Source organism: Gavia stellata, chromosome 9, assembly GCF_030936135.1.
Source record: "Gavia stellata isolate bGavSte3 chromosome 9, bGavSte3.hap2, whole genome shotgun sequence".
NCBI classification, from domain to species: Eukaryota; Metazoa; Chordata; class Aves; order Gaviiformes; family Gaviidae; genus Gavia; species Gavia stellata.
In genome coordinates this window covers 8,731,188-8,875,366 of record NC_082602.1, presented here as the reverse complement: position 1 = coordinate 8,875,366, position 144,179 = coordinate 8,731,188, and the positions used below count along the sequence as shown (strand labels likewise).

The 144,179-nt window shown below is 38.5% G+C and overlaps 1 protein-coding gene and 1 pseudogene across 7 annotated transcripts; one reads left to right on the top strand and one right to left on the bottom strand.

Moving 5' to 3' along the window:
- Positions 1 to 26,787: 26,787 nt before the first annotated feature.
- Positions 26,788 to 100,010, bottom strand: CCSER2 (coiled-coil serine rich protein 2). 7 transcript variants are annotated; one of them, XM_059821094.1, is made up of 12 exons: positions 99,987 to 100,010; positions 84,265 to 85,741; positions 83,134 to 83,336; positions 66,244 to 66,334; positions 62,684 to 62,846; positions 61,837 to 62,032; positions 52,522 to 52,605; positions 50,632 to 50,718; positions 49,056 to 49,154; positions 40,452 to 40,536; positions 35,805 to 35,844; positions 31,906 to 32,000 (listed from the first exon to the last, which is right to left on the bottom strand). In XM_059821094.1, the coding sequence occupies exons 2-12, from the start codon at positions 85,700 to 85,702 to the stop codon at positions 31,937 to 31,939; spliced, it is 2,550 nt and encodes an 849-aa protein (XP_059677077.1). In that variant the 5' UTR covers positions 85,703 to 85,741; positions 99,987 to 100,010; the 3' UTR covers positions 31,906 to 31,936. The 7 variants fall into 7 exon arrangements, with proteins under 7 accessions (XP_059677074.1, XP_059677076.1, XP_059677075.1 ...); XM_059821096.1 differs by having other exon boundaries at positions 83,134 to 83,333; XM_059821095.1 differs by lacking the exon at positions 35,805 to 35,844 and having other exon boundaries at positions 31,863 to 32,000.
- A 2,258-nt stretch (positions 100,011 to 102,268) lies between these two features.
- LOC132317573 (U2 spliceosomal RNA) lies at positions 102,269 to 102,480 on the top strand (annotated as a pseudogene).
- Positions 102,481 to 144,179: the final 41,699 nt, after the last annotated feature.

The following is a 144,179-nucleotide window of genomic DNA, read 5'->3' as shown; positions in this document are numbered from 1 at the left end:
TAACAGTCAAGGTTAATTGTGCAAGATTAATCCCTTTTCTCCTGGAAAGTAAGTCTGTCATCACATACATCCTATCTCTTATGCTCTTTCAGACCCATAGGTAACAGGACCTACCTCCAGAAGAATGCTAGAAGTTTCAGTTATGCATTATGCTTTCCAAGACCAAAATTACATGGAACCATTTTCCTTTGACCCCTCCTTTTCCAACACACTATTTCTACATTTTTGAAGAAATCATGTATAATCATGATAAAAACATCTATTAATACCAATTTCTATAGGTATTTCTACTCAAGATTTTTAGTAAGGCTGTGTGACATTTCCAAGGAAGAAAATCACTGGCATCGGATTTATCAACTTCTTTTTGTACTTCCAACATGAAATATAAGAGAAGATTTTCATTTCCTGTGAAAAAGGAACAAAAATCACTGTTGCCCTGTTGCTACTTCAAGTGAGGTCAGCATTTGTTCTTTGCACTAAACACAAAAAACCTGAATGGGGAGAAAAAGCCCCTAAGATTAGCACATTTTATCAAAAAACACAATTGCCAACAGAACTTCTGATCAAAAAGTACCTCAGGAGTATAACACCCTTATTAGCTTTATTGACACCGTGACATTATTATCTGCAAAACACCAATTAAGAAAGAATTGAATTATTTTTCCTCTGTAAAAAAAATAAAATCCATTTGTTCAAACAAGTCAGATTGAGGATTCAGGTCTTTTTTTAGCAAACCATTCAAGCACGTTTCCAGCTACTGCTCTTTACCTGTAATTGCTTTTGCAGTAATGCTGTATCAGCCCATATCAGGCAATGTCTATTTCCCATAGCTACTTTTTAGATAAATGGCTGTACCTTGAGAGAAGCTCCTTTTAAATACAGCAGAGAGCACTTAAGTACCAATATAACATCCAAATTTGGAGAACTACTGCCTCTGGATGGTCAACAGAACTTTCCAGAGACTATGAATCCCCAGGTCACACAGCTAATGAAATCGGCACTTCATAATCTGCTTTTCCAAATCAGCAACCAAATCAGCAGAGGAAGTTTAGGTGGCAGCTAGTAGAAGAAAATCAAACTCATCTGGCACTCATCAAATGAAGACTCCATTATTCCCAAAACAGTCTTCATATAAGGTTAATTCAGCATTAATGTAAACACATTCATATTTCACTCATTTCAGTCAATTCTGCCTGATACATATCATTACCTCAACATCAGCTAAGCACAACTTCTCTTGCTCCCACACATCTGCATGCCCTGTGGCTATGCTTTTTTCCAGGTGATTAAAAATAAAGTAAAAAATTCATTTTGCCACATCTGAGTCTCTCCTTCCTGCTCCAGCCTATTCCTCCTTGCAGTTTCTCTTAGTAAAACCGTAACATGGACTAAACAGCAGTACTAGGCTGTAAACATAATGCTCTGCTGGGCCCTACCTTTATGCTCAGGCTCTGCTGGCTCAGCTTACTGCCTTATAGAAGTCAGGGTACTTGCTTCATTGCACAAAGTAGCTCGTCTCTCCACAAAGCTCTCTAGAACGCCATTGTCAGCTGGGAGATGCTGACTTGCAGGGAGCAGAGAACTGGCTATGTCACATGGTGTCAGGAGTCAGTGCTTAAATGGAGTTGCCTTATCAAGAATGCTTCTCCCAGGAGTTCTGGAGCTCATCAGGGGCTGGCGTGGCCCTGGGTGAAGCAGTAGTTTCCTTGTCTGAACAAACACATCAGGAGTCCTGCTGAGTTTGGAACCCTCCTCTTCCCCCATCCCATTTTTAATGCCAACTTCCCACTCTCTTCTCCAGACCATGCAGAGGAACTTGTTTTCTCAGGTCACCACCCTCTAAATCCTACCGCTCCACCCTCCCTGGCAGATCCACTGGTAAGAATTAATTATCACTGGACAATATGTAACCGTACATATGTAACGGGTCTTTCAAGTATCTGACAAAAGCTGAAATATTAAAACATGAAGTTTGACTCCCCTTTGTTTTGCTGTGTGGAAACAGCATGTATTTTTCCCCACTGACAGTAGTAAAAAGACCTGGCAGGAAAGAATGTCACATATTTTAACTAAAATTTTCTTACTCCAGTACTCTAGCCACAAAAGTTCTTACTGTCTTATCACTAAACCTTATCTTGCTGACAAGTTTCCATAACAGCCATAAGATACACAATGGGAAGTATATGGTGTGAATGGCAGCGGGTCCTAAAGGGTTACTGAAAGGCCAAATCATCTCCTTCAAGTACTGACTTGGAAATAAATGCCTGAACTGCAGGAGGAATGCTGAAAAGGTAGAGAAGCTCTGGGAGTATCCAAGGCTGGGAGGACATGCGGAGAGGTAACAGACATAGATACTGAGAGGAAGGGAAGGCTGAAAGCCGCACACAGTGACAAGGAATAGTCTCCTTTGCACAGGAGAGAGATCCCACAGAGGATCTGGGCTACCCCAGAAGAACAGGGATGAATTACTCTAGATCTCCTTACCCTCAAAAGGAGACAAAGTGTCTGGAGGCACACAGGCAGTAACCAGGAGAGCTGCAGACGGAGAGGGGCCCCAATCCAGACATATGCAGTCCTCTGGGCCTGTGCAGCTTGAGCCCTTTAGTTCCTGGCAGGGAGTTATGACACAGTACTGGCACTGGCTTAAATCAGATGTGTCACATCAGGGTTACCAAAGAAAAGCACTAACTTACCATAATAACCCCCTGCCACACACACACTTATTCCCTTTCACTTGGGAAAGGTAAGAGAACTCATCAATACAGAAATTAATTTGACAGTAACCTTGAGAGAGTTAGGGAAATTCTTTTGCTTGCCTAATGACTCCAGAGGGACTTTTTGCACTGGGATTTCATGTAATCTGTTTGCTATTTAAACAAAAAATAATCTCATAGAGCCTGTAACTACCTCAGACTGAGTCCCCTTGCAATTACAAAAGTGATTGTGTTTGAATAGCTGGCTATCTCCTTCACTGCTCTGCTTCTCTCCACTCTGGTGACTTCTACAGGGAAATCATCTTTTGGACATCACAGTTAGCTGCTCCAGGAGTTACTGGATTGTCAAAAACTTAGTATTTCAGCCTTACTGCTAGTACTAGTAAGGGCAGAAGAGAAATGGACTCTTGCAAAGAAAGGCAATTGTTCAGATACCTTTGAGAGCCCTTATGCATGCTGGAAAAGTCTCCTTCTCTCAGCACTCGTAACTAGGAGTCACCCAACATTTGACTGTTTCACACAATCAAATTCCGTGATTTATTGGGTTGCCACTGTAGAAATAATTCAGGAAGACAGTGTAGGAAATAATTTACATTGGCATGTCTGCAATCCCAAGTTCTCAATGTGTTCTACAACTGTTGATGAAAAATACACAAAAGACAATGGGCATTTAAACATGATTAATGTTACAGTCCTTCCCAGTACAGAAATGTCATAGAGGGAGGATGACACCATCAAAACTGAACAGAGAAGGGAGAATGCCTGGGGTAACAGAATGCACTTCTCTTGTTTTACAGATGTTACTTGCTTAGTTTCACTTTAAACAGGAGCAAAAGGTATGAGGCTGTTATAATTTCATGCAAGCTTGCAAAGTTGAGTGTCCTTACAAAAAGAGCAATTACACACACACTTTAAGCACGAAGCAGCACAATAATTAGATGAGTAATTACCTTCCCACTTTTAAGCTGTCATGCAATTAAATTTAATTAAACATTCTCTGTACTTCACTAATCTTATACAAACAGAAGAAGGTAAGAAGGGTGTGGTAAAGGAAGGGCATTTGGCAGAAGGTTGAGCCTATTATTTTGCCTATAATAAGAAATAACGCTGTACAGTCAGCACTAGATTCTCCTGTAATTGCCTTGTTCCTAGTCAGAATATAACCTGGCCTGAGCTGCAAGACAAACAATAGCCTGAGACAACACAATATGATTTAATTTTCTGCAGCATTTTTACATGTAACATTGCAAAATGCTCTTCAGAAGAGACAATTTCAAGGAAAGGAAAATGCTGGCATTTTAGAGCAGAAGGAGTAAAGAATTACATTTGCACTGGCCTTCCTGTATGGAAGACAAAACCTTTAATGTAAACACAAATCAAAAGGTTTCTCTTTTCCCCAGCAGAGGAACATTTGCAGAGACACAACAGAGGAGGGGCCAAAATAAGACACAGGAATTTGGTTGACAGGGAGACAAGACATCTATGGTGCAAGAACAGTTGTGAACTTGCTCCTATCCTGGTCTGAAATTCAAAAGAGCTTTGTAAGGGCACAGCGCACATACTTCTGCTAATTATGTATTCATTCACAGATAAGCTATATCACATATACTGTCTCTAGCTGCATATTATTATGTTAACTGATAAAATTAAGACAAAAATAAATCTTCTCAAGTAAAAAGGATTCTGTCTTCCACCACTCCCTGAGACAAAGGCCAAAAAAGGTACCAAAATAGGTACATCTAGAAGCAAAGCCTGACCACACTTGCTCTGCAAATATGTTTGTTAACTCCAGGTGTCCTCAGATTCTGACCCACCTTCATACCTACATGTGTGCACATGCCTTTTTCCTCTTCTCCTCTGCTGAGTCCTAGTTCCAAGTCCTACAGAAGCAATTTGAGCACATGTCAGCAAAACGTAGCTGGGAACATCAATTTAGCCGTTTTTCACCCTTATTTCTTCCAGCATCCAGAGGAGTTCCACAGAACTGAAACCTATCATTAATATCAGCAGAGGGGACTTAAACACAGTTTGAGCCTATCGGCACAATGATGGGACAAAAGCAGGATGCTTGAAGATAAATGCTGTTGTCAAACAATGTTAGGTATCATTATGAAAACGATGGGGAAAAAAACCCAATACTGAGTAGCATTCCAAAACACTGAGTGTGACTGAGTGCTGAAAAGCCTGAAAAACAGGTGAAAAATACTGTGCTACACACCCACTCCTGATGCCCCATACAAAGATAACTTTTTATTTATTTACCATTGCCTGATGATAAACCACAAGGGTGGTTAAAATGTATCAAGTTTAAAATTATGTTTGGTTCTCATTCCAACTCCCACAGCAAATAAAAAATTATAGTTTGATAAAAATCTAAAATGCAAATTGTCATCCACTTACTTGGACAAGAAAAGCTTAGGGAGAACATGAAGCAAATGCTATTAGTGTGTTCCCCCACCATGAAAATCTAAATAAATATGCAAAAGTGAAAGATTTTAATCCGTTCCTCTTAGTATCAACTTTAGTTCAAATCACAAGTAAGGGTACTTTCAGGATATCTAACAGCCAGAGTCTGTTCGCAGCATCCCAATACAACACCAATACACAATACCACTAGTACTACCTACGTGTTTCAAAGATACATCACATGGAAATAGAGCACTACTAAACAAGGGAAGTTACATTAGAGCAGCAGAGCCCAGAACATCTTTAAAACAACTGCTAACCAAACAGGACTTATCTCATCCCACTTTCAAAGCACCAAATTATTTCCAAATAACACTTCCTAACACTGCCAGTAAAATCACAAATTTAAAGCAACTGGTAGAAAAAGGTTTCTGACCTACCAACCACTAAAGCCTTCTATAACTTCTCTCTGGAAGACAATACTGTTTCTTACACGCTGTAGGCCAAAGTGAGTAAATAAACATCCTAAAAAACATTGGAAGGCAGCATTTAGGAAAAGACTGGTACAGCTAGTCTGTGCTTGCTTGCAAACAAGAATGACAGCCCAGGGAACACTGCTTTTGGCTGCTTTGACCCTGCTGTCAGTCCTCTGTGCAATCAGAGGCAGGCAGCGCCATGCAGTGCGTGGCAGGCACACAGCTGACAGGGCCATTCCCCCAGCTCCCTTGCAGCATGGCTGATTTAGAAGCTGAGGACACTGGGTCCAGTCCCAGCTGCCGCACAACTACAGGGATCCTTCAGGAGCCTCCAGCCTCAGCTGTTTAACCCAACCTGACAAGTTCCAACGCATATTTTATTTCCTGTCTGGGACATTGTATCAGTTTGTTAATGGACTGGAAGTCAACAGTCCTCTACAGCTGACAACGGTTAAGTGCTGTATGATTTAAATTCAGAATCAGCAACATAGAAACAGTATTAAAGTTATGGTTTCTGCCTTATGATCCATTGTCCCACCCATATCAGCATGTCCAAAACCAAATCCCAACAGACCAGAACTTGTCCATAACTAACATGGCCTTTTTTTTCTGTGATTTAGTCTCTAGTTTGGAATTACTGGTGTTGACTTTTTTACCCCTGCTTGTTTTGTTTCCATATTTTTCTGCTAGATTCGGTAATATTACCTTAAGTCCTCCTGCTGCTCTGACACAGATCCAGCACAGCTCCGTCCAGCCCCATAGGCGTAACTACAATCTGCTACTGAGGAACATTGTTCAGATGGACAGCTTCCACATTACCTTATCTGCAGGAACAAAGGAAATAGTCATATGAAACTAACGTGCAAATAGGAACCCTCAAGACAGTGCTATGGAAAAGCAGTGAACTAACCCACACCATTCCAAACTGCTTGTCATAGCCTACCCAACTCATTTAAAGTTAGTTTTAGCACATCCTGAAAGGATGCGAGAGAGATTGTTTCCATGCCATGATTCCTTTTTGTATGGTTTCCATGATGGTCCTGACATATTTTACTGCGTATCTGCAAATATCAGAAAAACTATTCTCCTTCTGGTCTTACAGTGTGAAATGAGATTAAGGCACAGGCAGAACAAGGTCATGTTTAATGCTGTGGGAGCTGCCACAGGCATGTGTGTAACTCTGTTGGGGGTGGTTGCCTCTTGCTGGTAGGGGCTAAAAGTATGGTAGGACTTGTTATTTGTTGGGTTTCAAGGAGCACTTTGATTTATATCAGCAAACTTAGCACCACCACTAAAATACTTACACAATGAACAGCTGGAGCCTGCTCATACTAGACTCAGCAGCATGCCTCCTTCTCTGCAATAGCTGTTTCCTCATGATTGCTCAGAACGCATAAGCAGGCTTCATTAGAGAGATCAGTGTTTTTCATCAATTGCACTTTTCATACTGGTTCTCCAAAAGGCACAAGAACTATCAATGTGTGGTTAGGTTGTATAGCACAACCATGGGAAAGCTAGAAGCAAAAAATACAGAAGTTAGTTCGGGAGGAATCTAGAGCTCCTCTAGTGCAACCTTCCACTCAATGCAAGGTCCGCTAAGGTCAGGTTAGTTAGCTGAGCTTGCTCTCAGAGTAACTTATTCCATTATTTCACCACCCTTATGATCAATTTTTCTTTCCTAATATCTAATGAGAATTTCCCTTGTTTCATTTTGTCTCTGATGCCTTTCATCCTGTCATTAAATGCCTCCAGGAAGACTTTGGCTCTGTCCTTTGTACACTCTCCCTGCCATTAGACTGCAATATAATCTTCTCATAGCCTTCTCTTCCCCAGGCTGGAAAAATACAGCTCTCTCAGCCTCTGATGCTCCAGGCACCAACCAGCTTGATGGAAACTGTGAGCAGATGCTACAGTTTACCTCTGAGAAATACTGAATCCATGGACAGAGCAGCATCTCTGTGGGGCTTTGCTCACTCTTTGCTGAGTACATCTCATAGGCTTTTTCATCTGAAAATTTTCTTAAGACTCTCCAGCTTTCAGATAACAAAAGATAACATTTCTTATGGAAAAACACGGTGCTTCTGGATTGAGTTCATAGCAAGACAGACCATAAGTGAAACAACCCACATTGCCACTTCCATCTTCAAGGTGTAACTGCCATTCCACTATGGTCTTGCCTCTAATGCGTCTCTCTTCCATCGCATATGTAGGCAAGCCCTTGGACTGTGCTGTTCTCAGCTCTAATCACTATCTAAAGAGCTACAAAAACACATTACCTACCTTACACTGGAAAACCACTGCGACTTCACGATTAATAACTGCACTAAACATTAAGCAAGAAAATTCACAGACATGGATATGCCATGTTTGAAATAGTCTCCCTGCCACATGAACACACAGAAAAACAGAGTAATAAAGACTCCTGGCTTCACTCTGATGGAGTGACATATGTGTAAGCTGTTCTCACAATCTTTGTTACTGCAATAATACGAACCTGAAAATGAGAGAGGAAAAAAATCCACTCAGCTCAGAGACTACTTCTTGGCAATCAGTACACTCTGAATGACCTACAAAATTGTGGTATATAAGAGGCAGTCAGTCAAGTCCCACTGTCCATCTTCCTTTAAACACTGATCTTCATAACTGCTCTTCATTTAGAAGTGTTCACTTCCATCACTGCTGCTGCTCAGCTCCATTCTCTTTCCCCAAGAGGGAAGGAAGAGTGAACAGACTGAGTCAGCCTTTGACTGCACACTTTCACTTAAAAGGCAGTTCTTAACATTGCCTCTCTGAAGTCTCCTCTAAGCTGATTTGAGAGGATCCAGAGGCACAGAAGATGAGGCAAAAATGGCAGAGTTACTCAGATAATTGCTAATACAGCTCAGTAAAGAGAGCAAAATCTTCACAGCTCTATTTTTTTTAAACCTGGTAAATTGGTCCAGGGAAGAGTTCCTTCTTTGCAAGTCAGTGGGACTGGATCATGAATGTTCATTCTTCAAGCCCAGCCCAGGGTGTTAGGACAGAAAAGAACACAAACTGAAATCTCTCAAAATAAAACCAAGAGAGATTTACCTTTTCTAAACAGGCATCCAGAACTCTAAAGTATTGTTTAGTATTGTTGGGAAAAGTGTTGTTTCTGTAGAGGGATATGACCCCTTATTCCAGGAAGCAGTCACAGCTAAAGCAAGGAGAGGCAAGTGTTTAAAACACTATTAGTCCTAGCACCACAGACACATAATATGTACTAAACCTTCATGCAAAGCATGAGACAAGGATTGTGAGTAATATTTCATACTACCCAGAAACAGAGTGCTCTTTGTTTTTATATGCTGTACTTTTAACTTCTCCAAAGTGCCTTCCTATACAACCTATTAGGCTGTAAAAGGTTGTTTCAAACGTGCCAAGGATCTCTCCCTGCCACACTGTCTCATATTGCACCTAAACCTTCAGTCCCACAAGCCCATGTCTTGTGGCACTCCCTCCAATCCTTTAGACATAGCTCTAGGTGCAGATTTCTCATGTTTCTTGGCAGTATCTCCCACACAGTCCCATTTCCAAAGCTATGAAAGTAGCATTAAGCTCTCACGCACACTCCAGCAAACCCAGAGTCCCCTTGCAGCAGTTCCCCACCACGATCATCAGACTACGGTAAGAGACAGAAAGCCAACCTCAGGCACAGAGCAGTTTCACAGCAACTGTTTGCTCTCACAGAGCAAACAGAGGACATTGCTGAATGCATGTTAGATGCCCACGTGCTTTAACAGCACCAGAGCTGAAAGCCGTTTCGAGAAAGACACAACAAAGAAATGCTGAAGGGTCAAGTCAAGGCAAGGAAAGAGAATATTTTGGGAAGCTTCCAACAAAAAGCTGTAGACAAGCAAAACTCCCTTGTGCCTCCTGTGGGCACTGGTACATTAAGTGACTGTTCTCTCCACCTGCCATAGGAGTGTGGGCATCTGTGGACAATGAGTACTCATTAACATCGATTCATTAACTTGGAATTAAGGATATTATTTATCACAGCAGCATAAATGCTAAATAGTGAGAGAAATTGTGCATTAGGCAGCATTTGCACTGATCAGAAAGACAGGTTTAAGCTGCAAACAACTGTCCATGAAAAGATTGGTACAGGTCATAGGTCAAAGCAGCAGATGGACCCAGGTCTCATACAGCAAAGCAGATTCATTACTGACCTGGACTCAGTTCTTAATCACTTAAGACAGTAATCTAAAGGTGGTAAGTTTGGTGTATTACAGTCCTAATCCTTTAAGGCAGCCACTCCACAGTTAAGATTTAAATTCAAGGGAATGGTCCAAAAAGCTGTTAAGGCTTTTATTCAGTTGGCAGCTTTTCACAGTCTAAAACTAATCAGCAAGCCTCGATCCCTGAGCATAATTTGGTCAGTTTAGTTTACAGAAACAAATCTCAGGGAAAACAGAGCACTGGCTGAGGACTAGTAAAATAACCTCTGGAAAAGGGAAAGTAGACCCATGCATCTGAAGCCATTTCAGAGAGGAGTCTGACAACATCCATATGTGCTGTCAGCCCTGACATGTGGTGCAGCCATGACAATGGTGGCAGCAGCTAAAAGCATAGTAACAGGTTACCTCCTAGACTGGGGAACAGCCAATTTATGCCATAGTCAGTATCTTGCAGCACATCCAGGACTAAATAGCAGAGGCAGCTCACACAGAAAGTAAGTTATACCCAGCTGTTCCCCAGGGTCATGCAGTGATAATGGCCAAGATGTAAAGCCCTGCCCTCTTGTTTGGTTGGATGCTCAGCTCTAAGTCCCTCAACTCCCTCCCATGGAGACTGAATAACAATTTCTTCTTGTGAATGGAAGAGCCTATCATCAGTAGCTTCCTGTTAAGGGGTGATTAGCTAAATACTAAAAATGAATATTTCGTGTTCATATTCAGTGAATATTTCTTTGTTCAGGCATATTACTTTGACACATCATTAAATCTCTATCTTGTCTGTAACCACAATCAAGCTGTGTGAAACCTAAGAACAGCAACAACACATTTTTTCTTTGAAGAAATGTGCATGATTGATAGACTAAAAAAAGCTACTATCTCCTGTCTTACCGTTCTTTATAAAGGTCTTCCTCATGATTTCAGAATGGCACAAAAAGATACAATGTACTTCATTGGTAATATATCTGAAAAGGTCTGAGTTGTGGTCCAGAAATACTGCTAACTGGTAGTAACTAAAGTGCTTCAGCATCCTCCTCTAATTGTCCCCATCTTTGAGAGGCTATAACATCTTACTTCCATGTGAAGTTCTGCGAAGTCCATGAACAGAATGAACTGTATGCACATAAAAATATACCATCAAGTAAGATGGAATAAGCTTCTAGCACTTGTCTTCACTCCAGGGCAGAGAACAATAACGAAATCAAACACAGACATCACTGGAAGTACCCGAGTATTCAAAATCCAAAAGGAAATCAGTGAGTAGCTTTTGGAGATGAGAAGGTCATACAGTGTCAATTGCAAACTTTAAACTGTCAAAACGGAACTGACTACTGTGAAATCAGACACAAACATGAGAGGATTCATAATATGAAAGGATTCATAATACCAAGAACAGGGAAAACTTGGCTAAGACCATTCTGGGATCTTGCTTCACAGGGTCAGTTAAGAGCAGGGAAGAATGTCATCCCATGCAACACTTTTTAAATCCCAGAGAGGTGACATGCTATTTTAACAAGGTCGTTATCTCAGATATAGATGTGTCTATACACTCCTGGCCAATGCCTACATTCTTCCTCTCACTGCCTTGGAACCTCATTTGTCTCTGGTCAGTACAGCTCAATTATTTTCTTAACCTATTCGTAGATCAGTTCTCTGACTGATGTAGACTTCTGGGTGCTGGGAACAAACTTTAAATTTTGCATTGAAGGACAAATTCAGGTTCATTGTTATAGAAGCAGCTTCCCAGGAGGACTGTAACAGAGACCCCACCATGGCCACTCCTGCAAAGATGGTCCGTTATTCTCTCAGTTGTTCAAGGACCTACCAAGAAGGCCAGTAATGATTCCCAACAACACAGCAGCAACTTGAACCAGAAGCTACAGGTCCTACAGACATGGGGAATTTGTTTGCTTCTGTTACAAGAAGGGAAAAAAACCCCCAAAATATGCAAAATGAGATAAGGTTCATGGTCATTTTATAGCAAAAAAATTCTTAGAGTTTTTTTACAGTCATTTCTAAAGTCTGGTTCAACCATGAGTAGAAGAAGAGACATCTCTGATGAAAGAGAAGGTCTGGGATAAGGACTCCACACAGTTTTTCTCCCAACCTTGTCTGCAGGATTGTAACAGGTGATTGAAAGCAAACCATCACTCTGAAGTATGACAGACACTGTGGACCTGCAGAGGCAATTTAATCAGGGCAATAACAGTTTAGAATACATCTGAATTTCTGAATCACATGGCGAGTTTTCTGTCTAAATGAAGGTCAATGGGACAGTAATCAACACAAACTGCTAATGGCGACAAGTCTGGCCTCTGAAAAACTAGTGCAAACTACTCCGCTCTGGTTGAAGAGGACTGGACAGGAAGAGACTATCCAAACCACAAACAGAAAGAGGCCTGATGGAACACATTCTCCCAGCCATGCAACAGAGAACGCGTGTCTGTAAAAGACAGACATAGGTCATGATTAGTAACCTCAAAAAGCATTTTCATGTCAATGCTTTTATCACAATAAAACAAAACATTTGTGTGCTTTATAAAAAGAAGGAGGATCTCTGGTTAATGCAATTACTGTGCCTGTGAAGGAACAGAGGTAGCTGAAGTACAGGAAACAAACTCATACCTGTTGACTTAACGGCTACACAAGCCAAAGGAAGTACAGTACTAGAGCTTTGCTTAGAGTGCAGATAAAGGAAATCCAGTCAAAAAGGGGAGAATTAGGGATCTAAGACGTAAGCAGCATTGCCTCAATAAATATACAAAGCACTCATTTTGCCCTAATATTGCTGGTGCAGATGTCACTGATCAGAACCCATTTATAAATGCTTTTGTTAAACACAAACTGTTCAACTGCAAGCAAATCCCTGTTCGAACAGTAATAAACAGAAATCACATCTCGCTCCCACACAATTACCAGCCAGCACAGTACATACAGTGACTAGACCAAGCCAGTTTATGAAGCAACCTGAGGATTTGCTGATGTATCTCATTAAGTGAGCCTGGCTCAGCACAGGCTGACAGGCTGTGGGTAAGGGATGATTCCCCCATCACTTCCCCAGGTATCAGATGAATCATTTTCCTTCGCAGTGCAGTGGGCTACTCACAAAGGAATGGAAAGTGTAGGGCACTTGTAAGCAACATTTGATCTCTCTCCAGATTCACATTGCACAGCCTTTTCTGCAAAAGTCAGCAAGGAGCATTATCTGGAATTTCTGTCCCCAGTGTTGACCAACCACAGTAGCTGCTCCTCCCAGTTCATAGCTCATGCAGATATTGCAAGACAAGGGACAACACAATGTTCTGCACAATCTTCAAGCTTTTGCCCAATGCACATGCATCAGTGCTGACCAGGGGACTTGGTCAGGGGACTAAAAGGCAGTAGGCGCACGTGCTTGTTAGCATATTACCAGTTTTCAGCATAAAACTTCTAATGACAACTAGTAGATGTCAACCAAACACTACCTGATCACCTGTCAGTTAAGCTGTTGCTGAAGATACAGGTAGAAATAAGTACTCCTAAGAGAATTGCACTTTGTATATTATTCCAATTCACAGTCAAATCAATATCTTGCCTGATGTTCCTGCTGGTTTTTCTTAATTTCAACATCCTTATGTCACTTCAAAAGACCTTTTTTCTTTGTCTGATGATAACACCTGCCACATATTTGTACGAGTTTACCCTTGGCTCCTTTTAGTGTCACATACATACATATCCCTTTGAGAATAAGCACATGCATACACTTGCACACACTTCAGACTCCTGTCCCCTTAAATTTATTTAATCTGTATGTTCTCACGCAGATATCAAGTAGCTTCCCAGAAGTGCTTGCAGGATCCTGGCCCCCAGCCTCTGCTATGGCTCTGTCCTTCAAGGCCTGCTCAACTTCGTTTCCATTCTCTGAACTCCTTCCTATTTACTCACTCGCTACAATCTAAAAGTGAAAAAAGGGGACTTTGGCTCTGCTTCAGACCTAGTTCTCTCAGAGCAGGTACACTTAACACACTGGGTAGAAGATGAAGGATAACATAATATCGCTATTGGCATTGGCCAGACTGTACAGAAAAATAACTTTAGCACTGATTCTGCAACCCTCCTTATACTTGATTCAGATGCTTCTGTCCTGGTTCAACCCCATCTGGCAACTAAGCACCACACAGACACTCGCTCACTCCCCCCCGGCATGGGATGGGGAGAGAATCGGAAGGGTAAAAGTGAGAAAACTCGTGGGTTGCGATAAAGACAGTTTAATAGGTAAAGCAAAAGCCGTGCATGCAAGCAAAGCAAAACAAGGAATTCATTCACTGCTTCCCATCAGCAGGCAGGTGTTCAGCCATCCCCAGGAAGGCAGGGCTCCATCATGTGTAATTGTTACTTAGGAAGACAAACGCCATTACTCCGAATGTCCCCCCTTTCCTTCTTCTTCCCCCAGCTTTATATGCCGAGCATGACATCATATAGTGTGGAATATCCCTTTGGTCAGTTGGGATCAGCTGTTCGGCTGTGTCCCCTCCCAACTTCTTGTGCACCCCCAGCCTACTCGCTGGTGGGGCGGCGTGAGGAGCAAAAAAGGCCTTGACTCTGTGTAAGTACTGCTCAGCAGTAACTAAAACATCCCTGTGCTAATCAGCACTGTTTTCAGCACAAACCCAAAACATAGCCCCATACCAGCTACTATGAAGAAAATTAACTCCATCCCAGCCAAAACCAGCACAGCTCCCCAAATATGTTCCAAGATGAGACTCTGGCAACGAGCTCCATATAAAGCCCAGGAGGCAGACAGTAATTTCATATTCTGCACAGCAGTGGAAAAGTGTGAGCTAAGTGAGATCTGAACTCTCAGTATTAAAGAAGTGCTGAATTTTGTTCAGTGAGATTAACTTCGCAGTATCTCCACGCCAGAGAAAAAAAAACATGTGAGATCACTTAACAGACTACGCAGGCAACCAACTGCGGCAGCTTCCTAATTCTGAGTGGTCTGCATTGCAGTCTTAACAATGAGGAGAGGAAGTTACTGGGTTTATTTTAATTATTATTTTAGTAGGCTTTTCTGATTGCCAAGGAAATATACACATGCATTTAAATCAACGAGTGTCGTCCCCCCCACAATCACATAGGTTCTTATATCACTAGAGTGGCAATCTCAGATACTTACATGTAAAATGAAAGATCTAGGATCATTCAACACACTTAATGAGTTCAGGGGTTTTTCCCCCTTGTTAGACAGGGAGAGAATGTCTAACACAGCTGCAAAGCATCACTGGCTATTCATAGGGTCATGTAAAGCTCTGACCTATGGAAGCTGTAAAAGGAAACTAGCTGCTTTGCTGTGTAAATCTTCACAATCAAAACAGAGTTCAAACTGACAGGTTCCAGTTGATTTCCCTCCCCAGACTCCATTAATTACAAGGTCTTTTAATTACTACATGCACACGAGGGGTGGAAACAACTTAGCTGCTCCTAAGATTTAATTACCAAGCTCATGCCAGCAGTGACCCAGCTTAGCCCAGTGCAGCAGGAGCAGCTCCCTCTCACAAAATTCTGTTCACTAACACAGCTGGTCTCCAACACAGCAGCATCTTCCTGCTGCGCTCAACCCAGGAAAGCAATTACTGGTGGAAGCGGGGAGAAGATCTCCTATCTGCCTTTTCCTCTTCCCATTCAAGCAAGAGGTAGGCACAGCTGGTCACCCACACAACTAGAGTGCTGTTGATGACAAGGAAAATCTTTGCAACCTTCTGGATGGGCAATGTCCATATGGATTCTCTGCCTCCCACTTCTCAGATTCTCTCCTTATAACTCCCCAAAAGGTAGGGCACGACGCTCAAAAGACTCTCAAATGACTCATGTACACCTGACTTCCAACAGCATGCTTTTTCCCTCCTGAAATACACCCAGGCTGGTGTCTGAAGTGGACTTGGGCAAGAACAGAGACACTGATGCAGCTGAGCACCCTGAAACCAGTTATACTTGGGAGGGTGGCACACAAGAACCCATGCCATCTCCAGGCCAGCAGCCATTTTGCTATAGGTGATCAGGCCCAGAGCCCTGAGGTAGAATTAGTAGCCCTGGTGGGTCCAGATGCCCTGACTCAACACACAGCCTATAAAATCCCTAAATAGCGGAGGAGGGGGACCAACTCAGTCCGTGTCAAACATAGCAATGCATCCGGAAACCAGAAACAACGCAAAGAAGTTCATCTTTACAGCATGTTCTTGCACACCCTGTACTCTGCAAGACCAACCAGCAATAACAACCCCCAAAAGACAGGGAATAATATGGATTGAAAAAGCAAGCCAACCCTGCTCAGCCCCTCTGAACAGTGCATCCAGTCCAACCACAGTTCTGTTGAGAAAAGACTGCTCTGCAAACATTCAAAATGAGCTTCAGGTAGCAGCTTTATGGGTCTCAAATTGCAACACGATAAACAGCACGTACAGAAGCCACTACAGTCTATCAGGAAGGATATTAAGACCTTCTGGTAGAGGAACTTCAGCAAATGCTTAGTCAGACTGAATTTATGACCTGATCCTTCAGCTCTCTTCTCCAGAAGTGACTAGCCCTTGGCTTCTTCATACAAGCTGTGCTCATTCCTGAGCGTGGCTTTTGGAAAAGGCAGAAGGGAACTCAGATGAGTGCCAGCTCAAAACTCTTGGTTGCTGTTTTACTTACTGTTTAGGCTGCCAAAAGAGTAAGTCAGAGCTGTGAACAGAAATCAATAACTAAATTGGAGATCTGTTCAGTCACCACCTCCCAGAGCTGAGGAGAATTAAAAACCAATTAAAAACCATGCATCTGTCTCCCAGTCATTCAAATGGGAAGTGAAGGACAATGATAGGGCAAAAGTTGTCAAGAGAAAGTGGATCTTCCTGGACCACCTTTTATGGCTGACCATATAGCAATTAATTTACAAATAAAATGACCCAAAAGTCACTACATTAGAAACCATTGGTTCTGGTTTTACAAAGCAACAGACCCCTCTCTTCATTGATCATCTCAGCACAGTTATCATTTGATTCATGAAGCTGTGCCTCAGGTTGCCAAGGACAGAGCTGGTCCTTAATTAATAATAATGAGCACTAGCTCAGGAGCCTCACACTTATCAGACCCCAAAGGAGCACCAGCTGAAGCAGGAATCTCAGTGGGCAACTTTTATTCAGCCAGAAGCAGAAGCACAAAGAGATTAGTAAGAGATAGTGTCTACAAAAGATGCATTAATCATCTTTGATGTTCATCCAGAATATCACCAGCATTGTCAAAAATAACACCTTTTTGGGTTTTAGCAAAGCATTTGGTACCACAGCCCATGGAACTACCTGAAAGTGATTGCATCCATAAGTTTAACAGCCACAACTTGGTAATAGCTATCAGACAGTAGTGAGCAAGTTCCCCGTAGCCAAGAAATAAAATGCATTTGTTTTTCTGTGTCAGAATCTTGTGGAAAGGAGGAAGAAAATGACTGCATGAGCAAATAACACGCCACAAAAACATTTACACACAAATACTGAGTGAAAGTCCATTGAACGCTCACATTAGGCAGGAATCATTCTGCTTTCTGGTTTAGGACACCCAACGTCAGCTATATTGCATACACCAGATCACTTGTTTGCAGAATTAAATCCCCTAAAGCACAGGTAGCTGATGCCGGGTGAGAATTTTGTCTCCAGCTTCATCCCAGAGATACACCAGCAAAAACTCCCGAGTCTGCCACCAGGTCTACCATTCAGCAGTCTGCTTGGCTCATACAAAGCGCTGGCACCCAAATGGGGAAAAGTAGCGTCTTTTGATCAGGGCACTCACGTTGGTAAGCTCTTCAAGAGTCAGTAAGGCCCTATTTAGCTGGTGGTGAAATAAATACAAATGTCACCTGAACGAGCGGTGCTGTTAAAAGGAAACTGAACTGGCTTCCACGGAGCATCTGAAGCACCACGACAAGAAAATTAAAACCATTTTCTTTTTCAGAACTAAGTAGTTTTTTTTTTCCATTCCCATTACTTAGAGGGGAAAAGTAACAGCCGTTTAAAAGTGCCAAGAAACCTTCGGTACCTTTCAAATCCTGCATGAATCTCTCCCATGCATAGTAACGCACACTGCTAATCCTTTCCAAGAATCCGGTTGTCCCAGCCTGGTTCAACACCAGGTGCTTCAGCTGGACATTTTAGCTTAAAAACCTCTGCACAAAGCACTGTGCACCTCAAGACCATGGGCCCACAGCAGCCCTTCCAAGAATCCCCAGGACCACCAGCAACCATTTATTTCCAGCCCTTTCCACAGTGCAGGTGGGGTCCCCCCACACACACTTCTCTTGAGAGCCCCGAGACTTCTGACTCTCACCCTCAGAAACACCCCCGCGTCCCGCCCCGAAGCAGCTGTCTCAAATGGCCGGTGGCACACACACAAAATGGCCGCCGGGGCGGCGGCCGCAGGTGAGGGCGTGTGAGGGGCCCGGCCGGCTCCCCCGGTCCCACCGGGCCCTGTGGCAGAGCCCGGCTCTGCCCACTCCCCGGCGCCAGGCCCGGCCCGGCGGCACAAGCTCCACTTACGCGGGAGTGGCCGTCCCGCCAGGCCCCCGCGGGCAGGCGGGAAAACCCCCGGCCGGAGCGCGGCTGGCTCCGGGCCGAGGGGCAGGTGGTTGGGGCCCGTCACCCACCGGTGTCATGCCTGCCGATGAGAATTCTCCCTCCAGAAATCTCCGGAGATGTGGAAATCTGCACCAGAACAGCGCTGCCTTGACCTCGCTCGAATGTGCATCTCCCTCATGGTCTAACAAGGCCTAACAAGCTCCCAGGTATCACAGGAGCCTCAGGATCACCTTAGGCAAAGCCACAGCCTCTGCAAAACACCAGCCCACAGACCACAAAAAAAAGTCATAGAAGCATAAAGTTAAGAGAGACCCCTGGGTTGTGGGAGAGGGTTTCCTGTAATCCCCGGCACTGGTACTACGGGTCCCATTCAGCATCAGAAGATTCGTCAGGTCAGTCGTGACAGGTGGTCGTTTTAACCAGCAGAAAGCCAGATCACCAGTGTGCACCCAACCTGAACTTAACAACCACTGAACGGGCAAATAAAGTCTGCACGACATGCAACACCTGGGCAAACAGCCTGAGATTTCCACGTACCTTCCGTCACAGTAGGAAGGCACCTTAGCTTTGTGCTAAAAAAAAAAAAAAAAGAACAAACAAACCCAAAACAACAAAAGAACCCAACAAACCAACCAACTAAAACATGTCTGAATAAATGGTCCATTCGGGGAAATGGTCTGTTTGCCCTATGGCCGTTACGTCCCACAAAAAGAAAAGGAAAAAAGCACCACAGCTCTGCACGTAGCTGTCGTAGCTATCGGCAGCTGGGCCAGCTGCTGTCGGATTCAGGGCTGTGTGTTTCCAGCAGAGCTCGCTCAGGTTCCGTGCCACGGCAGCAGGCTCAGCTGCAGCTAGTCCCAGCACAGGCAAGTGCCAAAGGTGTGACGAGAGACCACGCGTGTTTTAATGGAGCAAATTAAAGGAAGAAAACAGAGGTGGAATCCTTATCAAAGCTGCAGCTTTGAAGAGACTTATAAATAGCTGACTTAAAATGAATTCAGGCAGTGTTTGTTTTGTTTCTCCACAAAACAACCCAAACCCCAAAGCTGAGGAGAATTAGTTACTCCCATACTTTTGACGGCCTTAGACAGCAAGGAAACGTCTCTGAGGAGCAGACTCAGGACTGAAAAGTGATTTCCTTGGTTCCACTAGTAAGAGGTTAATTCCTTGTCAGTCTGGACTGACAGGAAAAGCAGGTAAAATGATGTGGAGATCAAAAGTTGGGCTAAGTAAATTGTTTGCAGACAGCTTTAAAAAAGAGAGGCAGGGAAAAGATTCAGAATGCTTTAAGTTCCTGGGCTGATACACTTACATGTGATTACAAACAAAACGAGTCCACATACGGGAACAGCTAGGGGGACTGTGGAGATGCACAGCAGGCAAGAGTCTGCATACATGTATGAAAACATCCTAAGGGAAAAAAAGACAAAGGATAAAACTGATATGGTCATGTCTGCAGAATCCCAGCTGTTTCACTCCTCTATTCTCCCAACTTGGACAGGGCAGATCAGGTCCATAGTGGAACTGGAGATGTCAAAGGAGAAGTGACAACCTTCTGGAAATGGGGTCAAAATACTTCAGTACATAGAACTGAATCTTTTCTTCCAGACCCTGCACCAGTATCACTTTGAGTATGATACAGCTGGCAAGACAGAAAAATATTAAAATGAATCTTCCACCGCCCCATTTTCTTTTTTGTTAGAAAATACATACACGTACATACAGCGATGTTCCAGCTTGGCTAGGTACAGTCTGCATCTGTGTGCTTCCTTCAGAAGTTCAGAAAGAATTGCTCTTGCGAGCTCTGCCCTGTTGTCTGGGACTTATTTTGCAAGGGTAGGAAAGGGAAATAGAGAAACATTTATTTGCAAGAGGCACGTATATGCCAGAACACAATGTGGTTAACAGGTGCCTAAATTAGCACTAACCTGAGCTGATTTATTTTTTTAGCTACCATGCATTGTCATTTAGATGGGACAGGCATGGTTATTAACATAGTTGCTCTGCTTCTGGTCTTCAAGTTACGGCAGTCTCAGACAAGTCTGCACTATATTCTGCTGCATGGCAAACATGCTGATTGCGTGGCCAGTCCTTCCTCCAAGAGATTGTACAAGATTTGATGTTACAGCTTTCTCATACAGCTTCAGTAACGCAGCTTCCTTCCAGCCTGCAACAGCTACTTGCAAACCTTTTATCATGGCATAAGTCAGCACTACTTTCCTGTTCTTTGTGCTTAAGTGGTATGTACCAACAATAACTCATATTATAGCAGCCATGGAATGTAGGAGAAAAAACTATCATTACTTTTAAAAAAAGACCAAAAAACTCCCTCTGCTGGATTCAGTCTGAAAAAATGAATTATTCTTCAGTAATGGTGCAGAGCACTACTATCCTGAGAAAATATCACAAATCTAGCAATAGAAACCATGCTTGCTGAGTACCATGTTGTATTTCTACAGAGCTTACACCCAAGGATAAAGCATAAAGTTAATGTACATTGTCATTTAAGAGTGATTTGTTGGCTATCAGGCAAAATAAGAATACCAGTTTTTCAGAGGAGAGGCCAGGAAAAGATTTCTGAATAAGCACGGAAAAGCAGAAGTTGTAGGAGAATGTGGTGACAGGCTAATATGAACTCAATTTACTTGAGGGTTCAAAGGGAAATTTTCAAAGAAGTTGCATTTTAGGAGTCATCCAGAATCTTTTCCTTGGGTACTGGAACAGAACTGCTAGAAAAAAAAATGGTTGAGCCCAAGGTTTCCCTGAGCTACAAATCAAACAAACAAGCAAGTCACAATGTAAAGCCCCAGGTCTAATACATCACTAATTTAATTCCCTGAAAAATTGCTTGCTTGTATCTATCCTAATTCAGGGCAGTAACACGTAATTCATAAATTCTTCTAACCTTAATTCATACTCGCTCTACTTGTAGAAATGCTATCTTTAAATTAATAGGATCACAGCAGGCTTCATGTTTCATAAAAATAAAATCCAAATAATTAGGTTTTGTCCCCGAGTTTGTTCCACATTAAATATTCTTAGAGGATTTCAGTGCATTCTCAGTGGTACGCAAATTAAACCAAGTTCTCAAACACATTCATATGTAAAAACCTCCTCCTCTGCAGAATGGAAGGCTTACTGCAGTGGGGCTGCTCACTGCTATAACCTCTGCACACCAAAACGCAGATCCTAACAAATCAACAGACAACGAAGATGCTGGGAAATGAAATACGGTAGTAAAAGCATGCAACCCAAGTGACAGCTTTCATTGCTGAAGTTCTGAGGAGGAAGTGTTACCTACTAGATAGGAAATTCAAGGAACCTTAGGAGTAATTTTTTTTTTTTTTAAAGATGTTATAAAAGTATGCTCAAGAAATCAGGCTTATTTAACATGCACTGAAAACTGAGGACCCCATAGCAATAGTGATTTCTAATTATGTAATCTATGCTATATACCATAGAGTTTATGGACAATTAGAGAGGTGAGAAAACACATATGTTCTCCCTGAGTAATTTTCTGAAAGTGACCACCAGCACAGCAAATTGTTGCAGTGTAGTGAAGAACACCTCTTCCCAGGGGGGAAGGACTTTCTCTGCAGGGTATGTCTGCGCCCTGAAAGCAGGTAAAGATTTCTACAAGGGCTTGGACTTGCAAACACATTTGCAGGTTTAGTCTGTATCTCCCATATCCCTTGCGGATTTCCAACCTGAGCTGCCAGTGAGCTGAACGATAAATAGAGCCGGCTGAAACAAGACAAGGCTGTCACAGAGACCAAGCAAGGAAAACAACTAAATTATTCCAGTTCAAGTTAGACAGGTGCTTCAGTTGAGGTTATCAGTGCCTGGTTTACTTCCTCCACCTCCAAACAGATGATTGCTTCTTTCAACTGAGCAATGTTGCTCCTGCTCACTGAAAAAAATACGTCAGTATTGCTTAGTTTGGGGCTGGCCCATCAAGCGACCAGGACGGGGTGAGGAGGCAGTGGTCTGTACGCTAGCCAAAAAGCCATAGCCCCCTGCGCCTGGGACGGCGTTCGGGCACGCAGGGAAGTTACACGCACCGAAGTTACACGGTTAGGGAGGTGCGGGCTGTCGCTGCTTGCATCGCGCTGCATTGCACTGCATCGCACTGCCCTCTGCTGCTGAGAGGAGCTGCAGTCCAGCCTTCTGCCTGCCTGAAAATGGGCTGGAGGAAGGGCAGGAACAGCCGTTTTCGCTATTGAAACAGATGAAAACGTGAGCTCTCTTTTAAGCTGATCTGAAGAGGGAAAAGGGGGAAGATGGAAGTATTTTTCCAAGGGATTTTTCCCGGCTAAAGCATGTCATCTTGCTTGCTCTTACCCACCTGCTCTCTATGCATTTACAATTAAAATAAGAACACTTAGTTCTTGTCCTTTTCTGTCATTAGAGCTCCAAGTGCTTTACCAAGAAAGTGCATGCTATTAGACCTTGTTACTTACCCTGCAGACACTGACTAAAACACGTTTGCTAAGGCCTGTGCAACTGGTACTCAATTTAGAGCAGTTCGCACAATGTAGTGACCCATGGTCTTACTTCCAGTAACAGCTGAAAAGCCCTTCTGTAACATTTATCCTGTGACCATTAGTATCTTTCTAACACTCCCCCTCAAATTTCTTAGTTCGTTTAGTTTGTACCTACGCTAGTCACATTCCAGGATAAGACTCTAGAAAACATAGAAAACACAGGTGATGCAGTGTTCTGCGTTAGCAGTGTAAGAGATGTAATACTGCAGTGTGAAAATAGTCTCCATACCCCTTTTTCTCCTTTAGAAGAAATAGATTTGTATGAAATCAGACTATATTACATAACAGAGTAACAACTGCCAAAGATAATCCCTTGAGAAAATTAACACCCTCAAAGCAGCTCAAAAATAAGTGTCATTAGAAGCATATTTTAAAGGAAACACATATTTTGCAAATATAAATACAAAACACGCATACACAGTATTTTTTTCGGTACCCTCCACGTCCCAGAAATGCCACACACAGAGCCTTCAACAGCTGTTAATATTGCACACACATAGACCTTAACTAACTCTTTTCAAGTAAGAAATTGAATGCCAGCATCAAATGCACAGGAGTATTATTAGTGGAGAGCTTGTGTATCATTAAGCTTCCCTGCATGGTAATACCAAATCTGCAACAGGTTATAAGCGTATGGTTTGAACATCATAGATTTTCTAGAAACAAGTTCAGATTCTGCCAGGATCAACTCAGCTGACAACCTTCTGCTGTGTATCTTGCAAGCAGTAACTGCTTTGCAACTACTGTTTGATACATCATCTCACAAAAATGGCTCTCACTGGCAACTGGGGGCTTCTAGGTTGCTACCATAATGCAAAAAATAACACAGCAACAACGTACAGAAACTACAGAGCAGAACTTGAGAGGGTTTATAAACCAGCACTGAACTCAGAGTTGCCTGTAGTAGTCCAAATAACACAGAAGTTGGTTGCTCAAATCACTTTGCCAAAAGTGAGTGGATTTAAAAAAAAGTATCCCACAAACTCACAACTTCTTTGTATAAATATACTATATACCTTTGGGATCCTCCAAGATGGGGACACAGGTTCCTGCCATGCCATGATACTGTCAGTGTACTGTTTGGGATACATATTCCCATGAGAACTTCCTTACAGGGCTTCAGAGAACTTGCCCACTGTGCTGCATGTAACTCACATAGAGAAACTACTCCCTTTCATTTACACTTAATGAATTCCTGCAAATAACTGCTGTGGAACCCTAATAAGGTGGACATTCACTGGACCTAGTAGTAATAAAATAGTTCTGATAAGGTCCACAAAACTTGCCTTGCAAGAATTCTTTTTAAAATTTTATTCATTTTGTTTTAAAATTGAGCTTTGTATATAGCTCAGGCTTTTGAAAACTCCTAAAGCAGGCAAATGCAGGGAGATTAATATAATGTTCAAGAAAATAAGGGAGGATTTGTTTCCTCAGGGAAGTTTTATCATGCTGTCAAGCACAGAATCTTGCAAGTCTTGACTTTGTTAACACTGGTATTCTCATTTTATGTATGAGGAAACTAAGGCACAGAGATTAAAAGTAGCATGGGATAATTAGTACAGTTTGTCAAACTGAGTAGCAATTAAAATGGAGTAAGGAACTGTAGGAATCACTGGACTTTTATATTACTATGCGCTGAAATCTATCAGACTAAGTGATCTAAGCCTTTAAAGGCTCATAGGTTTTATATGCATACACTTCTGATACAGCTAAATTAGTGGTATTTACCATCCCTAGACTTACCACTGTGTATGCACAAGCGCTGTTCTATACTTATGAACATAAGGAAATTAGGGAAATTTATACATGTTGATTTTCAAGGGTGCCTCTCTTTCTAACTGTAGCACCCAAGATAACGATGTATCAGATCTCTTCAGAATAGAATCTAAATTGTTTTGATTGGAGAGGTATTAAGAGAACCACATTCCATCAGAATGTGACGCTCCACTGAAAACTAAATGTTTCTTCCGAATTGCTGCATTTCTGTGGATTTTTCTGAAAAAAGTAAAGTAACTTTTGGAGTACCCCATCTCCACACCTGTTTTTAAATGCCTGCCAGCTTGGGCTACTTCAGAGGCTTGCATTGTAACAGGCTTTAAAAACCAACCTCTGTCATGAAATGCTTTCAACATTTGAAGTGATTTTCAGAGGCTGTGATGGAGGGAAGCATTTTATTATTTAAACAGCTTTGAAGTTTTCAGATTTTGTTCTGCTTTGGAGTAAATAAATTCAAAATCATTCTTAAAACAGAGTTTTTGGTCTGTTATGTAAAGCAATTACTTCCGCCTTTAGCTTCATACCAAGAACTCCCACTATACTCAGTGAGGACTTTGAGCAAGCACACAGAACCACCCCATGTATTGCACTAGACCTGAGGACTCTTACTGCCTGTAGTTTCACAGAAAACAGCTAGAACTGCTAACACAAAATCCCCGTTACCTTTCAGACTTACTGATTAGCATTAAATACATGAATAACTCATTTTTAGAGCTGTGGCATTTATGTTCCATGGCCTCTGCTAAAAGCAAATTCTCATTTGAAACAGCAGCCAATATTCATAACCCAGAGAAAGTCGCACCCCCACAAATCTAGTTGATGTTATGCATGCACCAGTATTAACTAGTCTAGTTCAGCTGCATTCAGTCCTGCTCATAAAAACAAACCATTCCTGTATGGGAAAAGGTGCCAAGGGTGTTGATTCTGGGTTGCAAAAGAGGGGAACATCAGAAATTTCTCATCATCTAACACTTTTTCCTCACATGTAATATTCTGCCCAATGACAGTAATGCAGATCTCTTCCAGTGTCAGGAGAGCTTCTCTCTCAGTCCAGTCAGCAGAACATTGCTCATCACTGCCACAAAGGCTTTGCCTCTGCATGGGCGAGGGCAGAGAAGACAGGGAAGCTGTGAATTATAGCTTTTAGGAACACTATTTACATAGTCATTGCATCAGCTGTTTAACATCCGATGATCACACCGATAGGATTAGATGTCACTAACACAGTCTTGTCCATGCAGGAAACAAAAAGCACACTTACCCAGCAGAACTACAAGGCAGGAGGGTCCACAGTATGTTACTACCTCTTTGGGCCTCAGTTGACAAAGGTACTTATAACATGTGTTTGAATTTGGAAACCCTATGCAGGAGTTCTCCCCATCCTCAAAACCTGTGAAAGTCTTCAAAGACCATCTTGAAGCACAAAATAAAACCTTAGGTTAAGGATTACAAGTGTCTGTCTGCAGCATTTTTTAAATGTTCTAACTTCAAACTACAGGATTCTCCTTTTACCAATACCCAAATTTTGATTGACATTTCAAACTTGAACTTCCATCTACTGAAATTAGTGAAGCAGATTTCCTTTTTTCTCAAGAGTAATAAACCACTCAATGGGCAAAATACCAATATGCAAGTAGGAGCTTTTTATGAATGTTTACATGTATGCGTACACTGTATTGATTTGGACTCCTGTGGGGGAGTAACTTTCTCAAAGTAATCTCCTATGATAATAATTTTAACTAGTTAATTAGATAAGAAAACTCTATGAAATACTCTCAACTGCACATTAGAGGTGAAATAACATACCTTTAAAAACTAGCCACATCAGTCCTTGTTCATCCGGAAACAATATATGAAAATGTTTAGCTTTTGTATGGTTTTTTTTTTTCTTTTTTCTTCAATAAAAGAAGTTTTATGCTAAAAGCCTGTAAGTCTGTTGAAGACAATTCCATGAGAAAACACTGTAAGCATAAACATAATCTCCCCCTCCCCCAAAATTTCCTGTCTACAGTCCTATAATTCCGCACAGTCAATGACTTAAAAACATATATGAACTGAACAGTCAGGAGAAATAGATACTTATTAGAATTATGACTTTTATTTTTGTTCACTAGAGCAACATTGAGGAAAGAATTTTTACATACAGGTTTTTAAATCAACTTTACAAGCAAATTCCAATATACAGTATTTACTCTGGCCTGGGTTAAAAAACAAAAACAACAAAGCAGATAGGTAAGGGTACCTCTTTTTTTAGCTAGTATTGAATTTAAGATTTCACTGACACTGGAATTATATTGTTTTTATTGTGGTGCTTTTACAATTAAGTAGGCAGTGAGCAGCTTTACCACAACAGTGACTGAATTTCCTCGATAGCATAGTTGTAAGATTACTATACCGAGACCTCCCACCAGGATCATGTATTAAATCCACTCTGCTCAGAAAAAGCCACTATAACGAGATAAGGAATAGCTATGCAATCCCAATTCAAGAACGGATTTCCATTTGTATGGCAAGAAAATGTCCATATTAAGAGGATTATGTGCTGTGCAAAAACAGAAATACTTCCCCTCCAACATGCAACCCACCCAAGTATGACACTTTAGAATGTGCGTATGGTTGTGACATGCAAACAAAGTAAATCACACAGATGGTATTCAGTTTTCTAGCATCATTACAACAAATCAGCATTTAGATCAAGAATGAAATGACTTTTACTGACCTATGATGCAGTCTAGTTGCTATGTATAGTCTCACTGCTATGAGATGTAAAGTTGAGGAACCCACTTTTTATGGAACTGTATGAAAAATTCAGGGCTGTTTCGGATTTTCAGGGCCTTTGTGATTACTTCCAGAAAGTCTAAGAGATAATATTGCACTTCTTTTCTCAAACAAAAACATATGCTGAGAGCATTATTCTTTAAGGGCTATGCTAGTTCGAGGGGAGTTTTGCCATCAGCCTTGACTGGCAGTAGGAAGTGCAAGCTTCAGGGAAGGGGAAGGTAATAATCAGGCTACATCATCAGTGTTAAAATTCCATGGTTAAATTAAAGTCATTGCACAACAAAAACTCAGTACACTATATGAATATTTTTAAACATGCTAGAGTGCATATCAATTCTGTGAAAGTGACATGAAGATACCTTGGAAACAGCAACACTAGCAGGGAAATTAGTTTCAAACAAAAGCCACACACAGCAGGAGGCATCTAGATTATTTTAGGCACAACTCCAAGCAATAAAGCTCATTTAAAGTGCAATTCTGTTTTTTTTCTTTTGTGTTTATTCACTTGTTAAAACACGTAATTGCCTCTGTACACACATACTGAACAGTAGATTAATACTTTTGTGAATATTGCACAAAAGAATGAGAGATCAAAACCGAGAAAATGGCAATAAACCAGTTTTACAAACCTAAAAAAAACCCTGAAGATATCAAATCCTTTAATTTACGCATTTAGTATAATCTGCACCAGTACTGATGATGTATCTGCACCTTCTATAAGGCAGATACATTGCCTGAAAATACTTACTTAATCCCATCTGACAAGCTCTACACAGCGCCCTCTTATCCATTTCCCCTCAACCCGCGTCCTTCACTGAAGTGAAGCTTCAAACTTCACTACTTCTCTTCCAGTTGCCCATCTACTGACAGGCTTTGCTCGTACTCTGGACTTACTATACATGCAACAGAGCCTTCCCTGGTAAAGTCTGAAGAGCCAAAATATGTAGTTGTCTTTAGAGGGATGTGAGGTTAGCAGCTGAATACAAACACAATTCAGGCTAGCATCTGTCTCATCCATGATCAAATCCTGCTGCCTCCAGCTCAATGTCTCACTAATCTGTCAGAACAAAATGGGGAAATGCTGTAACAAAGAATATAATCTTCTTACGCTCGTTTAACACAGGAAAAAACAACCCCACAGAATAAATATATTTTTGTTCTTCTGGGAAAAAACATATTAAGAACTACCTTCTTTTTTATGAAAACCCTGATCATCTCTTTGCTTCGTTCCTTAGTTTTCAGTAAAGGTGCAGATAGCCAGATATCTATGCTTTTAAATGTAAACATAAAAATTTTAACATCACTAAATCAGGCTGGTGATACCTCCTAAATAAGAAGCAAAAGAACTCACGGTGAAATATCTCTGTCAATAGCATTAAGTGAAAATCATCTTTTTACACAAAATCATATACAACTAAAAATAAAATCGGCTTCTCTTCAAAAGTAAACTTAAAAATACACCTTCCATAGAAATCTATATGGACCGGAAAACGAACGAGGAATCTGATCACTCCCTCAGCAGTTTTTGAACTCCTGAGAAACACAGTTAGCTGCCAGGAGCTAGTTTTGAGGAACATAAAAAGTCAGTTTTATTTTCTTACCAAAAGTCAATGCTTACACTGAAGGCCATCTAATTCAATGCTTTTCAAGGAAAGAAAGAATTTTTCCTGGAGAATAATTGTTACAGCAATGTTGAATTGCAGTTATTTTGATCCTCTGTCAACGGTAACAATTAATGTTACCATTGTTACTTCTTGCTTACATTGTCTTCGCCCCAGTTAACAGGAAGTTCTGCAAGTCTCTTATTTCAGATTGATATAAGCAGTTCTGAAATAGAACCTTCCCCCCTACCCATTTCCCCCCCAAGCTTTTCATTTTTCCACTTCATTGTCAGTTAAAAGAATTTACAGTGTGACAAATGCGAAAACTTTCTTGGATATTAATTATGTACTGAGAAATTCAGGTGATATATTTTTTCCTTCTCCCATCCAACTAAGGTATCCATCAGGATACCCCTAGTTAAATGGCTTCTACTACAGAAGCTGATTATTGAACTTATTTATGAAATGTCTGTACCTACTCACTTTAATTCTCTCAAAGAAAATACTGTAATACGTCAACGTCCTATAGCCAAAGCCTAGAACAACCTATTACTATGTTTCATTTTACTGACATTATATGCTGTTCAGGAATAGATTTTGAGCAAAGTTATTGTAACAGCCTTCTGCTTCTGATTTTAAAACCAATTCAAGAACAGAAAAAAACCCCAACTGGTAACATCCAGGAGACAGTCATGGGAAAGAATGGAAGAATTGGAGATGGGACAGCTGGAAAAGTTTTCTGGAAAGCTTCACTGGATATGCATATGTTTAAGTCACAGCACATGTGTCATGGTCCCATAGTTGCACCATGATAGGCATACATTTCCAGACCACTTTCAGAAAAAATACTTCTCCTAAAGAGCAGCAAAATTTTTTTCTTTATTTCCCCAAAAAGCTCCTTCCCAGTTATCATGCACTTCTTTAGAAATTACAAAAAAAAATTTTTTACAAAAAAACCCCAAACCAAAATACACATCTCTGAAAAACTCTTAAGAGTACCAGCTCTGGATTAGGACATAATAGGATTGCTCAAAGCAAGTAAGTAGGGTTATTTTTTTTTTTTTTTTAATAGTTGCTTTTTAATACAAGTTTTATTCTGTAAAATAGTTTCAAATCCTTACATATATGGCAAAGTTTGTGCAAAATTTGAAGTCAGGTACTGTAGAGCCTTTCAATATTAAACAGAAATCAATAAATACAATTAGTACAATAAAAGTTAAAAAATATTAATTAAAATGCATGTTGTGCAACCTCGACATAGGTGTTATGGACCCCATATTCCCAGAGGCTCCCTACTTACCAATTCATAAGAGCCTGTATCGGAAGGTTTTGCACAAGTATCCTTAGCACTGCGTTTCAAGAATCTACCCGGTAATGTGTCTATTCAACACAATAAGAAACATACCACAACCTTTTAACAAATGATGTTTAAGAGAGAAGATCCATTTCACCCTGTGAAATCTGCTTATTGTCTGTGAACAGTGAAAATAGGATAAATAAAGAACAGAGCAACTTCAGATTACAGCAAAACAAAACAACACAACCCACCCAACCCATCAGATTAAATAACATTAAATATGTCAGTCTTGAGATAATGATAAATACAAGGGTTTTTGCATAGGCCTCTGGAATACAGAGTCAGAATTATGGCCAATAAAACATCTGCTAGTAAGTCTACTTTTCCACCACTCTAACCTAACGAGTACTCAGAACCAAGAAGTTAAACTGAATAGTAATTTCATTGTCTAGTAACTCAAATCAACAGAGGTAAGAAATTATTTCCGCCATCCTGAAATGCATTGTGCAGCACTCTGGTATTCGTGGTCACCACAGACTTCAGTATTTGCTTAATTACTAAGATCACTGGGCAATACAACCTTTAATACAGACCTACGATATAATAAAGCACACCCAAGAGAAGCTGCACAGCTCATAAAATGAGCCTCAGAACATAACAGGGTGGAGTATGCAAACACTAAAGAAAAATGCTATTTTTCACTCAGGATTTGCAGGCTGTAGATAAAGCAGCCTCGAAGGCAGTCAATACATACGAAGTAGGTTTAATGTATGGCATCGTTCAATGATATGTAGATATGTTCTCAATGTGTCTTTGGTTTAGGGAGGCGGGAATGCCTATTAGAGGGCAAACTATCCCCAGCACGCAAACCGGTATTCTGTGTTTGCACATTTTCCTTTCTCTGTACCGGTGGCTTTGGGATATTGGTCTTCAAACAGGTGTTTTGAGGCTCTGCAGATACTGGTGTGGATTTCTGACTGCTCATTTGCTTAGATTTAACAAAGGACATAGTTGGTGGGCGAAGTTTAGACACTTTCTGACTCTGTTTACCCTTTAGGTTATCCTGACCAGATGTTGGCTGTAGCTGAGTTGAACTACTCGATGGTAGAAGCTCAGGTTCCTTGGAAGCAGCAGCATGATTTGCAGATCGTGCGAGAACGGCCATCGTAGGAGGCACTAAAGCATTTGGGGGCTTTGCGATTCTTAAAGTCTTTGGCCAAGAAGCCTGGTTTGTGAATGAGGGTTGACCTTTCACAGCTAATTCAGTCTGCACCTCTCTAGCATCAGCTCGTTTAGACGTCAGAAAACAGGAACAAGATGGTAATGTACCTTCTTTATTATTAGCCATGTCTCCAGAGTCTTCAGTATTTTTATTTTTCAGATTTTCCAAATATGATGCATTCTCATCTTTTATGTTTAACTGTATGCTCATTAAAGTGTTTACATCATTCAGGCTATTTGTGAGAGAGACACCTGCAGCGTTTTGATTCTGATGATTGCTATTTTCATGCAGACCATGTTTAGGATATTCACTGTGGGCCTCGATATGTGGCGTTTTTATTAGTTTTCCCTGGGCGAGGTCTGTGGAACTGGGAAGGCTGCTGGAAGGCTGTAGTACTTGAGGCTGTTAAAGAGAAAAGAGTACAATAATATATTAGGCAAAGAAAACACCAGATAACATTCTGAATCCAACGTGTGCTGACTGGATGCTTGATAAGGGCTGTATATCTGTTTTTTTTAAAATCAAAACTTTGACTTTTGCAAAACAGGATGGTTCATGGGACATGTACAAATGTGACTTGTAACTTAAGTGGAAAAAAATTATACTAGCACTGAAGTACAAAACAACATAAAGACAAAAAAGAAACTGATTAGCTTGAAAAATAAACATGAAAAAGGCATGGTTGATGGTTTCACCTAAATCTGCAGAACAGTGTAAGAATGGCACATGAGCACTGATCAATTCCAATTCAAGTGCTTAATAAACAAATGCAACAGCTATCAGACTATATCCATCTTAATTTCTATTCACTGCACACTCAAGTTTTAACTATCCCAAACCTTTTATTAATGTTCTATACTATACAGGCAGGAAAGGAGTTTAATGGACCACGTAAATTTACAGTGCATTTTCCTTGCCTTACTGAGGCCAGAAAATTTGATACAGGTATGTTGTAATTAGGCTATTGACTAGACTTAGGTAACTGTTTTATCTTAAATGGATTTCAAATGGGCTGATAAACCATCTTCAACAAAGCAGTACAAGAGAATACATGTGAAACTAGAGATCATATACTACTACACTGATAACCAAGTGATAACTTAATGAAGATGTTCCATTTTATCAGAAGATACAATCTGATCAGACATGTGTCAGACAAGAGAATTGCCAGTACCTCTTCTGGATCATTTCTATTTTCTCTTTGCTCTTCCCTGTAAAAAGACTTTAAAGATTAATGTGTGCGCTGGCTTCACAACCACATCCTAGACCTGCAATTTGTATACAGATCTTGGAAGAATTATTAAAAATTCTGCAATTCATGGCAAAACCTAAAACCTATTAAAACTTAAACTATAGTTTTAGCAAGTTTCAGGTTTGGATGATTTTCTGATTTTCTTTATAAAGGAGGGGAACTGAACTACTACAAGCTAGTCTTATCTCTAGGCTACTTGAATTCTTACCAACTGATAGAATGCATGTACATAATAAACAGGCTTATAATATTTGTTTCCTAGTGAAATATAGTCAGTAAAAAAGAAGCAATGTTTAAGAGTTTTGACTAAAAAAGTCACTTCAGTCACTCTCTTGAATTATTCACAGCTTCTAAATGAGAAAGCAAATTATTTGTCTGGTCTTTTTAGCTCTTCTTACAACCAGCAGGAAGAATGTAATGATAGCTATGCATGCCAAAGTCCTGTTACATTTTTAGGATGATAGAACATCTTGGGATTCTTTCAGCTTTTCGTCTTTTCCTTAGCAGGATTACTACTGAAAACTGAATCCTCAAAATCCCTCATCAAGAAAAAAAAAATAATGATAATGAGAGAAATATCAAGGTTTCGCAATCTAATTTTCATTTACTAATAGCGTTTCCTTTTAGAATATACCAGTTCTACCTGTAAGCAAAGGCAACATCTAAACTGGACCAGTGACATCAGCAAGTGATAGACAGGTAAGTGCAAATACGTTGAGCAGTCTGAATAAGATTGTTTTGGAAAGAGGGAGGAAGAGGAGAAGGACAAGAAAAAAAAAAAGACTTCAAAATGGTGTCAAATGAGTATTAAAATGTTATTCCTTACGTGAGCAAAACTAGCTTAACTTTGTGAATCCTTCTTAACCAAGCAATCCTACAGGAAGGAAGTACTAAACACAATTATTAATTCAATACATTAAGAGAGTTACAGCTTAAAAAAAGTGAAACCTCCAGATATTTTTGTCATTTTTCAGCATTTATGTAATAGGTTACAAAAGTCATTATCTTTCCAGCTTAGGAGCTGACAGATGTTAGCCAAAATGATTTATTGATTTAAGACCTCACCTGCAAAAATAAAACTGCTAAAAATGAGTGCAGCACTATATACCTGATTCCCATACAAATATGTCAATAAATAACTCAAATTTTCTAATGCTACTCAAAGTCAAAAATTAGTACATTTATAGCAAACAGTATTGTGTCAAACTCTAATATGCAAAAATCATTGTCAGAAAACTTTTTCCCTCTCACCTAGAAAGGGTTTCTAAATGCCAGTCTTAAAAATGCACATAGTATCTAATCGTAGCATTACAAATCCTAACTTTATATCAAATAATCCTAGTTATACTAATCAGCAAAATGAAAAATTTGTAAGTTACAGAAGAAACTAAATTTCTATGGGAAGTTGAGTTGAACACAAAACCATCTGAAATACAACAAAGTAGCAAGCTTTCAATAATGCTATTTTGAGTTCTTTTGATAAAACCTAGGTATTATTTGAGCTTTTCCATTTGGACAATTTTGCATTTTTGTACATGAAAATAGCCAAATAGGTATTTTCCTCATTATCCTTCATAACCTAAAAAGGTCTAAGCAGCTTAATATCCAGAAAGTTAGCAATTCAACTGCAGAAAACAGCTACATGCTCAGAATTATGAGGACACTAAAGCTATGATATCATCTTTGCCTAGTTGTTTTAAATACTGTACTGTTTTCTAATTTTGTCTTTCTATTTAGTCAAAGTCTGTCCAATTACCATGATTACAAATTTTAGTCTCTTCAAATTGCTACATACATTAACATTCAAGATGACACCGACAGCAGAGAACCACCACTTCCAAAATATGCAAGTAACAGTTCACAAGGTATCTAACACTGAAAATCGCATTATTTTCATCCGCAGCTTACATCTTTGCTTTATACACAAGTTCTCCTTTTACTAAGGAAGTCTTAATAAACTATGACCATGTTATTAGTCAAAAAAACAGCCAGCAGAAGGACTAGTACTTGGTGAATTCCATCACAAGAAGGAGGGGGAATAGAAACAAAGCAGCATTCCACCTTCTAGGCATAGTATTTTATTTCATGGAAGTCTTAAAAAAAAGTTTATCATCTACATTGCTTTGAGTGCATTTTTGATATTTCAGGATGGGACAGACCATGACTTGGTGTAGACTGTCATGCTAACTAAACATCTATTTTTGTCCCATAAAGAAAATACTCAGGTGGACAAACACCTGCATTCCTTTGGGATGCTCCTAAAATGTAAAGTTGGACTCTAAAACATTTCGAGTACAATGTAACCGAAGAAAATTAGTTCTTCCTAAATCGAAAGCACATTAGACAAAACACTTTGTGCACATGCTCCTTTTTGCACAACAAAGAAACAGACTTTGCTGTACCGGCAAGAGCTTCAAAGACTTGCATGTATTGATTCACCAATCGAAATTACTGAATTACAGTCCCTACCACATTAGCTAAAGTACTATTTCTCTTATTTCTCTCAAGTAAAATTGACTGTTACATCATCCTGAGAAAAATGACAACATATCCATGAAGAGGATTACCATGACTACACAGTTACTGAACCACTGAGATTGTATTAGTTTTGTGTTGGAAAACTGAGACAAGTATGTTATAAAAGATGTTAAATCAATGTGGCCGTGACAGTGATATTCGTTGCAATATCACTACTCTAAAATTCCCTTCAGTTTTGCTTTGGTCACTCTGTATCTCTAACCTCAATCCTCATCTCGAATCCCTATACAATACCTCTGTAGAATGAAATAAAGGCATTTTCTCCCTGCAATATTTTGAGGAATGAGGGGAGTGAAGCAATGAGAAATCAGAACTGCATGCACATCTCCAATAGACATGCATCATGCATAGGGCAAAAAACCAACAGTGAAAATGCGTGAGGAGGAGATGGGAAGAAATCTGAAGTTGTACTGTACCACGCTTTATCACAGAAGTAATGGACTAACTTCTCAACTCCTTGCCAATGGCATAATGGGAAAGCAGAGACAAGAAAAAGACAAGGACAATGATGTCAGAGGACCAAGACAAAACAATGAGCAATTGCCATGACAGAACTGCAACTTTTCACCATTTAAATTGCAATTACCATGCCCCCCATTCGTTTTTAATCCGCCTTCCAGAAACAATGGTAGTAACAGTGTTTAAGTAATGCAGTACAAATAATATTTATAGCAAGACCTGCACGGAATACCTTTGCTCTTACAACTTGAAGTCTTTTAACACAGTTGATCACTTACACTTCAAATACTGTTTAGAACTGTAACAGAATTTGTGCGTACAATTACAACTGTACATACCAAAAATATTTACATCCATGCACATACATGTTAGATACATGTATCATAAGATACACTGTTATTACATATTTTGACCATGTTGCCTATACTGTTTAATAAGCCATCTTCCTAGCAACTTGCTCACAAGGCTTGAAGAGACTCTGAACTACCATGGTTTCATTTTTGGAGGAGAGGCCAGAGGGGAAGGGACACAAACCCTGCTACCTAAGTTTTTCATTTTCTGATCAGTTCTGACATCCCTTATCTCACTGCCTTGGCACAGGATAAGCTTTCATTTCACAGGCCTTTTCACAGGCCTTCATTTGAAGACACAGCCTTACTGAAAGGCTACACTGGAAAGCTCTCATTTTCTACCTTTGGAAAACATCACGATTTCACACCTTAAATCTGTAGCATTTGCCAATACCTTCACTTTAAATATTTTTTTTCACCCTTTCATCTAGCTATATTATAGCAATATTTCCACATTGTAAAATAGGATTCCACAATATGGAGTGTGACTTCAAACAATGATACAAAACAACCCTAATTTTTTTTAAAACCACCATTCACCACAGCATGGGGATAGTAAAATAATTAGTAATATGGCATAGCATTATTTTTTTTTCTGCATAGTCTGTATAAAAACCCCAACTTAAAGACAAATACTGTCTTTATCAAAGAAAAATTACTGAAAGTAATACATAACTACATCAAGACAGGCATTTCATCCATAAATACAGATATATGTGCAACAAACACACAAATAGGACCACATGTAAAATTAAGTTTTCTTTGCAAATATATACTTAGGTACAAGAGACATTTCTCTTGTAGTCCAATCTGCAACAACCCAACTTGGGAGAAGGGAGGTTTTTTTTAAAAAGACTTTTCTTCATATAGCTGAACACTCATCTCTCAGAGCAAAAATAAATACATGTAAAGGACAGTAATGTAATGACTCCAGGATATTTTTAATGATTTGTCACTCTCTTAACATGAGTCAGAACTTTCAAGATAATATTCTGAAGCAACTTTGTTCTGCTAACACCAACATTCTGTACACTCTACAAAGAAAGTGAACCAGTCAATAAAGGTTTGGAAACATTTCATAATGTTAAGCAATGTACCCTTGCTTAAAAAAAAAAGAAAAAGAAAAGCCTAGACTTGATTTATGGTCCATGTGCATACAGCAGCTTTCTTGCTGGTGATAAAAAGCTACATGTCACCTGCTAGAATTGCTTACATTACCATTATTTGTAATGCTTACATACAAAAAGTCTAAATACTTTTTCCATGAAGTGCACAGTAAGCAGAGATGTGAACAACTGCAATGCTTGCATAACAAAACAGTTTTCACCTGTGTTTGTGTAGAAAAGCACTTGGGGCTAGCGGAATAACATTCTTGCATTACAACAAGAGTTTGTAATTGGTTCATTGACAATGTGTATTCTCAATACTGTGTTTCTAGAGCTGCATCATTAAAGCTTCAGAATACAAATGCAAAAGTTTTAAATTGTACTGAAGAAAGTTTGCTATGTCATCAAATTATATCCTATAACCAAGAGAAAAATAAAGGGCCATTACGTAAGAGTTCAGTTCAAGACACATATGGGAGATACAGGAATAAAATACATACAGTTTCATTCATAAAATGACAAAAAATCAATGTACTACCATGAAAGTGTTTATGAAATACAAAATGCTGAATTGTTTCCAAGGCTGTTGAAACAACACGAAGTTAGTAAATGTGTAAGTATTAAAAATTAATTCTCATTAAAAGTGCAAAACATACATCCAATTCTAAAGCATGTGATATGGTAAGTTCATAGGGCAAGTTAAGCAGTAGGTATGCTAACATTGTAACTGGTGCTAATAGAGAAGAACTGTAAGCATATGATAGTATTGTAATATCACATAGCAGTGATATACTATCTGTCCTGTACAGCAGCAGTAAAATTACATTACAGTACATAAACAACTAAATATGAACAGTTTACAAATTTATACCCTCATAATCTACAGTGCTTGTAAGTGATCTATGTATCCATCATCTCTCAACAACATAGTGAAAAAGCCTGCAGTATTCACAAGTGCAGATGGTATTTTAGGTTCGGGATCCAGAAGTTAGAGAAGAAATGCTTGAATTCCAAGATCTCCAGACAGAAAACACAGCCAAAAAAACCCTGAGACTACTTCACATTCCCATCACCTTCTCTATATTATTGCAAAAGAACACTAACATTGGCTTTAAGGCTGCTTTCTTGTTCTCGGTGGTGATACCCAGCTCACCACTTGCCTCGAAACCCCACATTTGGTATTGTGTACTAGCTCAAAACCCAGCAGACCTGAAACCACTGAACCAAGGGAAGAGGTAAGGTGGGCAAAGAAGGATGCTAGTGATAATTCCAGTACTGTTCTACTTTATGGGACTCTTCACACAATGATGAATCATTGATTTTGCAAGTGTCAGTAAAAATGTCCAAGAAACCTCCTAATCTATACTGCATTTTTACTCTCAGTATTTATCCTTTGATCAATCCTAAGATTAAAGAAAAAAGCTAGGAACACTCAGTTACAGGAAACATTTCTTTTCCTAAGCAATAGGCTAATTATAGGTTAGGTTAATTAGCCAATGGCTGGTTTTCATCTACTTTATTTCCTTTACTAGTAGTTAATAGAGTTTAATGTATAAGATGTATACTAAAAAAATCCAACCTGCTTTAGTAATGGAAGTTCACTATGGAATCCCTGAATAAGAAGCTGCTGCCATTAGTGGAGGAATGAGGTGGGGGCTCAGAGAACTGGTAAGAGGTTAGCAATGTTTTCTTCTTCAGTTGAGCAGTCAGGGTGAATGATGTGACACCAGAGGCACACATCTGGCAGCTCAGACAACCATCCTCCCATTCTGACTCTCCGATCAGTAAGCCCCAAAAGCATGACATTTATGTGCTCCTCAGGTCTAAACCTGATCTTTTTAAACTCAGACTCTCTGCTGACAGGAGAGCAAAACAGCCAGGCTGTGCTACTGCTGGCCCTCTACCCAGAAACAGAAGACATGATGATCAGCTTTAGGGGTTCTACATTCATTACACAGACACAGAGTCCCACAGCAAACGCCACAGGAAAATGAAGCACATCCCTCCATTGCATAGAGAAAAGCCTACGAAACAGGCTGTGCATTCCTGATGAGTTGTTTAAATGAACGTTGTCACAGAAATGTCAAGAGAGTATTTGAAACACAATTTATAGAATACTTTACAATTTTTTTTCTTGTAATTGAAATAAGTTAGGGTTATTGCAAATATTGAAATATATGTAAGCTTAGTTTTCCAAGGTGCAGCTTACTCTTCAGATCTCCATTGGCCCTGGAAATCTTACTTTGTTTCCATAATTTTACTTTTTCCTTTATTTCTTGTCCAAATACACTCTTGGGCTTTGCTAGGCAGTCAAACACACTGTAATTCTCAAATTACAGTACATTTTAAAAATATAACTTTAGCTTTATGAATTAGTTATATTTCTTTGAACAATTATCTGTTTATTATGCAATACCAAAGCACAAGATAAGACTTACCATTTCTCTATGTCTACGTAAGCATACAGTTTTAAAATCAGCAATTGTCTTTTTTGTTTTGCAGATCCAAGCCAAGAGAACAAATGCATCTTACATCAGCCCACATTGTAGCTAGCACATAAGGAATGTTAATAAATCATGCAAGTTTTGCAACAGCCACTTCAATGTATTAGAAGCATTTTTACAACAAATACCGAGGGGGGAGGGTGAGGGAGGTGGGGAATTAGTTTCAGGGAAGCCATTCTGAGAAGTTGAGAAAACTTCTTGTGAGAGGCAATGAAAACGACACTCTCACCAACGTTTTTGTTTACATCCTCAACATATTTATGTAAATACATCCACATATGCACGGGTGCAGACTTATGAGCAAACAGAACACATACACAAACAGGATAGTATATTACAGCCATGAAAAAGAAAGGGAAAATGCAGCAAGCAAGATTTATGTTAAGACAAGACTGGAAACAAGGGCCTATTCAGGTTTGCCTGAAGAACTGCTGAAGTAAATCAGCGTTTAATAACTGTTATAAAGCTATAAGTTGTAGCTGCTTATACACTGGCTGAAGGAAGCATTTTGGTTAGCCACAGATTATTGTGTATGCCTGTAAATCTGCCTGAGAAAGGAGGATACTACGAGATGAACAGTGCGTGCAAAGGGGAAGCTTCTACTGGAACACGGTGAGGGAGATGAGTGAGAGGTACAGACTCACTCTGTCTGCGGTGCGGTGGAACACTCCGAGGGATGCCCTGGAATGAGCCCTGCCAGGGAGAGAAGGAGGGAGCAGAATACCCACCCTGTGCAGAAAGAGAGAGGGGGAGAAGTATAATAAAAAAGAGAACAGGGAAAAACAAGACACCAAAAAGCCACACCATTCTTTTTTTCCCCAGAAAGGTATCATTATATTTCCCAGTCATTCTACTTTGTAAAAGCAAACACTACATGTCACTAAAGGCCAGAGGAAAAACGACATTATGATGCCCTAAACCAGTCAGAAAACTTACAAAATACCTCAATTTTTATTCAATATATATGCACACATTTCTGTTAAAGATGTTTTTAAGGGAAAAGTATAGGAGCTGAGCTTTTCATGTTAAAAATACATGCTAAAAATTGCATTTTTACACCTTTCAAAAATGTGCCTCACCAAGCAGTAAGTTGCTTAATACTAATCTACTGGAAAACCAGTCAGCTTTAGTTTACAACAAAAAATTTCTAATGCATAGAAAACAGATTTTCTAGCAAATCCTCGTGCTTTAGAGTTCCCTTCACTCATATTTTGATAGTATTATTATTTTGATAGTATTTTTTGATAGTATTATTGAATGTGAAAAAGAAGAGGTGACATATAACTGTTTTCCTTGCACTTTGCTCTTGGAGCTTGAGTCTTCCATTACAGGATCAGAGAACTGTGCACATCAATGCCATGCAGGGTTTGCCTGTCAGATGTTTCAGATCACCAAAGTGACACATTGTGGTTGCTGCATTCTCAAAACAAGAAAAAGTAACTTAATGCAGTCTATCATTTTCTCCATACCCTTACTTTTGAAAGAAATCTATCAAAGCTGGAACTGCCCTTTAAATCACGTAATAATCTTGATTTCCTATTTCAGCAAGACAGATTTAAGTCTTTACAACCCTTTCACCATTCTGCAGCTGAAAATTTCTGCCTTTATCTGTTCTGGAATATTGGTGCTAACAATAATGACTGCCATTGCCTCCTGGCTACCAGTAACCAGCAGATATCAACAGCAACCAGTTATAGTTACTCTTTCAGACAGCAGACATAAGATATCTGAATGAACACCTGTATCAAAGAAAACAGGAACACAGTTTGCCCCTCCTCTCTAGCTTCTCTGCTGGCATATCTGCTGCAGATCATGCTGCCAGGGCTGGACAAACAATAAAGAAGTCTTATTGCCATGCTGCTTCTTTTAAAAAAATGTAAAGCATCACATTATTTCTATAAATAAATACTCTGCTTTTGTTTATCCTAGTAGAATTTTAAACACTTCCCTGACCTTCCAGTTATCCTAATCTAGTTATGTTTTATCCACACTATTCCAAGTTTCAGTACTGCTAAGATGTAACTTAATAACACATGCATTTAATCAAGTCTTAATTTGCTGTCCAGAACACTTTTAAACTAGAACAGGAAATAAAAAAAATCTGACAAGACTTCTTTATTCTTCTTCAGAAGCGGAGATAAAACAATTATTGGGGCAAAATTCAAAGAAACAAATTAAACAAGTTCTTTAATCTGATTATCTCTAGATGGAGATATTGATTACCTAACATGTTCTTACAGTCCTCCATCAGTAGCCATTAATGCCAACACAATTTTTAGACTGCTGCATGAAAGAACAACATTACTAGCTTCAGTCAAGCAATATGACAAAATAATAGTATGTTGCATCAGCTGAGTAGGTATTAAATACAGAAACATTCCTGGGAACAAGATTAATCAATCAATGATTGATGAGACATTAACAAAAGCTTTGGATTTTCACAACGCTGTACAAAAGAACACTTCATTTTTCAAGCTTGTTCACATTTCATCCTAAATGGTGTCAGTGTGGTGGAACAGCAACAAAAAATTCTTTCCATTCTCCAAAGGTAACTGAATCTCCAGATAGTAAAAAGCACTGTATCATCAGGCATGGGTCTCCTCTTGTAGAGACTTGCTTGAGTTCGCAGTGGGCTTTTTCCAGACTTCTTTGAAATTTTAACGCATTAAATTAAGAAGGGAGGTGAAAATTTTATATCCTCTCCCTTCCTCTCTCTAAGAAGAGAGATTAAGACAAGTACAAGCCAGCTGAGCTACACAACAGTTGTGATACTATCGTAAAAGCAAAGAAATATTTAGATGTCTTGATACATACCAGTAATTTTTAAGCATCCACATTAGCACTTCAAAGCACATCACTAAGTACAGTCTTCTCAATAATTCTTCATGGTATTTAATCATTACACTGACTGGAGAAGTAAATGAAGAAAGCGCAAGCAACTTCCTTCAGTGTTTTGCCTGCTAAACTGAACTGTTCTCCAGGCACGGTTGAGTCCCCTTCTCCTGAATGCTGGAGAACATTCTGTAATCTGAGAAGCAGAAGAACTAGCACTTCCTCTGGCAGCAGTCTTGAGAGTTTGCACTGCTCCATATAGGCAAATGTCAAATAAATGCCAGATTTCTTATTTGTAAAAAAATCGTAACAAGCATTGTTTAATTGTAGCTCAAATAAGGTAATTAAAATCAACATCAGTTGAACCAAGTAAGGACCAGGAAATACAGCACTGGGAATCAAAGATGGGTGTTACGACTTACACTGATTTTACAAATGATAAAGGTTGTACGGATCCCATAGATTTAGTACATTAAGAGATAGGTATCTGCAAATAAGCCTGGCTTATGAAAAGGTGACTTTTAATAGTATTTTACAAGACTCCAGCAAATTTACAAAGCTTTCTCCTTTAAACAACAACTCACATCCATCCCCTTCCATTAGTCAAATGTGTGCTGAGGTTGCCAAGAAATCCAAAGAAGAGGAAAAAAGAAACATACACCAATAAGCTCATCTCCTCAGATTATGGTACATATTCAAAATACAGAGAAGATGTGGCAGTTTTCTACTAGATATAGGGAAGAAGAAAAACCTGGATTTATTTTATGTTTGATTATTAAAAAGTCTATAAAATTCATAAGCAAACAATGCTAGAATTGAAATACGAGAACATGACTTACCTCAGCTTCTATAAAAAAACAAACAAACATTTGATGGGATTGTTCTGTGTTCTGAAGCCTGGTCTGATGCAAGTCTTTCCACTTGCACTTTAATGTTAGACAGCCATCAGAACAGTTCCTCCCACCAGCTGTTATGTGCATCCAGCCTCTGAACTTAAATCCCATTCCTCTCATTTCCCAGATACTGGAATTGTGAAATAGCAAAAGCATCCCAAAAGGGAAGTGATTCAGAATTTTAAACACCGGGCAGAACAGGAGACTCAGGAGTGGAAAAATAAGAGCAGCTGAAATAAAGCAGCCTATAAACCAGAACAAAATGATCAATGTTCTTCAGATATCCTGATGAATTGTACAATTGCTGCTAAACGCTTTATGAAGTTCTGACCCTAACTGAACTGGAAAACCTGATTTGTTTGGGTTTTTTTGAAAAAGGCTGCTATGAAGATATTAAGGCCAGAGTTTACCATTGCTATGAAGAGACCTCAACCTTAGAGGAAGCAATCACATGAACAAAAGCAATTGCTTCTGCCAGAAAAGGACAAGATAAATATTTCTAAACTATTGCTGCAGAGTAATTTTAGGCCAACAGCCAAATATTCTGGCTATTTTCCCTAGGATACACCAATATCCAAAACTGCTACTGCTTTGAAAAGTCTTTTCTGCTGCAGAAACACAAATATAGGAAAGATCCACTTTTATCCATACAGCTGGAACCTTTAAGCACTTCCAAGAAGAGATGATTTTTGCTGCGTCTCACCTAGCATTGCCAGTTGTCTCATACAAACTCAGAGCTCCATATCACGAAAAACCTAGAATGTCATACCTCAAGTATCAATGTAAACAAAATATTTTTGCAGCAGTCTCCTCTTGCTAGCCTAGCACCCAGAAAGAGATTATAAACGAGCAGTTCTGACATGCAATAGTCTTTTTGAAAGTACTCAGGTCAAAAAAAAGCCCAACAGTCTTCTGTGCTGGTTTACACTAAACCAACAAGAATTGCCTGTGAAAGGTTCAAAGGACCTCTCTTCTGTGTATGCGCCTACATGTTATGCACTGTCACTGTAGCAGTGCAAGAAACAGATGCACAACATGACTATCTAGTCCAGCTATGGTTCTGTCTCACCAAGAATGTACTTTATAATGGATCAGCAAGCAGCAGAGTACTGGACAATGAGAGAAACCTAGGCTGAATGTGAAGATAAACACTAATATAGTGACTAGGCTTCAAAACCTGGACATTTAATTTCATAGTTGCAGAGTCAAAGCATATAGGAAGTTTAAGGCTACGGTGGAAGGAGATACTGAAAAAAAAAGACAACAGTACACAAAGACAGCCGAAGTATTACAAAGGTTCATCAAGACAATTGACGTGGAAGGCTTTGGAATGACAAACTGGAACAATACTGAAATGGAAGGCAAAGCATATCTCAGTGCAGAAGTAGAGAAAAGATGTAGCAAAGAACAAGAATATGCATGCTCCCATGCAAACTGAGGTTTTTTGTTGTCATTTTACCAGAGACAAGAATGAACTTGTACACATATTTAGGAAGCAAAGCTTATTCTCATCACTGTATACTGCTCTGATACCAAGGAGGAAATCAGCTTTTACTGTACGCTGTCTGCTGTTGCAGGGCATGGGAGAGCACCCATGAACTAGGAGGAGTTGCGTTATGCTACGGAAATGGACCTCAGAGGTCAGAATCTTTTACAGACACCTTCAACCAAATTCAGGGCTTTGTAGTTTGCTTGCTTGTCTTTTACTTTTCAGCATCTGCAAACAACCTCTCCAGTTTGAGAAGCCAAATAATTTATCAACATAAACTTGACATCTAACCCCTTTACCCTCAAAATCTTAGAGATAATATCAATATTTAGTATTACAGAAACAACACTGCAAAGCCTGCAAGACAATTGTAGCAATGGATGCTCACATTTTTCTTCTTTGTAAGCTTTGCCATCAACATTAATTTCTTCAGGTAATTTTATGTTCAATACCTTCTTCCAGGTTTTGGGTTTTTTTCTTCCATGATAGTTAAATGATAGACATAAATGAACTGGAAGTGAATTCCATGTAAGAGATCTGTAAGAAATCTTTCTCAAGTCATCATGGTGTACCCTGTCAGTGAATACTTGTACAAGCCATTATCCTGAGGATGGGTAACATAAAATAATGTTTCCCTCTAAGTTATCATTGTCTATATGAACAGTCAGAACTTATGTAAGTTTTGAGCATATTGTCAGGACACTACTTACAAGAAATACCATGTAACAGACAAAGTAGCTAGGCAATAGGTAGCTACCTATTAATTCTTAACATGCCCAATTTTCAAAACATTTATTTTCAGCCACTAGGTTTTATTACATGAGTACTAAGTTTCAAGGATTAACCTGAAGTTACATAGCTTCCATTTACCTACATATTTACCTTTAAGTAGGTAAAAACCTAAAAGTACTTTCAAAAACTGTGGTCTCTAAGGAGGATAACCCCAGACAAGTTTATAATCACATCAGGATGGGCCATTTTCTAGAAATATCTGGTAATACAGAAAGAAGCAGATAAGAACATGACTTTTCAAAAAGAGTATGTTTAATGATACTCACTTGTCTGTTTACTGGGAGAACCATGAAGTGATCAGAAATATTAGTTATTTCAAATGGACAGTAGAACTGCAATAAATTGCTGCAATTCATATGGTCTTAAATTCCCCAACTGAAATCTTTCAATAGCCCATTTCCACTCTCACTGTTTCCTAGTTTACTGTAGCATCTATTCTTTATGAAACACTACATTAACAATGTTTGTTAAGCACATTTCTGGAAGCATTTGAAGTATTTCTTGAAACAGTAAATTACTGTGTGTTGCTAGACTCTTATATAAACATTTCAGGAATCAGTGTCAGTTCTGCTAGAACTTGTAAACTGTCAGAATAATCTTGAAAGTTATAATAACTGAACTAATATAATAACTGAACTGAAACTGAAAGTTATAATAACTGAACTAAAGTAACTTCCTGATATTCACCACCAAAGTGACTGGCAGGTCAATACTTACAGGAAAAAATGGAATAGTTAAATACTCATCAACTTTGGTACATAATACCAAACTTAAAGAAGCAAAAAGCTTATATGCCTCAAAGGAGCTATTTTCTCATTGCCAAGACTTCAGTCATAATTTGGTTTTAAAAAAGGTAGTCTATATAAAAACTTCATAGTTTCATAAACATTAACTACATCTCATGATTCACATCACGTTCAGGACCAATAAACCTGATTTCTCACAGCCTGCACTCTCAGTTCAAGACCATTATACTAAATTGAACAGGAATGTTAAAGCGAAACAATTATTTTCTTTAAGACTTTTTTTTTGTGAGAATATATTTTACTCGTGTATCTCCTGCTGTTTCCATTTATTGTACTCCTACCTTAAGAAAATAGAGCCAACTGTCTCTCCTTTCTATCACAAGCAACATTTTATGTCATTGAGTCCCAGATCAACAATAATTTCATGCCAAGGTTTTTTCTATGTTTATACTTCTATTAAGCCATGCAAGGAAGCATACAAATGCATGTTAGCTGAGGAACTATTAAACCATAAAGTTGAGGTCTGATCATTAGAACTGAAACTTGGCTACAACAGCAAGACTATTGTCCTCCTTTAAGAAATCCCACATTAAGGACATCCTATCAATTTCTGTTTGCTTACAGAAAGCCTACAACTTACAAATATGCAAATGAGAAGACATTAAAAAAACCCACACACATTGTCCAAAAATTTTCAGCTATCTTTTACAAATAAAAGCTCCTGAAAAGCAGTATATTTTGAAATTTTGTCAGTACTTCATGAATTTTCCTAATTCCTTTATCAATTTTCCTGAGAAACTTTACATGTAAATAAAAATACTGAGATGTTTATAATGCAAATGTAATGATCATATGCCTACATGCATATGTATGTGTACCATATACATATGTATCTGTATATGTATATTCACACACATACTCTACCATGAATACAGCAGAGGTCTTTTTTGTTTTTTAAAAGATAGTCTCCCTTAATCCAAACTTCCTCATGACAAAAGTGTCTTTTTGAACAAAACTACTGAATAACTTAAGAAATATACTGACCAACCGGACCAAAACAGACAGTTGGGCTAAATGACTCCTTTTAGCTGAGATATCAACTCACATTCCCCATCTCCTCCAATATTTTTGTCTTATCAATTAATACCACGGGTTGCTCAAACTAAAGCTTCTGTAGTTAGCAGCTAACTTTCAATGGTTACTAACCTGTTTCTGGATTTGTGTGGAAAATGAGGTAGGAAAAAAAGGAACATGGAAGCAACAGTAGCTACTAACCTAGTAATAGCATCAATGCAGAAAAACATCAAATGAACATGAAATACATGAAATTAAAACTTGGGAAAAACAAACAACACGAGCTCAAAAGCTCTAAAGTAACAGGAAAAGAGAAACAAATGGGATAAACAAAGACATCATGCATACATTCTGGAACAGAGGTGTCAGAGCAAACTAAAAGCTATTTAAGGTTATGCTCTTTTTACATTGGGTTCTTATCACACGGAAGATGGTTGGAAAGCATGGTCTCAACAGGATAAAGCTGTTTGCTAGCAACTGGTGAATATACAGCGTGGTGGTATTTCTATCCTAGCACTATGTATTTAAAAGAGTAATTTTAGACAGATAGCAGGGGTGATTTATCTTCACTGCAATTCTACATCGAGTAACACCAGGCAGGGTAAAACCAAAGAAACAAAAAATTTAACTCATTTTTAACCTTTTAAAGAAATCTCTTAGGATTCTATAGCTAGAGCAGTAGCTTCAAGATCCAAAGACTATTTGCTGGTGACTGACAAAAGCCTTGTTTATCAAAGATAATCCCTTATTATTATAGCATATCAAATGTGTTGTCCCTCCCCCATCTTAAGTATTCTACTAGCGTTCAATGAAGAATGTAAGCTTTATATAATGGAAGCAAATGTGATCCATGCAACTAATATGGGAATGAAGATGTCCTTTGTCAAAGTGATTTTCACCAAATAATTTTCTGAATGAGTCAATTCTTCAAATAAACGGTAAAAATAAAACTAAAGTAAAAAATTTTTATAAAAAAATTAAACTTTTGTTTTTACAATTGTGGACTGAAACTTAGAATACATTGTTGCCTTTCCTCAACAAATGTGAGAACATCAACAATGAAACTTTAACCAGGAAAAAAATTAATACAGGTACCTATGACTAACATCAGGATATAGGAAAGTATCTTAAGTATGATTAGATATACAGCTTGGACTGACTGTAACTTAAATAGTGCAAAGGGTGATTATTTTAAGAGAAGACTTCTAAAGTTTAATTACTTATTTTAAAAGAAATGTTTGTAATAAGTTTAGATAAAAGGGTTGCAAAAGAACGCAAGGAATACACAGCAGGAAGGATACCATTCTCAGGTACAGCACAGAATCTCTTAAACACGGCCAAACTGTGTGACTGCAAAATAATAGAACTGGGGAATGAAATGCAGAAAGTCATATCTGAGAATCAATGGCATGCTTTACTCACAGAACTCCTCCTCCAGGAGGTTTGCGTAAATTTATCAGCATACGCGCACGTTGCCCCTGTAGATTTTTGACTGTCTTTCTGGCAGTTACATCTAGTGGCCTTAATCACCCCCAAAAAGAGAAAGAGAAAGGAAAATGTTAGCCTCTTTAAAACCCCAGTCAAGGCCCAGTGTTCAAATACCATGCATTACTTGACAGTATAGCACAATACGATCAAGCTGTAGAAACTAGTATTTACAGTGCTGAACAACTGCTTCTTTTCCCAAAATATATTTAGAAATAATCTAGAATAAATGTTGACTTTTCAATAGACTTTTTGAGTCACTTAAATTTCTGAAGCACCACATTCTTTAAGTCACCTTTCAGTAATTACAAATATCAGGGTTACTCATCTTCACAGCAGAGTTCCTTAGCTGCAACAAAGTTTCCAGTTACTACAATAATTAGGTATATGACCTCGCAGGGAAGGAGATTATTTCCTTGAAGAAACCTTTGAAGGCTGATAGTAAGAGTGAGACTAAGCATACTGAAAAATCAACACTTATTGGAAAATACTAATAGACAAGACAATTCGTTTTGGTATGCTGTGAACTGGAATTCTGTTATTTATGAAGCAGAGCAGAAAGCAAATCTTAACCTTTCATTTTTCTTTTAGAGGGAATAATCACATGCTAGACAGGGAGAAGATGAAGATCACAGGTCAATTTCAGTGCACGTATGTACAAAAGCACATGTTAAACATTTCATTAGAGATTGTGGTCACACAAGACTGTCTCCAGCCATGATAAATAAATATGGTGTGCACCTCTTGGCATCTTATCTACTCTACCTTTAATATCTTGCTGTGGCTTGAAATGGCTTGAAAACGTGGGGCTTAGAACAAGAGCAAAAAGCAAAAAGGCATATGTTATTTTTGCTTGAGGACTTATGTGTCTGCCTGAACCTGATTTATGATTAAAGTGCCCCATAACTTTTATTTATTTGGCCAATCTAATCTTACTATTCAACAGGCTTTGGTTTGTTTTTTTTAAAAACATGAATGCTACCTTGCTCAGCTTTAAATGCTATGGTGGAATTCTTTATTAAACTAATGGACAGTAGGGGAAAGGAGAGGAAGAAAAAAAACAACAAAAAACCTCAAGCAGAGTGATAGGCCTGATACCTGTTAATTTTTAAAATACTTTAAGCATAAAGTGCCTTATCTTCGCTCATTGTTATTTCTGAACAGCTTCTAGAATTTTCTGTTCAAAGCGTTTGCTTTGGAAATGAAATATTTAACAATCGTATAAACATCCTTGCTTAGTGCCACACACACAAATCATGATTCGCCTACAGAGTTAAAGACCCCAGGTGTACAGTTGCGAACACACTAGAACATGTAGAATTGGTCTGCTAACTGAACCATTAAAGACCCATGAGTCAGGTGGGTCTAAACAGAACCCAAATCTACTTTTGTTATAATGAAAGTATAGGAAAAATTTAGATGTCTAGGCCTCTTAAAGCCTTCATAAGAATTACCTATTGAAGTTACACTCTACAGTGCATACATATTGTTAAACATTTTGCATTATACTTACAAGTTGATGCTCTAATTGGTTGATTGTTTCATCCTTTTTCTTCAGTTCATCTTTAAGCTGCCTGATCTCATTCAGCAGATCATCCATCTGCAATAGAACAGTGGGCAATACGAGGTTTTCTATAAGGGCTACACAATCTAAATCAATACCTCTAGAGGACATAGTATATCAGATATTCATAGAGGACTGGCAGTAACATTAGCACATGCTTTCCTCCTCTTATTTGCATGGTGAGATGGGCTGTAGGCATACAACCTAAAGAGTGAAGAAACTTTACTCTAAGTCTCTTTTAAAGACAGCATTGAGCTGACCCACTAAATTTTCAGGCTATTTAAGTAAATCAGCTGCATTTTTGATGCAGTAATTCATCTGTTGTACAAACGACTGGCATCATGGAGATGAACAACCCCAGCCATCAAATACTACCTATACTCCTCTGTATACAACAACAAAAAATACTGAAGTTTAAAGGTTAACTGAACTTATCATTAACATAAAATGATAGAAACAAGAAAAAAAATAATTTAGAAACATAAGCATAACTACATTTACTGAATGCAAACACCACAACTGATTTGAATACATTCCACTAAAAACTGAAGACTTAGAATAATTATGCAAAGTTCAGAGACTAAAAAAATAAATCTGTAAGTGTGCAAAAATGGATTTTAAAATAATTTTCCATCACAAGGCAATTTTAATGTATTTTATATCTGCCATTATAGCTAGGTCATAAATTAAGGGGCATACTTCCATTTAGTAGCATACATCTACTATTTCCATTTCACTGAAGATGTTACCAGTTACTGCTTTAGGACAACACCCAGAATGAATTTTTCAAACCACATGACAGTATCAGGTAAAGAAGTGACAATTCAAAATGTCAGTTAAACCTCGCTTTTTTTTTTTGTTATAAAGATAAAAAGCAATACTTTTTCCTCTAGGAATTAAGACTAAGATTTTGAGGGAGGTGACTGCAGAAGGACAAGCGCAACAAATACATCAGACAGCAATTAAAGAAAAAAGACGACCTAGATGTTAACAATGTAGAAACCAGGGTTGCTGAAGAATGATGCATATGGATCTACAGCTTTAGCAAACCTCTTAAACCCTGAAACCAGGATTTGGACAGATGACCTTCAAACAGGAGTAAGATTGTAAGTGTTCTTCCCTTTCAAGAAGTATTTCTAATTTCATTATATCTTCAGCACGTATTGTTCCTCTATTCTGCATGCAGGATTAGTGATCTTTCTGTACCGATTTTAGACTAAGAGCCTTAAGCAATGCTATAAAACCTTAGCACTGTAGAAAGCACAACATTACAAGTCTGTGACCGTAAAAGATGATCCTTTTTGGAATATCCATTGTGATTGCTTCTTCCTTTAACACCCATCCTAAAACAATAAACACTTCTTTGACTTTGTGGGGTTCACATTTTTAAGTTACATCTGCAATACCTGCATTATCTCAGGGAAAACTTACTTCAGATGAAATAATTTTAAACTGAAGTCAACAATAAATGTAATGAAAGAGCAAGTAACTGAATAAGTATAGTATGATTAGACTTCAAAGCAAAAATTGTCTTTTCACATTCTAGCACTTAACAAGCAGGCAGCAAATTTTTGAAAGTTTCTCTAGAGCTGTAATTCCCATATGACTGCTACAAATACCAAAAGACAAAGTTATTTTAATTATTTCAACTGTGCTAGCATTTGTAAGTATGTATTTTAAAAGGTCAAATAACGCCTTCCATTTTAACAAAACTGAAAAGTTGAAGTATATAAACGTCACAGTGTATAAATACTTCACAGTGACGCAGAAGTCCTTCTGTTTTTTAAACACAAACAAGCTTGTATCTCTTATTCTATAGAGTAAATGAGTGTCATTTACCTTAAAAGTTGACTCAGGTTCTTGTGGTTCTGGACTTGATGGGACAGAAAGTGGGATGTCCTGAAGTGACACATTTTCATCATTCTATCAGACAACAAAAACAAGAACAAAAGCTCAAACTACCTGCTGAAATGACTCCCTTGTAAACTTGCTTTCAAGGATGGAGACACATCACCTCTCTGCGGAACCTGTTACCATGTCTGACCCTTCTCACTGTGAATTTTCCTTTTTTTCCCTGATAGGAGAACTTCCCTTGCTGCAGCATGTGTACAGTGCCCAAACAAGGGCCACGAACAGCCTCCCTCTCCTCACAAAGCTGAAGGAACAGCTGCAGCTATGTCAAAGGGTGTTGATTTTACACAAAAATCTCGTAAAAACTGGCCATTGTGTTCAAATGTGTTACATCAGGAAGGAATGGTAATGCCATGCGATTTTAAAAGTTTCATTTCCTTCAGTATCTATTTGAATAATATGTCTGAGCAATATCAAAATACAGAGCCAAAATATTTCAGCTAGGAATTCTAAACTAAAAAAGCAACATTTGCTACCGGGCAGACTAATACAAAATTAATTCACAGCCATCAGAACTAAATATCAGTTATAAAAACTGGAACCACATAAAAGTATTCTTTCCCCGCCCATGACAGCCATGAAGTCTGAAATTAAGCACAGCAAGTAGAAAGAGAAATAACCAAAAGATGCCAAAAGATGACTGCCTGGATATGTGCTGAAGAACGTACACTCTTGTGCCAAAAACACACGCAGCCATTGTGTGCGGTACTCTAGACCTGTGGCGCTCAACCCTGAAAAGGCACAGTTAGGTTACAGAGTCAAGTCACAGACTGAACAACAGATACTGTACTCTCGTGATACATTCTCTGTTTTGTACCGTGATGTTGTGTCCAATCTTAGTGTGACACAAAACTACAGTACAATTACAGTACAGTTATTTTATGGTCATGGAAGATCATAACCCCTATTTCCTTGGTTTAAAAAGATTTATTCCATCCCCCTACCCCCCCGCTTCTGTCCATCTCCTCCATCTGCTACCTTTTTAAAGAAAAAAAATAAATGAATCTTCTACCTTACAGTATTCTCCTTTATTTTTTAGGCCTCTTAGAGGGAGTTTCTTTACCCAATGACGTCACTGCTTAAGACTGCATTAGTAGAATATATATAGGCAGCATGTCTCAAAACCTGTCTCAAATCACACCGAGACTGAGCCAGCAACTACCCAAAACCACAGCTCAAATGCTAAAGATCAATTAAGGGAAAAACCCACAATAGACCTATTTATGTTCTTTATGTCCATGAGGTATCTTTTTTGCTTTTTAATCCATAAGCAATATATCTTATAAGTTTTTAACTAAACTGCAGGGAAACATCCAGGACATTGTCCAGATGCAAAAAAGCAGAAAATTAAAATTGATGAACCTTTAACAATTAAATTTTTACTTTTTCCTGTAGTCACCGATTACTTGCAGCCAAAATACGCACAACCATCATCAGACTTAAAAGATAAAAATACTAAGAACTATCACAAAATTCCAAATTGCTTTTCCCATACTACAGACAGTTAAATTTAATTGCCATCACTTAGATGTAATTTTATATCTTGCAGTTTTTTGGTGTTGTTTTGCTATGGGTTGATTTGTTTATGATTATTTTTTTTTTAACTTCGTGGCCTTTTTCTTTGTTTTTTTTTTTATTAAAGACTATTAATTGTAAGAGCAGTCGGATTTCAAGGCTTTTGGCTCTTCAACATAGCAAGAATTTCATCTTACACTGTCCAACACACAGTTGTATTCAATTCACAAGTAGCTGCTTGTCCCTTCTGGGCATATCGCCAGCAAGTGACAGGCTGATGAAGCAGCAGTTTACAGTCTGTGTTATGAAAAAGTTAAATAGATTGTTTTGAAATAATTTGCACAATAATATCACAAAGAAACAAACATTATTTAATCCAAACCATTTCTAAAATGCTACAGGAAATGAGCAACAATTAGAATCATAGAATCATTTACAGATTAACAGATTATATTTTTTATATTTTATTTTATATTTTATGTTTACCATATATTCTACAATTAACAAATTCACCGATACCTCCGGTATCCCTTTTATTCCCATTAAAATGCATAGAAGTGGAGCAATAAAATATTCCTGAACAGCAGATTAAGACCTAATTGCAAAGAAAGTTAATATGTCACATATTCTCTGGTGATTTAAATCAAGTACTCTAGCCCTATGCTATACCTGACTAATATTCACTAGCAAAGCAAGAACTAAGTTCATTTGCGTCAATTCCCTTACCCCTGTCTTAATTATCTTAATATGTACAATGAACACAGGGCAACTAAAAAAAGAATCAGTTCTAACTGAATTGAGTTCTAAAAAATTGAGTTCTGTCAGTGGGAACTTAAGCATCCCATTGTGAACATATGCTAGGGTTAATCTATGAAACTTTTCTTGTTTTGCTTCTTCTTTCTTGCTTATCATATTGCTAAAATGATATCGGCAAAGGGGAAATTAGCAGAATAAGGCTATCCACGTACAAAAAAAGAGATTAGAATTAGCAAAAAGACAATAGAATTGTCAAAAGAAATGCAACTGCTTATATGCACTTGTTATTTTCGACAGCCTAGAAATTATATGCTAAGACATCATCAAATTTTAGAAACTTGGAGAGGACATACATTTTTAACCTTTAGGTAAAATTACAATAAACTTTGTAAGGTATCATCACATTGCAATAGGCAATATAAAAAGCTGCTACCTCTTGATTTTTACCTGACTAACGTTTTTACAATAGTAGAATACATTATTATAGCATAATCACATCTTCAGAGCAGTTACACTGGCCTCATTTGTGCCAAATGTAAAAGATGCTTGCAAATACAAGAACTCAGGGTAGTTTGTTAGCCGTATCAAAAACAAATGATTATCAAATGATTATCAAAATAAGTTCTACTTATAAACAGAAGCAGCAACAAAATATTTTAATCTAATTTCTTCAGCAGAAGATTGCTTTTGAAAAACAGCAGCATTAGAAGGAAAAAAATAGTTGTTAATATTTGTAACTATTTCCTAAACTTAAAACATTGCAATAAGCAACTCAAACCTTACACATTCTGGCAATCCTGGTACAGTTGTTTTTAAACATTCCTGGCAGTTTAGGCATGAAAATAACCTGCAGTATGTAAGCTGACAGAGGACTAATGTTGCAGACATTCACATTTAATTAGTTATGTAGGGACAGTCTTCAGTTATAGATTGATTATTTTAACCTGATATAAATTCATCTATATATACGCACATATATTTGCATGTAACATTTAATCAAGAATATGCTTATTTAAGAAACAGTCAAGTAATACAGCAGTGACTGATCATTTCACAGTCCTTCTCTTGTTGCTATGAGTATCAGCAACCCCTTTGAATCGCTACCTGTCTACAGTGATTTTCAACTCAATCACATTTACTGGAAAGTTTTTGCTGGACTTAAGTCAACAGCGTACACTTCAGCTTTTGGCCAGTGTTGGGTGGTCCCTATGCAATAAAGTGAGGTAATGACCTGCCTCAAGATACATTTTAAAGTGGGTTATAGAATTACAGCAAACCTGGAGTCAGAAACCATTACAAAATACCCCAGCAAGACTTAGAAAATCATCCTAAATTTCCTAATAGCTACATAAAGGGAACAGTTAGTTGTGGTGGGAAGAAACCCCACACACAATTCCTTTCGAACACTTTTAGAATACTCAAAGACTAAAAGGTTGCTCTGAAAAAACTTTATGCTAACCTTTTGAAGACAAGCGTGAAGAGATATAATTCGCCACCTCTCTAACAACATTTTAGTATTGATCAGCACAGCGCCTATACAACAAATCCAGAGGAATGTCTGAAGCTTTACAACCATGACTATCAAAGTAGTCTGATTTCTTGCTGAATATTACTTCACCTTCATATTCCTTTGCAAAGGGTATCTGCTGAGAAAATTAGTACCATCTTAGTTTTCTACAAGCCAGTTGATTTTGTTGGTTTAGGACAAACTCAGTGAGAGTTACAGATACAATTTTGTACATGTAGGTGAAACATGTAACAATCCTTTCTTTCCTGAGTGTTAACGCTGTCATGCACCTTATTCCTCTGGACAATTAATTTTCTACATGTCAAACATTTTTACATACCCACTCCCAAATGTTATAGTCTAACTGGACTTACAGTTACAGTCTAACTGGAGCACTTGATTATATTCTCACATCTGCATCTGTCATTTTTAGTCCATCTCAAGAACACGAGCTAAAGGTTATGGGAATAACGCTCCACCATAGCTGTAACAGGTACACCACAACTCACCCAAATACAAAGAGCCACAAATTGAAATCTTATTTTTGAGTGGCTGTACTTAACATGCTCTCATGCCAATATTTTGCAAGTCTGAAATCTTTAGTACTAATGAAACACAAAGCCCTGCGCTTGCTTCACCTTACAAATTCCCAAAGAACTAACTGACTGCTTTTGGTAAACAGAATACTAAACATGAAATTTTTTTTAGTGACAGATTATTATTTATGAAGTGTATCAGATACAAGTATTTAGTCACGAACGGCCTAATAAAAAAACCTCACTACCTTTCTAACCTACTGTGCTGATTATACACAGCAGCAGTTTTCCTACTATAGATTGTTGGGGTTTGAGCATTGCAGTATTTCTGCTGATAAACAGTTCAGCAGCTCAAAAATGCCACATTTGCTTGTATTTTCTCCTATCCTCTCAGCAGTTACATGTTCCCATTTTATGTGCCTCTATTTGAAAAAGAAAAAAATACAACCAAAAGAAAAGTCAAGCTCTCTGACTAAATACACGATAATAGTCCCCGGAACATATTTCAACATTATAAACATGCACCTTCTACACAGCATACAGATAGTACAGCTGTTCTCACTGCCTATCCTTTCCCTCTTCCCTTTTCCACTTGCTTTCTTTGGGTGATATTACTTGTAGGCTTTAGTTAAAAGCACATGTAAAATAAAGAAAAATTGCAGAACTTCTAGAAGAATAGAAGAGACAAGATAAAGGGTATTCTCTCTCAAAAGAAATCTCCTATATTGCCTCAGAGGAAGATACAAAGCTTAAAGCTGTTTTTATTATACTAACGTATTTTAAATCCTTCTATTACAAAAATCAACCCATTAGAAGCAAGTGCATTTTCAGCAATTATCTTGTGGTTCCCTAACAGCATAAGTTGCCTTTTAACACGCAGGATTTTAAAAGAATATATTACTAATAGTATACCAATAATTTAATTTTAAGAATTCTTTCAACATTCCAGCATCTATAGTTCATGAAGAAATTAGAAAATGCTAAACAAATATTTCTGAAGTTTATTAAGGTTTATTAAAGTTTTATCAAGTTCTAGCCTTTGATTCCCAGTTCAAAGTTTTCTTCACTACAAATTACTCATTTGAATAGTGTCCTTTGCTAACAGCATTTTTATAAAGATGCAACAGAAAATTCATTAAGTGTCCACCAAGTAGAGGGTGCTATTCACCTGCTGACTACTTGGCATTTTGAGTGCAGTTTCATTCTAATATCACTACAAACAAGTGTCATACCATTTCCATTGCCCACTGTCACTGTTATCATGATAGTCCAACAGCTAACCAACTGTTTAAACTTAAAATTTGCCAATTTTATTGGCTATTGTTTGTTGATTTCTTTGGTTGAGTTTCTTTCAAGCACAGTTAAGTCACTGAGGTGAATTATTTTGTGGATAAAAAAAGTAACAATTGTAGGTGTAATTTATACAGCTGAATACATGACACAAAGAAACCTTTGTATTTCATTAATTGTGTTTCTTCCTTGTCTTCAGGCTTCTTATAACAAAGATAAGTATCTGTGACAGATCTCACCAGATGCAAAAAGAACACAATGAATATGGACTTCAAAGGTACTCAAGTGACTTACTAATCTAAAGCGTCAGCAAAAACATATTGGTGCATTTAACAACTCTGCACTACAGACTTCATTTTTTCATTCATATCTCCTCATACAATTGGACTAGTCATATCAGATAAGTTACAATGAAGACTTGTGCTTGAAAAACAGAATTTCTTTTCCATTCATGAAAGGTAAGTTGAAGAGAAACTTTTTTTAAAAACTTGCCTCCCCCAGAAAAAAGGGCTTCACAGATCTCACAGTTCTGTGAACTGCAACTGCTTCATGTTTCAGTCCTCCTTAAAATATCAGTAAGTGTTTATCTGAGATAAGACAGGGTGGTTGCGAATCATTGCTGCCAGTCTTGAGAGGAAGTTACTACAGAGGATGATCAATCCTTGCCTAGACCAAAGGCTCCAGAGCATCAGAAATAGTATAATTCTTATTCGAATAAGGATATTCTAAACACATTAGCTCTGTAGCCTCAACCTAGAGCAGCAAGTTTAAGAAATTAATTGAAGAGGAGGAGGAGAAGGAAGGAAGAAGTTTAAGATCAGAAGAAAACTTATTTACTATTAAGCATTCAAATGAAGTACCTTAGTCAATGTTTAAGAGGCATTAACATTTAGATGTCAATTATTATTAGAGTTAGATTTCCAAAGCATTTTCTTCTTACAATACAAAGTTAGTGCTCCAGTTAAGCATTAAGTGAGAACATTCACTAATAGTTCAACACCTCCCTGTAAATAATTACAACTGCATTTAGTGCAAGAAGAACGTACATTTTTCACTCCATATAAGCTAGTGTAACATTACTGCAAAATCAGAGAAGGTTATGCCTACTACAATGAAAATATTAAAAAACTCTGCATGAGGTAGACCTCTATTCCTGATTTCACTGTTTGAAGATACAGAAAGATGACAGTATATGAGAAGTAAGCAAACACAGCACGTGTACTGCTGGCATCGTTATCCTGGGCACACGGAGTGCAGAAAAGGCTAGACTACTCAAATAACTACTTCTTTTTCCAGGCAGAACTGGGAACACAACACCAAACCCATGCTGTTGCAGCTATGTTGCTAGTAACATTCAAGATAATTTATATATGGTTATGTGAGCTACAGTCACAGCAATGAATCCAGTATAGCACAGTAGGTTTCCCTAGGAATCTGCTACGTATACTGCAAAGCATAGCACATAATGAATGTAAGTCACGCTACAGTTGGTTAGATAATTGTACAAATTTGAATTTAATTACTATATCTTACTATCTTACTACAACTGTTCCTGTAAGACCTCATGCCTAAGACCTGACTACAGCTCTATTTCTACCTATCCAAATGAAATAATATTGCTAAAAGTCATAACTGGAAAAAGGTAATACCTATACATTTAAATGTATAACATAAGCAAAGCAAAGAACTTCTGCTTTCTTTATCGAAGCTAGTGTTTGAAAGGAGCTGACTTTGTATCTTGCTTTTTTACATTTTGTAAGAAGAGGCCCATCATATGACCCAGACTGAGATCAAGTCCTAGTTAAGTGTTCAGACTGCTAAAGTTCATGTAATTGTTTTTAAAATTGTATTTCTGTTCTTTACAATAAGGAAAAAAAACACAATTGCAATATTTTTACTCATTTCTGTTAGTATAAAGCTCAACATTTTCAGGAAAGGTTTAACACTTAAAAATAATGAATAATATTTCATAAAGTTTTACTCTAATTGTTCAGTAAACAAAGGTAATAAAGGTCTAAAGTTTTCCCTTCTGTAGCAGGTGAATTTACTTTACATTACTATTCATATTGTTTGATTAAATGACTGGATAATATATAGGAGAGTAGAATAAACATTCAGAAGTCCAGTGATGAGTTTTGGAAGCAGTGAGTTAAAACAGAGGGCAGTTAGGTCAGGAAAATACAGAGAAGTAGGCTTGACAAAGTTTGAAGGGAAGAATAATACTTGTTATCACAAAACCCGCTATTACAGGGAGGGAAGGGGGGGGGGGAAATCAAGCTTTTGGCAAGAGAAACAGCGAATTTTGAAGAATGTACGTATTAGGAGTAACTGTTTCTTCTGTAAGTTTTTTAAAAAAACTTAAAATCTGAGCTACTTGGGGCAAGGTTCGTGTTCTGTAACCTTTTAGAAAAGTCTGGCTATTATAAACTAGATCATGATTTAAAATACAATATTCTGCAGGGCCACACACTATTTGGCTATAACATACATGCCTTTACACAATGAACTACACGTACAAGGACCATCTGTCTAGTTATTTAATTGTCCTTGTATTAAAGGCATCAAAAGCTCTGGATAAAAAGTTCCCTGCTATCTCATGTACTAATTGCATGCTTGAGGCTGTTGGGAGGCACAGTTTATGCAGTCCTCTACTCAGACATCAGGCTCTAAGACCACATCTTCCCTCTCTGACACTACATTATTTTTGTTACAATTGTATTTCTGATTTTGTCAGTGGAAAAACATCTCCAGTATTCTCAGTTACCATCGGAAGCAAATGGTCACATTTCTAAAAGGCACAGTCATACCCTTGAATTAGCCTCAAGGTTGATTTGCTTTCTGTTTGGCTGTGTTTTGCTTTTGTGTCTTACTTATAAGGCACAAACTTATTTCCATTACATTATCTGTTAGAAAAAAACAACAGTAAATCTAGTATTAAAGAGAACATCATACTGCTACTTTTCAATGCTAATCTGCATATGCCTCCAAAGAAAGTCTCATGGACTTTTGGTTTTTAAGGTAGCAAAGGAATTTTTGTAGCTGAAATGCCTTATCATCCAGCAGTTTACCAACTCCCACAATTTGCCAAGTTTGAGGTGACGTGAAAAAAGTTCCTTAAAAGCTTATGACAATTTAGGCATTTCATACACTAGAAAGGCTAAATTTGAGCACTTCCAATAGTGATGACCCAGTAGGATTTGCTAAGCTTATTGTCAAAACACACAGGGACGATGGAAAGAATTAGGAAAACAAAGCCTTAAGAAAAAACTATTACCATTGACTTGCTGAATGCAAGTTTGATCAACGGGATCGATTTTCATATTTTTTCATTTTTTTTTTACTCCCAGCTTTTTAGGATCTTATTAAATAAATGCTTGTTTTCACATCCACTGATTTTTTTTTTAATTTAGCATTATTTCCTTAGAGAAGCAGAATAACAATATTTAGTATTTTTTGCAGTCAGTAAAGTGCTGAAAAAGTACTATTTTAATAGTAATAAAAAGTGCACACTTTCTTGAACACTGGAATTCAATGTATAAAGGAAATGACAATAGCCTAGTAAGGCCAAACAAAACATTAGCCCATCTAGCCTCACTCCCCAATATACCTTACTGCTTTTGTTCCATCTAAAGAGCTCACCTGGTGCAGTAATCTCTTCAGTTTCAATAACTGAGTTTTTACAGCTGTGCAATCTTGGACCATGTGCCGAAGTGTCATTTCATCAAGCATCACAGTATTCTCTGGTAAGCCCACCAGCTGTCTAGGAGCCTGGTAAAAATTTGGTGCTCCATAGCTTTCAAAGCGACCAATAGGAGATTCTAGGTAGTTTGAACCCCTAGGAAAAAAAAAAAAACACCACACAAACAAGACACAGTGATGACAAACTGGAGCTAGAGAGCATTTAGTAAAAAAGAAAGTGTTATGTAACATGGTCTATATTCACATACTGTGGCATACAGGAATAAATAAATCCGAAAATGTCAATCCTATTTCACTTAAACGCTGGGCTTTCCTTCCCATTTGCATAAATCTCTCACAGACTAACAACTACAGTACCCTAAAACCAGTTTGCTCATCAGGATTTATATAAACTCTGTCATTCAAGCTAGCCTATAAAAACTATAGGATTACATTTAATTTAAAAACAATTTAATAAGTAAAAAGCTGTCCAAACTTACAAAATGCAAGTAATAAGACAGTGTAATGTCTTTCCATGGAACACATACAGTAACTCAATCAAACATTTATAGTAACACATAAACAAAAGTAACAAATATTTGTATTAAAAACTGTGACAGATACAAAAGTTTTGAAAATAAATTGCTATAAATCTCAGTGATGCTCCCACTCAGATGTGATATTTATAGATATACAACTATTTTGAAAATGTCTCGTACTCAGTATCACTTGAGATCCTTTAGTGCCAAAAGAGACTTCTTCACCACAGTGTTTTCATTGTTTGGGAAAAAAAAGACAAGTCCTTTACCTGTTCAAATCATTTTTACCATGGATATAGTGATCGGTATGGCCAAGATGATAATGATCCTGTGTATTCCATCGCTGTTGTGGTGCTCTTTTCCAGAATCCTTCCTGATGTTGCCTAGCATTTCTGTCTTGTCTATCATAATGGCTCATATTTTCACATTCCTCTACAGAGAGCATAAAGCAAAAAAAAAAAAAAATTGTAAAATTTGTTCCTAAGACTTCGTAAATAAAATATTTACTATGTGCTGGTAACACATGCAGGGTAAAATCTGTGGGGTTTTATTTTTTTTAAACTGAGCCAAAAAGTATGCATTTTAGGACTGTCAAGCAGACTTCTGTAATGATGTCACATTTTTACTAGCTTATAAAACTTGTTACAAGAATAACAGTAACCTGTAGCAGAAAATACAGAGTTCAGTCTTAACGGTATTTCGGGTTTAAGAAGAAAAATCACTTGGAGGAGGTAGGGCTACAGGTAAGAAAAAAAAAATCCAGAAGTCACATCTTCCTGTCTTTCTTACTGACAGTATCTTCAGGGCTTTAAAAAGTTCGAACACACAAACACAGAAAGACGACATTTCAGGAAAAGGCCAGTACTTCATTCCAAAAGAGAACAGTTTCATTACTTAAAATACATTTATAGCTCATCCTATTAATCTTGTTTGTTTTTCAACTTGAGACATTTAATCTTCATTTACCTGGACAGCAAGCATGATTTAAAACAAGCAAAACAAAATAATCTCTTTAAACCACTAACTTCTGCAAAGCAAAGCAGATTCCACAAACTTCTTAAGGGAACATAAGCTATATTTGGCAACAGCTTGTAAACCACTAGAAACAAAGCCAAAACAACTGCTATCTGTGCAGTCAGACGCAGTAAAAAAAGTCATAAACTGCTATTCTGCGATCGCGCTTTCTCCTTCACTTACCCAAGGAGTTTTTCCTCACATTGTCAGTCCTTTGCTAGAAGAATAACTCTACACAAGAGAACACTGTTTTATTCAGCTGCCTACTCAGACATAGTTGCGCAGAAGACGCTCATAAACAGGCCTTCCTTCCTGCTTAGTTCCCAGCCTGCGTCTTGTTGGGAAGTGAGCCCAGTTTTACCCTGTGATTTAAAACTACCATCCTCACTCCCTGCATACTTGTTGAGCTAGAACTGTTTCTATAAATAGTGTCCAAGTGGACTCCAAAATGAAACAAGCAGAGTTTCGGTAGACCTGGGAACTCTTAAAAGGCCAACGTCAGTGAAGTCACACATAAATAATTACAAAAAAAAGTGTTGGCAAAAAGGGCTGTTAAATATTATTTTAACAAATACTCATCTCTACAATTCAGCTTTTATCACCTAGTTCAATAAACAAAAATTAGGTAAGAAAATAAAGTTGTTCACCTAGAGTAACAGAAGATTTATTTTCCTTTAGAAACATCCTTCCACAGCTCATAATGCATGAAAATTTAAGTGGGTCTATTCAAAATAAGCCCCCATTAAGTAAGTTATTTTAATATTATGATTTTCAGCTTTGGAAAATGCAATTGAGACTGAGTAAAGACACATGGATATTAACAAAAAACAAATTTTGCTTTTTCAGATGATCATGTTTACTTAAGGGAAAGCCTGGAGGTAGCTTTTGTGTTCTTTTCAGATCCTCTTTGCTAAAAATTCAGTGATTTCAAGAAGCGATTATAGCAGACACACCCAGTTTATGCCACATTAATTTTATATGGAAACCCAACTTGTAAAAATGCCAAAAATAATACTAATTAGCTATTCCCGATCTCAAACACTTAGTTTCTTCTCCTGAATCAGCAGCTTACACAGCAGATCACAAAACATATTCCAGCTACACAAACTTTACTGATACTTAGCTGTAGAGTAAGGGAGTAGAGTTAAGTTTTCACTTAGGGAGTAGATTTAAGTTTATTATTTTTATGCAATTAAGAAAGCAGTGAATTAAAAAAAAAATCGTATTTAATTTGTGTCTAGATTAAATGGCAAACATTAACTTTTTATGGTTTTGTGGCAAACATTCACCTTCAAAATGCATGATTTTTAACAGTTTTTAAATTAATAATTTGAAATGGAATTACTGATGCAGATGCGGTGCACGTTTTATAAACAAGGAACTTTAGGATAAATTGATCTACCCTTTAAAATTGTTTCTTAGTTTTTCCCACCAGAATTAGAATTACCCTTATTGGAAGAATATCCCCTAGGCTTGGATTGTTATCCACTCTGGAAAATTAAAAAAGTAAAAAATAAAAATTATACACCTATCTGGGCTGAAGAGTTGAATACTACCACTACTGTCAATAAGCGCCTTTCACACACGTACTTTGGAAAACTTACTCTGAGATTTAAGATTAAACACTTCATACATGCACGCTGTTAAAACATGATGTGCTACCACTGTGGTAGATGGAAGACTTATTTACTTTATTTATTTACTTTATTTATTTACTTTATTTATTTACTTTATTTATTTACTTTATTTATTTACTTTATTTATTTACTTTATTTATTTACTTTATTTATTTACTTTATTTATTTACTTTATTTATTTACTTTATTTATTTACTTTATTTATTTACTGTTAACTTGGCTTCATATCTAAAGATACACACAGGAGTCTTCACCCAGAGAAAAAGGTACTCTCAGAAAACCTGAATTTCCTCAAACTTCAGCAGGCAGCTGAACAGTACACAAAATAAGGAAAACCTTTTTTCTTTCAGTGCCAGTTTGTACAGGGTAGGGCATTACAGTGCTCCACCTTCAATGTTTCTGTTCATTTGAAGATACATTCACCTCCACCGAACCTGGAGGTAAAGCTAATATCCTTATTCACATGACAGCGACAATTCTTATGAGTAGGTCAGGAATGACCAAAAGCAAATGCCTCAAACTTTTCCAGGCCAGGATTTGAGAAAGTCTGGCAATAATTTGCCTTACCTAGTTCATTCTAGACTGGATTTGTATTATTTTAGTGCCATCTAGGTACCACTATCCTCCCTGTGAAAAGTTTGCCAGCATCCTCATTGACAACAAGTGTGCATAAAAGACATCTTGAAAAAACACATCTTAAATCTTAAGGCTTCTGTTACCCTGAATTGCATAAAATATATTAGGAGATACTGTCATTTTGTAGAAGAAAACAAATAATTATCTCAAGAACTACTACATTGTCATTCACCAAAGCTGAAAAAACGCTGTTCCAACTTTTTCAAATATAACTGAAGCATGAGACTGAAGGACTAACTTAGAAGTTCGAAATTTATTCTACTAAAATACTTTAAAGAAACAAACAGTGTGCAACAAGGTTACATTTTTATTAAAGCCAGTAAGCTTCTAACTTTAGAATTCTTCAAATGCAAGAGTTGTATTTTGGGGAACAGAAATATCACACTTCCTACATTTCAGAAAAGAAAGAGTTGTTACTTAAAGAAAAAACAGTTTGAAGAGTGCATTGGTTTATTAAAGCAGAAGTCAGAACAATGCAACTCAAAAATCTCCTAAGCCCATAATGCAGTTTCACAGTAAGATCGCTTGGCTAATTTACTAACCTTTGTCATGAGGTGGGTCCTCAGGCAGGTCCACATCAAGCATGAGATCATCATCTTCAAGATCACATGAATCAAGATTATTCAAGATATCCTGCAAGAAAGAAAATGTGAGATGCAGCTGCTTTAATGATATTTCATTTACCCTACTGTCATAAAAAGTTTATTTCAAAGCTTTGTTACATTTGTATTGTACACATATCCAATATTATCAGCAGCCTCCTCTCTTTAGAGGCCAAGATCAAGCTTACTTGAGACCATCCACACAAACAAAAATCATCACACCTCTAGTAATATGATACAATAACAGTGCTAGATGAAACAAAAATGGATTAAAACATTTTTCTGCCTGATGTCTATGGAATACTCCAAAGATTTTTCTATTCGTTGATATTCTGCCTTCTACCCAATTGCAAGCGTTTTAAAACTAAATTATTTTGCTCACTTAGAATTCAAAAACAGCTTTGCAAAGAGAAGACGTTAAATCACCTTATTTTAGTTCTCATATCACACTATCAAAAGTTCATAATATCACTGAAAGGAAGTGAGGGGAAACCTATGTTATCTTGGCTTTTTGGGCCAACAAAACTTATAATACGCTATTATCAGCATCAAGCTCTGCTGCCTTTTGTCTTTAAGATCGTGGTTCATTTAAAGTTGTTTCTAAAGTGACTAACAAACTGTCATGTTGCATGGGTGTTCTAATAGTACAAGAAAAATGCAATAAAGTGTTAGTACTAAACGGAATTATATATTATATATAGTCAGTCAGGTATATGAAAGAAGAACTGTAGTGTGGGCAAGTCAAGTCAGTGTTAAAAAGACAGAAACTGACCCCTCTTCCTTTAAGAACACCAACAGTAGGAAAAACTCAAGGGGTCATCACGTAGAATATTCAGCTTATTGATGCTGCTGGCACCATGCTACTGAAAAGCCACACCAGGCAACAAAGTACAGTACTTGATCAGAGAACCCAGACTTTATTTTACTTCATTATTCAAAGAAAGCCAAACTTATTTATAGCAAGTGATTATAACACAAAGTAGGTCTAAGGAAACCATTAATGGTTATACAGCTCTAACTCTTGAACTCTATTTTCCCACATCCCATAAATAAAAGCCATAGCTTTAAGGCCCAAGATCAGACTCAGGCACTTCGTATCTGCCTCTTTTCTAAGAGCAGAAATGCAGATTTTCGTAGGTTTAACAGCTACACCTGAAGATGATTCATAGGACCAACACTGAAAAATTTACCAAACATTGAAAAATTTACCAAACATTAAGTAAAATAAATAGTTTACTAATTATTTCTCACTGGATAATAAAGTGATCAGTAAATATTTAACTGAATACTTCCATACAGACTATGAATACACTGCAAAACAATATTCACTTGGAAAGCTATCCCTTTGCTGGCTACCATTTGTTAGATTCACTTTGTCCAAGATGTATAGATGAAAGGGAAGAACATTAATAGGCATTGTCTAAACTGTTGCTCCAACTGCTCTTCAGTAGTCATCCTATAGTATTCACAAAGGACTACTGTATTTGATTAGAAATGGTGGAAAGACCTAAGAGTATTTTAAGATTTTTTTTTTTTTGGTGACACAATGTTAAACATTCTACATTTCTGTAGGCGAAGTTATTTATGGACTTTGGAGGGAGGCTATGAAATGAAAATAGTTAACATGCACTTTGTAAAACATGAGCAATATAAAGGAAAGATGCCATACTTGAGACAGAACCACCTGTTTTTGTTATATTTCAAAGTCCTACCTGAATAATTTTGTTTACTTATAGTATTCTAAGTACTTACAGGAAAAAATAGAAAAACCTACATATCAGGGCGTTGTGAACAATAATAAAACGAACCATGCATGGAAAAGCTTCACAGACAAATGGAAGCCATTTAAAGGGAATGTGGATTTAACATTTGGGAGAACAAACTGCCTGTATATATTTACTTGTTTTTGTTTCCATTAATTCACATTTTTCCAGGAACTAGAAGATTTTTAACTCACATGTATTTTTTAAACAAATCTGCAAAATGTAGGCATGTTTGAGAGGCAGCTTTGGTTTGTTAGTTGATAAATTGTTTCTATGCCATGCTTTGATGTTCCAAATTAGTATGAACAAGTATTTTCTTCTACTGCAGGAACCTTAATGAGCATGACAAATAAATTACAAGCAGTGGCCACAAACATAGAAGAGAGTTGAAAATGTTTGTGACTGCTGTGCAAAAGTATTAAAAAAGCACAATATAAAAGCATAGCATGTCAGTGTTAACTAATAAACCTAGATAAGCCACTTGACTATCTTTGTAGCAGAACTTCAGAAGTCTAAGGATGTCAGAGAAGGTCAGTATTTGAGATGCCAAACATACTTTTCTGTCAACAGCACATTTCATTATGTTTCCCTAATTATACATTCCTGCACCAGACTGAGGCAACTCCACGCTAGAAAACATAGCTGCGAATATGAAGTCTTTGCAATAGCTGGCCACATGTGAATTCACTTTGAGTATTTTCCCAATGCTATCTACTTGGGAAACATAATATGAAAGTAGATGTCAGCAATGTAATCTTGAAATAGCTGTAAGATAAAATGCAGTTCCGTCAACACATAAGTACATTTAAAACCTATATTTACAGACTTCCATTGTTATTCTTACTACTGTATAATGAATGAAGTTAACTACCTGGCAGTAACATTGTTAATAATGTGTGCTTAACAGCGATTACCATCATGAAGTGATTCTGGGCAATGAACTCAAACAGAACAGGAAATAAAACAATTCTTCAAAAGTGCATCAGCTCCAGCCCTACAGAATATTACATGTTTCAGCATTTATTAGAAGTTTCAGTAAGAGAAAAATCCTATTCTATTCGTATAGTTGAAAAGAATAATGCATATTAAAAGGGGCACATAACTTCACAAGGCTGATTTAGCACTAGATTTTCAAGACAGTACAACCTAGAAAGAGGTTAAGTGTGGTACTGCAAAATCCCAAGTCAAGCTACAATGCTGTCCCAAAGCTCTCCCTCCAGAAAGGTTTTCAACAGAACACAGGCAGTAGCGCTTTGTTCTCTTACTGCAATAGAACAGGAAAAGCATTAGGTGAGAAACAGATCATCTATGACTACTGGTATAACTGAGTAAGCTGAGAACCCCAACAGTAGGGAACACTCATGCTGCATAAGGAGATGAGAAGACAAAATAGAGAGGCAAGGGTAAGGCTGGCCAATGATTACACCACATATAGCAAGTTCACTTCAATGTTCTGCAAATTCTTTGTGTAGTGATTGCCCTCAGGTGCTATGTCTTACCAACAGCTAATCAAGCACACATCAACAGCTCACCTACAACAGCTTAGGTTTTTTGCCTTATTTGTTGGATGCATAGAGTTCAGAATCTGTTTTTCAAGACACATAATAATACTAAAGTTCTTAAAACCAATGCTTTGAAGATTGGGGTAATGCAGAGCAGCTACTTTTACAGAAGTTTAAAGTTCAATATAAATTCGTGTCCATCATAATGAACTGGAGTAGCAAAATATTATTTTTACAAAGTTCAGTTTCTAAAAATTCCTTATGCTACATACATCATAAGATCTCTCTTCCACTGAAAAGCAGTATTTTTCAGTCCACCAACTTAAGTTCAATTTAGCTTCACAGTTACACCTAGGCAACAGGCCCGATTCTCAGCTTGCCCATTTCTTGAGCTAAGCATGTAATGCAACTCAAAATAAATTACTATATGCCCAAATTAGAAGAAGAACGGACATCTATGTTTCCTCCCTATGAAACACAAAAAATGTGGACCAGTGAAAGCTTATGACACAATGTATATTAGACTGGAATTGAAAAAAAAAAAAAGGAACAAGTCAGGCATTGGAGTTAGTGCAGAAATACAATGCAATTCCAGATAAGCAACCTTCAACCATATCATTTTGGAGAGTATTCACAGAATTTAGAAGACCCTGAGCAAAAACTACAAATTCAAAACCCTTCTTTTCACCCAAGGTATGCTATCTTGCTTGGAAAGCAATTGCATTAAGGTACTCATGAACTGTCGGTGAATATTAGGAGCAATGATTTACTTTTTTCCACAATTCAAGATCTCAGACCTCATTCATTTGTTATACCTTTAGAAAGTAAGTCTGCTAAAGGAAAATAGCTAATTATTTTTATTAATGGTTTAGTGAGTTAGGTCTTGCTTCCAATAATAATCATGCACTTCTGAAGCCAGTGGAAAATGGAAGTAAAAGCTCACATGCAATTTAAGTATTCCATAGTGATTACTTAAATTGAGAACACATACAAATTTCTTCAGTTTGATTTTCTCTACATCCTGATTTTTTTAAACCTATATGCACAATTTCTGTCATCTTTTATCTTCTTGCTCAAAAAAGACCATACAAGCAATGCACATAAATAATTTAATAAAAAGGATTTCAACTCCTTAAAAGCTTCAAACAAAAAAATATTAAAGGATGGATATCATCACTTTGGGGAGAAAAATGAAACTATAGAAAGCACATCTACAAGCTCAAAATTTGGCAGCAAAAGATCATATGTCATCTACAGCATCAGTATATAAATACTTTTCTGGCATGCCTAGTTTTGATGTTAGTACTCACATAATACTTTCCCAGGTTATTGACAATGCATTTCTACAAGCTTTATCTGACCTTAAGGTAATCTAATTTAGTAAAAACTTTACTGCTAAATCTAGTTGGATATTACAAAAGGTAAACATGCTGGGTATTCCCAGTACATATTTTAAAAGTTGTTTACTTAAAGAACGCAGCAGTAATTACAGGTCACTGTTGAATGACAGCACATTATAGCACGTTCCATTTACTTAGTTACACTTGAATCTCTGTGTACAAACAAATCACCAGTAGGTTAGAATCAGACTTCAGACTTGTAGTTAGTTATTATTAGAGTACCATGCTGCATTTCTTTTGATGAAAATGTATTATAGCAAGTATCGGTAATGACCACTATGAAATCAAGGTTATTTTATGACTTCCATTAGTTAAAGGTGCTTTACTTATTTTGAACATTGTTAGCCTTTATGGACAGATTTTAGACTCAGTTTTTCTATATCTAGCTCAAACCAATTTCCATTTTTCAGTAAGAGAGTAAATAGTTTCTCAGAAACTGCTGAAAGATGAAGCAAAGTCGTTTGTCCACGTAAAATTTTTTTCTTCTGTTTTTATGTTAAAAAGATCTCATGAACAGATAGATACTGGAAGAAAGCTTGACATTTAAATTTCTCTGACAGTTCTCCGAAATTGAGATCCCAGTTTGGGCCAAATTTGGGCATGGATAACAAACTTAGAAGCTACTTAAAAACTAACTAACATATCAGAACAATTTAAGAAGTGGCTTAAGGAATTACATTTAAATCATCCTAAAAATAAAAAACTATATGCATAAATAAAAAGCCCTCTGAATAGAATTCTGTCAGAATCTCCAAAATACCAGAATTACTTTTATAGGTCTTTTGGATAATTACCATGAGGAAAACATTTAAAATACACAATTTTACATGAAAAACCAAGTCTTAGAAAAACTAGCAACTCTGTATTACAGCATACTTCTCTGTAAACTTAGAAAAGCAGTTGTCAAAGTCACTAAATCATTTAAAGCAGACACATGTCCTTGTGACATTCCACAACAAAAAGTAGTCAAACATCCTGGTCAGATGTCACCTTCAGTCTTTTTCTACTACCAAAGAGACCCTATTTAAATAAAACCTCCTGCACCTATGTTAGCATGACAATGAAGCCACAATACTGTGTTTAACATGAGTCTGATGCTATGGCAATGAATATATATTTAGCTGTGATGCACCAGAAGGGCAAATACTCCAAAACCCTAACTGAGAAGGAGAACTAAAGCCTTTGCAATCATTCCTCCACGATTTGAATTCTTGTTGACAGAAAGCATCACTGGAAAATATGACAAGTTTTCCTTTCCTCATGCATAAAAATATACACTAGACTTCTTTTAGTTATAATACAATAGCTTTTCCTAGATTACATTTTCATTACATACAATGGTGTATCTAAAAATTTTTATTTTAAAAAAATCCACCAATAATCCTGTCAGTATGGGAGAAATACCCACAAAGAAATCCTACATTAACATAAAGAACACTATTTTAAACCCTTCTATTAGTTATTCACATTGATTCTCTTTGTATGATCTGCAGCTCACACAAAAAAAAGTATTAAGGCATCACAGTATCTCAGATGAAATGTACTACTACCTTCTCATTAGTAGTCATGTCGCTGCAGTTGTTAAGATCTCCCAGATGGATGCTTCTGGTTGAAAACTACAATCAACATGCGGTTGTACTTTCAAAACAGAATGCCTTTTATTGTCTACATGAGTTCATTCACCTGACTGAAAGTAGGGATCATTGCAGTGATTTGGCATAATTTTGGAAGAACAACAAAAATATACTGTGTTTATAGGATTCTCTATGCTTCAATATTTGAAATGAGAAGATATTGAACTATTTTGCATCTGAAAGTGATTAATGTCTCTGTAGTGTCAACATGTGTTACAAGTCTCATGCTATACTAAAAGAAGGGCACTGTATCTTATTTCAAATGTTCTTTTGCAAATAAAATCTAGACGTGCTTTACACTCAGAAAAACCAGCAGCTTTACATGCATGAAGTTCCACAGACATTTTCACACTTGTTTTCTATGCCGTTGCATATGCTGCATGTCTTCTAGCGAGATGCTAACAATTAAAGATTTTGGATTTTCCATAAAAAATAGTATCAATTGGAAAAAAGGATGAAAAAAGACCAGAGAAGAAAGTTCATCAAGCAGAAGATAAGCATAAGTAAAGGGAGAGAACTAAGGAAGAATCTGTCCAAAAAACTCAAGTGAAATGAAGAATCTGAGGGTAGTACAGAAATTAACAAAGCATTATTTCAGGCACTTTAAGAATGAAAAAAGGAAGTAGCTTTTAAAAACTAACACTGAACAGACTGGCTAAATCAGTCATCTGGAGGGCAGCTAAAGGATAACCGCAAAAGTCAAAACACTATTCAAGGCTGACAGCAGAGAAGAGAAAAAGACTTCCAGGGTCTTTTTCAATGCATTTAACAACACCCCAGATAGAGACAGAGATAAATAAAGAAATAGGAATTCAATACAAGTCTCCAAAAAGGCAATGTTAAATAAGAACTGAACAGAACTGTTAAGTGAAGGCAGAAAACAGAGACAGAAGATAAAGACTTCTTCCACTTTGAGAAGACAGTGGGCATCCAGGAAGGCACATACCATACTACAGGGCTGAACAGAAAACCTCCACTGCAAACAATGTCATAAGAACAGAGGAAACCGCAGAGGGAAAAGAAAGATTAGGAGATCTGTGGGATACCAAAAACAGGATACGAAGGGAGCTATGTTAAATGCTTTAGATTGCAAATCACGTTAAAGACAATTAAGCCAAATATCCAAACAAGTATCTCATAATTTTGTTCATGCTCTGTGAAGGAGGGTTGCCGTGACAACAAATGCAACAAGAACTTTGTTCTGAAAATGCAAGACATTTTATGTTTAACTATTAGCTATAACGGTGTTAAATAAAGATTTATTATTCTTGAAAACATTTTTAGAGAGGCATTGTATGTTCTACCTAGGGTTATTGAAAGTAGATAGGAAATAATTACTAGGTTGTTACCTGCTGTATCTCAAGAAGTAGCTATGCTTACTGCTTAATGTTTTTTTTTCTTTTAACAAAATCAGATGTCACACTGTGTAAGAAATCTGAAATTCAATAGCATGATGAAGGAAGAGGAAAAAGAAAACCAGAAATATTAACCATTCTGTTGAGATTTCACCAATTCATAAGCAAGTTAAATCCCACAGCCACAAAGAGTGTTCCTTCACTGCCATCTAGCCTCCGGTAATGAACCTACAAAAAAAAGAAACTGAACAGCAAGGGGGGAAGCATTCTGCCCATCTTCCTGCAGAATTCCCACAAGATTTAAGAACATTTTATGATTTTTTTTTTTTTAAATAGGCAGATGGTTCTAAGTAGGAAGTTTCTGATTTACTATAGAGCACAATAATAGAAAGCCATCAGCAGTAAGCACAAATAGTAACATAGAAGCAGCAGAGGCTGAGCAAAAGCAGTCCTTTCTACTCATTGCTTCCAGACTTTCAGAAAAGTCTGCCAATATCAGAAGTTCAGCATTACTTTTACAGTTCACCTACAAATAATGGAGCATTTCACACTATAAAGCAATATGTAATTGCTATGGATACTCCTAACTGGCAAAAATAATTGTGAATTATTCTCGCTCCAGTGACTTGCACTTGTATTAATAGTGTAAGGTTCAGCTTACAGGAAAATAGGGAAAGGAAAACCTTGAGAATCAGAAGAAACTACACTTTAAGCAGTTTCTTTCCTCATGACTTCCAGGTTACCAAACATCTTGGATGACGATCTGCTCATTTCTAGGCACCCGTAAAGACAAACCAAAGACAACCTCCTTCACCTCCCCAAATACATTTGTTTGGTTTTATAACCTCCTCTCAGGCATGGACATCACCAATGCATTTGAAAAAACAATTAAGACATGAAATATTGAAACCAAGCTATTTGAATTTCAAAATTCAATTATAATAGAAAACCTGTACCAGTCACCTCAGGCTTCAAATAACTCCCAGCTGAGAATGAAACCAAACCATAACCTCCGAATTCAGAGGAACACCATGGGCAGGACTGCTACAAGAAGATCAATTAAATTTACTCTGTGTAGTAAGTTTTAATTATACCGTAGCTAGATTTTTGGCATAATCTGAATACCACTTGTTACACAGCATTAATGCTTATACAGTCAGCTTAATATACTCATTTGTAATTAAAAACAAAGCAACCCTCAAATACCTCCTCGCTATTTCTGAGTAATTCTATTTTTACCAACCTCTAAATGAATTGCTACCAACACAGGAAGCGTCCCGTCACTTACTTGCACTGTCATAAAAGTATATTCTCACTACATTATCCTCATGTATTTCAACAGTGTGAACCAAGAACACAAAAACACTGAAATGCTGTTTAACCAGAACCACCCCGTATGTGGAAAAACAGCGCTTTGTTGCATTTCCAGTCTCAAGGAGGATGACGATTAGAGTTATAAGGTGATATCAGATATTGCAGTTGATATCAATGTGGCCTGAATGCAATGTTAAGTGTTCTTGAAAAGAAAGGAAGTTAAAGTGCATCCCATATTTAGAGTTGTGGGGACAGTAAGACTGAAATTGGGTGTACACATTTCATCCAGAGGGACCAAACCTGTGTGCATTACAAAAGCAATTGACCCCAACATGTACGAGACACTGCCCCTCCCCTAGATTTCTGATGCTTCGCAACAGAAAATAATTTGGAAGAATATTCAACACCAATGTTACTGTAACTTATTAGGACACAACTGTAGGTAAAAAGAAAAAGAAAACTGGGTGCCAATCTAGGTGTTTTTAATGAAGTCATCTGTAAAATGTTCAGAAACCCAGTTAGATGGTTTAGATGTATATCTAAATGTGTTTTACTTTTTTTTAAAAAAATGTTTTTCTTGTTTATACTGATAACTTTGAAAAATACTCCAACTTAAAGACTACTGTTCTCTCTGGGCAGATGTTTACCTGCTCACTATGGTTGGAAGATTTCCTTGGAGTATGGAAAACAACATGCGAGACTTAAAAATTCAGCAATACAGTAAGATGAAGTACACTAGAGTAATTCTGAAGTCCTTCTGTTATTGAAAAGTGATACTACTTGGTAGAATAAAGAAAAAATTGAAAAGGAATAGCTATAATCTCACATTAAAATATAGAACTGGATATGCAGTTACCAACTTATACAGGAAATGCCACTTACAAGCTTATGAAATAAAAGCAGTGCTAGTTTCTACCAGTATTTATTCTTACATTTCACACACCACATCAGCTGCTGCTCTCTCTCCCTCTCTCCACCATACAAATTCAAAGCTGTCATTAAAGGCTACCACAAATTAAACACAGGAGTACAAGTGAAGTTTCCTTACTTGATTTTACCAGCTAAAACAGCTTGAGAAGATTTACTGTGTCAGTTCTGAATCAAGCAGCTCTCAAAGCCATATACGCTTTCCCATCTCAAAGGAAAAAAGGTAATGCGCCATAAAAGCTTGTTCGCAAGATGTCATGCCTCTGAAAGCAACATCACAAGAGGTTTGTGCACTGTAATATTGTCATATAACCTCTTAATAACATTTGACAGCAGGGACATGTACATCACACAAGACACAGACAGAGATGCCATCTCATTAAGTAATTCAGTTTCTCACTACCTCCCATTGCTGTAACAGTTAAGCTCTGAAGTTGAAGACTAGAGCAGTGGTGGGAGTGTAGACAGTGGCTATTTTCACTCTGGAGGCAGTACCTCTGAAATCACAGTCTCTACTTTCATGATATTTCCTTTCTCTGGCACGAGCAGAAAATCATCTGCCAGCAAACTGCCAAAAGAATGGTTGAGGAACCCTGCTAACAGAACATACTGAAACAAGTTTTTATTCTTAGTTCTGTATTAAGACAAGTAATAGTACAGACTGAGTTTTACACAGCAGTTGCACAGTTTTCTACCAAAAGGTTAACTGTGGACATATTAATCAAGGATGCTCTCCCACTAATTTAGTATGTCCACAAATAGTATCTGTTCATAATGGAGACTAAATGCAAAAAGGTGACACTGACTTTTGAGGCTTGGAAATCAGAAAGCCTGAGCTCCAACTCTTACACAAACAAGCAGTCTAATGGTTTTCCAAATATAAGTTTTTAGGCATAACTGAAGTTTTTTTAGAAACTGAGGATATGAAAAACAAATGCCAGAGATTTCTGTACTTGTAATATTGGAAAAATGAAAGCAATTATATAGACCTAATGAAAACTATGAAGTTAGAACAGTACAATTTAAGTGAGTCAGTGTCATTTTTGTCAGATTCTGGAACATGGAGTGAAGATGTCCGGACAAAAAAAAGCATGGAACTTGGACATGACCTCATCAGCTTAAATTGAGGTTACCAGCAACACCAGCTTCAGATAAGTGGCACACCAATACATACCAATGAAAAATGCCTTTCAAGGCTGACATCTGTATTAGATTCCAATCCCAGAATCACTGTATATCTGAGCAGAAAGTTTGAACCACTTTATAAATTTTAGGAAACGGAGTAACACAAAGCTCTTTCACATGGACATCCTAAGCAAAAATGGCAGCTTACCAAGATTTCCAAGAAATGCTTTTATTTCACAAGTGAAAATCAGATGTTGTGTTTACCATTTTCTAGTATGCATCAGTAAAAGCTAAAGTCTCATAGACTCCAATGTCTCTTGCCTACAAACCCAGAAGTCAGGCTTTCAGGTAAAGGAGTGTGAAGGACCAGTGAATTATTCAATCTGTCCCACAAGACATGATTTCTTTGGTGAAGAATGCAACAGATGAAAATTCTCTGAGCAAAACAGAAAATATAGAACTCTGCACTGCCATTCCACATCAGTGATGCTATGTGCTATACAGCTCTGTCCATAAAAATGGTCTCCAGTGTGCTGGGCACAGAGGGAAATGTAGAAGGAGGTACAATACAAATTGCAAAGTATCTGACACCCTCTGGGTTTGCTCTTAGCCACTTCCCAGGAGGTCCACCGATACGTTTTTGTTTTCTGCAGTGTGTCCACACCCAATTAGACAGATATGCCACTGAGAATTTCCATTATTACCCATACAGATCTACATGTCAGCATCAGATGATTTCTGAAGTGCCTTTACCATTGGTTTGTTTGAATACTTTCTAGGTAATAGGTAGATAAAATTACCTTCCCCTACATTGGTACTACATTCTCACAGAAAGTGTCATTACTCTGACATACTAACGAATTTTAATATCGATTCACATACCCATAGGGAGAGATTGCCCAGTTTCCTCCTCTGTGGTCCAGTTATGTTGTAACAGTGGCCAGATAAACTTGGCAGCAGCAAGAAAGACTAAAACGTCTGGGGTTTCACAGGCTTGTTAGGCAGCATCTTCAGGTGCCAAAAAAGGACCAGCTACTTCAAAATCCAAATTACTCCAATATAGGTATGATAAGATTCCCCAAGATTAGGGCCATTATACTTAAATATTGTTATACCACAAGAATAATGCCACCTCCTTCCTTTCAACCTCACTCCTGCACTGAAGTACTGGGCATCTGGATACACATAGCAGAAATTTTGAAGTCTGCAATTAGTTCTCACTGTACCAACTTCTCTAACAAATAAATAAATAAAAAAGCCCAACCACAAACAAAGTTCGAAGTGTGTACTTGTTAATGTCAGAATGAATTCAAGTCAGAATGGCACTGGCCAAGGGGAAACTATCCTTTGGTTTCAGGCACAGAACAAATTCCAACCCTTCTTAAGGAAGTGCCCAACTGAAGTACACAAACTACTTTGAGGAAGCATCATAGGACCATACAATGCAACTAACTCTCTGTATTAGTTTAACCTTTTGTTAGCAATAAGACATGTACTCTAACAAAGGAGGAAATGCAATTAGTCAACGCTGTTAATCTGAGTACAGACTGTCAAAAAAAAAATACACGTGTCTTTAATGCTGTCCTCTGCTTTGAGAAAGATCTTTATTGTTCTTTGCTGAACCACATTAAGATTTTTGAGACAAAGATTTTAATCTGTTTCAGAAAGTTTTAGGTACAGTCTGGATAAGACTAGAACTGCCAATGAGGACTGTAGTCCAAGTTCCCATTCCAAGAAATACAAAGAAAAAAAAAAAAAATCACGTTTCCTGCACTCTCCAGACCTAAGCAGCTATTTCAAAGATCATTGTGGAAATCAGACATTCAGTCCTTCAGATGTGCAACTACCAGACTCCTATCAAGGGAATGCTAACCCTCTCCGCTGCTAACTGAATAGGCACAAGCAAGCAAAAATACCAACACAATCTCTCCCTCCAATGTAACAGAATTTATCTATAGGAACTAAGAACTCCTAAAAATCTTGGTTTCAGCTTGTAATTTGTGAAGTTTTTTTTGTTTAATGAAAACAGTTACACTACAATCATGAGCACAATTCAAACCTAGAGACACAGCAAATGTGTAGATCCGCATTAAGGTTTGTTGTTTGGTTTTGTGGTTGGGGTTTTTTCCCCTTCTTTTTGTAATCTAACTCATAATTTTGCTTGCAAGGCTTTTTTGTTTTTAAATAATTGTAATCTAACATTCATTTATAACTGCTCACTCAGTGGCAGTGAAATGAAGAGACATTTTAATTATAACCCTTAACTTGGTCCCTGACCTAAAGCTAGCTAGCAATGGAACTGATGAAAGCCTGTATCAAAAAACCCCACCAAAACAAACAAAAAACCACAAACAAAACACAGCACAAGCTGTACCTCATGTTATTGAGCAGCTTTCTGCCATGAAACAGTAAAGCAGCTAGGTGTTAAAGTAAGTAACTGAAACACAACATGAGCAAACAGTACAGCTAAATGTTAAATGAGAATACATATAGACAAATATTGTCTATGTTACTAATTTACAGAGCCATCACAACTGCTCTGCTAAGCATTAATCTTCTCACACAGAACTGAGCAGAAATAGCATGAGTGATTTGGTGCTTAGCAGCAAAGACCAATTGTTGAAAGGAATATAAGGAATACCAATGAAATGAATGCTTAAAAACTTGAAGGGAGTTCAATTCTTAGAATGTTAACCAACTGATTTGTCACCTTCAAAACTGGAAATGAAACAAAAGTAGGGATAGTAGAATAAATTATTTTTTGTTACACAATTAGAGAATAAAAACATTTTCATCCTGACAAGGTCTCAAAAAAAAAAAAAAAAGCATGTCCTACTTAGCTTTAAGTCCCCATGGCATCATCTTACGAGAGGTTATTTAGATTTGTGTAACTTTTAAACCTCCAACGCTGGATTGCACGTTTTCTCCATAGCTGTTGGCTCAGTTAGTGAAGAATAGAAGGGCTGTCCTAAAAGAGGCCAAATTCATTTATTTTTTTCCCCTATGTCCTTAAAACCAAGCTCTACTATGACTCGCAAAGATATCTGCTTTTCTTCTCCCAAAACAGGAACAAAAAGATTGAATAGTCAGCAAGCTCCTTCCATTGTCTTCCTATTCTGGTTGCCATTCCGGAAGCCTAGTTAAAATTCCTTCTGCACAAGTTGCCTTTTCGAATATGATCAAAACACTTGTAATGTAAGATTACCCAACAAGAGCTGCACAGCCATCTATAGAAAAGTTTAGGAAAAGCATTTAATATTTGTTGATACTAAGGCTGATATAGCTTAAAAGACTAACAATACAACAAGAGGATGTAAAAGTGCACTAAACACTACCAATTACTCACCATCTCATTACCTGAATTCAGCTACATTGCTTCTACTCACCCCAGCCTGATACCACAGAAACTCCAGAACCAACTATCTGCTTTGGAGTTTTCCCTGGAAATATAAATTCCATGGGGCAGTCAGGCTGGCACTAGCTCAAGCACTCAAAATTTTTAAATCTGACACTTATCAATTGGATTTTGACACACAGATATTAACTGCTTTTACCCTCACCACACTAGAGGACAGAAATGGCATAATTTGATCACGTATCTCCCAGCAATCAAAACATATGGTGTGCTGACTAATCACAATAATTGTTCTCAACGCCTTCAGTACTATTTTTTTTAACTTGTCTTTATACTCATTGCCTCCAGAGAAAAGGAAAAAACATGACTGAAAGTTTACATTAACCTTCCCAAGAACATAATTCTTCAGAAATAACGAAGAACTGTATCCAAAATTCTTCTGCATCTTCAGATTAAAAATGATCAGTGGTTAATCTTTAGGCTAAAGAAATCAAATATCTCACGCTTCCTACCAAAACCAACATGCACAGGGGGGAAAAAAATCCCCAAACAAAAAGAACACCACTAAAAGGCAATTCAACAAACATTTCAGAACTACAATTTCCCCTCAAAAACCAAGCTGACTGAAAATACATTTCTGCCTTGTAAAAATAAAAGATGTATTATTTATGTTTCTCTCATTTAAGATAAAAATTCACAGATTCTGGAACAGCACTAACAGGATAAAAATCAAAATGGGTGGAAGACAGACATGACTTTCTAGATTCAACAGTAAGTCTTACAGCCTCCACCATTCTCCACTTCCTCAAAACCTAGTAAGTTCATTCTTCCATTTTTAAGTCCTCTCTAAATGCTTTTTATTTTCAGAATGGAAGAAATAAACCAAAGTTTATTCTTCTTAATCTTCTAATGTACCTCTGCTCCACAAGACTTACAACGGCTTCTGTCAGTCGGAACACTGATTGACTATCAATTCATACACATGCACAAAGAAATACGTAGAGGTCAGATGCATCAAAAACCTAGATATATGGTCCAAAAGCATGGGAAAGTAGTGTCTTTCATTTGCTTGATAAATTACACTGTATGTCTCAAAAATACCTATACTTAAAATTTATGAAGGACAAAGTTTAAAAACTTTCTTTTTTTCCTGGCATGTGCATGGATGTGTCTAGAGAAAAGGGTGTTCATTTTTGCAGTGGCCTACATTAAACTTTTTTGTCCCCTATAAACATCAATAAAACTACAAAGCTCATACTGGAAAAGTCTCAAACTGCTTTTCCAAGCTGGCCACAACTACCACGAAAAGTTAATAACCATTTCTAAACTCCTTTAAGCTCTACATCCCAACATCATAATTTAAAACAGAAAGCAAACAATACCACAAGCAGCTGAAAATATATCAGGAGTTTGTATGTAGCTACACATAAAAATATTATTACATAGCTATACCCAATTTTCAGGAGCAACCTCTGCTGTTCTGCCCTTGGGCTAGAGCAGACAACCCTAATAAAATTACAAATCAAAGTCTGATTAGGTGCCACAAACCCTGTCCAAGTCCGAAACTGGTATCTACATTACTAAATTGGCAGTGGTGACACAGTATCTAACATGCCTGAAACACAACGCTTCGATTATACCAAATTCTTTTTGTTAGAAGTTCTGATTGTTAGTATGACATTAATAAAATCTGAGTTGCTTAATTCAAAAGACTGTTTGGATAAAGAAGTATGAACAGCGAAAAGGGATGGAGGACACACAGACAGTATTTTCCTCAGGCCCACCAAAATCCCAAAGTTGGCTCCCTGAACTCAGCTGGAGGGTCACAGCTCTGCTACAACTCTCCATCCATTCTTTAGATTGAATGATTTTTCTTGCAGATCATTTTTAAGTTCAGCAATAAGAAAAAAGGTTGTTATGCACCTTGTGTATTGCATTTGAGACATACAAACAGTCCTGCTACAGTGAGCTACAGTCAGGTATCTACCTTAAAGATTCTGTGCTTGAACACACTGAGAAATCAAAATAACCTTCAGTTCAAAAGGGTCTTATACATATACCGTAGAGAAACAAGACAATGGAAGAAGTCAGATAGGCAATAGCTATGTTCTTGCTCTTTCACTCTTAGGTTTACAGATTGGTAGGAGATATTTAACCTATCATTTGCAGAAACTAATTCCTTTATTCTTTCTGAGCACTACGTTGAGATTGCATAAGTAAGGACTGTTCTGTCCTAACTTGAGAATAAGAAAAAAAAAAGTATGTGAACAGCCTAATCAAGGTCACCTGTCAAGAAACAGGAGTTCCTGAACAAGTTTCAAAAAGCTGTCAACTACAGAGGAAAGAAGAAACAATTATCAAGTAAAAAATACATTATTTCTGTTTTTAAAATATACTTAATAAGGAATAAACTCAAACCACTATAAATATGAAAGTTATGCATATGAATACATACTATGCTGTTCATTTCTGAAGATTCGTAACTTCCACATGGATGGACACTTCCAATAGGTTCCAACCCTTCTTCGTCCCACATATATGTGCCATCAGAGCTGTCAGATGGAGAAAGCTCAAAAGAGGACCCAGCTCTGTAATTCATCTCTGGGGAAACCACATTCTCAGCAGTACGCTTTGTGCTTTCACTGTTGTCATCCACTGCTTAAAGAAAACCGGAATAGTCAAGATTCCAAAAACAATCCAATATGCCAAAAATAATAATTAAGATGTGTATTATTGGTGCATTAACTTTTCTGAAACTGTACTGTAACAGAAATATCTGAAAGCATTTTACAGTATTGTTCACTCATCCTAGAGCGGAAAAAAGCTCAAGCTGGTTTGGTAGCTATAACTAAGTATCCTTCCAACCTACATCTTTGCTAGCCTTTTACACTGCACTAATTCACTCGTCATGAAAGCTACTTTCTAGAATTCTATATCTTTTTAACATATCAGAAGGTGGGTCCAAAAGTAGATCCTTTGGATCCAATCTTTCAACTACAACTTCTCTCAAAACAAGTGCATACTATGAGAAGCCCATCAGAGACTTGAAAACGTGGCTTTTAAAAACATCTTCTGTCTCTTCCACTAGTTTTTGAAAAATTAATATAGCATGCCTCTGGAAAACAAAAAACCCACAAAAAAAACAGTGACATTCATATTTATAATTTATCTGATTTAGACACCCTACACTTATTCCCACTACTTAGGACTGGTTACAGCTGTTCTCTGCCTACAGAGGCATGGTGGGGGTGTGTGCACAGGGAAAGAAATTTTCTTGAAATATCACCAGTCCAGAGAAATGAATGGCAAAGCAAGGATATGAGGAATCCCACAACCCTACCACACACGTGGTTAAAGAAGGTATCATTCATTCTTATCCCAAAGAAAAAGAGCTCTTCATTCATGCCTGGGAAATATAATGATCATGCAGAAAAAACACTGTAAGAAAATAAATGGGCCAGCATAGATCCAAGTTCCATTCTTGGACAATCCACAAGCAATGGGTAATTATATAAAACAACTTAATTACAGTTACAGAATCTTGATTTAGTACCTAAAATTTCAAACAGAACATAAAAGTATTTACCAGACACGTTTATATCAAGCCAGTCATCAGCATTACAGCAAGATCCTCCACTGTCCTTGAGAGAAGTGAAGGGCTCGATGGATGTTATGTTCCCATGCTCCAACTCTTGAAGACAGCTCTCCTTTTGCTGTATTTGTATAGTTCTGTTTGGGTCTTCTATATCTATGAAATCATCACTGAAGTCTTCACTCAAATCATTTTTTTCAGAGGATGACAAAGAAGATATAGATATTTCATCTCCATCATCACTCATACACATGACTTTTGACCCATGTTTTCCCATACTTTCATGTAGGCCCTCATCAGATTCTGTTCTTTGAGCATTGCTCTCTATAATACTGTTTTTCTCAATTGCTCTATTAATATTCGTTGAAATTTCAGAATTCTCCACAATGTATGTGTCAGGAGTTGTATTTTTGCTGCCATCCACAACGGTATTTCCAGCAAATCGTTGCCTGGTGGGCTTCAGCAGAGAAGGCCGACTTAATCTGTATCCAAAAGAAGGTGCTGACCCAGATCCATTTGACAGTGGGGGCTTCTTTGAACAAGGAGCAGACATACCAGAGTAGGGCCTGGTAAATCCATACTTCATAGGTTCATTTCCATTGGGTACATCCAACTGACGTGCACTTCTTGACAACAAAGTCGACCTCTGAGATGTCCTGGCAGCTAGATTTTGACTATGATAAGGCCTTGTAAGATCCACAGCTTTATTAAAGGAATGTGACCTGGTTAAAGATGCAGTGGGAAGGAAAGAATTCTGAATGGAATGTGAAAAACTTTGTGATCTTACCATTTTTTCACAGGAAAAAGCCTTGCTATTGTCTGTAGATTGTGCCAGGCTTTCTCCTGAACTTGTCCTTGTGGCACTGGAATTAGCTCTAGGTCTCTGCAAACCTACCACCGGCCTATTTCCATAAAATCCATTTAAATGTGATTTTGGAGCACTGAGTCCAGGATATGAGGTCCTTCCTGACAGGGTACCTTTGGCGAATTTTGCTGAACTAGAGAGTCCAGGCAAAGACTTTGGGTTTAATTCCTCAGCAGAAGATACAAACATACTGGTTTGCTTTGCTGCTTTTGATGCAGCCGAAGCAGTACTGTTCAAACCCACCCTGAGCACATCATTACCCAATGCTCCTTGAGATTGAGAATACTTATCAGAATCAACTAATTTTTCATTACAGTTATGTTTAGAGTTGGTCTCTCTCCCATTTTGATTATGAAGTTGATATTTATTTGAATTTTTCCAGTTGAAAGAAAAGGAAGACATGCGAACAGTGCCATTGTGCTTGCCAAAATTTTTTCCACCATTACTCCCTGCTAAACTAACAGCCGTCCCATTTGGCGTAGGTTGCAAGACACTTCCTAAAGTTTTCGTTCCATATTTCGGTAGCCTGGAAACCAAGGATGTCCTGATTTGATTTTTTTCTTCCATGAGCTATTGGGTACATTGGTCCTTAAAGGGTGCTTGAATCTAAGGAAAAGAAAAAAAAAAATATTAGACCTGAATCAACCACACATTAAGCAACATAGTTTTATAAACATTTGCATCTGTATGTTTACTACATTCCTGTGCCTAACTATGCCATGGTGATACAAAGTAACCCACACAAATTTTGTGAACTCCAGAGAAATACCTGTCACCCGCAGTTATTTGGCAGTAGTATATTATTCAGGTCACACCTCTCTCCCCCAACTTTTGTTCTCTAAATAAACTGCATTTTTTTCTTTCCTTTTTAAACCTATAAAATAAGCTTTACAAAGGGGTTTTTTTTTTCCCCATTTACCTATTTTGAGCAGCAAACATTTTTTCAACTGTGTAACAATTATTAAATTACATATTAAGACTTCAGATTTAAAAAACCCCACAAATTGAACATGACAAACCTGTAGTCAGCAAGGTAAAACTGCAAAAGTTATAATGTAAAATCTGACTAAAAGCCAATTTTTTTCAAAATTTTTTTTCAGTTTCCCCAATTTCTATATTATAAGATACAAAATAATCATTCATCATCCACCTTCACCACAGCATTTTTTTTCATTATCTCATTGATATTCAAGATGAAAATTCCTAGCTATTTTTTCCTCTTTGTATGGAAACTGTAGTTTATTTTGGTCATCTTATAAATATGACTTGAGGTACAGGGCAACAGTTGCATACGGTATTCAAGTTAACGAATGTCTTAGCAAAGATCTGTGTTTGCAAGTGAATGCAAAAGTTTTACTTCCATGCAGCGATACATGAACACATAACCCTAATTACAAAACTAGGAGATAAAAAGGTAACTATAGCATTCACGCATTCCCTTGTATCTTGAATTTTGCTCCTGTCCCCCTGATTTGGAATACAGGGACTCCACTACAGTCTGTATTAAAGATTTGTTGTATCTCAACTTATAGCCATGTCATTTTGGTCTATTTTATATCACGCTTTTATTTTATAAAACCATTATCTGCTTTACAGACATATCTTTGCCTCAAAATTTTTTTCCTTGAGAATTCCTATCTCCTTACTCTGATATAATGCTTTTTGTTTCTTCCACACTCATCCACATAGCCATCCTACTATTTGTACAACTAACTGTCTGTATCACCCTTTTGTACAGCATTTAGTCTGTTGTTTTTCCTGACTATACAATATGAACAACTTGTCTAAATGCTATTATTGAAGACTTGCAAATCAGACAATAAGGCCTTGAGAAGTCTCCAAGCTTCAATGTTGCATCTTAAGACAAGGTTTACTCTTGTGTTAAACTCTGTATTTGCAAGATCAGGTTTCTGTTTTTTCAAGACAGTTGTAAAAGGCTATCTTGCTTTTGCTAGCCTGGATTTTATGTTTTCGTCAGTTCCACCTGCTGGTCTTACAACTGTGTAAAGACACAGAATTTCAGTCTTTCATATGTTATTCCCTGAAACTATTATCCATGTTTCTCTTTTCACAGACCTACACACAGCTGGCAGGACTGAAAAAAACCATGAAAAATTTTAAGCCATGGCCATCATGATGAGAATTAACACACAGCAACTAACTTTATACTTATTCAAGGTACAGAAAATATCTTGTGTAACCACAGCAAGCATTACCTTTAAGTGAGTCACTTCAAGTTGCAAGACCTCACTAAGAAACGCTTCAGATAATATCAGTGACATTAAATTCATGCAAACTGAAGTACCCTTAGGATTTTGTAAATAAATAGGATGCCCCAGAGCTGTATTTCTGGAAGTAAATCTACATTAAGAAGATACAAAGAGAAACATACTCGGAGACATGGCTTTCTAGGGACTCCTAACCTAATGAAAATATCAGAACCCACATCCTACAGCTGGTAGAGCATATTTCTATTTAGAAACACACAAATCCAGAGTTTTCAAATACTATGTGAATTCTTGCACACCAGAGACATAACCCTCACCTAGGCATACAAAGATGCGCACAAGTATTTCCCCCCAGCAACAGCAAACCATCTAACTCATTACACATAATATGTGCCTATATGTGGATTTAGGTGTCTAACGTTAGGCTTACCTCAAAAACACTATGACCAACATCACCTACTAAGAAAACCATTCACAGCGTCTCATTCATGTATCTGTACCCATAAAAAAGAAACTTGCCTACAGTGTACCTATATACCTAGGAAATGAAAAAATCGTTATGCTTTAATATCAAATGTCAACCTCAAAGATACTTACTTTATGTCTAATATATACAGTAAAGGCAATAGAGTACACTTTTTTTAAACAACTCCATGCATAAAAAATGGCCTTTAACATCATGATGTATTCATTGACAGCAAGCATCACACTGCAGATGCATCAAAAAATATCCCAACTCTAACAAAAAGGCTCAAGTCTCAAAGAAATCTTCCAAATTAAAAAAGTTAAATTAAAAAGCTGCTAATCTAACTTTCATGCTTTATGGACAATTCCCTTTTTGCATCTGTCTACCATCTCGTAGGTGACTGCAAAATTTAAATGAGGCCATTTAATAAGATTACTTTAATCCTCCACCAAGTGCTGCAAATTGAACTTGAAAATATGACCTTTCAGTTCTCTAGGAAGGGTGCTTGCTCATTTATCCTTAATTAGGGAAAGACAAAATATTATCTTTAAGAAAACTGTACAGATTGCTTAAAACACTTTGATAATTAAATTAAAAGACTGCCTGATTAAAACACTTCGATAATTAAATTAAAAGACTGCCTATAAGCAATACTCGCCTGTGTTTTGTTAGCTACATAACTGTAACTACTGTGTTACCTTTTCAATTTTAGGTTGCACTTGTTTGGTTGAAATACGATGCCATCAATAAAACCTCAAACTTAGTATAATATTCGGCAGATGTTACTTTTCCCAGAAAATGGAAAATTTTCTCATGAAGTTCTCTTAAACATCCTCAATCTTGACAAATATTTACTACTAGAAATTACATCACCCTAAAAATGAAATTCCCTTATCAAGAAGCATAGTCCTGCAAGTTATAGTATGATTTCTGCATCCCATGAAACTCAGATTCAATACAATTTAAGTCATATTCTGCTGTATTATAAAGAACTTCAAAGTATTTTTAGACTTCTGCAATCTAGGGATTTTTTAAAACAGACATTTGGGCAAATTAGCCTTACATGCTTTGCCTTGGGAAATATATTATCTAGTGCACACAAGCCTAATCGGGAATTAAACTAATTATAAAGAGCCTAGCCTTACATAACGATCCAGGGAAAAGGAATTAAAATTTACAAACCCTCTCTGAAGTATAATCTGAATTAACTGAAAAGCTGCTACATCCTACCTTCAAGGATATTCAAGATCCTGGTGATAAGCAAAATGATAATCATTCTCACTCTCCTTTGTGCTTCCTGTATAGGATTATTTACACCATGACAAGATCCTCCGATGTTACTTTCAACTAGCAAACACAACATTCACTTTTACTTAGTTCTCAGTCTGTTTCAATAATACCAGGAAGCCAGTTGCCCATATATTAGCTTCTCAGCAAGGTTTGGTTTTGCATCTGAGACTCCGCCTTACATGTTTTGGAATTATTATTACAGCAGAAGACTGCTTAAGGTTCATACATTTCAATGTTTGGGCACCTTTAAAATATCGTGATCCCTATCACCCATGTCATCAGAGAGCTAATAGCATTTTCAAGTTCCAGACAGATTACTACGAGTGGGACCAAATTCCCCTCCTATTGTCATAGCAGTGTGGAATAAACAGCTGCCAGATGAAACACATCTGACAGACTGGTGACAGAGGAGAGCAATTCTGCAGAACTATTGCTATGACAACAGTTTCAGATGTATGTTTCATTCTTCTCAATTTTAAGAGCGCCTAAATAAGAAAGATAAATACTGAGTAGCCAACTTAAGATGTTTTTCTTAGAGCCACTTCCTTCACAGTGTGAAGAATTTTTTTCTTAAGGCAGAGATAAATGTAAGTTTGTGTAACACGACTGTGCTAGAAAACCAACAGTCAACACTTCCTCACTGCTTCTGGATAACAAAAAAGGTCCCTTCCTGTAGGTCTGTAAGAAGCTGGCAGCTACAGCAGTACACAAGCTTCCTTACCTACCCAGAAACTTTATGTCCATTGGTGTTTGTACATGAAGTTTAATGACCACGTGTGCCAAGCCAGACCTTATACTCCTGTTATTTGCCTTCCACAGAAGGCCTAAGGATTAAGATACTATCTAATTCTACTTGTCTAGCTCAGTGACAGGTGATCTGAACCAGCAGCTTACCAACATTCATGCATATTTATCTTGCCAACTTAACAGTGCTAGAATTTCCAGGGACCTTCATTCTTTCTCCTAGAAAACAAAAGCACCTTTCTAGTACACGAACAGCATGGACAGGAAGATGAGAACATTCCTCCTGTGGTAACCTAAATTACCTCCTCTAGTGAAAAGCTTACTTGGCCACATCATTACATTAGGGGAGAGAAAAGAACTGTTAACTACTGCCCAAGCAGGGCAGAAAATGAGTGAAGCATACCCTTGGGAACTGAATAGCAAATGGCAGGCAATGAACAGATGGCTTGAGGCAGGAACAATCTACTACCTTAAGTAACAATTATATCCTGTTCTCTGCACCACACTTCTAACAGGAGAAGCCTGCTGAAATCTGAGACACAAGACCAGCTCTTCAAGGTGTTATGGACATGCTTCAAGATAGCAGCTCCTAACTTCCCACTGGTTTTCACTATAACTAAGATACCCTCCACACAAAAAAAGATAAAAGCTTGCCAATTTGAAAAAAGACTGTAGTTTACTTCTAATTATCATCTGCTGAATCTAGATATACCACCTGGCCTTTGTGAAATGCACATGCATTTCAACTCTGTCCACTGTTCATGGCTTATAAAAACCTCTGTACGCTTCAGGGTTTTAAGACCACAGCTTCTCTTTTATTTATTTATTTTTCTATTCAGGACACACAGAATGCAGATCCACTGATACATGGTGAAACTTAAGTATAACTTAAGAACTATTTTTCTTAAAAATGTAATTAAAAACACATTAGGGCAGTTATGTGAAAATACCTTATTTCCACCAGCGTAGGCAGGTACTGAATGACATAAGTGAAAAATCAGGGAGGCCCATGCAACAGATGCAGCAAAAGGCTTCTTTAGCAAGTACTTAGGAACACTGTAGGATGGTAGCATGGTTGCAAGTCACTTTTCAGCTTTAAGAGGACCATGGGAGCTTAACAGAATGAAAGAAACTGGCAGGAGATCTAGCTGTTCTGAGCAGGACAAGCCCTGAGGAATTAAAGATGATGAACACTGAGGAAACTGTGCATGTTGTATGAATTAAGTCAGAATACAACTAGAAATTCTGATGGCTCTGAGACTGAACTTCTGAGCATTTACAACTGTCACATATTCTTTTGTGTTATTTCCCCTGCACAGACTGGCTTCAGCTCGGTTAAAAAAGCCTTCTCTCAACTCCAAGATCCAATAAGATTTATCAGCTCTGCAGTGAAATCCTCCAATTCCTCCTTCCTTCTCCTGTCTTCAGTGCCTCCGAAACACCTCTGTTTTTAAATCAGTTCCCAATGCTTCATGAAGGCATCCATGAATTTTAGTGTCTCTCCCCTTACTGTGTCCAAAATGCATGGTAATTAACACTAGCATCCCTGACAAGTCTGCCTTTTGAAGGTACCATAGTCATAAATTATGGTAAGAAATTCCAAGACACTTAATGCTTATTGTTCTGTTTCTCTAAAATGATTTTGTGATTCTGTGTTCGAAGTTGTGAGATTCTGTTCCCAGATCTCAGAGAGCTTAGAGGTAAGTCCTTTTCTATTCTTCCTCCCTCACACTTAGGCATGCTGATGTTCTACCCACTTGTAAAGTTCAATCTATCAAACACCAAGCAAACCAGTTATCCAAGCTGCTGTTGTGCTGAATTTTATTTACTGTCCGTCAGAATGCACTAGATCAAGGAATATAAAAGCATGATAATGAATAGAGATAAAGGGAGCAGAGAACAAGAAAGACATCCTGAAGAGATTGGGGCTTCTGTATTTCTAACACTGTATCCGTAGTCAATACAGCAAAAGGATATGACATTCCTTGCAGTCTTTAAAAGCATTGTAGTTATTCACCAGAATACAGTTTCTTAATGCTTTGTAAGGCTAAAGGACACAAGCACTTACTGGAGAAAAAGAAATAGGGTACTGCAGCTCTATTTTATAGAAGAAAGCTACCAGAATACTTTCAGATCCAAAAACTCCATTCATATCCCTCAGGGCCACACTCTCAATTCACTCTGCCATTAATTCTATTTATATTGAGTATCAGGCACCTCAAGGAAGAAAAAAAGGGCTAAGTGCTATCTGCCCAGAAATGTACCCTTTGTAATAGTTTGCCCACTAATATGCTTTGCATATTAGTAAAATAGAGACTATGCATTTTAAACCCCAAATTTTTACATCAAACCTTACCAAAATGTTGAAACAAAACAGGATTTGAATTATCATAAAACCCTTAATATCTTATTAAAAAAAGTAATGCAAATTTTAACTTAACATAAAGACCTTTGCTAAGGTTGCTCAAATAGGTAAATTTGCCCTGATTTTTGGCCTTCTTACAACATGACTAATAAGGCAGAGGGCAAAGTCCAGATGCTTAGCCAGCTGCAGCAAGGCAACAGCTTCAAGCCAAAGAAAAGAAGATAGAAGAAGATACTTCGGCATAGGGATATATAAAAAAATAAAAATATATAAATATATATAAAAATATATAAAAATATATAAAAATATTATTTTATATATAATAAAAGAGAATACCAGAGCCTGCAAAAAGGAAGAAACAGACTTGCAATAGAGCGCTTTCACATTCTGGTTAAGTGTTAATACAGGTTATCACAGTTCATTCATAAATGAGACGTGAAATGCAATGACACTTACTTTTTCCTGCGTAAGTGCTGACAGCCTAACTGTTCTCAGGGACAGAGGTCAGCTAGTAAGTAGAATAAAGCATTGCAGAGGCACAACTCCTCTCTGAAGCTGCCAATCCGTCTGATGCATCCTCTTGGAGGAAGTCATCAATTCCCTTCTTCGAAAGATCTACTCTTTTTGGCACAGCAGAGATCAAACATAGATCTATTCTGACTTTGTCAAAATTCTGGAAAATGCCTTTAGTAAGAACTAAAGGTGGCTCAGACACTGACGAACATTGGGTTTTCCTTAAGTTTGCTTTTGTGCGCTCTTCCAATCGGTCATCCAAATGTAGCAGTCGTACTTTGTTAAATCTGAACTAGCAATGCCAACTCTGTACCTGCAGATATAAACACCATGCACTTCCTGCCTAACCAACTCTTCAAAACATGAGATCCAGAACATAGCAAGGCTTTCACTGGAAATCCAGAGGACACAGGGCACAGCTGATAAAAACACTACATTAAGTGTGCTGACCCCATGAACAGCTTTCAAAGCATTGTAAGAGGCAGATGGGATACATTGCAATAAATCAGAAGCAGAAACAATTGACATAATCATGACTGATATACCCAGCTCCAATGCAGAAACACTCTGCTAGAAGAAATTAAATTATGTGGATTACTTCATTTGTTATGTTACACGAGGAACAGCCTTCTGCAAACAGAACAAATTCAACGGATACAACCTTAGTGAGCGAGTCATGTAGACCAAGCTTCTTCAGCAGGGTAGCTTAACAGCTCTTAAACTGCAGAAGATGTATTGTTCTCAAAATCTTTGTTGGTGAAGAGATACAAAAGAGTCTTTATTTGCTTCAATTCTTTGATGACATTATTCAGTTTAAATTGTTACCAAATTTGCAAAGATAATAAACAGAAAGGGGAAAAGGAAACTAGGGAGACATAGACTGTCTGCCTTCCAGATCTAATGCTCAGCAACCTAAAGACAAAGTTGTATGGCTACAGAGAAGAAAAGACCTAAACTATCGTATACAAACAAGCATTATTCCCCTCTCCCTCTCCACCACCCCTCCACCCCCAAAAAAATACTGTTAGCATACAGCACATCTATATCTAGGTCACTCTCTTGTGCTATCTCAACGCTTGCTTGTATTTGGTAAGATTTCTATCTTGGAAAATAATCCATAATTGTGTATATGTATATGTGCATGTACATACATATTTGAAAAACTCTGATCTTTCCCATTTGATGTAGATAGCTGCCTTTCAGAAAAGTTTTAAAGCTGACATCACTGTTTATATCATAAAGGCAAATAAAATTTTATGTTAAGATTGAATAATCCCAAACATCAATTGCAGTCTAGAATCCAAACTTTCTAGAAGTGAAATGGTAGATTTCAATCTCTCCTTTCAAAAATGTGATTATGTCAGCATCAAAGCAACTGACAGTAGAAACAGACCACCGCTTTTGCTGATGGTATTATTCCTTCATGTTGGTAATTTCCATTTTTCTGAATTTATTCTTACAAAACAGATTAATCTGTCTCCGAGTTCAGACATAAAAGCAATGTCATTCTGCAAACAAGTACGAATTACCTGCTATCGCCTGGCAAATATTTCAGTTAAAAATAGAGGGGCCTCCCCTTTCCCTCAGACCTATCCCCTCTCATCGAATGACTCAAAACACACCACTCCAGTCTCTAACTCTACCAGGAGTAAGGGTTCAGTAACAAACTAAAGAGTCAGCTTCCAGTTACTCTTTTCTGCTACTTTAGTAATGCATGTTACCTGGAACAGGATTTTCTTGCTGATAAGAACAGGCAGGCTGGAAGCCAAGTTAAACTTTGAATACAACCGATTGTAAAAGGAAATATCCCTTTTTAGACTGCCACCTTGTCCATTCTATTCCTCTAGTTTGTTTATTCATCCGATGCATCTTCTCCATATAACAACACTGAGCTGTCTTGAGCTAAAACCCTGTTATGGTGGTACAAACAGATATTGTTCAACATATTTTTGTATTGATCAAGCAAAGACTAATGACAGAAACAATACTATCCATCTGAACCACTGCTGAACAGTTTGTCTATGTAGGTATCTTAAGATTAAGAATTCCCATTAGTTTAAATCAGCAATGAGGCTGTGCTCAACACCAACACGTAAGATTTTTCCCCCCCCCCCTCCAGTCACACATGCTCATTCTTTCTACTGCTGCCTGAATACAAATTCTAGTTACAGGTTAAGCTGAATGACAAGCAGAGATAATTGAAGGACACTGCATGTAATTCATAGACTCAGTGGTATGAGATATATTCAGTAAGCCTGAAAAGGTTCGCAGGTGATAACTGAGCAAGACTAGACAAGATGAAGCATTAAGAAGACAGAAGAAAATAGTTCTGGGAATTTCTTTTCTACTTATTGCCAATGCTATTTTAACGTAGTTTTTGTCAGAAGATCACGACCTTGAGACAAGAACATGTCAAACCATTGCTACAGATTTTTAAAAAATCATATAAAGTCAGCCACTGCTGGATTAAAAAAAAAAAGGACTAGAAAAAGGACTGACGAAGAGTATCTTTAAAACTTCTCTCAGGAAAGAGAGTAAGTGAACCCTGGATAAGCTTGAAATATTATATAAATCATAATATTTCTCTGGGTTTGGATCATGGTGATTCAACTGTCCAGATTCAATTCTACAGCTCAGCCAAACTGTTCCAGCAGTCAATCTTCTTTCAAAGGCAATGAATAAGAAGTCACATTGTCTCCTGTGGTAGCCTTAAAAAAAACACATTGGAAAGAGCATGAACAGGGCAAGGATAGAATGCGACTTCCTCAACCTTCAACTACTTTCAGTTCATAGGATTTCTTGAATTTGGTGTAGTTTGTTTAGGAACCCTCCACAGGTATCTCCTCTACTATCTTGTCCAACCTGTTCTTGAGCCCCCAAACTTTTTCCATCCCCGATTGCCTTAAGCAAGGAGTTCCAGAGCCTTCCTAATAATTCTTTTGCAGTTTATTTCACTGCCTTGCACAGATACCTGAGGAAAACTACTTGTAAACTCCCTACACTGCAAGAACTGGCCACTGATTTCTGCCCTCCTTCCTATCAAACATACCAGTTGTATCCATCAGTTTGTTTTATATTCATGTGCTGTCAAGAAGATACTGGATTATTTGAAGAGAAGTTTGACTACTCTTCAATATCCACCCTTAACCAAAAATACTGCAGCTGTACACTGGCATATTATACCTTTCAGCTGAAACTTGCTTATTTTTGAACCACAACTTGAAGTGCCACTCTCTTGCTATTGAATTTCATTTCACTAGTGCTGGACACTTAGAGCTTCTGTCTATGATTCAATGGCTAGAAATCAGTTCCCAATATCAAAGCCAAACTCTTTAAAAGTATTCCAGTACCAAACAACTTTGCAAGTTTGCCACAGCATAACAAATATCAACATGGTTTTAACCACAGACTGGCAGCCTTCGCTAAGTATTTTAACGTATGTCTTATATTTTCTTACTGATTTTCTGATACATGAATATAAACAGTTATATCTGAACATACCTTTCAAGGTCAGTTTTCTACTATGTAGAAGACACAGACAGTTGTTATGTCCTTATACATTTGCAATTAAAAAAAAAAAAGGATTCTCAAAGAAACTGACATGTGAACTTCAGTTACTAGTGACAGTTTGTCCACAGGATGATTTTCTCCCACATTAGCTTACAGAATTACACAGAGACAGTCATCTATGCCCACATTTTACTTGAATTTAAAGGAAGCTGATACAAATCATTTGTTTTGTTTAATCAAGATCTCAAATTTAGTCATGGTAAAGTGTTATTTTTATAAACTTCTATTTTGGAGAGCTTTCATGACTAAAAGATTTACACAGAGAGGGATTAGGATTTTATATTTTTTAATGCTGTTTATTGATGGACAAGGCTATGCAGGATGAAAGATTTTGCTCCTTTCCTCAAGTCTCCTGCTACTAACAGCAGTAGCTTTGGCCTTGCCAAGTTTCCACCTATGCAAGTTTGTCTTACTGAGATGAAGGCTAGTTAAAAGCCATAGCTTCCTCCAAATCATCAAAAACACTGATCAACAAGTCCATGTAATAATTTCATCGTATAAGACCAGAAAAAATGCATTTAAGCAAAACCTATCTTTATATGATTCACAAAAAGAACATGAGTTGAAGTACCGTACAAACTCACATTGTAGTGAGAATCTCTGTATTTATCTAGAAAAGACTCTTGAATCTCCAGCCCAAAGTACACATGACATTATTGAGTCAAGAGAACCCAGGATATTCAGTTCTCCTATGAAGCGCCGCTTGACTTGTGCCGTGTGTGTCACAAGCCATCTGGGCTAATTATGCTAAAATCATAGGAGTTCTTTTGCTTCAGGGAATAAATTCAGAAATTGTTTGCAATTTAAGGGTTATTCCAGATCTGTGACTTCTTCAACCACCACATAAAAGTAAAACCTTATCAGCTCTTTTCCTCTGGCTAAGAAGCCAAGACTCCTTGCAGCGAGAACCTTGCCAATGTTAACCATACTTCTGCTTCAATCAAAGCCATTAAAATGCACTCTGCAGAAGACTACCTCAACTCATCACAGACTAAGTGCTCAAGAAAATCCCAACAATCTGTAGTGAAAAAGGCATTTTACTGAAAACTTGTGACACCAGTTCCCCATGTGACCAGGGATAAGCATCCCCCACCTCGATAAGACTTTTTTGCTTCACTTACTATAAGATATTATCAGCAGAACTGCTCCAGCTGAATCCTCCCTTTAGAATAGACGGCGAATAGCTAGTGAGCAAAGTCCAGATGTCTGCAAATGAAGCTACTTTTGATCAAGGAGGAAACATTCTCAGAATGTCTTCCAAAATGCAACTATTTGATAGAAGTTTAAGAGTTAGCTGGAGTATGTGTCCCAGAGGTACGAAGAAATGCAAAGACCTACACTGACAAGCTAAACTTCATCTTTGGAATAATTATTTTAATGCTGTTGGGATTTTATTGTAACATACATGTGTTCAGGTATCCAGAGATTTACATAAGCTTTTTTAATTGCTCCAATTGAAACACAATACAGGATTTTAAACCTAATTATCAAAAGCACCATTAGTATTTTGATCTTCTTAGCATCCCTGTTGGCAAGGAATTTTACCCTGCCTGAAAGCGTCTAATTAAGAAGATGGTGCTGCTGTTTACACTTCCAAAGAGTGGCTAAAACAGAACACCACAACCACTGCTGCAACTGGCTACCTTTTATTCCTTCGTCTCTCTTCCAGAGAGCCACACTTTCTAACAATTTTAGGTAAGCAATGTTCATCTGAAGACTGATGGCATGATGTTTTTTTATCTAGAGAGCCAGTGCCAACACTTCTTTGTAACTGTTTCATTCCAAATAACCAATCCCTCTTAAAGGATGATCAGGTCCAGAAGTAATAGGTTTTACTCCAGCGAGCTTTTACATGAACAGTTCCATTAAACAGGATTACTCATTAGTATAACAATATATTAAATGAGATCATTATGTTAATTGAGATCATTACTATTCAATTTTTTCTATATTCATATATAGCATTACTTCAGTTCAAAAACACAAGTTGTTATAGTGGTCAAAAATATCAAATACAGAAATCTTCTAAGCCTGAAACATTTCTACTGTTTAAACAGCTTTACAATTAGAAGACAATACTCAGCAGTTTTTGGAGCCCAAACATTCAGATTTCTGTAATGACAAGTACTAACTGTGAGCAAAGATTAAACTTCAAAAACATTTTTTCTACTGCAAGTTGTATAATCATGTAGATCCTTGGTTAACATTTAGGTAGCTCGTTATTACTAATGTTCCATTTATTAGGCATTCACCTCTTCAGCTTGGAGGCATTAAATTCAAAATGGGCCCACAAAATTTGTGATCATTATATACATGAGAAAATATCTGCCAAATTTTATTCAGTATCACCAAAAAATGTAAATATTTACTGCCTCATACAAATATGATGAAGAGTTTCGTATTTTTGACTACTCCAAAAGAGATTTTTTTAAAGTTTCAGAGAATACTTCAAGTGGTTTTCAGTTATAAGAACATAACAAAATGAGACCTTAAATCCAACTTCATTTTGCTTGTAATACGTTTGTAATGAAAAATTCTATTCTGCACCAAATCGAAGTTCAAAGCCCACAAACACCAGAAACAAACCTGCTACAAATATGAAGCACCAATCCTACAAGTGGAACCAATTCCCCTGAAAACTGGTAAACATCTTTATATGATGTACCAGATGGAGATCTACAATCCTTACCTTAATTTGTTGTCTGGCCTGGACACTAATGCTCTGCTACAGCATAAAGTTTCCATTCACTTTTGATTTCTTTAACTGAAGACAAACAGCTCGACTTCCTCCAACTCAAAGTTAAAGGCTGAAGTTGCCTACGTTTCATTGTGTGTCAAAGTACATTTGACAGAACACGATGTTACAGCAGGCTCTGGACAATGAAAGCAAGGTCTTAGTGTCATTAAAGCAAAATCACCATAACGTACGTAACATTCCCTTGTCGTTACAAGCAAAATCTGAGAAGATTATAGCTAAAGTACATATTCCACCATGGTTTTTTTTTTTTAAACTGTTATCTTTGAACAACCACATACTGGATGCTTTTGCTTCTTCCCCTTTCTGGAGCTACAAAGAGATCTTTGTGACCAAGGCCTTCAGCAGCTGTTTCCTAATATACCTGCAGGTACATTTCAACAAACAGAGAATTAAAAGACGCATAAACCACTGCAAAGCGGGAATGGAGGGAGGAACACAGCGACAGGCCTGCCACGCCAGATTGCCTTTCCCCTCCCGGAGCCGCGCAGCTGACTAAGCCGAGCGCAAGCCCGGGACACGGCCAGCCAAGCTGGCACCGCTGCCCGCTCCCTGCCACACCTGTGGCACGGCCCGCAGCCAGCGGCACTGCGGGAGCCTCCGCTGACATTCAGGCCGCCCCAAAGGCGAAGGCTGCACCCGCCAGCCACACGCAGGAGGCTGCCCCACCCGCCCGGCCCTCCGCCGCCCTTCCCCAGCCTCCCGCGGCCTGCGCGGCCGGTGATGCCGCAGCATCCCCCGCCCGAGACGGCGACCCCAGCCCCGGCGGGAGGGCGGCGGCGCAGGGAGGTGGCAACGGCCGCTCCCCCCTGGCCGCCGGCACGGAGACCCCCAGCAGGGCGGCCCACCGCGAGCGAGGGGCGGGGAGGAGCGAGGGGATGACGGCGCGCGCGCCCCCCCTCCGCCGCCGCCGCACTCACCGCCGGGCCGGGCGCAGGCCAGCGCTGTCCCCTCCTCGGGCAGGGCCGCGGCGCTCTGCGCCCTCAGGTACCGACCGCCAGCCGCCCCGCCCTGCCCGGCCCGCGGTGGGAGGGCGGGCGCGCGCGCGCAGCCCCGCCGCGCATGCCCCGGGAACGGCGCCGGCCGCTTCCCCACGCCCCTCGGCTCACCCTGACGTCAGCGCGGGCCGTTAGGCGCCTTGCGTGCGCCTTCTCCTTCCAACGGCTCGTCTCGTGCGGCGGCGGAGGGCAGAGGGGGCGCTCACGGCGGCCTCCCGCCCAATTTACCCCTCCCGCAGGCGCGCAGCGGCCTGCGGGCCGGGGCCTGCGTTGCCCACGCGAACCGCCACAGCCGCCGCCTGCCCTTCGTCCGCTCCTCGCCGGTGACGCGGCACAAGCCGTCGCCGCGCTCCGCTCACGACATGGCGCCTCACCCGTGCCCGCCCGCCTGGCTGGCTGCAGGGCTGCCTCGGCGCGGCGTCAGCCTGGGCTCTCGCCGCCCTCAGGCCTGCTGGCCACATCACCCAGTCTGCCCTAACGATTAGTGAGCCCGTTGACCGACGCAAATAAAGATTTCGGTGGTAAAAGTGTTAGGGAAACAGGCCTGCGAGTGTCCTGGCTCAGGGACAGAGTACTCGGAGGGGAAGGAGGCCTCGCGGAAGTCCGGGCTGCGTGAAAAGCCTGGAAGGGCTCCTGCAGTCAGCAGGGAGATGCAGATCGACAGGAGACCGGGCTTTCTCCATGGTGGTGCTCGCAGAAGGGCTTGCAAGTTTGATTGCCTCATTTTCCACCTGTGCCAGCAGTCAGAAGGCGCTGACAATACCAAAAACTTTTGCAAGGTGCAGGAAGTTATTTGCCTGTGGTTACATTAGATGGGTCAGGATCATTTCACTGACTCTATACCCCAATTCTTTTCCTAGCCGCCTGCTTGCTTGTTTGGGGCCTGTGCTTCTGCATCTCCTGTGATTTGGGATGTTCATGTATGTGTTGTCGTATCATCTCAGCATCTGTATTGTGGTGCTTCAACTTCAGATTTTCAGAGTTTCATTTTTCTCAAAAGTTTTGACCACCAGTATTTCTAAATTTTTGCCTGCCTGCTTCACCAGGCCTCCCGGAGGAAGAAGGCTGTGCAGTAGCTTCAAGCTATGTTCATACAGAAAAAACCCCACCCTGTAATTGATAAGCATCCTTTGCCACAGCCTCTTGACTAGAAGTTGGGCGCGCTGCCAGGGTGTAAGACCTGCTTACAGATGTCAGCCCAGGCACTGCAAGTGCCTCCTCGCCTTTCTAGATGCAGGGCGTGAAGACTCCAGTACATTTGCTCCATAGGTAGCAGAAACGCCTTTTTTAAAAAATAAGGAACAACAACCGAAGCTTTTGTATGTCTTTTTCCCTGAACTTAAATGTACCGGCTACATTAATGCATTTATTCTTAGAACACGCTGAAGCATAATTACTCCCCTGTGGTACAGGAAGAAAAAAAAAAGCAAGCAGAGAGCGATTAAATCTCTTGTGCAAAGCTAAAGAGATAGGAAAGCCAGGAAATGAACTCAGATTTCCTGAGTCAGGCGTCATTGCTTTAACCACACAGTCATCCTTTCTTTCAGTCATTCTCAGCTTCTGAGCATTAATGTAAACATCAACTGCATTAGCATAGATTGGATTTTTCCCTATTTTGTTCATCAGAACGACTTCACTGTTCCCACTGAAATTGCCTCCAACTAACTGTCTTCTCCATTTCCTTCCCAAAAGTAAAATAAATTATGTTACAGACTCACTGGGAGGGTGAAATGATATTACAGACTCACTGGGAGAGTCTTAAATTTCCCACTGCCTTTCTGCAGGCACTGGCAAGTATTTCTTCAACCCCAATGCAAAGCAGCTGTAGAGCTTCCATGATGGGACTCTTAGGAAGGTACCCAACTCTTAGGAAGGTACCCAAATGCACAGCGAACGAGCTCAAGGAACAAATGGTTCCCTGTCATCATACTTTTCAGCTAGATCAGAAGACTAGGAATGCTTGTAGCCTACAAAAAGGAGGCACATAAGCGATGTATACTGACCTGGAAATGGTGGTATAACCACCTTTTTTAACTCCAGCTCATGTTTTTATAATCTGAAAATGGTTATGAAACAAAACTCTCAAAGAAAACTAGATATATAAAAGAAGAAAACAACCTAGAGATATTTCAGGACAGATTTCAGACCCTCCTGACTACTTAACTCAAAAGATAGTCTTAACAGTCCTACTGACAGACTACAGACTAAGATCTAGCTATGATCAAGTGCAGTATCTTTTCTTACCAGTTTAATATTTGATATGTCTTCAGCTTGAGGACTTTACGTTCTATTGATTTTATATGAAATTGATTTAAATGGACTTTATATTACACTGGGAGATGGACTAGAAACTTGTTTTATCCACTTCACTCACCGGCCTGGCATTGTGCTGCCTCCAAAAACCAGAGACACAGCAATGGATAACGCTGATCACCCAGAAAAGAGTGTATGAGCTGGATGAGCAGATAGTGATACTCACACAAAAATATTCTCCCAGCCCCAAGCAGTTTGCAGGCCAGGGACACACTTCTCCCCCAGATTTGGTGAAGTATGAGCAGCTTCATTGCAGGGAGCCTTAGGGAGGCCTAGTTTTCCTAGTAATAGTTGAACGGGTATTTTGAGAGTATCCAGCTGTAGCCTTGCTGGCTTCCTTAGTTTCAACTGACTTGCTGATAGTTAATGAGATAGGTGTAAACAACGGCCATACAGTATGAACCTTGTTGATTATTGTAAATAAGAGTATTTTCCAGTCAGTATCGGTATCATAGACCGGCTTGAAGAGAAAGAAACTCTGTTCCTTCTTTTAGCTTTGGATTCGTTTCCATTTCATGTATTTTTGCAAACTGGAAGTGCATGTGTTTCCCTAACTCTGGTGGGAAATGAATGAAGGATTGTTCAAATTTGTCCATGTAGCAAAGTTCCACTCTCTTTACAAAATCTGAACTTTATGTTTCCCATCCCCTGAATTACAATGAAGCTGAGTTAGTCTGCTTGAGTTAAAGACATCCACAAAGCAGGGACAATATCCTTCCTCACGTCACTTCATAAAAATCATTTTTGCCATGACATCCACAAAAAAAATCCTTGCTAGGTAGCTCATATGCTGTGACTGCTGCTAACTACTCTGTTCACAATAATTTAATTTTTACCGTGTACATCCATGTTTTGTTACTGTATTCAAATACTTTCTACTTATACTCTGATTTTATATTATCTGAGACACGGACCGTATTTTATCTGTTTGCATTGTTTCCAGTTCAAAAGGGCTAAGCAGCTAGGTGCCACCATTTTTTTCCACGTGTAAGTAACAATTTATTCCTTGCGGGCATTTTACTTTTACAAAAAACCGTAGCATGGACTCTCACTATCTCACAAACATTCAAAAAAAAGGAAAACAGAGGTTAGAATTAGAAAGCGTATGCTTCTTGGGGTATAGCTGGACTTTTGATGAATTATATGACAAAGTGCAAGCAGTTGGATGGTTAAGGGTTGAAATTCTTCATTTCAGAATGTCTCATTCTGTAAAATTTATTCATTGTCAGGTATCAAAAACTGAACTGTCATCTGTTTTCTTAATCTCTGTCTCTACAAATAGTTCCTTCATTAAGGAATGCATTCTTTATATTTTCCAAGTTTTGATTTGACACTTAGAGATTCACTGTCTCCAGAATTACCTATTTCATTTTCAACCTCTTGTACTTTTTAAACTTCTACTTTTAAACTATACAAGTAACTTCATTTTTGTACTACCTTAAAAATATGTACTAAAATGAGTATTACAAGTTGATGAGCTTGTTTGCTGAGATAACAAAGAAGGAAAATAACGGGCTATTTTTGTACACATACAAAAATACTTACAGGAGTGTGCTCATATGTGTGTATATTTATTATTTCCATGCATGGTATCAACAAGTAACTAAACTTTGTACCATTCTGCAATAAATAATTGTATAAGAATAAAATAATTACTAGGAAATTCTGCTTGGTGCAAGCTGAGGTCTTTACAATGGTTCACCATCACTGCATCTTCTTTTGTGTACATATGGGAAAACACAGAGATGAGCTCAAACTCATTCTGCTGAAATACATGATAACCTAGTCACATTTAAGACTAAGTCCTGTATTTTTCTTAATTACTCGAAAAAGAATCCAAATTAAGTACTTGAGCATTTGATAACTTTTCTGGCATTAGTCATATCTACCCCTTTCTAAATAATATTTAGATAATATTTAAAGAGGATGATACTTAAATGAAGAGCCGTTCAGTACCAGTGACAGCTGCTTTGTTATTTAAATAATTGGCTCAGATGTCTACCTTGGATGTGCAAAGACAGTGTTGCTGATGAACTGACCCTTCTTACCCTTCTCCTTTCAGAAAAGGATTTTTGGTCTTGTTTAAGTCAAACTCTTCTTCTGAACGTTGCTTGCAGAATACTTAAATATCAGTCCAGGATGTCTGTTTTTAAAACTCCATAATGTGTTACTCTGTGGCTAGCACTGCCGACATTCAGAGATGCTCAGAATGCATTACGCTCTCTATCCATGCTGTGAAAAACAGTGAAGTTACACAGGCCTAAACTACTCTCTTACTTTTAGTATTTCTCATGTAAATGAACAAGTGGGCACAAAGCTTTCCTCTCTCCTGAGGCAGGTGTACCAAATGTGAGTTAAACTCACATAGCTGAAGATCATGTGCTCGACGTTATCCTTTCTTTACTCTGGCAGTGCTGTGGTAGAAGTAGCATGGACCAGTTCAGTAAAATCTGCCTAAAACCTGCCTCGGGCAATCTTTACGCCTTGCTGCTGCCGTTGCCCTTTCTTCTAAGGGCTAACCAGCTGTGATGCTTCAAAACAGTACATAGTCTCAATAATTTAGACCTGCTTAGGTCTAAATTATTTAAACAGACTAGTTAAACTCCTTAAGCAGTCTAGTTAAAGTGATTTTGTAAAATACTACCATTTTTTTTCAGCACATCTTCAATGGCCATGTTCCTACAATTCACAGCACCTTTACAAACAGTGATTATAATCATATTGCACATTTCTAAAATCCAGATACGCTGTCTTTCATTTCTTTTTAAACATGTGCTCCTCAGTATCTAAGTGTTAAAACAAATTAGTGTATAATATATTTCATTTAAGTCTCATACAGTTTCTTCTTTACTTTTTATTGCAACTTGACTTGTATTCACATAGACTGAATGCCCAAAGGAATACAAATGCCTAACATTTCCGTTAAGTCAGTGGGATTTTTGAGGATTCTGAAACATAAATTTAAACTGCTATTTCAGCTTGATTTACAGGTGTGGAAATTATTTCCTTTTGTATAATTAAAAATTACTCTAAATCAGGCCTGATAAACATTTTTACTCTCTTTCATAACTGAAAGGTTGACTGATAATCTCAGAACTCAAAAAATAGCCTTCTATAGTGACACTGTTATGGAAATTTATCTAGTGTGTTTGGGATTTTTTTTATTCTAGTCATCATTCAGTTACACAACAGAAAAAATAACAGACTTCTGTTTCTAATAATGGCCTCCAAATTTAACAGAATGAGAAAAGTTGACTGGAATTCAATGAAATCTCAGCAGGATTCAGTAAAAACATTAAAACATATTTGGCATCATATGGCTTACCTTTATGTAAACATTGTTACAGAGGATCCTGTTTTAAATGAATGCTAGTCCTAAACTGATTGATGTGGATAATTTGTATTTTTGCTAATTTTGTTATTTAATAACATTTCAAGGACTACAATCCTTAAAATGTTTAGCAAAGATGAAATGCAACCTTTTTTGTTTCTATAGCTAGTGTCCTCTGTTTTACAATATCATCATAGTTTTTAATCCTGAGATTTGCAGAATAATCTACTTATAATCAGCACACAATGCAGTGGATAATGTAGCAATAGAGCTACACATATTAGGAAAGAAAATGTAAAAGGAAATAAGCATATAGGAAAAGAATACATACAGTAAGAGCATCACGTTTATGTGTTTGTTTTCTCTTGACTGCTCAAAGTTCAGCATTCATATTAACATTCATCCACAGGGAAGATTGTCAGCATTGCTCAGCAGCTGGAAGCGAAGAACTAAATGTGATCTTTTCCAAAAAATATTTAGAAATGACAACAGACACCTGGGTGGTATGGTGACCAAAGATTGCTACATGCTGTTAGCACACAAGTAAATGCAATACACAGAGTGCAGTTGCTCATTTATACCCCCACTGATGAGTCTGTACCTTGAACTGACAAGACAGCTGAGACACACCAGTTTGATTCTAGGCAAACTCTGTGTTACCTTCTCTGCTAGGGTTGCCAATAATTTTACCAGTCCTAACAATGGTTTGATTATATGATGTTCCATCAAAACTCTTTTAAAATAAAATTCCTGCATTACCTCCTCATCTGTTGCATTGTAATATTTGTTATTTTGCTTTAGGAAGTTTAAGGAGTGTACAAAATTACCTTTATGAGCTAATAATTTTGTTTCTTTAGATACTGTTTTTACCAATGACAGATATTCTGTAATATGGTGAGAGACTATATTAGAAACCTAAGCCAGACAGAATTATAGATTAATCCCACCTTCTTTTCTTAGGGAAAATTTCCATTGACTATGGAATTATATGAAAAAGTATATAGTAACTGAAAGTATTAAATGAGATGCCTATGCATACTGGAAGGAGGCATTAATGATTAAAATATGTCCTCTGATCAATCCAATTATCTACTTAGCAGTGCAGATAGATAACAGAGATCACATAAAAGAAAACAAAGAGATCTTGCACTGTAGCTGAACTTCACAGAGATTTTGGCCACAGCAACCTGAAATGGTGAGGCTACAAATGCTCCCAGAGAGGTGAAAGAACAGCTCAGACTTTCACCTGGTAGATGTGGACCATATTCCACCTCCCTGAGCTTGGTTCAGCTCTCAGCCCGCTCAGATGTCCCTGCTGGCTGTGCATCACAGGACAGTCCTTGGCTGAGCAGTTTACAGAGCAGCTGTACGTTGTGCAGGATTCCAGCTTATCAGAATCCGGCACAGGGGATACTTCCCACTTGCTCAGATGAAACATTAATTTCTGCTCATTTATCTCATCCCAGAGAGGATCCTTTCAAGAGGAATCATACATTTTCTGAGTCTTCATTCATAGCTGAAGCAGACTGCAGAGAGGAATTATCTCAAATAAAGTGATACTGATTCCATGAATCTACTTCCTACTTCAATCATGTTATTTTTTTATATGCAGATAATTAGTTTCAATTAACTTAGAGACTTAAAGAAAAATATAAGCAGACTGCTCCAATAGTAAACATCACTTTCAAAATACAGTTCAGGACTTCAAAAATAATTTTATTCTATGTATATATTTGACCCTAATCTTTCTTGTCCGAACATGTGAAAGCATCAGAAGATAAAAAATGAAAGCTGAAATTCCATTTTTTAGTGATTAGATTACATTTTCAATATGAAATGGCAATGAAAAACAAAGAGCTCAAAGATGCAGATTAAAAGATGCAATTGCTTTTCCTCTTTTTGTGCACATGGCAGTAATATGTGCACTGAGAAAAGAGTTGACCTTATCCAAAATTATGTATGGGACCAGTCTAGCCAGTAGCTGAATAATTAACTGAATGTTTCAGAGCTCCACTGGTCCATCAAAGATAGTAGCACTACATGGTCAAAATCATAGTTGCTTGGAAAAATCATGAAATACTATCTTGGAAAATGTTTTATAAGGATTTTTTTCTCTTTTATACTTACTTCCTCCCTCTTTTTTTATTAGCTGTAGTTACTCAGGAAAGCAATGCTTGTATATGCATGTGTGTATAAATAAAAATATATATCCGTAAAATGTAACTTTTACATATACCCTGATACACGTGTTTGTGTATATATATGTATATATCTGTGTGTGTGTGTATATATATATATAAACAAAGTTGTTCTAGGCATTGGGAATAATTTGGAGAATGTAAACGGATAATTAGATGATTCCTAAATAGCGACCCTGGGCTGTTGGAGATATAATCACTAGTGATTGCTCCTCCAAGTGGGGTTGGTTAGCCTGTCTCAGCACAGGCTGGAGGATAAGCTATCAGTCTGTCTCCAAGGTCCTTCCTTAACACTGAATCTTTCTGGAAGCTGTTTTCTAAGTCAGACATAGTTCAGTTGCAATGAGTGTTAAGCACTTGCTTTCCTGTCAAGTAAGAAAGCTGGATTCTCACAAAGACAAAATAGAAATTTTATAGTTATAAGCTGGCACCTGCCTCTGAGTCATGGACTTCTGAAGACATTATCCCAAGAGATTCTGACAGCTTCCTGAAATACTGGCACCAGAGATTCAATCACCGCTCTATCTAATAAGGCACTTAGCAAGGTTCTGCTGTACTGTTAAACCAGGAGATGTTGAAGGTGTTTTTCTCTGAGTTAATAATTACTAACTGTAGATAGCAGCAAGTTTGAAAGAGACAGAACTATTTTAGAAATGCATGCAATAAATAATAACGGGTATGCTTTAGATGGTTGTCACAAGGCTCAAGGACAAATTCTAAACAGCATGACTCTGGCATTTTAATGGCTAAAAATAGGTCTTCAATCTACATTGTGAAATAGAAAATGCTGGCGGACAAAAAGTTAGGTGCAAAATTATACGTGAGTAAAACTGCTGCTCTTTCAGTCTCACTATAAAGATAGCTATGAAAAATATTTTGCATTCTAGATCCTTTGAAATAAAGGAACGCCTGGTGCTCCGCAAACATTAATGTATCCTCAGAATATGTTTTAATAGAGTTAAGGCTACTTCTAATTCATTTTAAATAAACTGAGGTACAGAAAGGTGCCAGGATCAAACTGGCAGGCTAGTGGCAGAGACAAAGCTGGAATCCACCATTCCTCACTGTCAGATCAGTATGTTTAGGACTGAACCGTGCAATACCCTGTATGAAACTCTATCCCATACCAAACTGGTGTAGAAAAAGAACGTAAAATCCAATACGCTGAGTGAAAGAAAGCTTTAACAGTGACAGCTGCGAGTAAATTAAGAAATACTTGTGGATATTCGCCTAAATGTTGTTGTTTAAAACCAGAGGTTCTGAACAAGGGTTCAGAGAGTCTCAGAGGTGCAAAAAAAGAGGACAACACAAACAAGCTGAAGGAATCTCTTTACTGAGAATGCAGTTCAAGGGCAGAACTAACTCAAACTTCAATGATGGACATAATGAAAGTATTATTAGATAAGCACTTAGAAAATGATAAACCTACAAAGAATGCACAGATAGGTGGATAAGCTTTTAGGGAATGTCTGCCTTTCTTCCATCCTTTAAGATCATTTTAAACTGTGTATTTGATTGCAAACATTTTTAGATGTCTGTTGGGGTTTTTTTATGCTACATTTTTATAATCCATTGCAGTCCTTTTTCAAGAACAGTATGATACTCTGGCAACATGACTCTCTAAGTTGCAAGAAAAAGTGAGGACAAATATTTTAGAGAATTCAATCAGTAATATAATGACAGCTGCTGGGTTTGAATACAGTATGGGTAAAGGAGGATCTTGGTGAAAGGGGAATGTTCTGCTGAATAATTCGCTTACTAAAGTGAGAATGGTACTACCTGAACTATGGCTTTTTCAATGCATGCAGTGACATGCGTTGTTGTATGTTTATAGTATTTAATACCTACTAACACTCCAGATTCTGCTGCTGTGTAAGTGACATACAACGTTACATACCTTTGCATGGAATATAATTTTCTTCATGTTCATCAGAAAGCATTTAAGGAAGAAAAGGTCTCCTTTTGGAGTCAGAATTTCTAATCATAATTAGTTCAAGACACACTGTGGTATCCAAAGGGAAAAGGGGTTTGGAGGTATCTTCATTATAAAAGAGATACCTTATTAGTCCTGTGAAAATTTTCAAAGATGACAGCCCTCATTAATGTGAAAATTCAGCAACTGAAATTCTCTTACTGATTCAAAAATACTTCACAAGAGAGAAATTAGATGGGAGAAAAGTTTTTATGTTAATTTTCTTTAGGACAGAATTCTTTACAGGTATAATCACCTAAATAAATAACTGTACCCTTCATCCTGGCAGAGGTAGTGTGATAGTGTGGATTTAAAGTGATATATTTAAATACTAAGAAAATAGTAGCATGTGCTGCTGATGCATCTAAATCATGAGCAGTATTGCAGAGTCTAACGAAGAGAAAAGAGCCCTAGTTTTCCCTGGAGTTGTGCTTCTCTTATAGTCCCAGTGTCCTGGAAGTCTTTTGCTTGTGGAAAGCATAGAAGCAGCTGCAGATAAGAATATTAAGCATTATTTCTCTAGATGCAGATGACCTGGAGTGGTCCAAAGATGGGCAAAACCAGTGGGGAAGAAGAGATTAGAAAGAAGGGGAAATGAAAAATACAAAATGAGACATAAAAATCAGAAGGAGAAGGCAACCCTGTTAGTAAGAGAAGATCAGGTCTCATGAAATACTGAAGAGAGAAGTAAAAAAAGTAGGCCTGCCATTTTCCCCTGGAGTGGTGGAAGCCTCAACTTTGCGCTCGCTTTATCCTGCTTTTAATTACAGATGCTAATACAGGGACATCCCCTAGCGAGATAGATATGCAAGAGTATCACGGGGGAGACACAATTATGATCTCTAAAATTTTACACCTGAGGCCAATTTTAAGTACTTAGCTAAATATCTAGTTTGCATATTCAGTGAATGAATTAAAACATATGTATCAGATAGAAACATAACGGTCCTTAGATCTGTTTTCTAAATCAGTGTTTATAGGTACATGTGAATCTCTCTTAGTTTGTTGGTGCTGAATGAATAGGTGCCATTTCATGAGTCATGGAAGTCTGTTGTCATTTTAAATGCAGAAATACTTACCTGGCAATTTTAATACATTCTTACCCAAGGTTACTGGCTTTTTTAAAAAAGCTTAAGCAAGGCTCTGCAGTCCTGTGACACTTTTAGTTCTGTCCTACTCCTCCAGGTGCACATCGTAGATTCAGTATCAGCTTGGGTAATATTTCAAATATAATTTAAATGAATGCATTCTATACACTTATTTTCTGTATGTTTGTGATGGATATGCAGACATTTACCATCCTCATAAGCTTTTGGCTTAAGCACAATGAATCTGCAGAATTGTTGCTTAAATTAATGCGGTCCCATAAATAGATTTTACACATTAAGATTGTGGTTAATGGCATATTGGAAGACATTATAATTTTTCCTGCAGCCCCAACAGGTCTTTATTTAAAAAAATGCACCTAATCTCTTACTACTGTTAGAGATCATAAAAGTCTCTCAGCTGCCTGCTTTCTTCACCAAGTTGTTGCACAGAAGCATGTTGAGACAACTTTACAAAGGGGTGCGTGGCTGATGGCAAACTTGAACTCTAACAATAAAAGTTAATTTGGAAGAAAAACAATGCACAGATATATTGATGGATCTTTTCAGATCTTTCCATGATTAATAATTCAGCAGAGGATGATTTGGGCCTCTCACAAATTTAGAAAGCTATGATGATAAAGGTAACATATTAAGAAACCTGAAAACCAAAATATTTATACATGACTTAGAAAAAAGCTTAAAGGAATGTATTGCACTGCCAACACATCTCTCCTCTAAGCTAAGAATCCTCTTCAGAGGAGAAGACAGTTCAAGATCCATGTCTAATTAGTCTATGGCCTTTTTGCCAAAACTACTAACATAACATTTGACCTTGTAGAATAAAGAGCACACGGTCACAAGACGGAAATATTGATAAACACTGAGGTTTGATCACTGAGGACTAGTCTGGGACTATCAAACTTACTCTGTTGCTCTTTCAATAGCCATCAGACCATACTGTCTGTCAGAAATGATACATCATCTTCACTGAGGTGTGACCCAGTTGGTGACTGCGAATTGAATCTCACTATATTCCCTTTACTGCTCCTTTGAGATAAAGATCCTATTATCCATTACCTCTGTCTTTGTAGAGCATGTAATTTCTTACGAAATTTACTCATTCAAAAGCTGAAAACATGCTTAAAGCTCTATATCAGATGGTCTTCAGTCACTGCCAAGAGGGAATGAAGTTAACACTAAAAATTCATCTAAAAATTCATCGATGTGTACAGTAAACAGAAAGAATAAAAACAGATTAGTGAGAGTGTTTTTGCCATTTGCTCTGCAACACTGAGTTCTGTAAAAGAATATGTACAAGTCAGAATAAATTTCCATATCAAAATGCAGTCAACAACAGGAGACTATATTTTGATTTTCATAGTAAATTTCGTATTGGTCAGCTTACAAATAAACTGGGAGGAAGAATGAGAGGGAAGGAATATACTGGAGATCTTCTGTCTACAAAGATGTTTCTTTTCTTACTGAGGGGAAAAAATTATCATTATTACAGGTCTGGTGCTTTCTTGATTGCATTTAACTTTAAGAATATAAACTAGTTCCATATTTTGGTTTTATGCTTATTTTTATCATTCATTCTCCTGCCTTGATTTTTACATCTATTTATACGTATAAAAATAGATATCATAGATATTTTTATATCTATATCTTGCCAGCTTGTTCCTAGGGGAATGAATTGGAGCACTCAGTCCCATTGGCTACTCGGAGACTTGGCAAATACACACCACCGCTGAGCCATTTCAGTCATTGCTTTTAACTGCTTTACTGGCCATCAGCTTATGGAAATATTAAGACAGAGTAAGTCATGTCTTGCTAATGTCAATTTTTTTTAAAGTAAAAGATGAGAGGAGAAAAATAAGGCAGAGAAGGAAAAAGAGGTCTTTCCAGGTTTTGTTTGCTGGTGGAGATGAGACTGCAATCTCGATATTCCTAATCTCTGGTTTTTCTAATTAACGTATATCCCTGGATCAGGCCCAGTAATGATGCAGTTTTGAGGAGGGTGTGGGGGGAAGCATATGGACTTCTCCAAATCCCAGGGATACTAAAGATGGCAAAGATGACGGTAAAATTCCTTCCATCCTCCCAGCCTTTCTCCACAGCCACTTCCCACACTTTTTAATGACTTCAAAAAACATAGGGAGCAGAGTCATTTCCCCATTCCCCTGCCTGCTAGTTACTTCTAATTGCCAGCACATCAATTATGATCCATTAATTTCTGGTTCTATTCCTCCCTTGTTTACCAGACATGATGTCAACCCAGTCCTTGGGTTCTATCAGTAGATGTTTTTGTTTTCATTACTTCAGTAAGCCACCCTCTCCACCATCTCTCTCAACAACCATTGTTACAAGCAAATAGGACATTTTATGAAATGTTTCTCACTTAAAAATCCAGCTTACATTTTGCTTCGGCCCAGTAAGACCTCAGCAGTTACAAGAGAAAAATCCAGTACGCAAGTGTCTCCTAAGAATTGATCATCTTTGCTCTATTTAAATGTTAAAGCTAATGCCATTACAAATTCAAATTATCCTGCCCTCTAGACCTGTAATAACATTTAAGTAGGAAAAGCATTATGCTCTGTGTTCACTCTGACAACTGTGTGACTTCTGAGTGCTCCTGGTACTGAGAGTATTTCCACAAGGGCAGTATTGGTTTTATTCACCCACTACGTGCAGCACGTCAAGTCATTCTTTTCACATTATGCACTAATTAAAAAATAAACATGTCGTATGACAAGTTAGGTTCAAAAATCTCTGAGGACAGACCTGCATACAGCAAATCAGCTGGTACTTTGTGCCCTCAACTATGACTTATTCCTATTCTCTTAAATTACATTCCACCAGCTGATCAGTTCATAAAGTAAATGTACAGCTGCAGTAGAGAGCAGACATTTTAATAGTAGAGTGCTGTAGACATGGCTGGCTGCCAAAGAACACATTGTTAAAGCAAGCAGCATAAAATGAAAAATTAAGATATTGGCACCAAGACCTACTGGTAAGAGCTGAGGGTCAGTAAAGGACACAGCAATAATCTAAAAGATTTTTTCCACTAGATTAAATTTAGGACAGGCAAAGCATCCTTGCTTCAGAGAAGTGTTCTGCAGTGCTGGGAACTGAGGCGAGTCTTAAAACAAACATAAAAGACCTTGTTGGCTGTCCTGGCCGCCACAGCTTCTCTTCTTGGCCAATTAGCAATTCGGTACAACCCTTCTTTATAGCACAACTGTCACAGCTGGACATAACACCACTCAGATCAGTTCTGAAATCTACTTTGTCAGTAATCAATACGTATTTTAATGTATGCATTTTATTTGATACTCGATATTGTTTTGTTTACTTGGAAAACATCAACAATTTCTTGAAATTGCCTTTTGCCTGAAACAGATGCAGAATAACAGCAGTGAGGCAAAAGAATGTATTCAGGTGCTCCTTCCTCAGTAGCTGCCACTGTTATCACCAGTTAACATACATTGCATATGAAAATGGTTTTGAGAAATTCCCTAGTTAAATGGCTGAGCATTCATTATTCGGGAAACTCCAAACATACCATTGCACATCCCTCCGTCTGGGTACATACATTGTGCTCCAATCTTTACTTGCTTATCATCATGTACTGTTACTAAAATAGTATCACGACTTTTTTATTGCTGTCTTATACAGTAACTACAGTACAGCCTGTGATGTGTCTTTATTCCCCTCAGTAGTTCTATTGTCACTATGACCTACTGCCTCTTTGTTGACTCTGACTTCCTTACGTAAGTTGTATTTCACTCCACAGATGCATTTAACTAGTTTGTCAGCATCTGTATACCATCCCATTTACTTCTCTGCCTGAGAGTACTCCTTCCTTTGGAGCAATTTAGAGCTGAAGCAATTAAGCAAACAGCTACAAGTTGAGATGGTGAGACTCTTCAACAATGTCTTACAGGACCTGTGACTTAATATTACAGTATAATCCTGAACCTTTTTTTGCTTGTTTGTTTATATGGGAGTCTGTCTAAGAGCATTTCCAGTGGTCCCTGGAGAGCACAGCTAAGAATTAGAAATCTTCTCGACCTGTGGCTCTTCACAAGCAACAGGCAATTGTAGCTACAGGTTTCATTATTTGGAATCATTTAGCCAAAACCAAAGGTATGAAATACAGCCTGTGTGCGTGCCAGGAAATCTTGTCAGCTCAATGCAGTGAGATTTTCTCTCTCAAAGCAGAGCAGCTCTGAAATTTCTTAGATGAATCATGAAGAGCGTCCTTTTGTGATTTTTATTATAAAGCAGGAGCATTACTAATTCTTTCAATGATTTACAAAGCGTATAGGGATTGAGCCTGAACATCTTCAGCACAGTATTCATTATTCATCTGTGTTAGTTGAGCATAGCTCAGCCTTCCCAATGTTGCACTGGGCAAGAAAGCAGTGTCTGTGATAATCAGCAAAGACAGAGCCAATCCTGCCATGCGAGGCGATGAGAAGAGGGAGAGAGAAGGGGAGATCTACTCAACCTCGTGATGGCAAACATGTCACAGGACGTGGAAGGTTTTGTGCCACATGCAACCGTGCTCACATGGGAGAAGGGGAGGTGTATGCCTCCCTTGGTTTTTTTTTCTTTCCTCTTCACCCCACCTAAATCCAGCATATTTACCTGTTAGTTCAGACTGCAATTGCTATCTCATTGGACAGACTGCAATTCTTACACTTTAAGGTTAGGACTTTAATATAAGGTATCCTTCTGACCTTGCTCCAGATTATTTTTAGACATCAGGAATTAATTACTGTTATGAGTAATGGTGCTTTCAGATATTTTGGATTAGGAAACTATACAGAAGAGCTTGGGAAACAGTACCGACTTCTTTTCAGCAGCATAATACAAGCAGATGAAACCAATGGAAGAAAATTAGCCTTTTTCACATTACACGTTTTAACAGGAAAGCGTGTGACATTTGTACCATCATCTAATTTCTCTTAAGCAAATCATCTCATGAAATGAAAAGTCGTAGATTCATTCTGCTAAGCTTCCTCCATGAAAGTTTCAGCTTGGATAACCCTGTGTCTGACATCCTAATCAAAAGGTGTTTAAAAATGCAAGCCTCTAAGATACATAACCAGATATAGATGTTTTATAACTGCATCCATATGGATTTTTTGGGCTTAGCCATACTAGCCCTAATTGATTGTGACTGTCCACTCACTTTATTTTAGAGCAGTCAGAGAGCCTGGGTCAATTTCTCGTTAGAAAATTGAATTGCATTTGCATTATGTTAATATAGGATGAAGAAACAGGCTAAATATGAGGAAAGGTTAAAATCTGGCACAGAAAAATCAATCTGACTCTGCTAATGCACGCCTTCCTTGTCTCAGGCTGTACCAATCAGGGCTGATACAAATACAGATATTAAGCTTCCTTCCATTTTAAGCAGCATTATTAAAAAGACCTGAAAAGTGGGACAACTTAGCAGCTTACTATCACTGTAACATGATGTGGAGACTAATCTCTAATACCTTTATCCAGGACACTCCTTCTCCGGGTTCTCCGCCAACACCCTTTCCCTCAGCCTTGTCTCAGCACGGGAGGATCTAGGTCCTGGCCTGATTGAGGTCACTGGGGCAGCCAGCCCCAGTGATATAATCACAAGACTGCAAACCACAGGCGTTGGAGCCTACCGACGCGGACAAAATCACAGTCGCTGTCTGACCCACATCGGGGGAGGGAGGAGACCCAGACAGACTCACAGCTGAGCCATCCATCAATACGGATGCCCCAAGGCCCCCCAAACAAACAGAATTTCTCACTGATCCTCAGTCTCTGAGAGCATTTTAAGCATCGTTTGTCACTAGGATCTCTGAAAAGAAAAACACCACTACTGGCAGTTAAGTGAATATATTAAAAAGGCTACAACAACAGATTCTTTTCTGAGGGTTGTATGGAATACGCCAAGTCTAATCAGGGGCTGAAGATGAAGGCTAATGTGAATAATCTTTATCCTACTAACTCCTACACATATTATTGCTGACAAAGTTGAGCTATCAGTAAGAAAGGCAATTTTAAGGAAAGAAATTGAAACACAGGCATAAATTAGTGAAGCTGGAGTCAAATATAACAGTTACAACAATAATGAGTGCAATAAAGAATGTCAATTTGTTGCATCCTATAGAGATGAGACACTCGGAGTAATAAAAGTAATGTACATACTAAGTATGTTCAAGGTTAAAGTAACACCAAGGCTCATTTATTCCAGTTCCTTTGCCTTCTGAAATCCTCTCTTAAATTTTAAGTCTTCAGTGACATCTGCTGTTAAAGACCTATTTAATTAATTAGTTGTAATTTAACAGATATTCCAGCTAAGTGAACATGTCTTCCACAGAGTTTCTGATATTTGATTCTATTTGTAAAGTTCACTACCACCATGGAAAACCTTTAATCTGATCAGAAAACCTCTGAGACTGAGCTCTTTTGTTGTTCTATTCATCCAACAAGCTGTTAAATCACTCTTGGTTTTTTTTAAAGCAACAGAAATTTTCTCTCTGCCTTGCTCCTGCCCTCCCTTCCAATTTTAGTAGGTGGAAATTGCATGAGTACATGTTTAACTGCCAATAAAGCTGTTCCCTATGCATTCAAATCCATCAGTACCATACCAAGATGGAGTTTATGACTGAAAACAAAAGGCTCTGTGCAAAGTGATCCCAAAACTTAGTAAATTAATGCTTCTGTGCTCTCACAATAGCCTTTAAGGAGGACTAGCAGAAAAGAGTACACTAAAGATTACCCTCATTAATTAATCTGTGGTTCCCTTTCCTGTGTGAGCTTAATGCTCCCAAGAGCAGAATGGAAGGGCCAACAGGCTCCTGTCAAGCCCCTAGTCGAAGCAGTTCAAGAAAGGCTCAAAGTAAGGCTAAAAGTCTGATTCTTCAGCTCAGAGCAGAGACAGACGAATTCATAATGAAACGCACTGCATTGCTCAGTTGATACCACCAGTTATGTGATATGGTGAATACTATGCTGGATAAAAGGTGGTGTGTCAACATAATACTCCATTAACAAGATATGGTCAAGCAGTACACAGAATATTGCTGCTAGTTGCACTTCTTTATTCTCACTCTGGAAAAAAAAATTCTTTTCATGTTAGAATTGATGGCCCACACTTCTGTGGTGCGCTGGAGTTAAGGCTGCAGAGTTGAGGTCCAGAAATTTGCATCCTGGTTCTGCTATAAAATTGCTGTATGAACTTGAGTAAGCCACAAAGTCAAATCTTCAAAAGCATTCTACATTTCTGGGTGATCAACTTTAGACACCAGATTTTTCTTGCAGAAGCACCCGGTACACCCATAGCAATGATGGAAGTGACTGGAACATGTGAGTGTTTCGCACCCAAGAAGCCCTAGACCAAGGTCTACTAAGCTGCTCGCCCAGAAATGAAAGCATTCAGCATTCAAGTGTCCCTTGGAAAAACAGATCTTCTGCCCCATTTCACAGAGGTTTTGTGGCTGATAAATTAATTCCCCAGTGTTTAGGCCCTATTTATTGGTATTACTGAGGTGTCAATGAATAAAAAGTAAAATGTGATGTAAAACCTAGACTACCAAAATCCTGACTCCTATCTTCTATTGTTACCGAATATTAGACACATATTAATAGTGCGTTGTCTGAGTTGCTTGCAGACAAGACAAAAAGATAGTGAACTGTGACATTTTTATTTTAACATTTGAAGCCCATAGCAGGCAGTGACTTTTAAATTTTATTTCATTAAAACACGCAACACATTAGAAGTCAGAGGTGAACAGTCTGCCCAGGGAAGTGGTGGAATCACCATCATTGGAGGTGTTCAAGGAACATGTGGACGAGGCATTGTGGGACATGGTTTAATGGGCATGGTGGTGTTGGGTTGATGGTTGGACTTGATGATCTTACAGGTCTTTTCCAACCATAGTAATTCTGTGATTCTGTGATTCTGAGTGAAGTAAAGAAGCCAAGGGGAAAGCTGCTATTGCCCCACCAAACTTTAAGTCCTCCACATCATTGTAAGCCAATGGAATTTAAACAGTTACCAAACATAAGATTGTATTATTTATTTCTAATATTTTTTAAACTGTGGCTGTGACTGAAACATCCCTTCTCTTGAGCATTTTGACCTTGGGTACAGCTGTAGTAAACAGAAGCAGTTCAATGTAAAAGTTTTTTCCTCGCTGGAAGGGATCCAGATCCAACTTTAGCAACTGTTTGTAGATTCTTAAGAGTTTCTGTACAGCTGCCTAGGCAGGGCAGGGTCCAAGGGTGTGAAAAAATAATTGGCTGAGGAAGAGAAACCTCCCTACCAAAAAGAGGTAAGCATCAGCAATCCATAAATTTAAAGAACTCAGCTAAGTGGTAAGGCATCTAAATTCCATTTTAGCCAACCTTTTTAGGAGTAATTTGTTGCACAGTGTAGAATTAAATAAGGAAAAAACCAAGAAAAGAGAATTCTCTGTCTTTCCAAAATGTGCTTACAATGTACTTTGAATTTGGATACATAATGCATTGTTACATATTATGAAATTTCAAAACTGTGGTGGTCATAAGACTTTTTTGCCAATATTTATCAACTAAAGAAAGCTGCTTTAATATGGAAAGCTTATTCCAAGGTTATTTCCCTATTTTTGGAATCAAAGCCACACAAGTGTTGTACCAGTGAGAGTTTTCTTTTGCAAGAATAAGTAAATACTATTCAGTTTGCATTTTGGACCTTGTCACTTCTTTAATGGAATATTGGTTTTATTTTCACTTACTTGTATTTGTTAGGTTTCTTGAACTGTAAAAAAGCAAAAACTACAAAGTTGTCATATTTAACAAATTTAAATATGACATTCTTTTACTAACATATAAAGTCTAATTAGTTACATTCTATTAGTAATATTAGTAAGTCTATAAGTAATATTTAATATTCTGGTAAGTCATATGATACATTACCTCAGAAATGCTCTTCCACATTTAGACTTTATGACAAAGTCTTCCTTATCTGATTTATTTTTTCTATTCCAACACAAGTGGAATATGGATAATAATATATACCTCTTTTTAAATTAGTTTCCAACTAGAAATTTTAATTTGATTTGGAATACAGCACTTATATTTTGCGTAAGCCCTCAATGCACAACTGCAATACAAACATGATACCCAGAAATCCAAAGCTATACTGAAAGCAAGAACATCTGAATTTATAAATTCAAAGTTACACAGTTCAACCACTTTAAGAAGCTAAGAATCGCACACTGCTAGAGCTCTCTTTCAAAGCAATGCTCATGTTCTGGCAAACCTCCTGCACCAACGCAGCTTTCCTTAGGTGTGTCCCGCTTCCTCTGTGGGCCAAGTCACAAGGGGAAAGACATGTTTATGCAAAAGAATTGCTGCTGTGAATAAAGTTCCTGCAGTCTGTCGCAGGGAGTTTGTCTTCTGTTACTTGGAATGCCAAGACTCTGAAAGAATGACAAGAACTAAAATAATTAGTGGGTTTTTTTCAGGGTAGATGCTAATTAGGCTGCTGTATTTACTCAGGTAAAATTATGTTTTTACTAGTTGAATTAACATCATTTTCTGAGCTAAGTAGATGCAGGATTGATCTTTCTTTGAGCTTCCTGATACTCCAAACTAGGATATAAATTCCTAAAAAACCCATATTTCAGCTTATATGAAAGTTTCTTTATCAAATAATTTACAGTAAACTTAAGTCAGGCTTTTGTATATATATATTCTTCCTGAAATAACTTCCATTAGAAATGAAGGACTTCATCCCTAAGTGAAACATTTTAAACACAAAGGCTATGATTATCTCTAAGACCTTGACTGCTACTGGCACATTTTAATAAAAGAAAGTTAAATCCTCTAAGCTCGACTTGCAAAAGCTACTGCAAGACTGTAATGCACTTTAATACTCACTTTCATTTTTTCAGGACCCTATGGGACTCCACCTGTGAATACCTACTGACTGTTCATCATCACATACCTGATCTTATGTCCTCTCACAGCTAGACACAAAAATCCCCAGGCTGCTTTATTCTTTGCTAAAAGATTAGTAAAGCCAGAGTGCCAATAGTACACTATCCCCTGAAAGCTGTGAAGGGGCTAAATACAGACATGAGTAAAACTTTAAATACCCTGTTTTCTCTGGTCTGTTGTGAACCCTTTCTCTTATTTGTCCAGCTGTTTTAGACATGCCTTCCCCCTTTCTGCATCTGCTGTAGTTGATGTGAAAAGCCTCCATTCACTTTTCCATTGTCTTGAAATTATGCTCCAAAGCCTAAGCATCTCCTTTTAAATGGCTTAACCACACTTTTCTAGTCCTTAGACTTGCAAAGATGACCAGAAATACAAGATAAAAGGGGAAGCAAATAGGTTGATACCTGTTCAGATCCGAAACCACACAAACAATTAGTTTGAGAACTGAAAACTGCTGCATTCATCTGAATGAACTGTTAGTTCTATTACTTGCAAGTGACTATAAAATAATGTTTAGCTAAAGTTTCCAGCTAACACATTTATGACAATTCTGAGCTTCTTGCCCCACATTTGCAGACATCCAAAATGCTGTGTCCTACTCAGATAATTCCACTGTATTTGAGTGGTTTTAGTATAAAAATAAGTAGCTCATAGGTAGCAATTGCTAGGTAGGAACCTGAATTCCATCATGGTGCTGGGAAATATGCTTGGATACCTTTTATTATTAATGTTTCATTCAATGAGATAAATTAAATTTTAGTTTCATTTGAGCTATGTAAGGATCTTAGAAACAGTAAAAACAGCCAGCAACCCAATTGCTTGTTAGCTCTTTGTACTATGATTTGCAAACCCATGGATGTCCCCAAAGTAAGGCTGACCAGGAGATGGAGTGCATATTTTAGTTCATAAACTATGATTCTCAGGCCAGACACAGGCAGTAGGTAGGCATCATCGTGGCACCAATTCTGCCAGCATGCTAAAATTTTTCCAAACATTACAATGACTTAAATAAGAATTAAAGTGATGTCCCTCAAGAAGCCCAATTCACTCCCACTTGCATGAAAAGACCAAAGTTTGAAACGCAACAGTCCTAGAAACACCCTTGAGCACATTTCTTCTAAAGGCTGGAAGGAACAGATGGCTTTTGAACCATGATGCTATTGGCACTGTCTGCATGATGAAGCACTGTATCCTCATTTGTACTGATTGGGGTCAAATCAGCTCTAGCCTTTAATTCACCCTAACCACTGAGTATTTTTTCTAATTAGAATACATGTCATTACCTATTCCTCCAGTAATGATAACCTACTGAACTCTAATGAATCAATCCCATCTGCCTTGCTGTGCATATACTCAGCCGTTTCACTGTTCAGAATCAAAAGAATTCACCATGGCACACTAGCTAGGAATCAAAAGTGCTGCTCCATGTATTGCAATGTAAATTGAGCAGTTATTCTGGGTTGCATTGTGATTTTCTGCAGAATTTTATTACCGAAGAGTTTGTAAGGTCATTCCCATGAGAACCTTTGACAGCCTGCAGAGCCAAACACAAAATACAAAAGCACGGACACTGATCTTCAGCTGAGAATTGATGGTCTTTTGTGAAGGACAGAGATAACGGCCACCGAACAGATGCATTCCATCTAAACACCGAATTTTAAGCTCTGGTAGGAGTTCCTACATTATAGATTGAATTCCGCTGACTATGACACCTGGTTTAGATCAGAGGCATTTGAGCATCACCCCAACAGGTAACAGATGTGATCCTGGCAGCTACTACAAAGCGATACTCAGAGCCCTCAAAGATCTGTTGATGTCCTGGAATGCCAGTGCAATAGTTCATTTTATCCTACCAAAGATGCCTTCCAGGCAGGAGAGCCGTGGAAGGCCCGCGTGCCATGTGTTAAGCTCAAAAACAATTTAGAAACTGCTGTTTATTTAAAGAGGATTTAACTACTGATTCCAGCTCATTCTGCCATAGACAGGAATGTTTCGCAGGAAAAAGAGGACAACAGCAGTTAGATTACTAACATTGCGTCAGGTTTAAAAGCAGTTTTCAGAGGTCTGCAGTTTGGGGGAGAATAGATGTGCTATTTTTTCCCCCCCATAATTGTGCACATTCAATATACTTTGTTGCCTTACATCTTTTCTCTTCATGCTTTTCTTCTTGCTTTCATGGCCAAATGACTGTTACTGTAGTAAGACAAGGTGTGGAAAAAAGCTCAGGAACTAACAAAATTGGTTCAAAATTGCTAGAAATGATTGTATGTGATACACGCACTGACTACAATGCAAGAGGCTGAATTCACCTGGGAGGTCAGACTCCCCGTGCAGAGGAGGTCTGCCTGCCCCCATTATTGTGCACTAGAACATTATCAGCAGCCAGCAATGACACAGTTTTAGGAAATATGGAGACTGTGGCCATGTTTCTTCAACCCAGGCCACTGGCCCTGCATTTGCCTGCCTAAAGGATGGCAAAGGAAGCATATGCATCCTTCAAACAGACGCTTTTAAATTTATTGCCATAAGTAGTATTTTACTGTTAAACTGCACAGCAGCCACAGTTCAGCAGAGAAGCAACTTGAGCTGGGAAAAGGATTCATAGATCGGGAAAATTTAGGCTGGCAAATACTAATCCTTACCCATTAAGGATTCAGCCGGCTGAATATGAGCCAGCAGTGTGCCCAGGTGGCCAAGAAGGCCAACGGCATCCTGGCCTGTATCAGAAATAGTGTGGCCAGCAGGAGTAGGGAGGTGATCGTGCCCCTGTACTCGGCAGTATGTGAGGCCGCACCTCGAATCCTGTGTTCAGTTTTGGGCCCCTCACTACAAGAAGGACATTGAGGTGCTGGAGCATGTCCAGAGAAGGGTGATGAAGCTGGTGAGGGGTCTGGAGCACAAGTCTTCTGAGGAGCGGCTGAGGGAGCTGGGGTTGTTTAGCCTGGAGAAGAGGAGGCTGAGGGGAGACCTCATCGCTCTCTACAACTACCTGAAAGGGGGTTGCAGAGAGGTGGGTGTTGGTCTCTTCTCCCAAGTGACAAGTGACAGGACAAGAGGAAATGGCCTCAAGTTGCGCCAGGGGAGGTTCAGGCTGGATATTAGGAAAAATTTCTTTACTGAGAGAGTAGTGAGGCATTGGAACAGGCTGCCCAGGGCGGTGGTGGAATCACCGTCACTGCAGGTGTTCAAGGAACATGTGGACATGGCACTTGGGGACATGGTTTAGTGGGCATGGTGGTGTTGGGTTGATGGTTGGACTTGATGATCTTACAGGTCTTTTCCAACCTCAGTGATTCTGTGATTAACTCACAACAGATCCCAGGTGTCTGGATGAGTTACAGCAGAGCAGCAGAGCTGCACAGAAGTTGCTTAGTTGTGCCTATCAACAGTGGCAGAAAAAAATCTGCTTTGATCAGCCCCACGAGACCTTTGTGGGAATATTCTCTTTCCTTGCGAGGGTGTTCTTTGACACACAGCCTAGTTACGCTGGCAGAAAGATTTCATCTCCAAGACTGGCTGCTTTGAGTTGGCCTGCAATTATACCAGTGGCTGAGAGGGACGATTGATTAAATTGTTACATTCTTTTGGCTAAAACACATTTGTGCATATTACATACAGCTTAAAAGTAGAAAGAGATGTTTCTAGTTTCTAGCTTTTCAAGTCCGGTATGATCCACCCTAGGTATCTCTATCGTTTCCCAAAGAAAAGGCTCAGGAAAATATGGCTTGACATGTGAGACATCTTCCGATCAAATTTTTATTGCTAGATTTTGGCAAGAAACTCAAATTTAATTTCCAGATTCAGATATTTGCTTCTGAAGCATGAAGAACAAAAGGCTTGTTTCTGGATTTCTCCACTGCCAGTCAGTGATCTGCCAATAAAATACATACGCAACAACAAACCCCAGATATTTTGTCAGCATAAAACTGATGCAGAACAACTGGAAATCTGTAATGACAGACTCCACTCCACACCAAGTTCTCCCAGAAGGGATGCACCAGGGATGAATTTGTATAGGGAGGGATGTTAGATCACTATTGTACAGCTACCCACTGTCAGCTGGCCTGGAGGGTGTCCTGGGTCCCCCAAGCCAATCGGCACCAGGAACACCAGAGTGTCCCATTAGTATTAATTACCAAAATAACAGGTTGCTGTCTAACAGTTTGGTATACTATTTTCTTTCAAGTCTGGAATTAGCACAAAGAATAGACAACAACTGCCAGCTTGGACAGAAAAGCAAGATTACCTGCTGTGTATCTGTGGAGCTTTATCGGTTCAGGAGAAGGACTGTACAACATGGTTGCCTGCAGTAACAAGGAAGGAGACGGAATGGCCAAAAACATCAGTTTTAGCCTCATGGTCTCATATCACACGCTAGCCTGATTTTGGCCTGAAATATCATACTCTGTAAGCAAGTTTTTGATAGATCAAAGAAAGGATTAAATGGGCGTAATAGTCCATTAATGCAAGTATTTCATTATTCCATCTGCATGTAGGAGGCGTAAGAGTGGAGACCTCATGAAAGAGCATAAGCAGTCTTCAGTAAGCAACATAAGCACAGATCTATAGCTTCACAAAAAACTGGTCTAGAAAGGATTTTAGAGGTGATTTAGCAGATTTTGGGGGGTTACCAGGAAAGGCTATCTAAATTACTCCTGACAGGACCTGTGTCTGTGAAATTTGGATCAAGCCCACAGCAGCTGTATTAGAGTACAAAAGATAGTATCTGGGACAGCCTTACTCCATCATCTGAACTGATTGATCGCTGGAGCCAGTGCTCATTTACAGGATGAGCCTGTTAAATGGAGAAGTGTGATGTGACATCTAATTATGACATTACATCCCATGATACAACTTCAGGCCAGGGCTTGGTGATACCTGTTTGATTCTTACATGACTGAAAAACAAGCTTAGCCTGGGACTTGAATATTATGTTACTTTTTTTCTTTTCTTGGCTTCTCTGAGATTTCAAAAATGAGAATCTGTGATTAACTATTTACATTAAAAAACAGTTCTATTAAGTATGCCTTAAGGAAGTACATTCATGTTCATAGAATAATTATCATATGATTTAAAATAAAATGTGACCTATACTCAGTTAATCATATAATGGAAATCTCATTGTACTTGTACATCCATGTATTTATGCTTCTCATATTTCTGCATACAATCAACCCTTTGTATAGGGCACAAATCTTTTTCATATTGACTATTTGATGCCATAATTAGGACAAATTCAAGCAGAGAATTACCACATGGTGTCAATGCTATCTGAAAAAAAAAAAAAATCAAGATCTGAGCTTCATATAATAGCAACAGTAACAGAAATAATATTAGAAAAGAAAAAGTGCTTAAGTAGACTATTTTTCTAGAATATCTAGATTTTCTTCTAATTTTTTTCTTTTTCCCTAGGACTAAGCAAAATATGTAAAGTCTTGAATAATTTTTCATTAACAAGAATTAAAACAAATGCTTTGCAGCAGTGTGTGGTTTCTCTAGGTATTAGTTTGGAAAAATATTAATGAGTTATTTCACCTTAATTGTTGCAGTAATTATTACCCATATTATTTACTCTCGTTTATCAATGGTAATGCACCTATGCTTATGTTATATTTCTGCTTCACTTTGACAGACATGTAGATGTAATCATTTAATTAAATTCTTTGCATTCCTTTACTGACTTGGAGCTTATAATCGCTAAACACTTTTCAGTCAGTGGTATGCTTGACAGCAATGCCATATAGCATGGAGTAAATCCAATTCAGTTAGTCACTCTTGAGAAAAAGCTTCAGGTTGCTTTTGACAAATATTCTGGCACCAGTAACTGAACAGGCTGATTACAATTCAGTCTTGAGGTAGGGATTTGCATCATATACCGCTTCAAGCTGCGAAAGCAGAATGGAAATGGCTTTCAGGGTATGTCCTCATGGTGTTAGAAGGGCAATAACAGGAGTTGCTGTAATGTTCTATCTAAAACGTAGCCACTGAGCTATAATTTTCAAAGGAGCCTATGAAACTAAAACATAGTAGAATAGGCCTATGAACACTTGCTGAAATTCCTTGCAAAACCAAAGCTTTACATAACAAATGAGATCAGGAGAAGCTTCCTGTGAAAGTAAGAAATCCTATCCCAGTTCTTCCCCCACTAATTTCCAGACAGTTTGATCCATAGCCTTGAAAAGGAAGCACTATTATTATACTGTGGAGCTGCAAGTGTCAGCAGTTACTTCTAGTATAAGCATGGACAAACGTTTTGCAAGCAAACCCAGGAGCACACTTCTACTGCAAAGGCTTTTCCCTCCCATCAGCTTCAGGAATATTTCTGACCTTTCCCGCAATGTCAACTGCAGTAAGACTCTTTCTTTTCATGCTTTTCAATTAACATAGCTGCATATTAAAGTGCAAACAAGAGCACAAACTTTTCTTTCCAGGCCACAGCAATGAATGTTTACTGAAGGTCTAAACTATTATTTACAGAGGTATTTGCTTATGCATGTGAAAACACAGTTTAAGTATACAAAGCCAAATTCTCAACTGGTATGAAACATAGCTCTCTCTCCTGTAAACACACCTCTGATGGGCAGACCCTTTCTTTGCAGAAAGCCTGAGTTCAAAAGTGTTCTTCCACCCTCAGAGGCAGGGAAGTGTGGGTAAAAAGATGAAAAACAGTGAAAAATTTACACTAAGTGCTCACCAAGAGATACTGGGCCAGGACCTGATTTCTCTTATCCTAGTTATTAGAGTACTCCTAGTACACATTCCTCAACCAGCAGCGGAGTTACGTGGTGTCAACATGGGTGATGCAGCAGCCAACCTCTCATCGGTTCCATTTCTGAAGTGGTGTACTTTTTACTCTCACGAGACAACAGCATTTACATATGTGCTGGTGGAAAGATTGACCCCATGTGCTGAGTCCCACCATCCAACTCCGTGGTGTTGCCTGCTTGTTGTTCACCATCATTACATCTCTTCCCCGGCAGAAAACTTCTCTCATACCTTCATGGAGGGGAAAAAAATTCTCCACCTGCTAAAGAAGAGCTAGGTATCAGAGCCACGTGGGTTAACTAAATGGGCCAGGGAATTGATTTGTCCGCAGTGATATAGCAGAATGATGCATCGCAGGATGACACTGCAAAATGAGGAGTCATACCTTGAGGGATCCAAGAGGAATTTTCCTGGTATCTGAGCACCATAGATGGGTGTCTAAAATTTTAATGTGCTCGTGAGACTGAAACGGACCTGTGTAAGGGCATCCAGCAAACTCTGCAGCAATAAACAAGATGTTTAATACACAAGTGAGATACAAGTTTAACTTGCAAACTCTACAGAATTTTCTTTATGTTTAATACAAGGGACAACAGTTAGAGGACCTTGCTGGAAAATTAATCAAACCTTCCCCACCCTCCCACCCCCTTCAGTCTGTGACAGCTCTCCCAGCTGCACCTGGAATGCATGCAACTCAACTCCTGCCCAACCAGATTCATAAACCAGCTTCTCTTTTTCACTCTGACTTTTGCCTGTTGTATAGAAATACCTTGAAAATTCAAGAAAACTTGTATCAATGAGTTAATCCTCCAAGCTTTCAGCTCTTATCATCATCCTAATTATGACAGTAATAAGAACAATCAGAACAGTAATAACAGTAATTTCTTCAAAGCCTTTATCCTGTGGCATCTAAAAATCTCCTTGGCCTCAAATGAGAGTGCTCACAAGGCAGGCTGTGGAAAGGCAAGGACACGGCCATCCTCCGGGGACCTGACCAGCTGTGCTGAATGTGCATGTCACAGCGGAACAGCAAGGGTCATTTTTTTTTTTTGTTTTAGTCATTTGTTATCAGTCGGGCAGCTTCCAAGCCAGCACAGAAACAGGCTTCTTGTGCTTGAAGCCTATTCCTATCCACTTCAGCATACTATACGTATTACTTTCTTCATCACACTATGAGGGGGGTTCTTTCTGAGGTACCATGTTCAGGGAGAGCACAGGGTCGATGCCAAAGTTTCCTCCTGGCCATGTAAAGAAAGAGCGAGGAGGGCAGTTGCTGCCTAATAGCCCCGAGAGCTGGGTGCACATTGAATATACTATTACCCTGTGAAGGTCCTCAGCCTCTCAAACATCGCTTCCCAAGGGCACCATGCAGCTCTTGGGGGCTAGTGGAGTACAGAGCATTAGTGTTGCTTCAGCCTAGGCTACAAAGCAGATTAATGCTGCAGCTAACCTATTTCTTCATAGCACTGTTTATTAGTTTAAGCCTGGCTACACGCAGTATGGTGAATACATTTCGGGATTAATTCTGCCCAGATGTATGACAGTTTATGGGAGTTGCTTGTAAATACCCAAAACCCAAATCCAGCCTATATAAAAGGAGACAAAAAATTCTAGGAGAAAAGGAAAAACAAGTTTCAGCAGTTGGCACGTTGAACAGAGTATGCTGTGCATCCGCTCTTGAGTTACTGCAATGACATTTGTTGCTAAATTGCCATATCTAAATGGTGATGCTGTAATTATAGTTTAGGAGCTTTTTCTATTCAGAATAGCTATTTTCTTCCTTTTATAACTGTCTCAAGCTGTATAATAGCCTGAAGTAGATCATGTAAGTTCTAGCCCAGATATACTAGATGAACAGTATAACCATTTTTAATTAGGTGAGTAAAAATATTTTATTTTAAAGTACCCCATGCCACAGACTGCCATGGCTATGTGCATCTACCTAACCCAGCTCTGCTTCTTCCCAGCTCATAAGCCTATTCATGGCAGTACCTAGAGATGCAAGATTAAAGCTTCGCATTTCATCCAAGCCCTTTCCCCATGTGCACACGCAGTCTTTAATGCAGTTGTAAGTGACCATCTGGATCTCAAACAGCAGGAGCCGATGTAGAGCGTTTTCATGGACTGCTTTACAAACATGGAAATACTGCAGAGCTGTTGAAGAAGTGCCCTACTGTTGGTTTTCTAATGTATTTCCTGGGGTCCTAATGGCATGTGTCAGGTTTTGGAGGTTTCTGGATGAGTCAGTTCTTTCTATTCCAGCTGCAAGTGCCTCAGTGACAGGGATTTTTGCCTTGAGTAAGAACAAATAAGTTGCATCAATAACCTGGCACTGTCATGGGCTTCACCTGCAGAGTGATGCTAGGATGTGTAAATCCTTGGCACACAGATGACATTAGAGTGCCAAAGCAGTCTTATAATCTACATATCCTGAGACAGAGACTGCACCTGCAACAGCAGGGGCAGAACCTGGGCTACATTTCATAGACACTTTACATTAGGGGCACACGGGACTCGCTGCTGGTGTGTGGACAGTTTTGCCCTGCAGGAGCTGGGGAAGCCCTGGGGTCAGGCCAAGGTGGCCTGACAACAGCTTAAAGGTGGCCGTGCAGCCACTGCACAAAGAGAACAGCATCTGGAGCTCATTCCCACAGCACTTTCAGAAAACCTACTCATTGAGATGTACACACTGATGTACTCCTTCATTGCCTGTCTTTTTTCAGTCATTTCTTACAGCTCTGCTATAATTACAAGCCCTACCCATGCCTCCAGAAGTCAGTGGAAGATTCCCATTGGAGTAGTTCCTTTGAAGTTTTTTTTTTCCATAGTCAATTTAGATTTGAATTAACATTACAAATTTTCTACTGTATTAATTTCATCATAAGTCCTTTTATGCAGTTGAGTAATTAATTTCAATTCTCAATAAGGGCTTTCATTAAAGTATTGCTATTGTTGAAACCCTATTTTCACAAAAGAATGGGGTGTTCTTCTCTGGAAAGATATTTAAAGAGTTCTTCAATTTTAGATAAAGTTACAGTGTGATTGAAATTACTCATTATATACTATTTAGTTTAGGTTTTATAATGTTTCCAGGCCCATATCTAAAATTAAAATGAAGGCTAACCTTTTTCACAGGCTCATAGAGGAACTGCATTGTTTCTGGCTCCTTAGTAGCCAGTTGTTTTGATTTCAATTCACATTGTACATAGACATCTGTAATAAAATAATTTGACATACTCATATGCTCTACTTAATAATTTCACATTTTAAAATAAATGTAAAGTACAGGTGACAGCCTACATTTTTTATTTATACATTGCCTCAGCTGCATGAGATTTAATTATTCTATTGAGTTTTATATAGAATTGAAATATCTTTTGTTCCCTTTTTCTTACATGCCTATGAGGCACTAACCAGCGCTACAGCATTTTATGTACATGTGTCAAAGACTGTAGGAAAACAGCATGCAAGATCTCAGTTCTCCAGGTTCCACATGGGGAAAGGAGCAGGGAGAAGAGGTTGCCATGTAAAACCTTTATGCTTTGAAGATGTTTTTACAAACCTGGTTGTAATCCAGATTCTGCACAGCCAGTACAAACTGGAACCAGCTTGGGGCATCTCAGCATCTACTCTGCTCCTTATATCCACTGAGGGGGTGAAGAACAGCAGTAGTTCTATGTACTGACCTCCACCCTCCCTCCTGTATCTTCCACCCTGCCTTGCCAAGGCCAGGCTCAGAGATGCCCAGTGCCTTAGTTGCAGCTCCAGGATGCCTCCCCTATAGGATGGTTTCTGTGCTGTTTCCAAATCCTCTTATCTACTGCTAAATCAAGGAGAGGGAGCCATTAAAAAAAAAAGCAAGACCCCTACCCTAATGTATGGAGTGGTCGACAGCAAGGAAGTTAACTGTCCCTGAAGGGGAAAAAAGCACCCATTCCTAATGGGCACTGCTGGACAGTGTGAAGGCTGATCTCAGCTGCAGCATCATCTCAGTCGGTCTGCTCTCGGTTCTAGCTCTTACTGGGGGCCCTCAGAGCCTAGGACTCTTCTGTGAGGGGTTCTGGCTGGTGTTGGGGAAGAAATACAGTGTGGTATGGGGTGCTGTATAGAATGATACGGTGTTTGAGTATTGACTCCCTACCCTGAAGGCTGAGAATAGGGCTTGACCTCTCCCTGCACACATGGGGGTTGCTTTGTCTAGGCTCTGGAAAAGTGGGTTAAGTCTATATGCTTATTATTTGACTTCCTGCATTGCTTTTCAGAAGCAAGCAAATTTCTTCCTAGAGAAAGAGTGGAAGAGGTATTTATTCTGTGAGAACAAACATGATTTTTCTGGCAGTGTTTTGAGAAGGAATAGAAGGGCAGCAGTAAACAGCAAAGCTTCAGATTCAATAAGCTACTTAAAGCAGCTGTGCTGATGCCTCCAGCCAGCAATGTGCTCATTTCAACAGCTGCATGGCATAAATAGAAGCTGCTCGCTCTTATCTCTCAGCTAAATACAGGCCTATGGGCTTTAACCCCTGTAAAAATCCCGTACTGTTCCTTCAGGGGAAAGCAATTGTTTCCTAATTGAAATGCCTCTAACCACATAAACAACAAGTTAAATCACCAGGAGACCCGCTATAGCTTCCTCTTGTGTACAGACTGAGAGTCCCTGAGGTCTCTGCTGGGGTCTGAACTAAGGGAGTGTGACCTGCTTGCTTATCCCAGTATGGACATTGTCCAGACTATGAAAATTTTTTTAAAAAAAAATCACAGTTATTTAACTGAACACTTAGCACATTTCCTAAGCATCCACAATAGTATCTGAACAAGACACTGTTACAGCCAAGACTTTCCCATATTTACACTTTCTTGTTGTTTTAAGAGTATACCCAAGTCTCCCACTCTGAGGCAGACTTCTTGTCCATTAGCCACTTGTACACCACAGCAGTCTGGCATGTTTCTGCAGTTTGTGAAACTTCTGACTTTGGCGAAATAAGCAATTCCAATGTCTCTCAGTGCAACGAAGCCAACATAACAGCTTCACAGCAACGTGGCTCACTATAAGGGAAGCACAGCCAGCTCCATCCCACCCCCAAATTTGTACTCCCATAGCACAGAGGGCACAGCCTTCCCTAGCACAGAGCCCTGTTACACCAAGCACCGAATAAAAACTGGCTTATGTTGCTAACCATCAGCAAAGGCAGTATATCGAAAGGACTACATCACAAAAATCACAATACAGGTCAGCAACCCGCTGTCTGACTCCTGCTAAATACAGCATTTGATAGACATTTAAGCAGTGTCTGATCCCTAGGCAGGGAACTGTGGACCACAGCTAGAAGAATCACTGCAAGAGAGAGTGGTGCTTTCTCTGCAGAAGCCAAGTTCCCACCCAACTGATTCCTCATATGAACAGTTAGTGCCAAATTTAGGGTTTGACAGAAAGGGACCTTGACTTGATATTTCAGAAGCAACTAAAACTCCGGCATAAATTGTTTTAGAGTATTTAGCATAACACTAACAAAGCAAAAAGCAAAACATTGCTTCTAACACTTGCTTATTAAAAGTTACAAGCAAAATATTCCAGCTGCAAAACAAATAGATATTGTCTAGAATTGTTTACCTTCCTTTAATTTATGTTAAATAAAATCTTTTAGACATAAGAAAAACATTTTCTAAATATAATTTACACTGTCATCTCCTATATCTCTCATAAATTGCTTTTCATTTTTTGTTAAAGATGACCCAAATTTGTATGAATTGGTTTTGAGAGTTTTAGTGAGGTGTACAGAAAAGATTAGATGTAAAATGTAGAAGTGATTATTGTGGAGTAATTGCCATTTCTTCCTAGTGAAGGGAGCTGTTTAACAGCATGCACTGTAATAGAATTTTATTGCATGTATGAACAGGGGTGTTAAGTAGTACTGTAAGAGTCTGCAGTGCACCTGACACCACATCTTCAATATAGGAATAAGTTACCCTACTTATACAAAAGATATATTCCAAGATGAGGAATTTTATATGAGAAAAACTAAAATATGGTTTTGGGGGGCTTGCTTTCTACTAGCTGCTGAATTAGTGATATTTCAGAGTATTTAATAATGCCTTGCAATCAAAAGTTGAGGCATGAAATATGAAAGCTTCTTTTAATAGAAAAATCCCAAGGGGCTGTTCATACATTCTCTTCTCAGAGCTGAAAAATGTTGATTTATCTATTGCTTTAAATACTGATTGTGTTTTTCAAATTGAAAAATCATAGCAAGAATAGATGTTACAAGTATTTCCAGATGCAGCCTTGTAATTAGCATCAACAGCTACTTAGTGCATTATGCTAATTATGTTACCCAAATACATGCAAATACTATGAAAAATGGGGGTGCCATTCTTAGCTGCCTTTACAGTATTGGGCAATTATCCAATTAGACTAAAAGATGCCACTAGGCTAGTCCCTGCCTGGATGTTCAAGTCAGCCAGGCATTTTTAGAAACCTTACTGATTGTCTGGAAATGTAACTTATTTGTAAAGCTACATGAATTTTAAGGCCAAAGCTGTAAGACCTCCCCATCCAGATAGGATGCAAGAGGTAGAAAGCTCTACCAGTAAGGAGAGCTGGTGAAACAGAAGTTTTGGGGGATTTGTAACAGGATAGCAAGCTTTCTACCCTTCTGTCACTGGTTCAAATCCTGTCCAGATGGGAAATGAAAGTAACTGGAGGCCTCGGCAGCTGGCTAAATGGGTTTGTATTCTCAAACCAGTTTTAATGGGTGAAGTCTCTCCTTCAGACTCCAGGCGTTACTGGAGGCACGAGCAGCTGTTCAGAGCAGGCGTTCTTCCTTGACGCACTGCAGTTACGATCTCTAATTACCAGTGCAAAGCCCTTTAAGATCCTGAAGAGTGTTTGGCAGTGCATGGAATAGATGCTTTATGGGCCTTACGACTCTAAGTGGCTCCATTTGCTTTTTTTCAGATTAGCTCAGGATGTGAAATCACAACTGAGGCAAAACTCACTAATGCTGTCTTTGCCACCATTTTGATTGATTCTAATGGGAGCAGGACAGGACTGCTTCATATTTCAGCTCCACCTCCTCAGACAGCAGACTAGCCGTAAAGTCTAGTCCAAACTGAAAAAACAAGATTGGAGTAGCAGTATCAATTACGGGGCTGTCTGTGATTATGTGGCACTAGACTAGATACCATTACTCCCTTCTCGCCCTGTGCTCTGGGCACATGAAAGCTGCTAGTGTTGCGAGCTGAACTTCGCTGACATACCGGGCATATAGCATGGCCCTCAGAGTGCTTTACAATGAATCTTTATTTTGTATGTAGCTGTATTATACCGCACAGGAGAATAAATGGCAGAGCTGTTAAGATTTATGGCAGACTGTATGCGTAGCTTTATGTTGCTGTCTTCTGAATGTACAGATACAGATGCGATTTCTATCACAGTATAGAAAGGGGTCATTGTCACTAGCCTTGTTAATCCTCAATAAATAATGATGATAATCACCTACTGCAAGCTCAGTTTATAGTTTAATTAACCTGCATCTGTTCCCAAGAATCAAAGGCAGAAAAACATTTTTGAAGTATTAAACGATAGCTACTGTTACACTTTCAGGGCTTTACACAGAATTGCAGTCATACAGCTCTTACTGATTTTAGAGGGGATCACATGGCTTAAATGCTATGTAAGGATTTGAAAAATCCAGGAATTAGAAGAATCCATCTGACCTGCTCAGCATGCTGAGCATTCAAGAGCAGTAGTGAACACTTAGCACAAATAACTGAGGGAAAACAGGTTTAAAACAGGTTGAAAAATTATTGAGGCTCCTAATATGCACTTAAAGATTTGACTTGTATGGAGACCTCCGCAGAAACCTCTGGAAGAGGCAAATAAAAGTAGGAAATTCAATAATTATTCTAGAAAACAGTACAAGTCCTTAAGGAGGTATGTAGCAACTGAATACAGCAGTACTATTAAGTAATATCTAAACATCACTCAGTGACTCAAGGCCCCAACTCTGCAAGTGAGTTTATACACAAGCTAAGCAGCTCTGTTTTCAGAGGCAGAACGTGGCCTAATGGGGCTGTTTTCTAAAGCAAGCACTCCGTTTTTACTTTTCACTTTGTTAACCCACCTTTCAAACACAGGGCTGTTCTATCTCAGGCAGTGATGCAACATGGTGTACATAATCTCCCCAATTCATACCTTGAGGTAGTACCTCCAGGGAGGTTATGCTGCAAACAAGCAAAGGCAGTTATGGCTATAGAGGTTTACATGGTAAACTCCTCTATTGTTGTTTAGAGGCTCATTTTATAAGTAGCAGTGGGGTTCATGTTGTCCATTACTCCTGTGTTTTCTAGCTATCAGTTAGAAGGAGCCCAAAAACATTAAGCCTTTCTGTCTGCCAGAGGCTTAAATCGAGTACAAAACAAGACATAAGTGACAGAGGTAAGCATGGGAGTACAAACCCAATAAAACAGCATTGCCCATTGTGACAGGCAGCGCTCTCAGCACACCAGCAGCATTGTCCAACTCTTTAACCTCTTCATTTGTTGTTGAGACAGAGGACAGTTCAGAAGAGATTCAGATGGAGATTCACACGGACATTTTTAGTAGAATTTTTTATTAATATTTCTAATGGAAAGCCCAGAGGAATTTAAGAAATCTGTTGTACTGAAATAAAACAGAACAAGACCTTTGCAGCCAAAGGGATGGTGAAAGTTGTTGCAGGCCAGTCAGAAGCAAGGTTTGACAACTCACTGCAAAGGGGTCAGAGGCACCAGAATGTGAAAGCAGACGAAGGGGAGATCAATAACATCTCATGCGCTAGAACAGAGGGGGTGAAAGATGGGAAACTCAAAACAAGACAAAGTCCTTGCCTCAGCATGCCATGAGGATGCAGGAAGGTTTGCTAAGGATGGAGAGGAGCACACGACAGTAACAGAAATGTGAAAGGGTTACAGTCTGAGCAGGAGGTTTAATGTGGATGGAAGGGAAGGACTGTATCCTTTACAGCTTTCACTCAAAGTCAGCTTGTGAAATATAGACCTGTTTCGGACATAAGGACATTTGGCGAGGTCTAGAGGATATCCACACAAAGGATATCACCCTCAGTCACAGCAGGACGGTGGCGATACCTGCAGTAGTCAGAAAGAAAAAGCTCAAAAGTTGTGCTAAGGTGGATACTGAGATGGTGCCTGCAAGAGTGGCCAAGGCCTTCATTTGGAGGGAGGGGATAACAGAATGAGAAGGATGCTGAAGTGTGCCCATAAAGACACTGGTTACCTGGGGCTTTGCAGGCAAGATTTCCTGCAGCCAAGCTGTAGAGGAGAAAGAAAATGGGATCAAAACTCCTATGATCTTTCCAGCAGCCTCTCAGACCATTAGAGAAGCATCTTCCAGCAGACATTGCTGAAGGGCAGACAAAGGGCTAGACAATGACAGCATCACAGAAAGCAAAGGACAGGTTTTGGGAGGAAGAACATAGGGAAGGATGTGGAAGGCAGCTGACTGGCCCAGAAGGATGAAGAAAGTGTGCTTGATATGAGCTCTGTGGGGTCTGAGAGGCTTTAGCAGCATGGGGAGAATTACTAGAGAAAAAACAGCCCCAGGCCCAGGCTGGGAGGAAGGGGACTCCAGACAGCCAGGACAAACAGCAGTCACATCACATCACTAAAGGGGAAAGCAGGCAGAAATTGGAGAAGCAGGTGGAGGTCGTGGGTAGGGTTCTAAAGAACATTCTTTCACGTTTTATGTTACCAGCTAGCAGACAGACATTTCACATTGTCAAGGTTGAGTTCCAACTTCTATTATAACACCTCTTTCACTCCCTCACCACTTTCCGAAACAAATTCCTTAAGGACTGTAATTTTCCACATTTGGTTGCAGCTTAGAGGGTGAAAGGTGCAGAGTACTGAGGCTCCGCAAATGCATGCAATATTTGTGGTGTGTCCCCCCTGCCCCGTGCTACATTTCTGCAGATGCATACATACATTCATAATTTAACACTCTTCATACACTATTGATAGTGTATTGTTTGAAAATAACATGCAATAGAGAGGTGGTGTTGCAAGTCATATGAGAAGTGATGGGGTCCATCTGGGCTTTGAACCTCAATCGTGCATTTCTGCACATTTGATTTCAATCCTAAATTGCATTTCCTGATAAATGCTTGATTATCAGTTTTATATTCATATTAGCATTATATGTACAAAACATGAAGACAAAAGGATAAATACATTTATATATGAAATATACCTACAAAGTATCGTTCTAACACTGGATGGAAGAAAGTATTTCCCAGATGTAACGTAAAATTGTTTTAGAATTCAAGCTGAAAAATGCCACCATTATTTCTTCCTAATCTGTTTTTTCTAACAATGTATTCTGAAAGTCCTATTTTTTTTCCTGGTAACAGTTGTATTTCACTTTTCCACATGTAGTTCCTCCCAGATGGGAACACAAGGTTGGACTGGAGAAGTCAACAAAATAGCAATAACATATTTTCTTGAAAATATGAATGCAAGTCACAACTTGGCAGTGAAATATTAAAATATTAACCTTGTTTTGCAGTGGGGAAAAAACTAAAATCCATGGGCATGTCACAGAATGAGCCAAAACGGGCAGATTTGTGGCCTGCAGCCTTGTGTTCAGCCCCCACTATCACAGAGCTCCCGACGCCATCCAGGTTGCTTGCTGCAACAGCCGTGCACAGCAAGGGTGCTCAGCAAGGACGCAGTACCAGTGGCACAGAAGCACAGCAGCCCTTCTCAGGGGCAGCCCGAGGATGATGATAACAACTCAGGAGCTGCACAAGTTCACTAGTAATGACAGTCTGCATAACCGCTGTAACAAACTTCATAAACACCAAGTCAATTGGCCAATACTTCAGTCCTCAGATCTGGGACAGCAGAGTAGGGGGGGGATTTCCCTGCTGCAAGGAACTGGCAAGGGCTGCAGCCTGCTCCAGCAAGAGACCCAAACGCGTGATATGCTCCACATAAAGTGAGCAGGGAGAGCCTCTCTGCACTGCCAAGAGTTCAGCAGCAGTAGTCTGCATATCCTCCCAGACAGGGACCTCAGAAGCATTTACGTGTTGAAACAGTGGCTAACACAGTGAGGCCATAGCTAGGGGTTTCAGAAATAAGCAGCAATAAGCTAGCAAATGCAGAGCATGATCTTTATCCAAGCCTGTGCAAAAAGCCTGTCTGAAAAGAGGTGGAGTAAGGGGGTCTCACACCCCTCCCAGTGCAGGACAGACAACATCTGGCAATGAGAGATGGATTACACTAGCTGTGACACAAGAGCAAGTGAAGTGGCAAGAGGATAAAAATAGTGGGTGAAAATTCCATGTTAATCTTAAAGGATAAACACTTTTTATTGATGCTTTCAAGCACTAGCTTTAGATATACATTCTTTAAAATCAATTCTTTTTTTTTAGTAATGAAATCACTTCTTGACTGCTCTTATGGCTTTATTTTTATGAAAAGCCTAATTATTAGCATTTATTCATGTCTACAAAAGATGCCATCAAGGATGTGAAACAACATACATTGCTAATTGACTACTGACTAAAAACAACAGCCATTTACATGACTGGCAAGTTTTAAATTCAAATGTTTTAATCATAGACCAAAGCGAATTTGCATAGAAAGGCAATTTAAGGACATAAGCATTTCTAATTGTTTTTTGTCTGTTATAGGCCTCTCAGTTATCAGAAGTGCAGCTTTTATCCTCAACTTGGAGCTCAGCCTGACAGCAAAATAAAACTTTTTTCAGTATTAACCTTTCATTTAGTACCCTCTGCTGGCCAAAACAAGCACAGTCAGGGAAGCCAAAACCCCAACCTCCAGTAACGAAAAAGATGCTGAAAAACCATCAGTGACCTTCAGCAGAGATGACCTAATCTGTCACAGGGGAGAAAGCTAACAAGCACGCTCAACGCGAAGTAGAAAAATCAATACAATGCAATGCAATGCATCTCTCAAAGCCTAAGCACATTTTCACAATGCAGGAAGTGACACAAGCGCTCTCATATGTATCATCAGCTCTATTCACTTTCCTAGCATTAGCTTTTGTTAAAAATAAAATTGCTGCTTAGTCACCTGGAAGGAATGGTGAAAGCCTTAGGTATTTGTCTGCTTCTTCCTGCTCCTGCTCAAGGAGCAATGTATGTGAATCACATCGCAACCTGATCTTCCCTTCTTCTCCCTTCCTACAGTGAAACCTTTAAGTGAGAAATTTTTCAGTAGCTATTATGTATGAAGATTTCCTGCCATGAACTGTACTGTCTACAGCGGGAGACACAGGCGATCACCAAGCAGGCAGGCAGGGAGCACCTCACCGCTCCTGCAGGCTCTCCCTGCAACCCATGAAGCGCTTTCCTTTGAGCAAGCTCTCAGGCACAGGCCACCTTTGAGCAGTGCCCTGCTTTGCGCAGTGATTTGCAGCCCAAGCTGCTCTCTTGGAGGCACACGGCTTTGCCTTCCCTGGCAAGGGAGCTGTACCTTGGCTACACTCAGGTTCAGGACACACCTGGCTGGCACACCGGGTGACTCAACAGGGTACGCTTGCTCCAGGTTTTGCCATCAGACGACAGGAACAGTCACCTCTATGCATAGCTGACTATGAGCAGACCGAACAGTTATCCCTAATCCAACAGGCTTTAATGTATCACAGAAATATGATCAAGGTAAACTTTGATCAGTTGCTCTCAGCCTGCGCTCTGCTCAAAGTTCATTGCTGCTTTTCAAGCCCAGGAAAAAGCCTTCCAGCAGCTTGTATTAATCCATCTATCCTAGGCTTTACCTCTCCCTACAAACTGCCAGGATGACTGGCTTGACTCATGAGACAGCCACCGACCAAGCAGAGCAACACATTAATCCGGCTCAGCTCCAGATCCAGGCCTCCAGTGCAACCTCAGGGCTGGCCCTGGCAGCCAATGCTTCAAAAGTGTCGGCTTTCCTCATGAAATTACCATCCCCAGCACAAATGGGTGAAGGTAAAGGCAGGGCTCTCCTCTCGCGTCTTCTTTCCTGTTTCAGGAAAAAGCTCTGGAGGGCTTCTGGACACTCGTGTCAAATAATGAAAGCCAAGCAGAAGTCTGAAGCGTATTTGTCCGTTCACAAGGCCTGCCCCAGGTCAGGATGCAGCATGCAATCCAAACACCCCAGGGAAACCTGTCACTGTGCCATGACACCAAAAAGCTCTGCCTACTCAGTGGTACGACATGCAATTCCTTTTTGTCTACAGCTTATAAACGCAAAGCCAAAACACTTCACCAAGAGTTAACCATCAGCACAGAGATAGGGAAGGGAGAAGAGGAAAGTGTCATAGGGAGATGTAACAGAAAAAAGACCAGCCTTGCTTACTACTTCTTCATAACCACATCAGGGAAGCGCTTAACTGCCCAATATGTTACACCGTGGTCTAGCCCTGTCAGACAGTGGGTTTTAACTATGTCCTCATGATTAGTGTAAAACCCCAAAGATCTGGCTTTGGTTCCGTATATAATCGTGTGAACCATGCAGTAAACAGTCACGGGACTGGCATTTTGTAACAAAGCCATGACCTTAGCAATTGCTGAAGTCCAAAGCAACCGCTGCCTGAACTGAGCTCTTAGGTGGCACCTTGAGAAGGAGATGCCTTTGCCAGGATCCACAGGGACCCCTGACCTGCTCTGCCAGGCTGCCCGAGGCAGCAACAGGCCTGAAACAAGTCTCTGCCAGCACGGGAGAAGCTCCAGCAAGCAGCAAGGTGGAGGTCTTGTCACAGCCTTTGCCAGCGACAGAGATTTATTCTGGTTTTTTAACCCAGAAAATGGAAAGCTTCCTGACCACCACAGGTAACTGTTAGCTTTCCAGATCTCATGTGATCCTCCACCAGAAGGCTTTTGGTTTTCCTTCCTAGCATGCCTTTGCCAGAATTTGGAAGGATAAGGCTCCCTAAGTAAAAGTGCCTCATCTTTCATATTTCTCATCTTTGAGGGTGGCAGGGAAAGAAGGAAAACGAGAAAGCAGGTACTGGGCATTACCTACCTAGAACTGCCTAGAAAGACTGCCAGCAGGAATAAGGTTAAGGTAACTCAAGAAGTGTCACCCCAGACAAGCTCACCACAGCACCCTGGTTCCTCCTGGTCAAAATGCAGTTCCCCACCTTTCTGCTGCTGCTGGGTGAGCACCTCCTGACCAAGCGTGGCTAAGGAAAAGCAATGCACCAGCTCTCCTCATGCCTTCGGGGGCAGCCGGAGGCAGGTAGAGGGGACCGGGACAGGGGGACAGCCAGGCACTGTAGGCCAGGTCTGCATGAGCTTGGCCAAGATACAGCAGGGTCTCAGACAGGGAAGCTGTGCTCATCCTTCTCCAGGCCACTTGATTTCTATTTACTGGCAACACAGCCACCTAAAGTTCCCAGGATGATTGCCAGCTCCAAGTCACATCTGTGCTATACTCCAATGTATTCAGGCAAGAAACCAGATGATAGTAAAGTAAAAACATGAGAGGGGTAGAAAAAGATTCTTCCTAACTACAGTTCAACTGCTTGAAAAAGCCTGTTTCAGTAGCAGGTTCATTGTAGAGCTTCTGGAGTACCTTTCCAGCTTATTCAGTCCCAGCTTTCTAATGTACCTCCCAGGTTGTTGAGGACCAACCATGGCATCAGATAAGAGCACTCACATGCTCTGGCACGCGTTCAGTCCTGTTTTCTGTCCAGTATATGCTAGTCATCTGTCATTTTTTTTGACCTGTCACACAAAGTTTCCTGAGCAATGTTCAGCGACATCCAAGCCTTTTCCTGAGTCATTAGTTAATCAGTTAACAACTCTTCAGTACACTTGCATGGTTTAAATTAATTCATTCTTCCCATTGGCATTATATAGCATTTATCGATTCTGTATTTAATTTGCCATTGGAAAGAACTGAAATCTAAAAACTGCTTGGAGTTCCCATCATCTCCATCTCACTTAACCTCAAAAACACTGTTCCTTGCATATTGTGTAATTTAAGCCGGGTCTTAACAAAATCTTGAGGCACGTCATAATTAACCCAGCTTTGTGCTGAAAATTAACTAAAAAACTTTTCATCACTTTTAACATCTTTTAACCTGTGTATAAACCAGGACATTGCTTTAATCCATAATAGCTTAGTATTTTGATAAGCTTTGAAGCGTGATCTTGGCAACAGATTTTTTTTGAGATCACAAGCAAAGTATGCCTTTGTCCACTATTTTGTTGGTGTACTTGAAGTTCAGCAAATTAGAGGAACATGATTTCCTTTGAAGAAGCCATTATCCAACAAAGTTTATAGAAGGACTTTTTAAAAACTGTTTAACTACTACTGCAGGCAAAATGCATGATGGTTGAAGTAAGACTTACAGCTCTGAACCTTTGTATCACCCTTGCTTTCTGGCATTTTTAAAAATACATAGAATATAGCTAAACTTTCAGTATTACAGAAATGTTTTGATTGTCAAAGTTTACTCCTTCCTTCCCTTTTGGGAATATGCAGTGGAGAGTCCACATCTCAGATCATAACAAAAATCACAAATGTGGCCAGCAAGAGCTGAAAAGGCTTCATTATCTACACCTTTCCCTGGCATAGTGTGCTGAAGCATTTTTCTACTAAATCTTAAAGTGAAAATCCCCTCCTGTTAAATAACAAACACATCATTTCTATAAATTGGGCAGGCAGAAGGTTCTGCTTCCTTTTCCAGATGTGCTTCTCTGTTTTCACTCCTCTTAAATGCAATACATTTCATTTCCAGGTGCTTTACCTGAGGCCCAGGGGATCGGAAGGTACCTCCTGAAGGTTGCTTCTCTGGAGAACTCCCCCATCCTTCTCTACGTATGGTCAAAGCCTAAAATAAAGAGCTGATGTGTTGAGTACTCAGCAGGCAGCAGTACCTCCTGGAACTCCAAGTTTAACTAAAAATACAATAGCAGGGACCCTTCAGCTGCACATTTCATACTTCGCAATGCTGGTGAACTAGATTCCGGTTACCCATCCTGCCAGCACAGTATAGCAACTTAAAAGTTTATGGATTGGATTCATGTCTCGCTGAGCCGATTTTTATCATAGCTTTGGGGCAATGTAAGCTGTCCTATGATATATGAAGAACAAGCTGGTGAGTTGCTTGTTAGGGTGGTGACATGCAGGTGCTCCACAGAAGAGCCTGCTGAAAAAACCTGGCTGGTACTAGCACGGATAACATTACTGGCAAACATTTGACACAGCCTAATTTAGGCTCACAGCTCGTATTACTATTGCTTTATATGACAACAAAGCAGACTTTAGCCATGGTCATTTAAAGCAATTCACAAGTTATTAGCTATCATACACAAAATAAGGATGGCATTTCCAATTCACAGCTCTAGAGGTTTGCCTATCTCTGTAGGTATTTGTATGCTCCTCATATCTCTGAAACGCTCAGACACTGTAAACATTAATGACTGACTTCTCCCACTCCTGAGAGAGGCATACTGTTTCTGTTGA

Coding starts and splice junctions, on each gene's coding strand:
- CCSER2 (XM_059821091.1), bottom strand. CDS start 85,702: ATGGAAGAAAAAAATCAAATCAGGACATCCTTGGTTTCCAGGCTACCG. Junction 52,606..61,836: donor TGAAGAGATTACTGCACCAG/GTGAGCTCTTTA, acceptor GTTGTCTGATAG/AATGATGAAAATGTGTCACT. Junction 32,001..49,055: donor CCTCCTGGAGGAGGAGTTCT/GTGAGTAAAGCA, acceptor TCTCTTTAACAG/CCTCAAGTACTACAGCCTTC.